General features: G+C 38.2%; 3 protein-coding genes across 3 annotated transcripts; 1 reads left to right on the top strand and 2 right to left on the bottom strand.

Moving 5' to 3' along the window:
• Positions 1 to 6,373: 6,373 nt before the first annotated feature.
• On the top strand, positions 6,374 to 45,804 carry LOC117403123 (visinin-like protein 1). The gene is made up of 4 exons (XM_034005139.3): positions 6,374 to 6,658; positions 21,792 to 21,958; positions 41,715 to 41,930; positions 43,525 to 45,804. The coding sequence occupies exons 2-4, from the start codon at positions 21,797 to 21,799 to the stop codon at positions 43,720 to 43,722; spliced, it is 576 nt and encodes a 191-aa protein (XP_033861030.1). The 5' UTR covers positions 6,374 to 6,658; positions 21,792 to 21,796; the 3' UTR covers positions 43,723 to 45,804.
• Positions 45,805 to 50,103: 4,299 nt separating this feature from the next.
• Positions 50,104 to 114,427, bottom strand: smc6 (structural maintenance of chromosomes 6). The gene is made up of 28 exons (XM_034005060.3): positions 114,308 to 114,427; positions 113,778 to 113,887; positions 109,986 to 110,193; positions 104,050 to 104,167; positions 103,624 to 103,729; positions 102,772 to 102,908; positions 98,467 to 98,528; positions 94,846 to 94,926; positions 93,876 to 93,977; positions 84,396 to 84,515; positions 82,045 to 82,140; positions 81,664 to 81,810; positions 79,801 to 79,889; positions 78,645 to 78,809; positions 78,075 to 78,253; positions 77,383 to 77,584; positions 76,390 to 76,504; positions 74,524 to 74,684; positions 74,016 to 74,151; positions 73,045 to 73,125; positions 72,283 to 72,453; positions 67,695 to 67,832; positions 66,840 to 66,985; positions 61,591 to 61,716; positions 59,681 to 59,786; positions 52,591 to 52,743; positions 52,047 to 52,144; positions 50,104 to 51,324 (listed from the first exon to the last, which is right to left on the bottom strand). Exons 3-28 carry the CDS (start codon positions 110,130 to 110,132, stop codon positions 51,219 to 51,221), a joined length of 3,288 nt encoding a protein of 1,095 aa, XP_033860951.1. The 5' UTR covers positions 110,133 to 110,193; positions 113,778 to 113,887; positions 114,308 to 114,427; the 3' UTR covers positions 50,104 to 51,218.
• An 18,937-nt stretch (positions 114,428 to 133,364) lies between these two features.
• On the bottom strand, positions 133,365 to 135,837 carry LOC117402178 (splicing factor 3B subunit 6). The gene is made up of 4 exons (XM_034003078.2): positions 135,667 to 135,837; positions 134,706 to 134,824; positions 134,165 to 134,303; positions 133,365 to 133,580 (listed from the first exon to the last, which is right to left on the bottom strand). Exons 1-4 carry the CDS (start codon positions 135,694 to 135,696, stop codon positions 133,491 to 133,493), a joined length of 378 nt encoding a protein of 125 aa, XP_033858969.1. The 5' UTR covers positions 135,697 to 135,837; the 3' UTR covers positions 133,365 to 133,490.
• Positions 135,838 to 144,179: the final 8,342 nt, after the last annotated feature.

A 144,179-nucleotide genomic window follows, 5' to 3' on the forward strand; every position in this document is an offset into this window, starting at 1 on the left:
TATCAGTTATCACTTGTGTTAAAAGCAATGTTATGGTAAAGGCTAATTCTTCATTAGTAATGTCAACCTATTGTCTGGTAGTTGTATTTACATACTTACAAAGGACTGATCTATATGAATCTCCAAACATCCTAAGATTCAGGCATTCTCAATAGCAAGTTCTAAACAATAGGGGAGAAATCCATCACAATTGGTTCATAGCATTTAAATATGACACAAATGTGTAGACCTTGTTGAGTGCAACCTGTTTTTCAGGCAAACACTTGTTGATATTTCGGAACCTTTCCATATAATAAAGAAAACCCCATGGTACCGTCACCAAACACTATAACTTACTGTGGTATACTGCAGGACTTACTATATATTGTCGGATTCATATGCGTCTCTTTTTGTGCTTTATAACAAGTAGGCTTACTGACAATGTCGTCACAAATTTGCGTACGAGGCCACCCCCCCCCACCCCCCAAAAAAACTGACAAACATTAATAAAGAAACGACCTTATTAACTGGTGAAAATCCCTTAGGATTGTTTGATATTATAACCTACCGTATGGGTCGCCTAAGCTGTACTTGTGACGTGTTTGTTCGGGAAGACAAAGATTTTCTGAAGCATTATTTATTAATAAAATACCGACCTAACTTTCCAAACATCTTCTTTCTCCCGCCGACGCCTGATTTGGTATCTGCCTCGTGCCTGGTGACGTTCATGTAGGACTATTTTGTGACCGGACAAGCAGCAATTGCTCTAACGTTTCTGCCCTGTTCACACTAGCATTTGTATACCGGTACTTTACATTTTACGGTGAGCAGTACCTTTATCATGTCTACACCAAAAAATAACAAAATACGTGACAAAATAATCTCCACAAAATAAAAGGCGGTAGCTAGAATCTTGAAACTGGAAAGCTAGATTTTTTTTTTTTTTTTTTTTTTTTTTGGTAAGGATGATCGAATAACATAAAACGAGACCGCAGAGTTGTCGAGTTTATTATTTAGGCTACACACATCCTAAATCAACCGCGACCCTGTAAAGGAGTAAGCGGTTAATGATAATGGATGGATGGATGGATGGACATCCTAAATCAGGTAAATAATATAACAATGAACGTTATGTTCGTGGTTTGTCCCCTCATTATAACCCGCTGTATAGTAGGAAACAAGAAACACACAAATGTGATACTTTGACAGTGAACGTCAGTGATCAACAGTTCTTCAGGTAACCAGCAGTTTGGTTTTAGCTGGCACAGTATTGTGACTTGCTATAATTGTCACGATGTACTCTTTAGTAGTAATTTAAGAATATATGGCCTGAAACTACTGCCACAAATATGCTGTAATTTACTAAAAAACAAGTTGTGTTGCCAAGTTAAATGTCCCTGGAAAAATATAAATGTATTGCGGTGACATGTTATCAGCCATTGTAAAATGTGTTTGAACATAAATGCATTGCAGTAATGAAGAAATGTAGTAAATTGAATGGCTGCATAAATAGAATAAGGTATTCAGGGCATCCCCATGGGGTCCTAACGTTACATTTTATTTTATTTTGGTTTTATTTCTTTTATAATGCAAGAAAGATGTGTAATGTTGACATTTGAACATTGCAGGTGCAATGTTCAAATTTAAATTTTGAATTTGAAAAGCTAACTATCTAAGTTTTGGAGTACAAACTTGGATACTGATTTCCAACCTTCCCTGAAAGAATAGCTAGCAATAATCCCCAAAACACATGGCATGCTTATGTGCTTTCCCCCATTTCACATTTGCATACTTTTGGTTTTGTGTGGTAAGGAGTCTCATGGACTTTTTTTTCTTTTTCTCCATAAAATCACATAACAGTGAATACAGCTATTCACCCATTGCGGACCTGCCATTGAGTGTACAGGAGATCAATTTTCAGACCAAATACAATCTGAAATAAAGTCTTTTTTTTTTATACTAACCATACAGTTGTTGTTCTCCGACTACCCTTTATGTGTCCTTTAGGTATTGTTAAAATGTATAACTTTTGCTTTGCTTTTATTTGGTTATGCAAACGCTAGTATGTTGTGTTAGTGCATGTTAATATGATTTGAAATCCTGATGAAAGTGAATGGCAGAGAGATTACTTATATCAATCTCAAATGTTATAATCCTATACATGATTATCAGATACTTTGTATGTATTTGGCTTATCATTTTTTCCCCAACTTGACTTGTACATTTGGAATGATTTTCATAAAATTTTCAGTCATATAATATACCGGCAAGGCTGTCATGGTCGATATACATACAAGCAGCTGTGACCTAGAACTGCAGGCCTTTCAATGCTTGGACTGACAGCAGCCAGCAGTCATCAGTGGAACCACCTCTCTAACACTCTGATGCTTTGTCAAGTAGTCATAAATGTAGCTCTTAAACTCACCAGGCATTAGCATAAACAGCAACACCCACAGATGGACAGACTACATTTACATCGTCAGATGTTAAATGTTGACACTAATGCTTTTTTAAATGTTGAATATCCAAAGTGGTCTATAATTTCAGAAATGTATGAATTGAGTACATTCCAATTTTTTTTTTTTTTTTTAAACAAAATATGATCCCATGATCTGTGTTTAATTTGGAATGTATACATATATTGTGAAAAGTGCTGAATTTAAATCAAGGGAAGTAATGTTAAAACTTTACTATGCATTAGTAAGACCTCATCTAGAATATTGTGTTCAGTTCTGGTCACCTCGTTACAAAAAGGATATTGCTGCTCTAGAAAGAGTGCAAAGAAGAGCGACCAGAATTATCCCGGGTTTAAAAGGCATGTCATATGCAGACAGGCTAAAAGAACTGAATCTATTCAGTCTTGAACAAAGACGACTATGCAGTAATCTGATTCAAGCATTCAAAATTCTAAAAGGTATTGACAATGTCGACCCAGGGGACTTTTTTAGGAGGCACTTTTTTACACAGAGAATTGTGAGGGTCTGGAACCAACTCCCCAGTAATGTTGTTGAAGCTGACATCCTGGGATCCTTCAAGAAGCTGCTTGATGAGATTCTGGGATCAATAAGCTGCTAACAACCAAACGAGCAAGATGGGCCGAATGGCCTCCTCTTGTTTGTAAACTTTCTTATGTTCTTTCTTATGTTCTTATATGTTTCAAGGATTATGAGGATGGATGATGTTTTGTTCATATAGACATGTATAGTAAGATTTGATTTAACCTATTACTTGGTAAAAACTGTCTTGGAGACTGTGGCAAAGTGCCCCGCCCCTGTGTGCATTTGTGTGTTATGTGTTGTGTGTTGCGTGTGTAAATGTTGGTGTATAGTCATTGGTACACGGGATATAAACGGGTCTGTGTTTCACGTGTATTTAAAAAGTGTATATTTGTATTTAGGCACGGGATTGCACATCACGCACGTGCATTTAAAATATAATATGTGAACACGGGGTTTCACGTAATGAATTCACGTGCTGGGATTCAAGTGAATAATTAATTAGTAATTGAATCCCAGCACAAACAGTATAAATAGATGCACGTTTAGTCACTCGGGTTAGGTGTTCGGTGAGTGGAGAACGAGGGTGGAGAAGGAGAAATTAAATAATAAGAAAGAACGTAAATATAAAAGTGAATAACTGTCTCACTCACCGTGTTTCGTTTGTCTGTCTGTGCACTGTCTGTTTACTGTATAGTCCGTTTTGTTTGTCTTTTTATTTTGGCGTGTAGTGCCGTGTCCTGTTTTGTGTACCGTTTAAAACCTTTTTTATTTGTTAATAAACGCTGAGTGCAGCCATTGCACTCAGCTCATCACAACAACCGTCTGTGTGTTACTTCCTGATTCTGGTCTGACGCCACCCACTCCGGCCGTCTTTGTGACAGAGACCCATCAGGAATGCCACCATTTTGAAGTCTCCTATGACCTTGATGCCATCTCAGAAAAATGCAGATATGTATCCACTTAGGCAGCTGGAACTAAACTGAACTGGTGGGCTTAAGGCCCCTGTATTTATACTACTATTTATATTACTGGAAAGTTCTAGAAAGTTCTAGAAGTTACTCCAAGTTTACTCAGCACTGAATCTATCTGGAATGTTCTAGAAATGTTCTAGGTAAATTTCAAAATATCACTGTCCTGCTCACAAAAGCAAAGTTTGTGGGGAATAATAGCCATTTTCTATACTTTTGAGGCATAAGCAATTAGGAAATCACACTTACTACCCAGGAACCAAAAAAAAAAAAATTGTTACACGGTGTAATTTGTATAGTCTTGGATACAGAAACGCACTGACCAACCTATCAGCTGCTACAATTACCCCTCTTCATAGTCTGCTCTTTTACAAATCAGGGATGCTATTTGCAGAAATAGATACCATTTACATAAAACTCTACCCCTTAAGTTTTGTAATTTGTCAGCACCCCATGTTTTAACATACTTAAAGTATGGATTTACAGTTTTTTTCCATGTTTAACTTTGCTTTACCATAGCTCTCTCTTATTTACTACTGACACAGGGAGATGCAGCTTTTACAGTGGTTCTCAAAAGTATTCACCACCCTTGGACTTTTCCACATTTTATTGTGTTACAACATGGAATCAAAATGGATTTAATTAGGAGTTTTTGCCACTGGTCAACACAAAAAAGTCCATAATGTCAAAGTGAAAAATAAAATCTACAAATTGTTCTAAAATAATTACAAATACAAAACAGAAAATAATTGATTGCATAAGTATTCACCCCCTTGAGTCAATATTTGGTAGAGGCACCTTTGGCAGCAATTACAGCCATGAGTCTATTTAGATAAGTCTCTACCAGTTTTGCACATCTGGACACTGCAATTTTTGCCCATTCTTCTTTGCAAAATTACTCAAGCTCCGTCAAGTTGGATGGGGTCCTTTGGTGAACAGCAATTTTCAACTCTTTCCACATATTGTCAATTGGATTGAGGTCCGGGCTTTGACTGGGCCACTCCAGGACATTGACTTTTTTGTTTTTAAGCCACTCCAGTGTGGCTTTGGCTGTATGTTTGGGGTCATTGTCCTGCTGGAAGATGAATCTTCTCCCAAGTTCCAGGTCTCTTGCAGACTTCAGCAGGTTTTCCTCCAGGATTTCTCTGTACTTTGCTGCATCCATTTTTCCCTCTATCTTCATGAGCTTTCCAGGTCCTTACGCAGAGAAGCATCCCCATAGCATGATGCTGCCACCACCATGCTTCACGGGAGGGATGGTGTTAGCAGTGTGGCCAAAAAGCTCTATTTTGGTCTCACCAGACCATAGAATCCTCTTCCACTTGGTCTCAGAGTCTCCCACATGCCTTCTGGCAAACTCTAGCTGAGATTTGATGTGAGTTTTTTTCAACAATGGCTTTCTTTTTGCCACTCTCCCATTAAGACCAGTTTTGTGAAGAACCCGGGCTATTGTTGCCATATGCACAGTGTCTCCCAGCTCAGCCGTGGAAGACTGTAACTCCTTTAGAGTTGCCATAGGCCTCTTGGTGGCCTCCCTGACTAGTGCCCTTCTCGCCCAGATATTCAGTTTTTGAGGACGGCCTGAAATGTACTAACCAACTGTGGGACCTCCCAGAGACAGGTGTATTTAACCTGAAATCATGTGAAACACCTTAATTACACACAGGTGGACTCCATTCAACTAATTATGTGACTTCTAAAGACAATTGGTTGCACCAGAGCTTATTTAGGTGTGTCATAGCAAAGGGGGTGAATACTTATGCAATCAATTATTTTCTGTTTTATATTTGTAATTAATTTAGAACAATTTGTAGATTTTATTTTTCATTTTGACATTATGGACTTTTTTTGTGCTGATCAGTGGCAAAAACTCCTAATTAAATCCATTTTGATTCCATGTTGTAACACAATAAAATGTGGAAAAGTCCAAGGGTGGTGAATACTTTTGAGAGCCACTGTATATATCACAGAATACATGTCAGGGATGCAATGTTCATAAACAATCAGTCAGGTGAAGGGCAGTCCATTTGTATGTGCTACTTCAGGTGCTTATACAGTTACTTGTATACACAGCAGATATATTCACTTCCTTTTAATGAACAGTTATGCAGTTAATACATAGACATCTTAATGAGTACTGACACCTATTCAGTGTACCTTGATTAAATAAAACTGCATGACCTTCTTTCAGTGTATCAGAGCTGGCCGCATGCCATAGCATGTACTGTATAGAAAGACAGGTAAAATAATATTCAGCTGGGGCATTCCTCAATACCATGGTCTATCCCAGCCCCCTATACATTTCAACCCGGAGTTATCCCTTTGTTTGTATGATGTAAGATATTCGGTGGTTTAAATCTAGGTGCAGAGAAAGAGGCGTATTGCTTCTGGTTGCGCAAACTCAAACCACACGACATCGAATAACCACGTTTCTCTGCAAAAAGACAAGCAAGTAGATGAAATAAATTCATGATGCACATGGTCTGATGCCGAGCTTCTACTGAACCTCGATCGTCACTCAGCTCGAAGACCTGAGTAGGATCGGTTCCTGCTGCATCTGTGTTGGAACTGCATCTGCAAACCTTACCTATTTTCTGCTTGTACCTTTAGAGACCGAACGTTAGGGATCATCAGATTTGGGTGTACTTGAATTATATTAGTTTTGTTCACATAAAAACATTTACAGGTCAGATCTCCATACGTGCGGTAGAGGTAAGATTTTTTTTTTTTTTTTTTTTTTTTTTTCTGTGCTGTTGTAAAATAACATAACGGTACCCTTTTGTACTGTAACATGGGATTTTCTTTTCGTTATTTTCGTTCTTTGCTCACCTTTTTTGTGATTGTTGTAAGGCTGCTATGTAAAGGCAATGTTTGTTTGTTTGTTTTTTTAATTATTATTAAGTGTTTGTATGTGTATAAACATGGGAATGCAAAGCTTTGTGTTGAAGGCGTTAGTTTTACTGGAGCTATGTCAAGAGCGATTGAACAGCAGCACTACAAAATGCCTTACTGTAAAAATTATTTTATCAGTCGGACTAGGAAAATGAGTAATGTTTAGCAATACTGGTACAGAGTGCATGTAAATGTTTACCGCAGTACATGCCATAGAGGAGAGGTAGGGAGATCAGAATCCGTGTGTGATGATCTGCTGTATGTAACATTTTTGTTGTATCGTGGAATGTTAATATTTAACATCCAGGGTTATTTTACTAGCAATGTTATTTTATTTATTTATTTATTTATTTATTTATTTATTTATTTATGATAGAAAATGTCATGTACTAGTAGACAATTTCAATATTGCGAACACGGTTTCAATTGTATGGATTTAGCAGTGACCGTTACGTTTTTTCTTGTTTCTTTTCCTTTAAAATTTCTGAACATACATTTACTGACAGGAGCTTTTCACAGATCGCATTCAATTACTGGCAGCCAAAGCCTCGTGTAATTACAGCTGTAGGGGAGTTTATTCTAAAGGGGCTTGTTAAATTGCACTCATGGGTGCACGTCGTTTACCCAAGAAAGTGACTGCTGACAGTGCTTGTTGGTGCTTTGTAACGTTATCTGTATAAAGCCTATGCAGCACACTACTATATACAGTAATTACATAAAGTTGAAAACCCTTTAATGAACTTACTGTAGTATCCATTCACTTATTTTATTGGATAGTTTCCCTTCATACACTGCAAAAACAAACAAACAAACAAACATACATTCATAATGTCAATGCATTGCCGTCATTTTGCTTTTACATTATTTTAGAGACCCTCCTCTCCCACAGAAGCGCACTGGTGTACACACCAATAAACATGTAAACATTGTACTCACAAAGTGACATCTACAGCTATGGCCAAAAGTTTAGCATCATCTAGAATTTTAGGATTGAGACATAATTAAAAATAAATAAAAAATTAACATAATTTTGATCTTTTATTTAACACCATGTAATACAAAATGTACAGTAGGGTGACGTGGTTGCTCGAAATTCTGGAAATTCATTTGTATCGTTAATTCTTGTAAAACAGATTCCTTGATATATATATAAAAAAAAAAAAAAAAAAAACATGTGGATATTGATTAGTTATAGTATAAATGATATAGATATCAGTATATGTGTCGAGATAGTCCATAACGTTTTTAGACTTCTCAAAACAGGGTCTCTTTAGCAAGTTTCTAATCGTCGTTTTCAATTCCCAGACGTAAGCTTTTAACACAGTGTTTACTCTCAAGGTCATTCCTGGTTGAAAAAAGCAAGGACTGTCGCTGTGGTTACATAATGCACCTTAGCAGACTACTCACTGGTAGTGCTTTGTAGCTTACTCAAGGACTGTCGTTACATAATGCACCAACAGGCTACTCACTGGTCGTGCTTTGTAGCTTACCCAAGGACTGTCCTTACATAATGCACCTACAGGCTACTCACTGGTCGTGCTTTGTAGCTTACTCATTAATACCTTTGCTTTTTGTGTCATATTAAGTAGTCTTTTTGAAAATGTGAGGGAAAACGTTTTGTCATGTGCACCCTTTGTTAACTGCTTGGTTAGATTCATTTCGCACATAAATCATTGCTGCAAAGTCATTAATTTCATACGTTATTTATTGATACATCAATCTGAAGAAGGCTATTGAGAGATACTGTATTCCATAATGTTGTAAAGTACTACTTATAACAATTACAATGACTACTGCAACTACTACTATTACTACTAACACTGTAATACTAATCAACAGTATTGGTTGTGCTCACAGTGTATGCCTTAGAGTTTTCAGCTATTGCCAGCAGATTTTGATCAGTAGTATCATACATCTTTCCATTATTGCAAATATGTTGCTTGAGTCTGTGAAGTAAATAGAGAAAAAAATAACAAGAATATTTTCTTTAATCTATGGAACCTGTAAAAGGAGCAGCAGGTACGTCCAATGGTGCTCTATATTAATTCTTTGATGCACGTGTACACACCATTGTGAATGGTGTTCCATTATAATGACCTTTTAAGAAAATAGTATATTTGAGTTATTTACTGCACTGTTTGTAACGGAGATGGAAAAACAAAACCTTTCTACATTGTCTTATCAGTGGACTAAATATTACTTTTCTGTGCCTGTACGAGATAGCTGTGTCACTTTTTTTCTCCCTGACCCTCAGGGGAATAGTTAATAAAAGATGAAGGAAATTCTTACAATTATTGGCCTGTGGGACATGTGCCAGTAACACCTAGTGCATCTGGGTCGTCCTTCTAATGGTCCATTTATAACACTTCATGATAAAGACACTCCAAGTAAATACTGTCTCTGAATTGAGCTCCTGTTTTAGCTGTCATCAGAGAGTATCAGTAGAGGTTAAATATATTATGACTATGGGTACACTGCTTTAGTTACTTACACTGCTTTAGAAAAGTTTTCATTTTATGGAATATTAAACTTTCATGTTAGAAAACTAGTGTCACTTGTAGAAATGATACATTTTGACAATGAACATGGGTTTATGTAAACGTTGTACTGTTTTGTTTTGAAAGGAACCTTTTGTTAGCTTTAGTACTACTCATTTCACTGATTCCTTTATCATTGTGAAGTTGAACTTGTATTTTATATACAGGGCTTGCATAAAGCTGCCTCAGTTGGGGTATATCCAGAGTGCTGAATGGATACACAATGATGCAATAAAAAAAGGCCAAAGGGTTCGCAATTGAAGCCCATTGCATATCACATTCATAGTTAATTAACCATGTGATATTCTATGGGCTTCATCAGCACATCATGTAGGCATTTTTTCATTACATTATTGTGTTCCCCATGGCTTGCTCTGTGCCAGTATCCACATGTGTCTCTCTACATAGGACATATAGCAAGCAAAACAATACATTGCCATTCAATATGACACTGACAAATTTAAGAAGCTGGAAGGTGAAAATGAAAAGAACTTGATTTGAATCACAGCTGATGAGCTAATGTCACGGAGGGCTGAAAGTTGATTGCCTGATGGTACTGAATCATTTTCGAAATGGTATTCGAAAGTTCTTATATTATACAACATCCCTAGCATCTTTTGGATGCTGTGTTGTGTAAGAACCCAAGAACCCTGTAGAACATGATTGGCTGTGGATTTCCACACTGAGGGGGTATAGGTTACCCAGCCACTATTGTTCAGATAAGTTGAGTGTATTGAAAGTAAGTTCTTAGAGTAGTCTGTAGAGAGTCTTTGAAAGCTGCAGTTCAGTGAAGATTCAGAGAAAGAATGTAAGTCAGCCTGGTACAGCAGGATCCAGGGAAGGGTTGAAAAACAGTGCTATATGACTACTGTAGATTCATAAGGGGAAATTGTACACTGGGATGGAGGTGTGTTGATGTGTATTACATTGTGACTACAACAGGGATAACTTAAGTTTACTTTTAAAAAACATAACCAAATGGATAACCAAATAACAAGAAATACTAAGAATACATTTTTGGATATGAATTTTGCTAACTTAGTATTTCTATGTGTGTGAATTTTTCAATACAATGGTTGTGCTGCTGTATATACATGGTAGTGACATGCTGAGTAGACATGGAATACAGAATCGTATCTTACACACTATATTTTGTTCATCTTAGTTCACGACTCAGAAAATAACAATATAGCTAACACAGTAAATTAGAAGTAAACACAGAAAACAAATAGAATTTTTGGCTGAGATAAATTCATTAGGACAGTGGCATTTGCAACTTTGCTCCTTTTATTCATCCCCAATGTTGGCCTTTTATATCAATATAACCAGTCAATAATGTGTTACTGATGGCTATTGCCTGAGACTAATGGCAAAAGCCTTATATAAGGAGTCCCAGGATACAGTTTATCTTTATAGTATTTTGAGCGTATCACAGAACTGTGGTGTTTCATTGTGTGATCAACTGGGTGTATTATTAGCCAGTGGCCTTTAAGAGTTATAGTTGTTAGAATTCAATATACTATACACTATGTTGGCCAGGGATTTGTAAATGCTTTCTGGTCAGGTGTGGGTTGATTCTTTTTTTTTATATCATTTTTAGTTATCTCGTTGTTTAATTTAAAAGTTAGAATATGCTTACTAGGGAAACACTTCAGTGACAACAATTCCCTTTTTTTGTGTATTCTTAATTTGAACAAATGTGTTATTTCCTCATCTACAGAATCTTGAAAAAGTATATTTTAATGAGCTATATTAGTGGCCCTAAACTCAGGAACCTGCCCTACAACGGTCTGTTCCCGCTATATCTTTGTTAAATGCTGTGATGCTGGAGTTAAAGTGTGGCGTAATTTAGTTCCACCACTATTCCAGATCATAAAATATATTCAAAAATGTAATAATGTTAAAATATGGTCAAATGAGAAACCAAACACAAAACAATATACAACCTGATTGTATTTCTGATAGCACCTTCTTCATTTACAGAGGATTGGTTAAGGGCTACAATTCAAGCTTTTATTGTTTTTTCTTGATAAAAATAATGACCTCAGTAAATGTGTACAGCTTTCCCATTATTGTATATTATGCATTTGCTATGCTTTACATTGATAACAGTTGCATATACAGTGTTTTCTCATACAGTATGTAACTGGGATTTACCATGCATACCCAAGCTTGCTATAGATCAAGTAAGACATATGGCAAGATCCTAGTTACTCTGCAACCACTTTCAATGATTATGGTATAGAATCTTAGGACATAGATTGCCTTCACTGCCATTGGATCACTGACACTAGAACAACTACCTATTGTGGAGTGCTCAAAATCCTCAGATGAATCCCAACACAAACGTAATTGCTTGTGAATTTACGTGGCATGAACACATAGCCTGTTCATTCTGTTAAATACTATTGTATAATAAATGGAACACATTTTTAGAGAAAGATTTTAAATACAATGAAATCTGAAATTATTGATGACAAAATATGTGTTGACTTATTAAGTTGACCCTGTCTTTTACTTATATTGAAAAAGGAAACTCTGTTTTGGGGTTAACTGGCTGGTAAGAGCAGGTGACCGCTTGTTTCAGACAGCTCAATACAGGTTTTTATTGAAACTATTTATTTATTTATTTATTTTTATTTATCATTTTTTGTTTATAATATGATTGTAATTACTAAGGTATTAAAAACGTATTTAAATAAATGTAATGGTTGTTGTATATTTTTTCATAAAAACAAAATAATGCTGAAATCCTGAAAAGGTTACCGTAATATGCCATGCTTTGTCTTGATCAATGTAACTTTCCCCAATAACATTCACCTTTTTGGAGAGCAATGTAATCCTTCAAAATTGGAAATCTCTCACTTACTCTGAGGCAATTCACTTAATACACCCATTTCTACGTCAGCAATCATCACCAATAATAATCGTGTGTGCTCCTCTTTTGTTTGTTCTCATACAATTGCATTCCCCTTGTTGCTTTTACAATTTGTCACCAATTTTCTCAACAGTAAATTGGTGAGATTGTACCTAGAGAACTTAACTCTTAACTTAACTTTCAGCCTGCAATCAGATTTGTCTTACCTACAGCTTGCTCCACATAAATAAATAAAACAATGACAGTGTTGTCAATCTCAGTGGTGAGACTTTTTAAAACAGTGTCAGAATTTAAGTATCTGTCTGTTTTAGCTTGATTCTCAGCAGATGTTTGATACTCACAACAAAAAATTGATTAATGAAGTTAATTTCAAATTAGTCATTGTGTGCCGCAACAAAATATGCATCACGCAGGCATGAAAGAGGGTTATTATGCAATTAATATTTCCTCTCACTGATTATGGCAATGTTATATATACCTCCTGCCATTGTTTTTTTCTGTTTGTTTGTTTTTTGTAGCATGAATATTGAACCATCATTTGTAAAACTAAGCTGACCTTTTTGCCACTTAAAAAATCTTCCACGTAAAACTCCATTCTGGCATTGGCCAGCTCTAGACTGCAAAAATGTAGACATAAAAAAGTGCATTTATGCAAGATGAACATGGAGACAAAAAAAAGTACTGCTTTGCATTCAAATTGCTGCATTAAGTATTGATGGACCCTTTCTTGACCCTCATCACTTCCAGGCACTGTCTTGGTATGGATGTAGTACATTTCTTCATGTCAAGCACCATCCATAAATATCCTGGAGCTTTATCTTAGTACATGCTATTTTTGTAATATTTAAATAATATTTAGGTAACAAAATGTAATTTTGTATTCTTTATTTTAAAATACATGGAAAAGGGGATACAATATTTATGGCCACCAGTGCCAGTGTTCTCAGCCCAACACATTTTGTGTTAATCAGAAAGATGATTTCTGCAGTACTGACTGCTGAGGAGCATGTACAGTACTCTTCAATCAGGGACTGTAATTTTCACAAGTGTATGAATATATGTGAAGCCCTAAGGTTGAAGTTAGGATATGCATAGGATTTGATAGGGTGTGATACCACATAGCGGTTTCACGCAGGCACTGCAACAATGTGTCATACTGCATTGAATCCTGCAGTACTGCATATCAAGACTGTCAGGTAAATCAATGAATAAAATATCCCCTGTAAATATAACTAAATGTCAGTATAGAAAAATATTATGCCTACGTTGTCATGTAAAACAAGAAGTACTGTATATTTGATTTTTGAAAGCCATTGGGTTGTCCATTTGTCTTTTTAATCTTTTTGTTTTTATGTGTTTAATCTTAGGTCATTATTGTTAGTTGTATAATTTACTGTTCAATGTTGTTTTTGCAGGGAAAGTCTTACATTCCTCATGTAACATTAGTCAAAGAATATGATCCGGGTCTGTGTGGGAGTTGTTTTTGAAGGGAATATAGAGAGTGGGGAGTTCAGAAGTCATTTCAGAAGTCAAGATCAAGGTTTGGAAAAAAGTATTGCCTTAAAACAATGAAACTTTCCAAGTACTATAACACTAGACCAAGAGAAAGAAAAAGGATCATATAATTTGGGATGATATGTTATTGATCAACTTGCAATAAGGTGAGTTTTTTTATTGTTGAATATGGTATGCATAGTAAAATAAATTTGTTTGGGCAGCTCCTTTCTTAACCGTTTTTCTTTAATGCTTTCATATCTCAGGGAGAATTGAATAAGATGGTTTTGTTGGGCTCTCGTCCAAAAATATCACTGAACCCAGCAAAAATGTAGTCATTGGGCCCATGCTGGCATAGAGTGGGCACCATGGGCACAGGCAGTCCATGTAAAACCTGCACTGGCCCAACACGGGTGTACCAGCTTACAATCACCATAGCTGGGCTGATGCATGGGATAGTGAGGGCCCAACTCTATGTAATCAAATTTGATTTGAAACAAAAAATAAATAAATATCATGACAAAGATGAAGACAAACCAATGAGGCTGAAGTTGGCTTCTTATTCGCCTATTTCTTATTCGCATGTTTCTTATTTGCCGTTTCTTATTCAGACTTTGATCTGCTCTAAACTGAATGATTGGCTTTGTATTAGAGGGGTTAAATCACATTGGACTGCTAATTTCTCTATGGAAATTTATAGAGGGGCAGATCCTAAACAATATTTATTTCTTTTTTGCTCAGCCCAACACTGATTTTAAAAAAAGAAATTAATTTTGTTTAGGATTCAGAGGTAACTAATTTGTCTAGTGATAAATAATTATTTCAGTTAGAAGATTTTTTATTTATTTTTTTTTGCTTCTTTATTTTCTGTGTGTCTTGGAAATTCATAATTAATTTTCTTTTTTATTTATTTATTTTTGCATGTTTGGGGCCAGATTGAATGAGCGTACTGCTGTTTCGATTGGTTCCCAGGTCATCGCTGCTGTAGAAAATAAGTTAATAAAAGTCCTGTGATTTACTTATTTGCTTGTATATTTATGTATTTATTTTATAAATTAATTTTTTGTCATCAAAAGTTTACATACCCCAAGTATGGAATTTTCTATACATTATTTATATACATTGGGGTATGGATTTGCACATTTGCGCGGGGCCATTGTGGCCCCAAGTCGTTGGCCCAGTGCTGGCTGCCCACACTGGCACAGTGCTGACTGCCCACATTGGCACAGTGCTGGCTGTCCACATTGGCACAGTGCTGGCTGCCCGCATTGGCACAGTGCTGGCTGCCTGCATTGGCACAGTGCTGGCTGCTCACATTGACACAGTGCTGGCTGCCCGCATTGGCACAGTGCTGGCTGCCCGCATTGGCACAGTGCTGGCTGCTCACATTGGCACAGTGCTGGCTGCCCACATTGGCACAGTGCTGGCTGCCCACATTGGCACAGTGCTGGCTGCCCGCATTGGCACAGTGCTGGCTGCTCACATTGGCTCGGTGCTGGCTGCCCACATTGGGCCAATGACTTGGGGCCACAATGACCCCGATGTGCAAATCCACGCAGGGCCCAATGCGTGCAGCCAGCACTGTGTCAATGTGAGCAGCCAGCACTGTGCCAATGCGTGCAGCCAGCACTGTGTCAATGTGGGCAGCCAGCACTGTGCCAATGTGAGCAGCCAGCACTGTGCCAATGTGAGCAGTCAGCACTGTGCCAATGTGGGCAGCCAGCACTGTGCCAATGTGGGCAGCCAGCACTGTGCCAATGTGAGCAGCCAGCACTGTGCCAATGCGGGCAGCCAGCACTGTGCCAATGCGGGCAGCCAGCACTGTGCCAATGACTTGGGGCCACAATAACCCCGACGTGCAAATCCACGCAGGGCCCAATGCGTGCAGCCAGCACTGTGTCAATGCGTGCAGCCAGCACTGTGCCAATGTGGGCAGCCAGCATTGAATGCCAATGTGGGCAACCAGCACTGTGCCAATGTGAGCAGCCAGCACTGTGCCAATGTGAGCAGCCAGCACTGTGCCAATGTGGGCAGCCAGCACTGTTCCAATGTGGGCAGTCAGCACTGTGCCAATGTGAGCAGCCAGCACTGTGCCAATGTGGGCAGCCAGCACTGTGCCAATGTGGGCAGCCAGCACTGTGCCAATGTGGGCAGCCAGCACTGTGCCAATGTGGGCAGCCAGCACTGTGCCAATGTGGGCAGTCAGCACTGTGCCAATGCGGGCAGCCAGCACTGTGCCAATGTGGGCAGCCAGCACTGTGCCAATGACTTGGGGCCACAATGACCCCGATGTGCAAATCCACGCAGGGGGCCCACGCCGGCTGCTTGTTATGGGCCAATATTTCAGCCTGTGTTTTCCATTGCTGGGTCAACGTGGACATTTTTGCTGGGAACAGATTGCATTTGCTTGCTGCCTTTTTAGCATCCAGAATCTGATTGTGGATACCTCTGTTCATATCTACGTATAATGTCATGTATGTGTCTTTTTCATTATCTAATAATAAAAAATAACGTACACATCACAGAATCATTTCGGAATAGAACAGCCAGAAGCCCACTATAAAATGATTTAGGATAAAACATTTCAATGTTATTTGATTATGTAAATAATGATTGTTTTAATCTTTTTTGATAAGAATATTTTACCCTGAAATAGTGGTTGTTTTATTTTAACCTGGTGTAGAGATTTCAGAGATTCTTATCTAATGTGACCTGGCAACAGCGGTCACTTTATGCTCAGCGCCAGCACCTCTGGGCTTGACAAGGCAGACCCCCGGCACCTCTTCCGCTATGAAAGTTCAACAGAGACTGCCAGGGACGAGTACTCTGCTATCTACGTGTTGTAAAGATGTGTTAGTGCTGAAGTTAAACGCTTTCATATATATATATATATATATATATATAATAATGGTCAGGTTCTCTCTTGCCTTTTTTCAATGAATATAATTTAATTAATAGAGAATAAAAACAAACGAAGCTAACAACTATCTAGCCTAATTGTTTTTTTTAATGGGTCATTGGACCATGGGTCAAACCAATGCTTGTGCAGGGTGTGCTGTATTGTTTTCTTTTTTCTTTTTTTTTTTAGTCAATGTCGGCCTTCTGGAGTCATCTGAATGCCTTTTTTTATTTCATTTGAAACCGTTTAAATGCCAAACCATAACAAAACAGAATACTAGTGCACATTGCATATACACAGAGCAAAAAAAGTGAACGGGCAAAATACATAGTCATCACCCCCTTAATTTATTTTTCTGCACATACTACTTTGTATATGATGTAGAATACGTGATTATAAAATCTAACACTAGTACTTAATGCTTGCAGTATGAGTGAAAAATAAGTCTTATTTTTAGAATTACTCTTGAAAGCTTTACTGTCATGTTGTAATTAATTAATTAAAATAAAACTAACAGTATTGGTTAAAAGCTGTTCAGAGCTGTTTTTGCTCATTTACAACCAAGATCATGCTGGTTCAAGAACTGATAAGGGGTTACAGAGAATGCACAATGCAAGTCTTAGAGGAGATCGATGTACCAACCCAATTTGGTCTTCTTTTCAGGAGGAATCCTGTGATTTATTAAATGTGTTCTAATGTGTCAGCTACAAGGTCACTCATAGATCACTGCTGTTTACAAACATATCTGTGCAGCAAAGAAATAGGTGTTCCTCACTGTTGTAGAATAGGATCACAAATGTGTACAGTATGGTGTCTATAACAGCTATTTTATTTAGTAGTCACGTGGTTTCTTCAGGGTAGTATAATCTTTAGCCTACCTACAGTAGTTAACAAAATAGTTCCATACAATTTTTCTGCCGTGCACATCCATTCATTATATAGGTCTCAAATGTGCAGTTTTGACTTCTTTCCTGTCAATAACCAACCAGCTGCTTTCCCTATTGATTGACATTCTTTCCACCAATATCATGCTTTTACCCAGAAGACACTGCTCAGGTGAAATGACCCAGGGAATACAAGTGCAAACAGATAACCCACGAACAAGGCATAGAAAGTGAGAGTTTCCTTTAACCGGAAGCAGTACCAGATATCATTATAAGATTAATATACATGTGTGCTGTAACATGTTTTTCTTTTCAAACTACACAATTGAGATGTATGTAGCTAATGGAAGTGCAAAATGGTTACCTGCTACCTGCAAATGAACACAGAAACAAACAAACAAACAAACAAACAAACAAACAAACAAACAAACAAACAAACAAAAAACGCTGACAACTTCAATCATTGTAATATAAGTAATTGCAGAATCCCAACCACTGTTAATTTACTGGTACAGCACCTGCATGATTCTGTATTATTGTCAGTCGAAGTCAATGTTCCACTTGTAAATCTAATGAAATTGAATGTATCTATTGGTTTTAATATCAGCATTTTATAGGATAAGTATAAAACTAAATATATTGCAGCTCATAAAAGACGGTCAATATTGGTTGCACAGGTGAATCAGTGATTAAAAAGACTTAGCTAGCAAACTGTAACTCTTTCAATTTTTGATGTCTTTAACAGTTTGTCCTATCTATTTCGTGTTGGTCATGAACTAGATAGGTTGGTTTCTTAACCACAAATGGCAGCAATCAATTATAGTTGGTTAGGATCCTGTTACATATTTAATAGGCTCTTTGAAGTGTTTTCTTTGTTTGAACATATAATGTATTGTATATACCGTGCTACACTGCATCAGCATCAGATATCCCTACTTTTTCAGATGAAAAGAAAAGGTTGTGCAACCTTTCTTTTCAGAGCGACCGTGTCAGCTTGAGGGTTCATTGGCAAATGTATTAAAACATATTTCTCAATTCTCCAAGGCAGTTCATGATGACATTTTTTGGGTTTAGTCCATGTTGCTGTTAATAAATAATGATGGGATGAAGGGGAATATGACCTATTGATACATCACAAGGAACTAAATATTTTCTTTGAATTTTTGTTTGTTGAAGTGACATATTGAAGTGTAAAACACAAGTATTAAATATTATTACTCGGCACAGTAGAACATGAAGCATGACAAAGCAAAAAGTGAGCTGGTTACTGGAATGATAAGTGAATATCAGATTTGGATGATTTAAGAATGCAATATTCACTCAACAGTGTTACAGAAAATGGTGAGTGTGTATGTTTGTTAGGGTTAGTGCAGACTGTCACTATGGAACCATTTGTATCTAGTTAATGTCTTCAGCCATCGCAGGGTATATGCTGTTTCCGTACCTGTTCATTTCCTGTTATTTACATACTGCCTGAATGCTATTTCTGCTGATGCCTGCATGCCTGTTCTTAGTCATAAGCCATGCAAGGTGTCTTCTGTTAGGGTTTCCCTGTTCTATCTGGGCACTGTTAGGCTTCTGTTCTTTCATGGTGTTTTTTCCACTCAAGAAATGTCCTAAACGTACACACACTCACTCCAGGCTTTGTCTCATAGTTTGTCAGTTTCCATTATTGATGTATCTGCTAGCCTCTGGTCACCTGAACACATCATATGATTTCCGTCAAACTGCATGGTGCCAGCTAAAGCTGTGTGGTGTCCTTAATTCAGTGCCCAGGCAGTGTATTTCTGTACAGTCATTCTTTAACGTTTTACTATAAATCCACTATGATGCATTCATTGCTGTACATTATCACATATGTGAATGTGTAAAGAAAAATGTATATATATTTATATATGTGTATTTCAGAAGCCTAAATAGAAATGTGTTTTCTTCACAAAATACAAATACCCCATCATGTGTTTTAGATCAAAAGTGTACCCGCCTCAGCTTAGATATCGTTTAGTCATTACGAAATCTTTAAACTGGAGGCCAGTCCCTGTACTTCTTTATTGTTTGTTGTCACTTAAACAGCTTCTTTTTGTGCATTCTGTGTTGCATACTAAATAATATTTTGGTTTTGCCATTTGCAGGCGTGAGGTTCTGCATGTGCTGGAAGTAACATCAGGAAAACCTACTGTTCATTTCTTTTTGATAGCCTTTGTTAAAGAAAGCTTACGATGTTTTGTGACCTCTGATCTCACAAAATGACAGCTGACTTGGTTTTTTATGTTGTTAATCTGGTTGGAAGAAAATATGAAGCACTCTTAATGGAAATGGTCTATATTGTATGTAAGTTGACAAGGGAGAGAGGAGAGGTCAGAGGTGAACACTTCATATTTGTTGATTTATTCTTGCCCTCATTGGTGTAATTGAATGGAGTGCTTGCCTGGGGTAGCTAGCTAGAGATTTTCTTTTGTTAAGATTTAAGCTTCATGTGCCCTTCATTTAGATTTAGCTAGCAGAGGCTCTACTTGTCCATTTTTCTTCACCATGAGAACAGTTGAATGCATGCCTAAAAAGATAGGGGGAATCCAGCTAGAGATTTTCTTTTGTTGAGATTTAAGCTTCATATGTATCTAGTAGAGGCTGTAATGGTCAATTCTTCTTCATCAGAAGAGTTGTATGCTTGTCTTGTAAAATAAAACAAGACCTTGACCGTGATGCACCCATTGTGATATAAATCACAGTTATTGTTGCACATTACATTATATTGATTCACTAAGTATAAAAATCCTTGTAACCTACTGTATCGGTGTTTCTTCTTCCTTTAAAGTAAATATTAAAATAAAAATAAATAAATATATGAATATTTCTTTACATATGTAAGTCACAGTGGTCAAATCCAATTGAACTTCAAAAGGTCAGACAGCAAGGTTAGCCACGCCAAATTTCAAGCCTCTATTATGGTGTGGAAACCCCCATCCATCCTTGCTGTGGTCTGCTCTAAAGAAAATATAGGCACTTGTTAGGTTCTATAGGGAGCAAAGCAAAAACAAACCGGTTTGAGCTGGTTCTCTGTGAAGTCTGCTAGATTATCCACTAAATATGCTGCAACATGTGATGCAATAGCTCTATTCTAGTGGCAGCTTTTAGCTCAATCATAATAAAAAAAAGAATAATTTACATTATAGCCATGTTTAGGCATGCTGCATGTAAAGCTCATAGCACAAAAAGTGTGCAGATGTGAACAGAGGGGAACAAACAGAACTAAATGTGGGGCTGGAAGTCGTGTTTTCTAATCCAGGGTTAAAATCAAAGTCATGCAAACGTTCAAATGTGAGAAGAATATTTATGCCTTTCAACTCATTCAAGCAGCTTTATAATACAACCATTCTGTTCTTCAAGAATATCTGACTGCCACAATAAGTGTAGTAGAAAATAAAGGCTCAAGAAATTGTTGTATGGATTGTGAAAGATGTTAATTTTCTGTTATCGACATTTAGCACTGTTTTTTTATTATTATTATTATTATTTATTTCTTAGCAGACGCCCTTATCCAGGGCGACTTACAATCGTAATATGTATGGTGAAAAATATCTCTTGTCTCTGTCAAACTTACATTTTTTAATGTAAAACGTACAGCTGATATCACAAGCCTGCAAGCATTCGGTTGTATTAACTAAACTCTTTATTATAGTTATTCATGTACGGCATTATTCATACAATAATAACATCTTAATACATTTTCTTTGGTATTCTCAAACTGATTAATGAATAATAGCACATGTTTATATTTATTTCAAAGTAAATGTCACATATGTCTGGTACAAAAAAAATTGCATTCATACATTTTTGTATTTTAATAGTGATAATCTGGTACTGCAGTATGATGTTCTCACACAGTACCATTCTGCTAATATATAAGCAGTATTAATACAGAGACCCAATACATAGGTCTATTACATAGAGTCTGGTACTGAATAACAACAGTAACAAGTTATAATTCTGGATCTTGCTAATGCATATAAAATTAGAATAATACTTAATTCAATACAATATGCTTCACTTGAAGACTGGAATTTTTGTAAATATCTGTTTTTTTATTGGGCAAGGATTTTTTAAAAAGTAAAATGACCATGTACCAGTAGTTATTTATAAGATAACTACTGGTACTGTGCATAGAGTTTTTATCATTGACATTTTCTGTAACATTTAGCAAAGGAATTTACACATGAAGCCACAGGTAATTACATAAATGACATTGTGTTCTTTTCTGCAGAAACAATGGGGAAACAGAACAGCAAACTGGCCCCTGAAGTCATGGAGGATCTGGTGAAGAGCACAGAGTTTAATGAACATGAACTGAAACAGTGGTACAAGGGATTTCTGAAAGACTGTCCCACCGGCAGGCTCAACCTGGATGAGTTTCAGCAGTTGTATGTAAAGGTATGATTGGGGTTTAGGCATCTTTGTTATACCAAATCTGTACAGTACACACTGGGGCAAGGCTGAGACCACCAAAATGATTTCACTTGTAAAAGTATGATTGGGGTCCTCCATCATGCTGCGCTAAGGGTTGTGGGATAGAGCGCTCGGGAGAAGATTTTTTGTTGAGAGTCAATGGAGCGGTGTCGGATTGAGCTGATATTATCAATGTTTAAAAACATAATAAAAACTTGTGGTCTGTTTCTGAACGCAGTGCCAGAGATAATGAAATCTGCACTACGAAATGTTGGCAACAAATGCACCAATGTGTTAGAGGAAGATATATAAGTTATAACCTTATACAAAGTTGTCAGGATGTTAACAATGAAAAGAAGAATTTCAGGTACGGTATTTAAACAGTTGTAGCAACACGTGGGGAACGTGTAACGCTATGTTTTTTGGAACTCCGCTACTTACTCTTTAAATACTTGTATTTTTGGCACTAGCCCTTTCATTTAGCTTTTTGTTTCTGATAATAGCTGATATGTCACAGCAATCTAAACAGATCCCTGTCTTTGAACAGTGTGAATGAGTATAGTGCTGCTCAGTGCTTCCCTCAGTAGATTGTTCTGATACAATATGTTTTGTATTAATAAAGCACCAAGCCTTCTACATAAAACCAAAAGTGCATTACATTACATCAGCTTATTCACGAGTCAAAGAGTGAAAAGGAGATCGTGGACTGAATTGTCTCCTCTTTCATGGGGTAGACTAAATTGGATTTAAAGTCTTTAATATTGAGAGGCAAATTCAAATTTGATATACTGTATATACAGTGTATATATATATATATATATATATATATATATATATATATATATATATATATATATATGGCACATATAAATTATTCCAATTTTCTACCAACATACTGGTGCAGTTGCTGTAGTGCAGATTTCATTATCTGGTGCATGTCTCCAAATTTAATTTTAATGTTACTGCTTTTTGAGAGGTCTAACTTAATGATGGAATTTGAGAATATTACAAATTCGCAGGTGAAAGCTTTAGGCATAACGTAACTTGACAATAAAGACAGACAGATTAATGTATAGTTAGATTTTAGTAGTATTGTTAGTTTTTACAACGGAAATGTGTTAAAATCCTAGGTTTGTCAAGGAGCTGTGCTATGTTGCTAGGCAACAGTTGAACATAGATATGTTTGTATTAAAATTATCTCTCTTGAGCAAAAATGTCTGGCATCTCATTCATATAATAGGTGTTGCCAGTTGGATCGGGTAACAATGCGATTGATGGCGCAGTACATACATTTGGTGGAGCACAGGGTTGCTTTGCTGTTGTAAGTGGCTTAGAGAGTGAATGTGTTAATAGAATCAGTATTCATTATCAAGGTCAAGTAAATATATCTGCCTAAAACTGCTGCATTGCCACTGCTTGAACACTTCCCGCAGCATATAACGTTGCTTATCGTCAGCTGCTTTCTTCATATTACTTACAGTGAGAAGATTGTTTCAAATTATACAAGATTTGAAATTCTACTGGTGGGGATCCCAATCTCCAACTGGGATTTTGATTTGGAGAACTGCAAACTACGCAAGGGACAGCTTTCTGACCTGCAAACTGTGTTCAGAATAATGTGGCTCACAATCCCCCCATTAAATAAAGTGTTTAATTGTTAACGGGGAGTTAGAATTGCATGGGATATCCCTGAATATGACAAAAGCTATGGCACTTAAGGATAACATATCGAGCTGTAACAACAGACAAAAAGCTTGCTTTCAAAATACCTTTGCATTACTATAGATCTGTATAGAGTAATAAAATAAAATAAAAAAGATTAGGAAGGAAATCGACGCAAATGTGAAGCTTTCGGCAAAAAACTGTTTTCAGTATTGATAGTGTGTTTGCAGTTTACCATTATTGAATTTCTAGATATTTGTTTTTACCTAAAGCCCACCATGTTTACCTCCTGGCACATGTATATTGTCTGAATAAACATGAAAATCTAGAGGGCTTTTTACTAATGTTTAATTGCTCTCTCCTGCTGCTGTTAGCATTTGAGTACATTAATACTGCAGACTGAACCATGATGTTTGCATCCACTGAAAACCAGCTCATAAAAAAGGTCAATAAATATTCATGACTTGCAGTGTAATTACTGGCAATGAAAAGACAAGACCATCCCATTTATTTTCAAACCATATAGCAGTGAATTCCAAGGAATTTAGAGCCTTTTTACATATAGTTTAATCCCTAGTGGACCAAACTGAGAAATAGACCATTTTGTTCACAAGGATAAGGCCCTTTGTGAGACAAATGCATGTCACATTTAAAAGTTAATGATGTAACACTTACAGTAGTCGGCTACATCACCTACTGCTGTGAATGTTCTAGAACTGTGTTGTCCATCATCTCCCTTGGCCATGTTTTATCATTAGGAAAACTTATCACCAGCAACAGGGATATAGTGGAGATGTAGGCATGTCACACTTATTTGTACATACAGTGGATTTACGTCATGGCGATCTACTTTTTTTATGATACTGATGGCTCTGATTTTGTATTTACAGCTGTAGCAGAGTATATATGTCACTAACATACTGTACATGCTAGTACATCGTAAAATGATTTCAGTGATTTATTGAACACTGGGGCCCTGTGTGTTTATGTTTGTAAACAGATGTAAAATGCCAAGTCCCTTTTTAATGTTTTATATAGGCAATATTTAGACCTGTGGTCATTAATGAAGAGACCTTAGCTACTGCAATTAAACTATACAATGAAATAGCTGCTTACTACATAAACATTGCCCTAAACAGAATAATAATCTGTATATACCATTCGGCTTTTGTCACAAACTTCTTTCAAAGAGGCCTGTCCTTTTCAAATAAATTCACCCAGGCTGCCATTCTGTAACATTTGTGAGGTTACTAGGAATGTATTGTTTTATTTTCTCATGTCAACACAATATAGCCTGTATTTAAAAAACAAACAGTAGAAACCACTTGTTAGGTGACGCCCTGAATTGTATTTCAATTCTCTTAGGCTGAGGGGGTTGAAAGACCTCGATCCTCTTTGTGATTATGCTTCAAACCGTGCAAGCCCCTTTGTAAAGCATTCAATATCACTTGAAGGTTTCATGCTGGTATACAGTACCAAGGATTCCTGAGCTGTAATCACTTGCTGATTAAAGAGAGGTTACCAGAGAACAGGGTCTTGAAAATCAGATTCTACCAGGCAGCCAAACGTAATAGACAAAGTGCATCAGTTTACTTACATCAAATTTTTTAAATATTACTAAACAATTTTTCCTATGTGTTGTATATTGGTACCATACATTGGCTATGTTTACAATGGCCATTTTGTCTAGCTCTGCACATATGATCCATTGTCCATCAAAAAAATGTGAAAGGAATTTCCTCTGATTGGATTTTATGTCATGCCCCCTTCTGAAAACCATTAGTTTATAAATGGAACATGGTAAACAGTGATGCATAGTGTCTCTGTGGTATTGGAGGTGTGTGCTTTAAATGGAAGTCACAGTTCCTCCTGTATTCCAGAGGGATGGATCGTTCTTCTATAGCTGCAACATTCCAGATAAAAGGGATGGCAGTTCCATGGGGCTGCTTTTTAAGGGAAGGACATAGTCCATTCATTTCTGATGAAAGTTGAAGACTACAATATTCACATCTAAACCACATTATATACTTACATAAATATTTGATTATACTTCAGATATATTTATAATGTATTTAATATACAGTATGTATGAGATATATTACACAGTGTATTCTTTACACAAATCCACAATACATACCAAACCTTGAATTAAATATGTGTTATGTGCATTTATTTGTATTTAAATGTATTTATGTTATGTTAAAGATCTTGCCTAGATCAGAAAACGTTTGTATTCCTGTGGAAATTATTCCGTGGTCGATCAGCCGGATACTGAGGTGTAGGGCTACTTATTTTCGGACGGAATTGCGGAATGAGGCATTTTGGGAATGGAATGAGGCATTTTGGGAATGGAATGAGGCATTTTGGGAATGGAATTTTGCATCGTTGTCTTTTTCTCCTTGCATCTGCATTTTTTTTTTCTTCTGCACTACACCCAGCCAAGTTGAGTTCATTCATCATGTGACTTCACTTCCGCTTCTCTGCTGAAACTCAAGATGACGGCTGCACCAACGGAGACAAAAAAATTCAATGTTTCAGCAAAAGATAGAGCTAAAACATTTTCTGATTATCTATATGAGGATTGTGGGATACTTATTCTGCAAGTTTTGCTGTCATTCGATTGATCATGAGTCAATACCGTTAAAGATCATATTGCCAGTCATAACCACATAGAAAACAAGAAAGCAAAAAAAAGTCAGTAACAAATTGACAAAGCTCTGCATTCTTCTATGCTTAAAAACTTAGACCTAAGGTACTGGGCTCAAGGCTGGGCTTTCCCGAAGTTAGTAAGCTAAATTAATTGGGTATTTAATTAGTGTTTTGTTTATTTCTTTCCACTCTATCTGCATTTAATAAAGATATAATTAGCAATGTTAAACCATGACTATTTCTTAATTAAATTATATTGTAACGACCCTGGATCTGCTGTAACTGCGTTCGGGAAGGTTCTGTGACCCAGAGTTAAAGGTTCAATTGCAGCAGGTGCCCAGGGACATCAATGACAACATTGATGTCACAAATCAGGAGACTAGATGTTGCAACAATCAAGGAATCGAGAGCGGGAAGCCGTGCATGATTGGGATTGGTTGCTGGTGCACCGCGTGCGTGGCCTGGATGGGGGGATGGGGGATAAGTAGCCGGCTGCTAAGACGAACGGTTTGGTGTGAGACAAAAGAGAGCTGAAGAATAGAGAGAGAATTGGAGAGAAGAAACAGCCAGAGAGAAAGGGGACTAAAGATAACCAAGAAAGAAACCAGAGACTGCACTTAGTTGGCTGTAGCACACGGCAAAAACAGTGTGCTTTTGACTTTCTTTTCTTGTATTATTTTCACTCACAGTCTGAGTAGCACTACACTGCTCAGCTGTAGTTGTACCACTGGCTTGTGAAGCAGCAAGCTTTTACCTGCCCAGTGTAGTGTCCCGGCTTATTAAAATGCTGCATTCGAGAACTGTAAGTGTAAAGTATTGCATGCAGGAAATAAAAATGTGCATTATAAATATCATATGGGAGATACGGAAATTGAAGAAGGAATCTATGAAAAAGACCTAGGAGTTTATGTTGACTAAGAAATGTCTTCATCTAGACAATGTGGGAAAGCTATAAAAAAAGGCCAACAAGATGCTCAGATATATAGTGAAAAGTGTTGAATTTAAATCAAGGGAAGTAATGTTAAAACATTACAATGCATTAGTAAGACCTCATCTAGAATATTGTGTTCAGTTCTGGTCACTTCATTACAAAAAGGATATTGCTACTCTAGAAAGAGTGCAAAGAAGAGCGACCAGAATTATCCCGGGTTTAAAAGGCATGTCGTATGCAGACAGACTGAAAGAATTGAATCTATTCAGCCTTGAACAAAGAAGACTACGCAGTGATCTGATTCAAGCATTCCAAATTCTAAAAGGTATTGACAATGTCGACCCAGGGGACTTTTTCAACCTGAAAAAACAAACAAGGACCAGGGGTCACAAATGGAGATTAGATAAAGGGGCATTCAGAACAGAAAACAGGAGGCACTTTTTTACACAGAGAATTGTGAGGGTCTGGAACCGACCAACTCCCCAGTAATGTTGTTGAAGCCGACACCCTGGGATCCATCAAGAAGCTGCTTGATGAGATTCTGGGATCAATAAGCTACTAACAACCAAACGAGCAAGATGGGCCGAATGGCCTTCTCTCGTTTGTAAACTTTCTTATGTTCTTATGTTCTTAACCTGAAAAACCTGTGTGAGTCTGCTTTCATTTCCACACAACTATTGTCTGACGATGAAGAAACAAGCTCAAGCCTATTTTTCTAGTTATATGTTGCTTAAAGGAAATTGATGGCTTTACTGTGTAAAGGATGCAGTCACTATACTGTTTGTTTCATAAATGCATTCTGTCTGGAGACAAACCGCTTGTTAAAATATGATTTATTGTTATTGTAGTGCCAGCAATAAGACTGAACTACAGTGTCAGTGGAAGACTATAAATATGATTCTCACAACAGTGCTTGTTTTCTGAACTGTTGTAATATAATTAAATTTTCCTTGTTATTTTAATGTCTATGAGCCAAGTGATGTTTATAAACATTATGACAGGTTTGAAGTGTCTTCAGGTGCATTACTTACTGTTACAGCAACAAGAGCCTGATTGAATATCTTGGCTTTAATACAACAACAAAAGAGAAAGAAAGAAAATGGTGGTAATATTTATTAATTTACTTATTTTAGTTTTCAATATTATATTTATGTTCAAATGCCATGTTTAATTATTAATAAGTTGATAGAAGGTGGGAAAAACAGAATTCGACATTTTTGAAAAAATGGAATTTGCTATTCCTCAGAATGGAAAATCAGTAGCCCTATGCTGAGTCAATGGAGTGCCACAGGGAAGCGCAGTGCTGCAGATCTGAATTGATTTACCACGACCTCTGCTGGTGAAATATGGAAAACAGCAACCTGCATTAAACTACTACTGCAAAAAAATATCTATTTAAATAAGCAAGGAATGCAGTAAATACACAAATTAAGCTGGACTGTAACTAAATTACACATTGAATAAAAAGGAATTTTATTTTTTAGTAGTTTAATTCAACAAGAAACCTGCAGTCACTAGTTGCGATCCAGAAGTGACTGATATGCACTGACAGTTTTGAAATGGAAATAGATTGTACAATGTATGTATTTTGTTTCCACAGCGGCCATGTACAGATCTCTTTTTAACATCTTGTCTGATTCCAAGTGATCCAAACCAATCTAATTTGCAATGTGGAAGTAGTATAAAAAAACTTTATAAAAATAAGACTTACTGTAGATCTATTGTTGTAAAATGCCTTGTACATCTTTCCACTGCTACGATGTTTACTTGGCTGAACAGCAGCCTTGGTATTGAATTGATGAGAAAGGATTGGACTGCATGAGAGCAGCACAAAGAAAGATTAACCATAAGGGTGGAAAAGACACATTTAAGACCAAATGGAATCCAGTGAAAAAGGAGTGCGTTTGTAGCTCTGTTAGAGCTAAACTAGCATGTGTACTTAAAGCTTAAACACAGCAGCGAAACTGTAACCTTTTAGTTTCTTTATAACTGTAGGCTAAAACAACTGTATTAGGGACAGAGTTGCCGCATTACATAAGGAAATCCTGGCAGCTCAGAGAGCTATGTTGGTCAGCATGTACTAAATGTTTGTCTATTTCAGGTTCATTTTCCTGGTGCAGTTCATTTTCAGGTAAACTGAAGCGTGTTTGGTTTCATGCTGCAAAAAAATAACCAGGAAAACTTACTGGAACATTTAGCACCAAATTGTCAAACAAACTGTATTCTAAAGTCCTGAGGCATCTCTATTACCCATCTCTCCATCTGAATTGATTTCCTTCCATTTGCCAATTTGCTAGGTCTATAGGCTATGAATAAATTAATTGTGAACAAACATAGTCCACCATATTGGGTCTAGCTACTCCATTGTTAATAACAGAATATTGGATTTGCACTGGAGCACAATTTAATCAATTTCAAAACTTCCAAAATTTCCATCGTCCTTTTATACAGCATAAATGAAAAAGGGTTTCCATTGGACTTTGGTTGACATTTTCTCTGTCATGTACTTGCTGTGTAAAGCAATATGAGTTTCTTCAGATATGTCCCCCTCCAAAACGGTGTAAAATTATTTGTAAAAGCACATATTTTGCAAAAAGAGTAATATTTGATTATTCTAAGTGACAGACCACTGTTATTTATTGATTTAATAAAATAGTGAGGTTTTTCTTTTTTTATAATGCAATGCTATGAACGTGATTGTTGTTGTTCTACCTGCTTACGTACTGTAGTCCTTTTGAGAGCGTATTGTTATATGCCATGTCAATGGAAAACAATTGCACAGTATTCAGTAATGTATGAACCAGGTCCTTAATGTGCCTGATTGTGTACAGGTCTGTCAAGACACAGTACCTGTATACAAATAAATATGGTTTTAGGAAATGCAGTAGCTGGGATAGGCAACATGATAGGTGATGCAAAATTTGTTTCAATTTTTTTTTCTGTCAAATAAACTGTTTTCAATTAACCTAACAGAATCAGGGTGGCTTAGCTTCTCATGAAAGAAGCAAGGAAATCTGAAAATTACAATACCCTTGCCACCAGTACACACATGAGCAGAATGCCAGTTTTGCTTCAAGGCAGTGTATTTTGAAGCATTATGTTCTTGGATAACCAAGTAAAACTAGCCCAAATATCTGATTTACTGTATAGCATTTTAATGACCGCTGGTGGCTGTTGCTACGCTCTGTAAAAACATGTTTTAGGTTAGTTATTACTGTATTGCTGGATTTAGAGAAACAACAGCAAAACCTCTAGACCTAAAAAAGGAAAATGTATAACAGTCATTACAACTGTGACATTGTTAAATGACTTCCATTGAGGAGGAGGTTGTAGAAAATGTGTGCACAGCAGGAAAGTATTGGTCTCCAGTGCCAGAAAGAATGACAGCTTGACAGCTGATTATGAAGGCTGTTATGCTCCACTTAAAGGAAGGTGATTTGGATAGTGACTGGAGGGCCCTTAGCTGTGCTTTATGCATGTAGACCACTATGATTAGTTTATTGTGTCATCAAATCCTTATTTATGGAGATCATCACAAAAGCCCCTAGTGTTACTGTTAATCCTCAAATTAGCAGCTTTAAATAAAGCTTGTTTTTGATTTTGTAGTCTCATATTTAAATCATTTTTCTATCTGTTTGATCTGTTACCGATAACACGACCTTGCTGTTGGGTTGATATAAGCGCTGTGTGTGGCATCGATTTAAATAATAATATGGTACTGTTATTTTGCATTTTTTTATTTAGGAGACAGTATTAGGGGTTAAAGGATGTTTGTTTCATAACTGTTTACATCTTTCTATCAATAAACAGACTTATTTTAACACAGCAAAAACAACTTATCAATACGACAATTTATCTGCAGCTGTAGGATTCCCTTTGTCATCTGTATACAAGTGTCTCACCTTCATTGTAAACTGCAGTCGTTAGGTGTTGTATACAAGAATCTAAATACTGCAAAACCTTTGGTTTGTTCTTGTGCTGATTGATTGTTTTTTTTTCTGCTGTACTGCTGCATACTACATGTATACAGTATCTTTGTATAGCCATACAAACCTCTTTACATAATATACAGTAGTAATATAGTTATTATTAATTAGTCATATAGCAGACACTTTTATCCAAAGCGACTTACAGAGGCTAGGGGGTGAACTATGCATTGCAACTGCTGCTGCAGAGTCACTTACAATAGGACCTTGGTTTTAGGAGAAACCTCAAAATGGAGCGAGGTAACCAGTGGTGTACCACAGGGATCAGTATTAGGTCCTCTGCTATTCCTAAATCAAGGGAAGTAATGTTAAAACTTTACAATGCATTAGTAAGACCTCATCTAGAATATTGTGTTCAGTTTTGGTCACCTCATTACAAAAAGGATATTGCTTCTATAGAAAGACTGCAGAATTATCCTGGGTTTAAAAGGCATGTTGTATGCAGACAGGCTAAAAGAATTGAATCTATTCAGTCTTGAACAAAGAAGACTACACAGTGATCTGATTCAAGCATTCAAAATTCTGAAAGGTATTGCCAGTGTCAACCCAGGGGACTTTTTCGACCTGAAAAAAGAAACAAGGACCAGGGGTCATAAATGGAGATTAGATAAAGGGGCATTCAGAACAGAAAATAGGAGGCACTTTTTTACACAGAGAATTGTGAGGGTCTGGAACCAACTCCCCAGTAATGTTGTTGAAGCTGACACCCTGGGACCCTTCAAGAAGCTGCTTGATGAGATTCTGGGATCAATAAGCTACTAACAACCAAACGAGCAAGATGGGCTGAATGGCCTCCTCTAGTTTGTAAACTTTCTTATGTTCTTATGTTCGTATGTGTTACAGTGCATCAGGTTAAAAGTTTCCTGAGTCACACAAAAAGCCCAAGTGACTTCTGATTCTGCATAAATGTACTTCTAGGAACAAAACACATTTTCTTGCTTGTTATAAGCATTTTAAACTATTATACTATTTCTAGTTCAGTAACGCCCACTAGTGTGAAAAGCATGCAATGAACAGATAAACAAACACCACAATGCACTTAACTGTGATGAAGTTTACAAATAATTGAGAGAATAGAGAGAGATTCTCACACAGTAGAATGGGATCAGAATGAGTTAGTGACGGAATGACGGAATCTGTAAACATGCAGTGTGTCACACAATTGCCTCCAAGAGAAAGCCAGGCTTAATTCCTGAAATAAAATTCATAATAGCATTTTTAAAGTATTGTCAGAAAACCTGCAGCACTGTATTTACAACTGTATGTGGGACTCAGGTATTCTTTAATGAGTAATAACAGTGCAGTCAAGTGCCAAGCTTTGATCTGTGATGTCCCATTTCCTTTAGTAAGGCTTACAGGGAGCATAAAAAGAATCTGTCTCACCCCATTATATATTTAACTCATGGTACGTGGTCATTAAGAGAAGCGGTTATTGTCTATCTAGCAGCTACTGTCTATGATTTAATCAAAACACTGCAAGGCAGAAGTTAGCGATGTTTCAGCACTGCAGCATCTTGCAAGGGAAATTGTTCCCTTTCAAGTACGAAACGTAACCATTACCGTATGAGTGTTTACATCCTAAAGACCAGAAACCTGAATATTGATATACAAAAGCTGCTCAACGATCCTGTGATGCAGTCATGCCCTGCCCCCAAAGGTACATAAGGACTGCGCTCACAGATCTCAGCACCATTTTTCCTTCAAGACTGACCTGATTGGAGAGCCTTTTACATTGTTGCTTCTGTCTATATATTTAGCATTTATTGTGTTTTTACACAAATTATATGTGGTATTTAAACTAATCGCTGAAATAGTTTTTCTATTTACGCGTATTTGTGTGCACTACAGCCTGTTGCAGGTTACGTCCCTCTGCAGCCTTGTGCCCCGCGTGAAGCCAGCGGCTCCAGTCTCTCCTTCGGCTAGAGCTTATTATTTCTCGTTTTTTGTGTTTTAGCACAATACGAGACGTTTTATATTATTTCTGTAATTGTTATACAGTAGTCTCTGGCTAAGAGAACACCCCTCGGGAAGCAAGCAAAGTGTTCTTATAGCTGAAGTGTTCTCTAAGACGGAGTAAGCCACCAGACACAATATGAATCCATAAATAAATAAATATGTATTGTCGTGATGCATGTGCATCAACATATGAAATTAACTGAATAAGAGAAAAGCAATAGATAATAAACTGTAATAATGGAGTAACAGACAAACTAATGTTAATAAACTAACTGTCAAACTAAGTTAACACAGCACCCCTACACACATAAAAAATATACAAGACATGCACATTTTCTGAATGGTGAAGCAACTCACCAGAACAGGAAACACCAAATTGCTCTGCGACTTGTGTCTGATTCAGGTTTTTTTCAAGAGCTCGAACAATTTCCAACTTTTTGTACCAAGAGAAACAGCTGTGCATATCACTTTGGTTTACATGCCATTTTGTAGCGATGAGGTGCACTTGTGGAAATCAGAATACAAAACGAGTCAATGATATGACAGCGGTTCTGGAAAGATTTAATAATGCCTCAAGAAACTCTCGTGATGACAAATCACTTTTGAAAAGACTGAATAAGCCATTTTAATTTAAGTTTGATGATGATGAGTTGTCATGTTACAAAACAGTACTGTATCTTTTGTGAATGAATCGCTATCTGTGCCAAAAAGGTGTTCTTTTAAGTGAAGTTCCTGTTCCTATAGACGGAGCAATTACAATGAGCAATTACAATCAGTTTCACCACAAGGGTGTTTGAACTCAATAAAACAATAAAACGAACCGGAGATCATTTTCACTTAAACTGGTTTTATTTTCAGAGTTTGGTTGTTTAGCGGTAGCTTAGAATGATGTGTCATTCTAACAAATCCGGAATCAACCAGTACTGAAAAAAAGAGCATATTTAAAGAGACTTGATCACTCACCCTTAACGAGACATGGCTTAACATCCATTTAGATAATAGCTAAAAAATCAATTTCTGTTTCATTAGACCACCCCTGTCCCTTCACACAGATAACCTAAAAGTTAATGTTGGGGACAATTAATATATTTAACTAGTAACCTCAAAGGACCAATGCAGAGAGATACAAATAGCATGCATATAGGAAAATAAGCAGCACTTATTGAAGTGTTTGGTACATGGAATAATTTACTGTGACAATGTAATTTAAAATACTTGACTTTATATTCATAGAATGCCCTTGTCTATTTAGCAAATCATTGAGAATACAATTGCCTGGCCAGGCATCTGCCACGCAATTAAGTGCAGCAGGCAGCACACTTCTTGTGCTGCAGTGTGTAGCAAATCAATCAATCTCAATCCATCTTTATTTTATATAACGCCTTTCATCACAAATGTACTCTCTTGGTAGAAACAGCCGGCCCATCTACGCCTAGACTTAGCGGTGGGCAATGTCACCATTAATGAGGTTGTCACCATGGACGCGTCAGGCCGGGGCTGGAGCATTGTGGGGAATGGCTGGGGTGTGCAAGGTGTGTGGAACTGCAGACATACCTGGCCTTGCAGATTTTTTGCAGGAGGTTCGAGAGAGACATGTGCTTGTCTGTATGGACAACACAAAAGTGGTGGCTTACATCAACCACCAGGGCAGCCTCAGGTCGTCTCCATCATGTGGTTTGCAAGCTTTTGCTCTGGTTACACGAGTACATCTGCCCGGGGTGACAAACTGGGTGGTGAACCTCCTCTCAAGAAGAGTACCCAGTAGTTCAGGTGGTGAGCTGCATTTGGGAAAGGTTCGGGAGATCAGACAGATCTCTTTGCCTCCCAGGAATCAACCCTGTCCCCTTTGGTTCTCCATAATAGGAGGCGAGAAACTGCTGGGAGTAGATGCCTTGGCACACCAGTGGCCGAGATAACTGTTATATGCCTTCCCACCACTTGACGTGCTCCCGTTGTGTCTGGAGAAAATCAGGCAGGACCGGGCCCAGGTGCTCCTAGTAGTCCCTTATAGCTTCCATTTGAGCCCCTGCATTCAGCCGAGCTAAAGTTTGTATCGCTCAAACTGGCTTTCTTGCTCGCTATCACCTCCACTGCTGGTAAGTGAGATGCAGACATTCTAAATAGCGAAAGCCTCATTCATTTTTACAGAGGCCAGGACAAAGGTCATGCTCCGTACCAATCCTGCCTTTTTGCCGAAGACTCTCTCGGCATTTCATGTCAACCAGTCTGTGGAATTGGAGACCTTCCGTTCACCTTCTTTCTAGTCTGACAGAGAGAGTCAGTTCTATACGCTCTGCCCAGTTCGAGCCCTGGCGTACTATTTTGACAGGACGAAAAGTTGGAGGCAGTCTTCACCCATAATCTAGTCTCTCTGTGTCCATTACTTCCTGATTCTGACATCACTGCTCAAACCATCCTTGTGACACACAGGCATAGATGGCTTTGGTACACTCACCCATTCGGTAATGGTTACATTTCGTACTTGAAAGGGAATGTTAGGCTATTATCATAATCCTGGTTACCTGAAATAGAAATGTAACCATTAATCTTCAAGGTCACTGTGTACATGATTGCAGCAAGCTTGAAGGAAAAAACGACGCTGAGCTCTGTGAGCACAGTCCTTATGTACCCTTGGGAGCGGGGCAGTCTCATTGAGCAGCTTTGGTATATCAATATTCAGGTTTCGGGTCTTTAGGAGGTAAATACCCATATGGTTATGGATACATTTTTATTTCAGGGAACTAGGGTTATGATAATGTAGCGACCTGGGCATCGTTCTGTGTCTGCTGGACTTGTATGTTGTTCTGTTGTTTGTCTCGTCTATCTTGTCCTGTGTATGTTTTGCATGTATTGGTAGGGTGCCACCACGCCACTTAGACTGGGGAGAGGAGGGAGGGATGGATCCGGTTGGTCAGTCCGGGTGGAGTGGATGTGGGTGGGTTTAAGTACCACCTGCGCAGGAGAGGGGGGTAGAGAGTGGAAGGTTCGACTGCTGAGCGCATGAATGAACCAAGCCATCAGAATTCCAGTGAGAGACAATCAGTGAGACTGGGCCTGCGAGAGAGTGTGCGGCTGAAGCCTGGGAGTGATGTAGAGCGAGAGCCTGAGGGAGAGCGAGAGCCAGAAGAAGTGAAGGCGAGGGTCAGTGGGTGAAGGAAGGAGTTAGGGTCTTTGTTTGTGTTTTTTTTTTTTTTTTGTGGCGTGGTCTTGGCCCAAACAGGGACCATGTTATTTTGTTTAATAAATTGCTTATTAATTGCACCTGGCAACACTCTCTGTCTTCTGCTTTATCATCAAGGGCACAGGTCATTACAATTATTATTATTATTATTATTATTATTATTATTATTATTATTACACTATGTAACACAATTTTTGTTCCTGGGTAGTAAGTGTTATTTCCTAATTGCTTATGCCTCAAAAGTATAGAAAATGGCTATTATTCCCCACAAACTTTGCTTTTGTGACCAGGACAGTGATATTTTGAAATGTACCTATTTCCAATGAGAAAACGGGCGAATTTGTGTCTTTTCGTTCACATAAAGTCAGAAAAAAACAACATATGAATCCAAATTAACATGTATTTATACTAAAGTAATACAAAAATGACTACAAAAGATTTAGAAGTGAGTAGTTTTTCGAGATTTACGATTATACTGTAAATCACTTTCACGAATCAGCCCCCAAATGTAGTCTCCCATCATGTTCTCGTTATACTGTCCTTGGTAGCGGCGTTCAAAGTCCAGTATATCCTGGTGGAAGCGCTCGCCTTGCTCCTCCGAGTACGCTCCCATGTTCTCCTTGAATTTATCAAGATGAGCATCAAGGATATGGACTTTGAGGGACATCCTACAGCCCATTGTGCCGTAGTTCTTCACCAGAGTCTCAACCAGCTCCACATAGTTTTTGGCCTTGTGATTGCCCAGGAAGCCCCGAACCACTGCGACAAAGCTGTTCCAAGCCGCGTTCTCCTTACTGGTGAGCTTCTTGGGGAATTCATTGCACTCCAGGATCTTCTTTATCTGTGGTCCGACGAAGACACCGGCTTTGACCTTTGCCTCAGACAGCTTAGGGAAGAAGTCTTGAAGGTACTTGAAGGCTGCCGACTCCTTATCTAGAGCTCTGACAAATTGTTTCATAAGGCCCAATTTGATGTGCAGTGTTGGCATCAGCACCTTCCGGGGGTCCACCAGTGGCTCCCACTTGACGTTGTTCCTCCCCACAGAGAACTTGGTAAAACCGCCTTGGAGACCCATCAGGAATGCCACCATTGCAGCCTCTTGATGCCATCTCAGAAAAATGCAAATATGTATCCACTTAGGCAGCTGGAACTAAACTGAACTGGTGGGCTTAAGGCCCCTGTATTTATACTACTATTTATATTACTGGAAAGTTCTAGAAGTTACTCTAAGTTTACTCAGCACTGAATCTATCTGGAATGTTCTGGAAAATAGGTAAATTTCAAAATATCACTGTCCTGGTCACAAAAGCAAAGTTTGTGGGGAATAATAGCCATTTTCTATACTTTTGAGGCATAAGCAATTAGGAAATAACACTTACTACCCAGGAACCAAAAAAAAAAAAAAAAAAAATTGTTACACGGTGTTATTATTATTACTACTACTACTATTAATATTTATTTCTTAGTAGACACCCTTATCCAGGGCGACTTACAATTGTTACAAAATATCACAGTACAAAGTATCACATTACAAAATATCACATTATAAAGTATCACATTTCAGAATATCACATTACAAATAAGAGCAGTTGCAAAGTACTAGAGAATACAGTAAATATTTACATGTAAGAGCAGTTAACTTATAGTAAAAATATTTGCTTATACGGGTAAAGTCCAGTATGAGCACATAGTAAGTATGATAAATGGATGAGAATTATTTCAAAAAAAGAGCAATTACAAAAAACGTGAATTTGGATATCTAGAAGAGTAAAGTCAAATACAAGATACAGGAAATAGTTATAATTAAGAGCAGTAGTAGAATATGGCAAGATATGGAGCAGTTCAGTGCAAGTACAAGCTGATGCAAGTACTGGTACAATTTGGTGCCATACAGTCCAGTATGGTTAAGAGTTAAGAACATAAGAACATAAGAAAGTTTACAAACGAGAGGAGGCCATTCAGCCCATCTTGCTCGTTTGGTTGTTAGTAGCTTATTGATCCCAGAATCTCATCAAGCAGCTTCTTGAAGGATCCCAGGGTGTCAGCTTCAACAACATTACTGGGGAGTTGGTTCCAGACCCTCACAATTCTCTGTGTAAAAAAGTGCCTCCTACTTTCTGTTCTGAATGCCCCTTTATCTAATCTCCATTTGTGACCCCTGGGCCTTGTTTCTTTTTTCAGGTCAAAAAAGTCCCCTGCGTCAACATTGTCTATACCTTTTAGGATTTTGAATGCTTGAATCAGATCACTGCGTAGTCTTCTTTGTTCAAGACTGAATAGATTAACTTCTTTTAGCCTGTCTGCATACGACATGCCTTTTAAACCCAGGATAATTCTGGTTGCTCTTCTTTGCACTCTTTCTAGAGCAGCAATATCCTTTTTGTGACCAGAACTGAACACAATATAATAGATGAGGTCTTACTAATGCATTGTAAAGTTTTAACATTACTTCCCTTGATTTAAATTCAACACTTCTCACAATATATCCAAGCATCTTGTTGGCCTTTTTTATAGCTTCCCCACATTGTCTAGATGAAGACATTTCTGAGTCAACATAAACTCCTTCAATTTCAGTATCTCCCATATGGTTTACAGATGCTGTCTGAACAGGTGCTTGAGGAGGCGCCGGAAGGTGGTCAGGGACTGAGCAGTCCTGATATCCGTGGGTAGGTTGTTCCATCACTGAGGGGCGAGGGTGGAGAGGGAGCGGGCTCTGGAAGTGGGGGAACAGAGGGGGGATACAGCTAATCTTCCGGTGGTGGAGGAGCGGAGGGGCCGTAAAAAAACCACTATGGTGTTTTTTTTCCCCAGATTTAATGTAAATTGCGTATTTTTTCCTAGATTTACCCCAAAAAAGTCCAGATTTTGCTAAATACATAAATGTTAACAAACACATTCTTAAAAGTCGGAGTCGGGGGACACCTAACAAAACCATAGTTCCCAAATTGTAACAGGGCAGAGGCTGGGCACCAGCCGATGACCATGTGCACCGCCAGCAAGCATCTTAACCACAGTGCAAAAGAGCCTGGCTCGTCTGCATTCATGGTTTAAGAGCTTTTAACCTCATCTCATCTCACCAACGGGACAGGACATAATCCATAACGGCAGTCTATCACACAACATTGCCTGTAACACTCTTCCCCCCTTTAACCTTTGAAATCGGCTGCAGCTAATCTATGTCTAATGTCTAATGATGTCACAAATGCTGAGTAGACTAAGAGACAGACAAAATAAGTGAGGTAAAATACAACATCAGTGCATGGAAGCACTTGGATGTAGTATTTTGGGATGTTGGATGGGATGTGTTTTTCCCTAATTTGGATATAACACTGAATTATGTAAAGGAGATTTATTATTGTAAATCCTCTGCAGCCTATTTCTGTTTTTGGTTTAGATGGGATTTATCACAGTTACTAGATTGTTAATGAATGGGACATTATAAATGCTGTTCATGTTACAATTATTCCACAGTACCCAAAGTTGGAACTGGGGAGTTGAATTTTTTTTAGTAGTTCATCTCAAGCTCTGCAAAATAGCCTTGTTTGAGAACTTCCCAGCCTTGATATCAAATATATGAATGCTAAATAAACAAAATAATCTTAACAAGCTTGAAACAGTTATTTAATTAGACAGTGTCTAAGTTGCTTTAAACCCGAACAGAACCTGAAGCCCTATGAAAAAAAAAGCTTGGAATGTTGAGTTTCTACATTTTGGTGCTTTGTGAAATGAAATTTGAAATTGTCAAGAGTAAATATCAATATGCAATGATCCCATTCATAATACAAAGCTACAGGGGAGACTTTTGTGTAATTTATTGTAATACAAATATATGTTTTGGCTGTTTTGATGGCAATGACATTTCAAATCTTTTTTTTTTTTTCAAAATACCTACACTCTGTGAATGTCATCCATGCATTAAAGTACCAGTACCTAGAACTCTTAACTGGGTATTTAGAACATGTATCTGTAATTATTCTACTGAATGAAACTAGATGCACTGTAAAGGTTGCGTTATTTGAAAGTATGTTTTTAAAAGGTTATTTCATGCATTACAATACTATGAGTGCCGAAAGAAAGATAATGCTGAGTGATTGATTTTCCCATTTTTGTATGTATTTATGTTTCTGACAATCTGTTTGGTATTTTCCCATTACGAATAATTAAAATAATTGGATTTCATATGTAAACCCATTCGCACTATTAACAAAACACACACACACACACACACACACACACACACACACATTACAGGTAAAGAACAATTTACAGACATGGAAACTATTAAATAATGTGCTGTCCTGGAGATGTGCAAACTTTAAAATATACTCACAACAAGTTTAGAAAAAATGAATTATAGAAATAATAATGAATATGCATGATTGAAATACTGTTCTAGTAATAACTTGCAAGTTTTAGTACTGATCATTCGGTAGATTAAATATTTTAAATTATTTTTAGTATGAATGTGGGTTACTCTGATCAATGTATCTTCCATTCAGCCTTTGATCTTAACACTTGCCTTTCTGAATCACTGGTGAAGCTGAATATGATTCAGCTTGAAAATGTCTCCTCAAAAAATCCCCTGCAGCTTAATAGTGTAGGGCTGTATTGAAGAAAAAATAACTTTATTGTAAAATAAATCAATTAATTAAAATATGAAAGAAAATGTTCATTTAGCGTATTAATATCTACATTAATTAATGACAACAGTAGTGGCAACAGATTGTAGGGCAGCAGTGTGGAGTAGTGGTTAGGGCTCTGGACTCTTGACCAGAGGGTTGTGGGTTTAATCCCAAGTGGGGGACATTGCTGGTGTACCCTTGAGTAAGGTACTTTACCTAGATTGCTCCAGTAAAAACCCAACTGTATAAATGGGTAATTGTATGTAAAAAATAATGTGTGATATCTTGTAACAATTGTAAGTCGCCCTGGATAAGGACGTCTGCTAAGAAATAAATAATAATGTTGTCTTTTGTTTCAGCTTGCTTCATCTATATGTTGTCCAATCATTTGTTAGAAAACTAATTCCACTCTGCATCCTAATTCAATTTAGATTTGCAGGCAAATGTTGAGGGTGAAATAATAATATAAATTAAAATATAAAAACCATGAAAATATGAGCCTCAATAGATACATGGTGTTTGATACAATGCTGAGAAGTACAGTAGTTCTCTGCTCTGATTTTCCACTGGTGGCAAATTGCTACACGGTGCGATTGGCCTGCGAGGATTGCAAGGAAAAGGGCAACATTTGAAATATTTAAAAAATATCTGTAAAGAGTAATACATTATTTGACAAACTTGCTCTTGGTCCACATAAAGATATGTCGTCTTCTACTCTCATTCTGTTTTTTTTTTGTTTGTTTTTTTCTTGCAGTTTTTCCCATATGGTGACGCCTCTAAGTTTGCCCAACATGCCTTCAGAACCTTTGATAAGAATGCAGATGGGACCATTGACTTCAGAGAGTTTATCTGTGCACTGTCTATCACATCACGGGGGAGCTTTGAACAGAAGCTGAACTGGGCTTTTAACATGTACGATTTGGACGGGGATGGAAAAATTACAAGAGTGGAAATGCTAGAGATTATTGAGGTAAGTTGAGACAAATTAAATATTAAATAACAAAATTGTATTAGATACCTTGGCGCTTGAGAGACTGAAAAAGAGTAGGTTCAATTTTAGAAACTGGAGTTTCATACAAATATAGATTGTACAGATGTTACAAGCTACAGCATTGAGGAGATCAATCTCTCTGATGCCATGGAATAAAGCCATGGGGGCTGGTTGAAAGAGTTGTGGAAATGTTTTTACTGTTGACAGGATTTCCCAGTGGAAAAAATGTTTAAGAGTGTCCTAATTGTGTCTAAAAGACTTTGATTAAAATTGGATTGAAAAGTTAAAGGGATTATAGTTATAGCACATTTTGTAATTTACAAATAGAAGTTGAAGAGTCAGACAGTATTTCTGTATTTCATTCAAACAAATGAGAAAACATGGAAATAGAAAACTGAGAATACTGTCAAAGCCTCTTGTTATTGGGCTGCATACAGAATTAAATGTGTTTTTGGAGAAAGCAAGGATAGTGATGCATGGTGAGAAAGCAGGATAGTGAAAACAAGGAGTCAAAAGTGGTCAGAATTTGAATAGCATGCTAAACTTGTATGGGAATTGTATGCCATCATTGTTTATGTACATTGTGTATAATGCATCCCTGATGTTACCATGCATGACTGAGCTGTCTTGGGCTGCATCCCTTGTAACATTTATGCGTTCCTCATGTATACTAACCTTTCACACTGCTGTAAAGGATACTTTCACTCAAATATTCTGCACACTTTATATATTCTGCACTTTATATACGTCTGCTAATAAATAAATAATAATAATAATTCTGAAAAGTACAGTACGATAAAAGCTGTAGAGCTGAACAGCTGTTGCCATGGTGATTTTCTTCATTCCAGATTTATGTGCGGGTTACCCAGACCTATTGCTCTTAGTTCTAAGGCACCTACAGTACTCTTTCTGCTGTTTGATTGTTTTAATTGTGTAGGTTGGTTTTAGCATAGTTACATTGTTATCCTGTGCTTTTGTCAAATTGTGGTAATTTTATAAACCGTTTATTAAAGAAATTAACAATACAGAAATGTGGCTCTATTAAAGTCCATTGTTGAGCTGTATTCTGTCTCTATAAGCCTCATCATTTTAAAGAAAAAAATGATATCCATTATTTTGGGTTATATAAGCACTGCATCCATCCATCTTGGTGTTTGATGCTTTTTAGATGAATTTAATGAAGTTACTTAACCTTGAGCAATTGCTTGATTACTGTTGCTTTTCTTTAACCCTGCAAGCCTGAGAATATTGCTCTACCACTGTTGTTTGTACTGATTTTGTGTAGCGTTTTAGAGTAAATAATCTGTAATTATCTTCTGTTTGTTTTAAATTAACTGAGGAAAATGCTGCCTTATTAAAGTTATTTTTAGGAATACATGTGGAGTATTCAGTTGTGTATAAAATATGTTAATTTATTAGTACAGAATAAAACATGTATCCATCCATCCATACCAGCAGTCTGTGGCGAAGCATGACAACCAATTTTAAAACAATCACTTTTTGGAATTCCTATGTAAAGTATTGATTTCCCTGATATCTGATAACTTGGATAATATATCTTTTCTTTCAAAAGGCCATTTACAAAATGGTGGGCACTGTCATCATGATGAAAATGAATGAGGATGGCCTGACGCCTGAGCAGCGGGTAGACAGGATTTTCAGTAAGATGGATAAGAACAACGACGATCAGATCACGCTGGATGAGTTCAAAGAAGCTGCAAAGAGTGATCCATCCATTGTATTACTGCTTCAGTGTGACATTCAGAAATGAGCCAACGTCAATGCATTATGGACTGCACAACAAGTTAAATGTTCCATTCAGTTTGCAGCTATTTCCTCAAAAAAAATTGCTTGGACTACCTTTAAATGGACTCGCTTCTTGTGTTTGAAACATGTGTGCATGAGAATGTCATTAAAGAATTGTAATATATATATATATATATATATATATATATATATATATATATATATATATATATATATATATATATATATATATATATTAACAAATACTGCCAAATGTGAAGTACGCAAAGTTATTTCTATCTTTTCCCTCTGAAGCTTGTGCATCAGTAATGTGCTGCGTTGAATTATGCTACTATTTATTGTTCTTGTTTACTGATGCTAGCTATGAGTTTCATATACTGAGTAATGTTAATGAAACTTAATTCCCGTGGTAATGTCTAGTAAACCATTTATCCATTCTTCTATAAATTAAAATTGGGCGGAAAAAGAGATGGATTACTGAATTCATCAGCCTCCTCCTCTCGATTGTGCTTGTACTATTCGTGAATATAAATGTAGTTTATTTGCATGCCTTTAGGTTTTGCCCTAATACTTTCCTCATTTGCATCCTTTAAAATCAAAACAAGACTAAGCCTCATCAAAGAAACGTAGTGCTGAGCCAATAGGAACTCAACTTTCATTGCAGTAGGTCCTTCAGTAAATACTGTATTGTTGTTTAGGATGCATATTTGTGATTTGTTTAACCATTATTTAATACTTGTGGGAGCATGTTTCCTTATTAAAATATTGATATTGCTAAATGTATTGTTGTCTCCATTTAAATCTACTTACTTGCAAGAGAAAAATAACAGCATAATCCCAATACCAGCAGTCTAGGGCAAAGAATGACAACCAATTTTAAAACAATCACCTTTTTAAAGACCCAGCATATGTATGGGCATCAGACTGTGATGACAAATAACACATATTAATTCCTATAGAACATTAAGCACCAATATATTATATATTTTATAAATAACACATTGGGGAACAATGCATTTGAACAATATTTATTATAGAAAAAACAATATAAATGGAAAAAAACCACCTGCACATTTGCCTAAAGAATGATCCTATACAGGTTGTTTGTATCAAAATGTAAATGGTGTCATGCTGTATTCCATCTTAACTACTGCTGTACAGAAAAAGAGGGGAACCTGGTTGTGCCAAAGGGTGACTGTGAAGAGTAGAAATGGTTCTCTCTTTTCCTTAGTCGGTCTTGCATCAGTTTCAAATGTGTAAAAAGAAACAAAAACAAATTGTACAAAAAGATTAGCTTGTGAACAATCCTTACTTTCATTGAATTTGTTTGCTAGAAAACAAGTTCCAATCTTAATTTGTTTGTTATTGAAGTGGTGCTTCTTACCATGGCGTGCCACAATCTGATTTCATTTTTATCATTCATTTTTTTATCCCCCCCCCCCCCCCCCCCACACACATTGTATATAATCCCTTGTCTTCAAAGATGCAGTATTCCACATGCAAAGCCCAGAGGCTGCGCATCATAATGAAGTATTCGAGCAATACAATCTTGAAACAAATACATTGGGCATCGAGGGAGGGCTCTTATATTTTATGTATAACTTTAAACACAATAATATGGTTCTAAAAAGCTTATATATATATATATATATATATATATATATATATATATATATATATACACACACACTTTTTTATGGGTATACTATCTTTGAAGAGTAAATGACTTAAAGGATTGATATTCAACCTCCACCTGAATTAGAATGTGTTGTTAATGTGATTTGTAACAGCTCGGTAAATTATAGGATACTGCATCAATAAGACTAAACCATAAGCTTCCTAAGTGAGGCCCAGCCAGTTTATACAATCAACACTTCACACAAATATCTTTTCCCAGCAAATGTTTGTATTGAACATGACAATGAATTGTTATCAAATGCCAAATTCAAACAGAGCAAATATTCAAAATTGTAAAGGATATTTTTTTCCCCATGTAGTAGCATGTGTTGTACCCCTTAATGACATTGGCTGCACTAATCCAATCCCTGTGTTGTGGTTTAAAATAATAAAACATCTATGGGCTGTTTTCTGAAAGTATGTGGCCTTTATTGAACTTTTTAAAGTATGAAAGTGTGTCTCTGTACATTCAAATAAGCACAAGAATGGGAAAACACATTAAAGTAACAGCAATCGTAATACAGTAGTGTGTAATACAGTTGTTCATTACCCGTGCCCAAATACCAATATACATTTTAAATCACCCGTGCCACATAACCAAACCATACAAAATAAACCAAATACACCCAGGGGCAAAGGTTACCCCATCACATATGCCCCCCCTTGTGCACAGCACACATGGCCTCAAAGGCCACCTCCTTCCTTAAAATCCCCAAACTCTTGGGCATCTTCCTGAGCCAGGAACAGAGGTATCAAGGGGCCCACAAGCGGCAATGCTGTCAGTGGACGTGCTGACCTTGGTGAGGCTGGCCCCTCCAACTGGGGCAATCCTGTCAGCGGAATTGCTGCCAGTGGCAACCCTGGCAACGGCAATGCTGACAGCGTACAAAGCTTGCTCCTCCAGCACAGGCAATTCTGGCAGCGGAAATGCTGCTAGGGGCAACGCTGGCACTGGCAATGCTGACAGCGCCATGGCTGGCTCCTTCAGCAAAGGCAGTCATGGCAGCAGAAATGCTGCCCATGGCAACGCTGGCAGCGGCAATGCTGACAGCGGTAAGGCTGGCTCCTCCCGCACAGACGGTTCTGGCAGCGGAAATACTGCCATTGGCAATGTTGGCATTGGCAGTGCTGTAAGCGGAAATGCTGCCAGCTTACTGGTTGACACTTCCAGCAGGGGCAATCCGGCAGCAGAAATGCTGCCAGTAGCAAAGCTGGCAGTGGCAATGCTGACAGCGCCAAGGCTGGCTCCTCCAGCAAAGGCAGTTCTGGCAGTGGGAATGCTGCAAGTGGCATTGGCATTGGCAGCGGTAATGCTCAGCGCAGGACACTCCGGTAGTGGCGGTGGCACTGCGTACTCCAGTAGTGATGGTGCCGCTGGCAGTGATCCTGCTGCCCTCAGTGTGGGGCACTCTGGTAGTGAATCTACTGCGGGTGGAAGTGGTCTCCTCACCTCTAACCATTCTCTTGGGCTCCAGCCCCATAATTTCCGGCAGCGTAACTGCTGGACACAACAAAGCCCCAGGTGATGACAAGCAGGCACTGGTGCGGCTCTCCCTCGGTCGCTGGGGACTGGGGCGGCTCTCCCTCGATCTCCCACTAGTGGTGGAAGGGAACAGCTCCTCCCCTTTTTTTTTAATACATTTAGTCGGCGCCAATGATTTTTACCCCGGTTTTCTCCCCAATTTGGAATGCCCAATTATTATTTTTATCCCGGTTCACCGCTACAACTCCCACACTGACTCAGGAAATGGCAGCAGACACACGTATTCTCTGAAACGTGTCCTACCAAGCTGTCTTTTTTCGAGCTGCAGGTCTACAGCGAATCCATCAGATCCATAGTGCTGGAGGACAATACAGATCTGAGTGGCTCCTACAGCAGACCCGCAGGTGCCCTATTGGCCACAGGAGTCGCTGGTGCACAGTGAACCGAGGATTATCCTGCTGACCTGAACTCTCCCCACCTGGACGGTGCTCGGCCAATTGTGCGCCGGCTCCTGGGAACGCCCGGTCACGGTTGACAATGACATAGCCTTTATTTAAACCTGCGATCTCCAGGCTATAGGGCGCATCCTGCACGCCACGAGGAGTGCCTTTACTGGATGCGCCACTTGGGAGCCCCCTCCTTCCCTTCTTTGGCACAGGTGGCTGAACAGGCCCGTGTACAAGGCCGCACACGGTGGAGTGTCCGAGCTCCGCACATGCAAAGCACCACTCCTCCCCTTTTAGGTACGCTCCATGTACTCTCCCCTCTGCCATTCTTTACTTCCAAAAAAACACAACAAAAAAAACCTGTGTACCTGCAGTACTTCTCCTGGCCTGTCTGTGTAAGCACTGTTTCCCACTTCTGAACACCATATGTGGCAAGATGGCTTGCAGGTAATGTCAGACCAGGAAATACACAGGCAACAAGTACTGCGAGTCAATGTGCTGGTGCGTGGATTTATTGTTCAAATTAAATATTTAAACAAAACAAACATTGATACCAAAGTAAATGGCATGTTGGCCAAAACAAAACAAACCAGAACACGCAGAATTTGCTTTACTTTCATTATTTATTTTTCCCATCTCTCCTCTGAACACCCAACCTCGAGTGAGCGATCCGTGCATCTTAATATACAGCTGTGCTGGGACTCGATTGCTAATCAATCATTTAAGTGAGTCCAAGCACAGTCTGCACGTGAACTAATTTGTGCCATTTGTTTACTTGCCATTTTGTAGCGATGAGGTGCACTCGTGGAAATCAGAATACAAAACTAGGCAATGATAAATTGAAACATTGAATAAACCAATCAAGACTCTCGCAATGACAAGTCAGTTTTGAAAAGATTGAATAAACTATTTTAATTTAACTGATGAAGAAGAGGTAGCAGGTTACAAAACAGTACTGTCTCAGTTGTGAACGAATCGCTATCGGTGCCAAAAAGGTGTTTTTTTTTCCTTTAGACGGAGCATTTACAATCGGAAAAATCAGTTTCACAAGCGTGTTCTCTTAGCTGTTCCTATACACAGAGACTACTCTAGTATTTAAAATAGTTTGTAAAAGACACATTATTGGATTTTACAGTAGCTACCACCACTATTGGATGCTGTAATTCTGCAATATGTTTTACAAATGTTCTATTGGGTCAGTGCAACCTTCCAAGGCCATTTCTTTTTTTGCAAATATATATATATATTACAGTAGTCTCTGCATATAGGAACACCTCCTAAGAGAACACTTTGGCAAACGGAACAACCTTGTGGTAAAACGGAATTTTCCCATTATAAATGCTCCGCCTAAAGGAACAGGAACTTCGCTTAAAAGAATAACTTTTTGCAGATAGCGATTCATTGCTAACCGATTCAAAACTGATACAGTGCCGTTTTGTAACCTGATAACTCAAACTCAGATTTGTTTTATTCAGTCTTTTCAAAACGGACTTGCATTTAACGTGTGTAGAGGTGCTGTGTTAATTTGATATGTTAATGCATGTGTGTCATGACATAAGGAATAAATACATTTGTTTTTTATTGATTCATATCGGGATTCGCCTTGGCATATTGTGTCCAGTGGTCAACTCTGTCTTGGAGGACACTTCGCTTGCTTCCCGAGGGGTGTTCTCTTAGCCAGAGACTACTGTACAACATTTTCATCCCGCCTTTCCAAAAAATAAAAAATATCACCATTTGTTATTCTTCTTTAAGTTTTTGAAACAACCTAGTATTATTCTAAAATATAAAAGCAACCTAGCCTATAGCCTATCTACAACATCAAAAAGCAATTCAGCAAGAGGGTTGTGGGTTCAATCCCAGGTGGGGGACACTGCTGCTGTACCCTTGAGCAAGGTACTTTACCTAGATTGCTCCAGTAAAAACCCAACTGTATAAATGGGGAATTGTATGTAAAAAAAAAAAAAAAAAAATGAAATTGTATGTAAAAATGATGTGATATCTTGTAACAATTGTAAGTCGCCCTGGATAAGGGCGTCTGCTAAGAAATAAATAATAATAATAATAATAATAATGTTTCTAAATACGTAAATATCCAGGCAAGATCCTTCAGTAATTAAAATAGGAAATACATGTTTTCTTCCCTTCTGTTGTTTTCTTGCTCATAGGGAAAAAAACTGTTACAAAAAAAAAAAAAAAGTGGGTGTAGACAATGTAGGGTTACGTTTTAGTGATGTCCTTGTCACTTAACACAGAATATTGACCATATAATTTGAACCACAAAGTCAACCAACATATTACAGTGCAAAGGCAAAAAAAACTCAATACAGAACATATCCTTATGTGCTCTGCAGAAACTCGGAAAAATTGTAGCCTACATTTCTTGAAATAAATAAAGTAAAATAATTGAGTGATTTCAGTCATTTTGGTATAATGGTAATAGGGGTATGGTTGTATAGTGTATAGCTGATTAAAAGGCTCCAATGTCCAGTACTTTATTACTTAAACACCACCACTGCTTGGAAATGTATGGCTGAGTGCTCTGTGACAAAGTGCTACTGAAGGTATTATCATGAACTTTACTGCAGTCTATTAAAAAAAAATCAACAATTGTAAAATGCATTAAAGAAAAATGAACACACATGGCAATCTGTTTCAATAATAAATAATAATAAAAACAAACTTTAAATGACAAGCAAAAATATTAAAAAGGAGTACAACTGCAAATAGAAAAAAAACAATGATGAGAAATATATCAAAAAATAGAAAAAGGCAAATGTTTACAAAATGTTAAATGCATTTATGGGGGGGTGGGGGGTGAATTTATGCTAACGAATACCTACAATATACAACATGTTATCACAACTGGATGAGTGAATCTCAATACAAGTGTGCCATACAGCTAATCCTGTCTCTGGTCTTGATTGATCTGTTACCAATTTTAATGAACATTTTACTACAATCTAGAAAATGGTAGAAATGTGAACAAACCAAGAAATATAATCATCAAGTGGATTTATATGAAGAACTTCTGTTTGTCCAAAGTTACCTACATTATTGTATTATTTACCATAAAACCCATCTTGCATGCCAGGCCCATGGAAATGAAGAGATTTTGTGGCAGCTACAAGAGTGAGGTCCCCTGAGTGAATATGGGTTATACCCTCATCCTACCGGCTGCCTGAGCAACAGTGGAAGCAGGGAATCACTAAACTTCCATGCAACAGCATGCAAGAAATATGACAAATTATTTTATAAAAAACTAAACAAAACAAAAAAAACACATCAAATCAAAGCAGTGTTGTGGACACGCAACTTCAGAACTGTCCTTAACCATTAGTCTCCACATACTCTCTCCTCTAGTGTAACAAAGATTACATCACTCACAAGTTTTACATGTTTTAACACTTATCTACTGCTCCTAATACTAATTCTTATCAGTAGAAAAATATTCCATATTTAGCCCTTAACATCATTTTCAACCACTGTATGCAAGTTTGTGCTCTTAACCTCTCAAAATACTGTATTAAATAATAATTTAAAGATTATTTTTGCACTGACATCAGGATGACGTACACATTTATTGTCAGTTACATAAAATCACCTTTCAATAAAAAAATGTTTTAATGCAATGCACTTACAAAAGTATACAATTACAGTACTGTACAATGATCTTCTATACTGTATAACTTATTTGAATATTTATTATATTTCAACTTTATTATAGGTTGTCAAATGTTTTCTATTTTTTATTCATTGGTCAAGGGATTACCAGGCAAGGGTAAAAAACATGACTTGAGATATACAAGGCTTACCAAGTTGTCCAAGTGGGTGAACAAGTTCTCTCTCTTAATTGGGCAATTATAATTACCATAAACCAAAATGTGGTATAAATTAGGATTTCTGACTAGCTTCCTCGTCCTCTTCACTTTGTTGCTTATTCCCCCTTTCAGGGTCCATAAGCTGGTGGATTTTAATAAGGTTGCTTTTAGGCAATGTCCTACAAAGAAAAGAAAAAGGTATCCATTAAACTGTTTTTGACTGATATATAAAACTGAAGTTGCTCTGCATATTGCCCGCTGTCAGCAGCAAAACATGTACTGATGCATTACTGATTATTGTGTCAGGCTGCAAATTCTAGCTAAACTGAAAGCAATTTAAGTAAGCCAGGTTTTTCTTATCAATGCTGGCCACAGAATGTGTGAAAATAAGTTGGTCTGCTTTGGTGATGATCTTTGTTGTCAGGCATTCCAAATTTCCTTAGTGGGGACGCATGTCCACTTTAATCCTGGACTCGCTGAGACTTTGTTATCATTGCCGAAGATGTTGCTCTACATTTGGCATGACTTTACTGCTTTATTATACAAGCTCAGCCTTAGTTGCTAAGCAGCAACAGGGAAAGCACACAGACTAGTCATGTGATCACTAGCTTGATACTGCTGAAGAACTCACCAGAGAATTTATCATGCAACTTTTGGTTGCTGTTTTGATGTTTTCATTTTCAGAGAATTTTTTTTTTGTTTGTTTTTTTGTTTTGTTTTTTTAACAGTGAGTAGCAACAAGAGACACAAATGTCACTGCAAGTCAAGTGTAGTGATTAAGGCACTAGCCGAAAAAACATTTGTCTAATTGATTTAGTGTCTTGATGAAGCATCTTGCCAAAAGTTTTTCCACTTGACTTGATTTCTACCTTAAATGCACCAAAAACAAGATAAACACTACCTGGTACTCTGTGGCGTGATAAACATAAACTGGCGGAGATGCTGTGATTCAGCCAATTTCAACATCAAGTCCATTGAAATTCTTCGGTTCTTCATGTCCTACAGAGAATAATATTTGCATCACAAACTACCCACTAACAAGTATTGTGACAGTATTAAGGAACAAGGTGTCTCAATACTTGTTGAAAGGTAGTGCATATTAAATAAGAGGAAAGGAAAGAAAACAGTCCGCATACAGAGAATTAATACAAACAAACAGTCTGCATACAGAGAATTAAGAGAAATAAAACAAACAGCAGCTCAACAAACAGGAACTGAAGAGGGGTAAACAAGTATTACCTACAACACCTAACACCTTGAAAGACATTTTTGGACAATTCCTGTACAAGTACATTTTTGAAAGAAAACACCTTGTCATAAACTTCCTCAAGGGTACAATTCAGCTCTAAGCCCCCGTGATAAATGTTCCAGTTATCAGTTGCATAAAGTTTACAAATTAAACAATTAAAAATAGAGAGCTTAACTGAAAGCAGAACACAGTATACCATATAGACATCAAACTCATCCAGGCATCTGAAGGGAGACTCTGTGATTTCCCACAGGGAGAGGATGAAGCAGACAGTTGAGAAAGAACGCTCTCCCCCGGAGAGGGAGCGCATGTCACTCATGCCACCGTTCTCTCGACCTGGAGGCTGCACCTGCGTCACAGGATTAGATACAGTTTTATACTGTTTGCAAAACAAAACTTAACAGTAATCTGCTACCAATACATGCTTTTACACAGCACCGTGTAACATTTTTTTTTGTTTGTTTTGTTCCTGGGTAGTAAGTGTTATTTCCTAATCGCTTATGCCTCAAAAGTATAGAAAATGGCTATTATTCCCCACAAACTTTGCTTTTGTGACCAGGACAGTGACATTTTGAAATTTACCTATTTTCCAGAACATTCCAGATAGATTCAGTGCTGAGTAAACTTGGAGTAACTTCCAGAACTTTCTAGAACTTTCCAGTAATATAAATAGTAGTATAAATACAGGGGCCTTAAGCCCACCAGTTCAGTTTAGTTCCAGCTGCCTAAGTTGATACATATCTGCATTTTTCTGAGATGGCATCAAGAGGCTGCAAGCATCCGGCAGACGCATTTTGCTATGTCTGCGGCCAATTTATCAAGACAAGAGCGAAAAAGTACTCCGTGGAAGCATCTGCTAAGATGTGTGAGGCCTACAAGGCATATTTCAGCATGACTGTCGGGGATCAAGACAAACCCTGGGCACCTCATTTCACCTGCGAGCACTGCAAAAAAACTCTGGAAGGTAAGATGGACGTTGCTCGGAATTTTATGTTATAAAATTTGTTAATTTTTAAAATTGTAAAAGTTTTTAATTTTAAAATGTTTTACAATTTTCAATGTTATTGAAAAAATATATCATATATGAAAAATGTTGCGAGAATCTCTTACACATTAGTCATGGGTGAAATAAATGTATTTTTGTAGGATGGTACAGAGGGGAAAAGAGAGCCATGAAGTTGACTATCCCAAGAATTTGGCGGGAACCCACTGACCACTCAAGCAACTGCTACTTCTGCATGGTGGACCCTTCCAAACGTCGGACTGGCAAGAATGCACCTGCTATCACGTATCCGGACCTTCCTTCATCCATCGCCCCGGTGCCACACTGCCATGAGCTCCCCGTACCCACTCCTCCGGAGAGAGAGAAGCCGTCTTTAGAAGAGAGCAGCAAGTCAGAGAGCAAGGAAGACGTTGTAGATCCAGATGACAATTTCAGAGGTGGAGCTGAGGAGAGAAACCCATACTACCCCAACCAAAAAGACCTCAACGACTTGATTAGAGATCTTGGTCTCACCAAGTCCAATGCAGAGCTTTTGACGTCTAGGCTCAAGCAGTGGAACTTGTTGGATGAAAGTGTGCAAGTCGCAAATCAGAGGAAGCGTCACCAACCTTTTTCCAGCTTCTTCACCCGTCAAGATGGGCTCTGCTTCTGCCACAATGTGACCAGTCTGTTCGAGGCAATCGGAATCGCCTGTAACCAGAATGAGTGGCGCCTCTTCATTGACAGCTCATCCAGGAGCCTCAAAGCCGTGCTGCTCCATAATGGTAACAAGTACCCGTCTCTTCCCCTGGCTCACTCGGTGCACCTCAAAGAGGATTACAACAGCATCAAGACCTTGCTGGACGCCTTGAAGTATGATGAGTACGGCTGGGAGGTCATAGGAGACTTCAAAATGGTGGCATTCCTGATGGGTCTCCAAGGCGGTTTTACCAAGTTTCCCTGCTATCTTTGCCTTTGGGACAGCAGGGACACCAAGGCGCACTACCACAGGCGGGACTGGCCACAGCGGACCGAGTTCTCTGTGGGGAGGAACAACGTCAAGTGGGAGCCACTGGTGGACCCCCGGAAGGTGCTGATGCCAACACTGCACATCAAATTGGGCCTTATGAAACAATTTGTCAGAGCTCTAGATAAGGAGTCGGCAGCCTTCAAGTACCTTCAAGACTTCTTCCCTAAGCTGTCTGAGGCAAAGGTCAAAGCCAGTGTCTTCGTCGGACCACAGATAAAGAAGATGATCCTGGAGTGCAATGAATTCCCCAAGAAGCTCACTAGTAAGGAGAAAGCGGCTTGGAACAGCTTTGTCGCAGTGGTTCGGGGCTTCCTGGGCAATCACAAGGCCGAAAACTATGTGGAGCTGGTTGAGACTCTGGTGAAGAACTACGGCACAATGGGCTGTAGGATGTCCCTCAAAGTCCATATCCTTGATGCTCATCTTGATAAATTCAAGGAGAACATGGGAGCGTACTCGGAGGAGCAAGGCGAGCGCTTCCACCAGGATATACTGGACTTTGAACGCCGCTACCAAGGACAGTATAACGAGAACATGATGGGAGACTACATTTTCGTGAAAGTGATTTACAGTATAATCGTAAATCTCGAAAAACTACTCACTTCTAAATCTTTTGTAGTCATTTTTGTATTACTTTAGTATAAATACATGTTAATTTGGATTCATATGTTGTTTTTTTCGCCCGTTTTCTCATTGGAAATAGGTACATTTCAAAATATCACTGTCTTGGTCACAAAAGCAAAGTTTGTGGGGAATAATAGCCATTTTTTATACTTTTGAGGCATAAGCAATTAAGAAATAACACTTACTACCCAGGAACAATAATTGTGTTCCATAGTGACCTGTGCCGTGAAACTGATTTGGCTTTGGAATCCTGGAGTTTAGGGCTAATTTAAGGCTAAGACTATTTTCTGATCCTGCGAGTTTGGCCACTGACATTTTGGTTAAATATAACAGGGGTAGCCAACCTTGCCACTTTTAGTCCAGGGGTTTTTTTTTTTAACCCTGTTCTCAATTGTTAAATTAAACTAGGTCCCTGACTGGGGGCACATTATTAATAGAATCTATTAAACCTAGACTGGAACAGCTCCTCCAGGACCTTGCAGTTGCAGCTGTAATAGCTTTCAAATCTCATTTGGCTTTTTACTCATCATGGCCCATATTCATAAAAGATGGCGGTAATTTCCAGCCACTACAAATATTACAGGCAGTATTTAAACATGATTTATAAAACTACGGGATGGTTATTTTACTGTCTGGTAATGGTTTTAGATGTGATTTTCCGTCACAGACAGTTACCAAGATATTTTACGTAACCAATCGTCAGAGGTATACAAATGAGTTGTGTCCCCTACTTAAGACGTCAATGGCATATACACTGCCTGTTTACACCATAACGTTATGGCTATGGAACATGCCTGGAGACAGACAGGTTGTCTGAAATATCGAGATGTCAGTTTTAAAAATAATAATAATTGCACACGCAGGTGCTGGACGTGAGTGAGAGGTTAGGGTAGGTGCAGTATACGCTTTTTGATAAAAACAAAAAAATAATTTTTATACAGCTTATATGCACATACCTTCCTGAAAAAGAACTGTAACCACCAGAAATGTAATGTGTTGTCACAGCTCTTTTTACTTTTGGTTGTGAAATAAAGGATCCTCTCAGGTTAGCACACGTTTCCTTTGCAGCGCACAAGAAAGTATAGAAGGCACAATATCCAAAAATTAAAACAAATATTTTTTGACATGTATTCACAAACAAAAATCAGATGTTCGTATTCACCACAAATTACAAAAATACCTTGCACTTATTTATCGTCTCACCAGAATTTGCGCGACAGTTTCAAAAAATGGCAAATGTGAGATTATATATATATATATATATATATATATATATATATATATATATATATATATATATATATATATCTATACATACATAGATAAAAACACAGTATCAACACAGCAGGTCTTGAGCCTCTATTTAAAAGTTTTAGACAACAAACCAGATTATGTATGTGCGCATAGCGAGCTCTATGGAAAGCCATTTGGGACAAAAATGCGTTGTGCTGCTTTAGAGCAAGCCAGAATCTCATGGGCCAGAAAAAAGGCAAGCATTCTGAAATGCCTCACTTAAACAGTACCCTACTTCCTGAAAATGTTGTGTAGTGGGATCTTTTTCTATTTTAACGTGTTACATATTGTATGTTCTTGCTGTAAAATAAAGGCACACACACAGGGGGCCACGGCCATGCCCCCTGCCGCTATGCTGTCTCTGCCTGCGTTGAGAGCAATATAATGACTTTCATTACTTTTTGAAAAACGACCGAATATCTGAACGAATATCCGAACATGAAAATCCTGTGTTCATCCAGCACTAATTAAAATAGAAGTAATTGTTAAATGGCAGAAAAATTGCCTATTCATTTATTTGTTACTGTATTCCTTCAGTTTTCAAATACCTGCACAATTCATTCAAATACAATACATACAATAACATCTCAAATCTGTTTTTCATACAGTACATCTTCCCATACAACAAACTTCTTTTATTAAAATAAATACAGCTAGATTGAAAAATCCTGCCCGTCACACAATACTACTCGGTTTCATAGCGAAATTGGAAATAGAAAACACTACATATTTCAGTTTTTCATTAAGTATATGTAGGGCCCTACCAATTTCACAGCTGTGAAATTCGTTCTGTACCGTAAAATCTGGTCTGTTTGGTGTACTTTTACCCTGCACTAAAATCCAATGCAGCTATATGTACCGTTACAGGTTCCTGATGCGATTGTTAGCTTGTTTCAATTTAAAAAAGAAAGCTCATCATGAGCTGGACAGGATTTATTGATTGACACTTGACAACAGCCAATAACTGGGCTCTACTCACTGACTGGTAGACACGGGGCGGGCATCCGGGGCGGGTTTAGTATGAACTGCGGATCTAAACCACAGTTGCAAAGTCCACTTATAATAAGCGGGATTGGGCTTGTTTTTTTGAGAGTCGCAGTTGGAATTTGAGAATCGCGGGCTGGAATTTGCATAAACACCCGTATTCTAACATGGATTGTGCTTGTTTTGGGCTTGTTTTGAAAGTGACGCTTTTTTTTCTTGTGAGACTTAACAACACTGATCTAAACTGGTAGTACCATCAGGCGAGTCAAATTAGACATACATTTTAAAATGAGTGCCCAAAATAAATCAAAAAGAGCTTCAATCAATACTGCAGCGGATCATGTAAAATTATTTGGAAGCCAAATATATGCCAAGTAGTAGTATGAGCAGAAAAATATATTAAAAGCACCGCAGGACAAAAAAAATAAATAAATAAATGTGTCAGAAATTTCAAAGACTACACGTTTATATTTTTAGCCTCTGGTTATATTGTCCAGCTACAGACCCGTCCCTAGCTCGGCATTGTCTATCAATTCTAACAAACTCTGTGGATGCAGAGAGAGCTGTATCTAAATATGGACAGGTATTTACACCAACAATCACAGAGCGATCCTCTGGATTTCAGTTTCATTTTCTTTTAGCGTTTCTACTTTGTTAGTCACATGTTTTTGTTAACTTCAGGGCTTTAAATGTTTATAGTTTGCAGTTTTTAACTACACATTCATACTTTGTTACACCACTGTGAAATTTAAAATTTAAATAGCTGAAACCGTGAAATGTAAGATTTTTTTAAATATTATGACCGTGAAATTTACGAAAATATACCGTGAATTTGGTAGGGCCCTAAGTATATGGAAAACTACATAGCGGTATGTAATTCAATATGTTAACGTAACACTATTCAGCATGTTTCATTCGACTTTATTATATAGGATGATGCAAAACATTTGGGCATAGCTGTAAATAGTAAACACACACACGTGCTGGGAGTCGCAATAAAATATAATTTACTTTAAACTTACTTGAGCCGCCTCTATCGATAGATAGAATGCTATGAAAAACATGTAAAGCTAAGTAGTCTACTAACTTTCTGCGCACTGCAGTGACGAATATACTGTAGGAACGAAAAATAAAACTCGTCAACATCAGAATCCTAATCATGCACTAAGTTAATATGCATTAATATGGGGACAGCCTTGTTTCTAGAAGTTTGACTCTTCATGCTAGTTATCCAAAACGGTGAATAATTGTGCTCCTGTTAAATCGATACCTGCTATGAATCACATCATCAGAGTAATAGAGAGTAAGTCGCAGCTCAAATCTGCAGGGTTCTACTCCTCTGGGAGGATCATGTTCCAAGATATCTCCCTCCTCTTGATGTAGCCCACACAAGCACACTGAAGCCTGGCATTTTCTTAGAGCAAGTAGGCTACAAACGTGATTTATGTTTTCCAACCAGTAAGTAGTCTATTCTGTTCAGACGAGTTAACAATTCAATTTATTTGATAATTCAATATTTAAATTATGTCATTATTGGATAATTAAGCATAGACATTTTTATTATTATTATTACTGATTTAAACACATGTTTCTAAACGCTGAAATGATGCTAGGAAATGATACTGTTAAGAAGCATCTCATTCTCCGCCTGGTTTGAGGCATGTCTTAATTCTGATGCCGGTAAGGGTCCATTAACGGCACAATACAGATTTATGAAACAGACGAATAATATGCTAATGAGAAAATTGGTCTCTAAGGACACGTTATTTTAATGTCGAGATGAGATGTTTTTTAAATGGCGTTTATGCATACCCCGGTGAAATACTGTCCTGTTAAACACTGTTACTGGCACGATAAGGGTGATAGAAAAATTTATGAATATGGGCCCATGAGTACATTTTTACTCAAAACAGAAATAAACAACTCTGACTTTCAATGAAGAGTCTAGTGCATGTTCTTACGTGGCTTCATATTCTTTTTAGAATTGTAATTGGGTCCAAAAAAAAAAAGAGAATCTTTCAGCATTTGTCTTCTTACCCAATACCCACTGCTACTAGTTATAAATGCAATTATAATGACTAAAATATGTATTATGCAAAATACTCTTCTTATTCAATAAGGACAACAAAATGAATGATCTTAAATCAGGGTTGGACAACTGCAGTCCTTCGGGTCCATTCCACTCCAGATCTAATAGGTATAATGAAATAACTAACTCATGCTAGACCTTGGTTCAAATAAAGAAATTAGGACTTAATCTGAAAGAACACCTCAATTGCTCTTTTAAACGTTTCTCTCTTTGCTTGTGTATAAATGCAGGAAGCTTTGCTCTATGTTGTAAAAGGTGTGAAACATAAATATACAAAAACTTACTGAGATTGCAAGGGCCTCATTATTGTGGTCGAATGACATAGATCCGCAACATTTAAGCGTATCAAGAAAATCAATGAAGTAGAATTTGCATCTGAGGGAAAGTGACCTGTAAATAGAGAAGCAGAACAGAATGTGTACACGTGGTGTTTACAGAAGAGAACCAGATTTCAATGTTTTTCACTCTGTGGTGTTTGTTGGGTATTATCAGTTTGATATAGTCCCATCAGTGCAATTTGTGTCACTCACATTTCTCATCTTGTTGAAAGTGAAAATCTAATGAACAGCGATGACTGGACCTGATTGGCTTAACAATGGCAAAAGCAAATAGCCAGAACAATTTTTTGGTCAAAGTTCTTGAAGCAACCATCATGTCAATATTCCCCACAGTGGACCTGCATTCAAATTCCATTCATAGAATCTACAAACAAAGCTACATATAGTAATATCAACAGCTCCACTACCCTTTGCTAGCTAATACCACTCACCATGCATAAAAGCACAATCAGCTTTAAACTCTGTAGGAGATAAAAATTATTGCACACTACATTTGCCTATTAAGAGGGCAATCTCCTGTTAGGGGTAACTTGGTTAGGCAGCTGGTTAAAATTCTGAAATGGTACCCTTTGTGAAATAGAACGCAGCAGTGAGATGAAACAGTACACTTTTTGTGAAATAGAATGCAGCAGTTTCTCACATAAACGTTTAACAACACTCGGAGGAGCTGTTAGTAACTATTTGAAGAAAATTACTTTGTTGATGCATCACAAATCCAGCAAAGTGACATTACAATGACTTTCTGTAAATAAGGAAGTTACAATTCAAATCGGAATGATATTTGTCTTAGGCATCTTAACATATATGTTACATTTGCTTTTTGCACCATTGTGTGTAATAATAAATAAACGACAAAGCACAACAAACCAACTTTAAAGCAGCAAAGAGTTATAGCTTTATATATCATGTTTCCCCCTAAACCCCAAGTCATTTTTATTGTTCTATATTTAAATATTGTTAGCACCACCCACTGAATTTATTCTTGCACCTTTTTCAATATACTGCAGGACATTAATTTCTTCAGATTACCGAATGTCAAACTGACATTTGCAATATTCCTGATAAACCACAGTATGCAGCAAAGAAGGTGGCTAAAAGAAATTGCAAACAACACTGTCAGAGAGCTGCTCTCCATTATCAGCCCACTAGTTCAGAAAAGATGAAAGGAGAGGCAATACAAGCAAGATGAAAAGAGATCTGTAGCAAAGACAAAAGACTGTGGTTGTAAGAGGTCACTAAGAACAGTAAAATAAAGCTACATTTCATTAGGGTGATAAATCAGCTGCCAAAAAATGACCTTCACATATCCGTCTCTTAATCAATAATTAAAACAATGGAATTGGCTATCAAACTCTGGCAGCCACTGCCATTTGAAAACATACCAAGCAAATAATTTGCTTAAGCTATTATGTGTTCTTCCAAATTCTTTCCACTCATTTCATACTGCCACAAATGTTTCCTCTTTGGCATACTTTCTAAATTGCATGTTCTCCTTTCCTTAACAACGTACTGTTGTAATATATTTTCAATTCAATTTGATTGACAAGTACATTTTGTTAAATATAGTTTATTACTTTGTACTTTCTCCCCAAAAAATGTTTTTAATTATAATGTCTTAGTTATTTCTCAGTCTCAATATAAAAGAGATGTGAATCAAACATTACTTCTCACTGATTTTGGAACCTCTTTTTACTTATGTAAAACTGGTGTAGCTATCAGTCTAGCAGTGTAGCTAAGCATTTGCCTGCAAATACATGGATTACATGTGTACTCACTGTAAAATAACGATGTGTGACTGTTCACAGAATACCCTAATCCTTTCCAAATCACACATTGTGGGTGCGAGGATCACCTACCGTCGCATTTGTTTGTATCTTGCCTGTCTCTCGTTCATGATGTTATCAAGTCGATCTATGAACCTCTTTAAGTCCTTCACCTGGCTTGAATTGTCCTTGTAGTTATTTAATGCTTCGAAATATTCCCTGTGCAACAGAAAAGAAAGAAAAAACATGCATAGGCCGATAAATAAAAAAACAATTTTACATGGTTAATAAATTAATAAAGCCCAAGACAAAGAGGTTGGTATTAGCATTTTTTGTGTGTGTAGAATGACACAGTGCTGGTCAAAATGTCCAATCATTTGCACCTTGGTTATGTTGTTTGTAGAACAGAATCTTGTACAGTACTGTAAAAACTGGAATATACAGGAACTTTAGTGGAATATGTTTTTGCCCTGTTGCGGTTCTATACATTTGTTTCCAGTGGGATGTATTTTAAGGTTGCACTCTATAAGCCCCAGGTACAGCATTTAAATGAAATACTCATTCAGTTACATACAATCACCATCTATAAGAAAGTACTACCTGTATTCAGATAGAGCTCTTTTAAAACCAGCGTTTATCTGTTGGTGAGCTGGGCTGGGCAGAGTCAAAGGTCCTGTACTTTGTGGTTACTTGATGTTTCTGAAGCACATGGTATTCTTTTTAATAATGAGTGTTATTAAATGTTTTTTACAACATTTGCAAGGCACAAGTGTTGCGCTATGTCTGAACAAATGAAAACTGTTTTTTTTTTGTTTTTTTTTAATTGTATTAAATCAAAGTAATAGCTGTGTATGAGAAGATCTCTGTTGCAAACAGTGTCATCTACTGTTACTGACAGGAACTGTCTAGTGACCTTTGTTTGGTTGTAGCTCTGTGACACACACATTCCATGTAATGTAATGGGTCTTTATTACATTATCGCAATTATCTGGCAGTCTGACAGTAAAGTGACCCTTTTTACTTTTGTTTGTTTGGAGCCTGCATGTAGTTAAACAAAACACATTAAAAAAAAACTTTGGTCTATTACAGATATACTTCTAAAAAAATCTTTTGTTTCTATTTTAATAATGTCACATATTTGTTTGACTGAACTGCACTTGATTCAATAAGCAATGTCTCAATTGGCCAGCTACTGATCTTAATATGAAAATGAAGATTGCCTTCTGATGTCAATCTAGAAAAACATCTAATGTACAAGTGTTAGTTTTGATCAGACCTATAGAGCAGTAGTACACAAAAGAGGTGACTGACAAACACATTGGCTACACTGTAAATAAGCAATAAATAGATCTTTGTTTAAATAAAATAAATAATAATTGTATAAGTAATGGTATGCCAGCCTGCCATTAATTATAAAATGAATCTATCTACCCTATTCTCTGTGCCACACACACAGCAATATGTTTTTGTAGCCCTGTTAAATTAACTGATATGCATTCTTGAGAGTCTTAAGTATTTTGTCACTATAGCCACAATACTATGCTTATTATGTACCTTAACCTGATTTAAAGAAACATTACCTTTACTTCAAAAGTCCAGGGTATTGGAAATGTTCTACAAACTGAGTTTGGGGAAGATTTGTTCTAATACAGTACTGAAACCACAATGTCCCTTCCAGGCACCAAGTAAAAAGCATGTAATATTAGTAAAACCCACCAAGGTCAAAATGTATTCTCTTATGCCAATCTAATGCATCATACTATCAACTGCTTTCACACAAACATACAATTTGCTAACATTATGAATTACTACCACTGATAAGTAACTGTCTGGTGAACCCCTGATCAACTCTTACCCCATACAAATGTATTCCCCAGTGCTGCAGGTTTGCCTACAGACTTTTGTATTTTGCACTCACATTTTGCATGCTTTATTAAGGGACTGAAGAGGAACAGCAGACTTGGGTGGCTGTGGATCACTGCCAAGTTCTATTTTTAAATCAGAGCTTCTGGGAATATGGCGGAATCAAAAGAAATGCTGAAGATATTTTTGACATTCAAAGTTTAGCCTGCAGTCTGACTTTCACAATGGAGTAAATGTTTACATAATAAATCAAACTCTTCACCAACTCCTTTGACAGCAGCATTAAAGCACAGGTTTTTCTTTTTTTTTTTCTTCAACAGAACCATTCAAGCAGTGGAAACCTAAATAGAATTTATTCAGAAATCATGACATCATGTTAGATTACAGGGCATACACAGCCATGTAATTACATTGTACTTAACTGGGTAATTACCAAGTCCCGTGAACAACATTTCATTACTTGAAGTAATTACAGGATAACACCATGGTACAACCACTATTCAGCCTGGCTATTTTACAAACAAGGATGAAAATGTTGAATTTGTTTATAATGTATAAAATAAAAACACTAAAATAAATAAGTAAATAAGTAAGTAAATAAATAAATAAATAAATAAATAAATAAATAAATAAATTAGTTCTGCAAATTATTTCTTACAAAAATAAAAATAAACAAAATAATAAAAAGCATCACGTAATGTGCTTGAAAATCAGGGTTATTCCACCAAATATTGATTTCTGAACTCCTAAGTTAAAACATTAGTATTGTGTTGTTTAAAAATTAATATGAACTTATTTTCTTTGCATTATTCGAGGTCTGACAACACTGCATCTTTTTTGTTATTTTGACCAGTTGTCATTTTCTGCAAATAAATGCTCTAAAAGACAATATTTTTATTTGGAATTTGGGAGAAATGTTGTCAGTAGTTTATAGAATAAAACAAAAATGTTCATTTTACCCAAACACATACCTATAAATAGTAAAACCAGAGAAACTGATAATTTTGCAGTGGTCTCTTAATTTTTTCCAGAGCTGTATATATTATATTTTATATTTAGTGCATTTGTATAGTGCCTTTTATACAAAAGTACCACAAACACTGTACGGTGCATAGCAGAAAAATAACCAAATAACAAACCACAATACATTGTATAGCATGTCACACATTCAACTGCCACAGTCAGACCGTTTAAATAAAAGTATACACATAATACAAAAGCAGCAATTTTAAAGCTACATTAAAACCCGCTAAGATAAGAAAGCCTTTTTTATAAAAGTGTATTTTTAGTCTTAACTTGAAAACTATAACTGTCCCAGCTTCCCTGAAAAACGAAGGCAGAGCATTCCACAATTTATGCGCTGTACAGAAAAAGCCCTACCTCCTGTTTTGCTTTTGTTGACCCTAGGAATAACCAGCAGCCCCGCATCCTGTGATCCCAGAGTGCGGTTTGAAAGATACAGAGTCAGTAACTCCTGCAAATAACTAGGTGCTAATCCATTCAGTGCCTTGTAGGTTAACAGCAAAATCTTAAAATCAATTCTATACTACACAGGAAGCCAATGTAAATAGGCCAAAACAGGGGTAATATGTTCACTTTTTCTGGTTTTATTCTAGCAGCGGTATTCTGAACAAGCTGCAAGTGGGATACTACAAGTTTTGGGACACCAGAAAAAAGTGCATTAGAATCTAGAAAAAAAAATACATGTTTGTATGTACCAGTTTACACATTTTTACAAAATAGTGTTCAATGGAACTGTGTCTGTGTTTACAACACAGCTCCTGGATGCAGGCACAGTCAGCTGGCAGACATGTATGCTCCTCAATAGTGTACAATGCAGCTGTCATACCGGAAGTAGTGATATAGTTTCTTTTTACGTAGTATTAGAAACAATGATTTTGGTTTTAGTTTTGTGTGTACATATACCCGTTTACACCTGTACACGGTGACATGTACATACCCGTTTCTTTTGAAATGTGTATTTTATTTTATTTTGGCACCGTTTGTAGTCGTGCTGTATTGTATTTTTTATTTGAAATCCCAGAAAACTAGCAACACTTAGCTACCACTATTTAATATTAATGCGTGGAATAAATTAGCGATAATACGTTGTGATATTTCTAGCTGCTAGTCACACGACTTAGTCTACAGGAACACTGAGAGCTCTGATGGGCTGAATAGCTTATTACCCTCATAAAATGTCTTATGATCTTGTAGCTATATATATATATATATATATATATATATATATATATATATATATATAAATGACAAGCATTGAATTGACAACAGAACTGTCAGAAGGCACAAGTGTCATTGTCCATCCAACAACAGTCCAAAGCACCTTTGACCAATGTTCCATAGTCCAATTCCATGTTCTTGTGCATATTCTAGCCTTTTAGTCTTGTTCCCCTTTCTTAACAGAGCTATTCATACTGCAACACATCCTTTAAGTCCAGTTGTGCTGTCAATTCAACGCTTGTCTTCTTTCTGTCCCTTAAAGATATTATCCAAGTATTGCTCATCCTTGTTAGACAGCTTTTTGGGTCTTCCAGTCCTGGGTTTGTTAATTACAGATGACGTTTCTCTGTACTTGATTATGCTTCAGATACCACACCTTGAAAATCGAGTGATGCGAGCTATTTCACTCAATGTTTTTCCTTCTTTATGCAAGTCAAGGTTGTTATAATAGTAGAAAACACCAGTGGAGGCTTTGAGTAAATTATTGATTCTCATAATGCATTAGAGTAGAAAAATGACAAAGACTTTCACAGCAGTGTATGTCCCCCCCCCCCCCAAGCATGTGGATAAATGGAGTTTCACTGTAAATATACATACAGTCGCAGACTAAAGTATTTGGGCAGATAAAAAAAAAAGGAGAGAAAAAACACAAATAAAGTGATTTATATAATTTCTAATTGTTCTGTTGAAAGATATAAATGAGAGATTCAGCTTTATAATAAAACAAATTAGTATATTACATGCATAAAATGAAAAATAACATGCAAAACCTAACTTCATACAAAAGTATTTGGGCAATCAACATTTTCATATGAAACCCATTCATTGCTAATTATTGACAATTATCATGATTGAAAACCAACATCTGATGATAATTATAGAATAAATAAATACATAAACATCAAGTGCTGAAAAACGAATTGGAAATTTGTGATTCAAAAAAGCAACAAAAACGGTTAAAACTAGAGTACAGTAACAATCTCAAAATGGCAATGACACAACTAAACGAAAAAGGAGAAACTACCAGAAAAGTGGCAGAAAGACTCTGTTTACCAAAAAGCACTGTGTGGGCTACTATTGACAAACACAGGACAACAGGAACTACTGCAAGTAGCTCCAGGTGTGGAAGACTGTGACGGGGTACACCCCACCACTGTTCATATTTTGTTTATAACTGGTGAAGTAGAAAGGGGTATTGCTCCTTTTCTAAATAATTCATTAAAAAACAAGACAGTTACCCAATAATTTCATTCTGGTTTCCATGTCGATTCTTCTCTGTGTTTAAACGCTGCCTCAAGCGATTAATCTCGGTGTCAATACTCTTCGCACTCCGTTCAACTTGCAAGCGCTCAGGGCAGATCTGGATGGCTTGTTTAATACTATCCTGTTAAACATCACAGGAAACAGAAAATTATATTCTCTATATAGTCCCATACCATTAATGAGTAAGTAGTGGGATTCCTGAAAAATCTAGCATTACATGTCCCCACATGTTGCTACAAATGTTTAAATAACATACTGACAGCTTTTTACACTTATAACTTTAAAGTATGCTTCAAAGCTGTCTTCAAAATGTCTGTTCTAGTGCACTGGGGTTTGAGATCTGTCCTCTAAATCACTGCAGGAAGTGCGATACATTTAAAAAAACAAACAAACAAAAAAAAAAACATAACAAGGCTCTGGTTTTTCTGTTCCATACCACATCATGGATCATTATTGCTGTGTTACCTGTTTGACAATGTGGGCAATAATCCCTACACGATCAGTGCACATTTTGAAAAATGAAAAATTATAGGTATGCTATTTCAACAGTTGTAGCAACACTTGGGGATGTGCAATGCTATATTTTTCAGAACCCTGCTACTTACTCTTTAGTACTGTGGACAAGAGGACTAAAGTAAAGGTACAGAACCACAACCTCTAGGTCTCTTTTTGTGTGTGATCAGATTTTAGTATGGTCCACAAAGTAAATTACAAAGTAAATAGACCTAATATCAGCCACTATTCAGATCAAGTGGTTAAATCATCACAATGTCTTTATTTAATATAATTTGATTAAATATTTAAAACTTAAAAACTGTCCCAGAAGTTACCTGCAATTCTTCTTCTTTATCAGCAAGCTTGCTTTGTAACTCCTGAATGTAGTTTTGATGCTCATTTTGCTTCTTTTCCAAATTTTTTAATTGGCGCTCAAGTTTATTAGCATCTGCTTCAGCTTTCATCTGTTCTTCCTGAAACAAAAGGATGACACATTATCCTCTTACAGTTATTGTTGACATATAGGATCAACCAACATGCAAATATTTAAAAAAAAACATTTACAGCACACATTGCAGTAAAAACAACTTTTTAAAAATACAGTAATCCGTTGCATATCCGACTGCGTTGGGACCAGAGTAAGGGCGGATATGTAAAAAGTCGGATGAATTTATCCTGTTTTAAATACCATTATACACAGAGCTTTAACAATTACTATATTCACACAATTATTGTTTTGAGATTCAGCTTTTATTAGGAAGCTTCTCTAAATCCCTTGTTTAGATACAGGGTATTAATGCTTGTGACAGACTAGCCGTCTGTCGTGTGGGTGCGTGCATTCGCTGCTGAGAGAGGAAATCAAGACGGAGGTTGAAGTTGATACGCCCCGCAGGCAAACAGGATTTACTTAAATATCAACACACTGAACAGCTCACGTGACACTACCAACAATGGCAGTGCACCGAGCACATACAACAGTGTATGGAAACTTTGATAGGATCTACAATATCTGAACTAAATCTTCTACATTCAATAATAAACTAACGTTGCTGAAGAGGTTGATCACGACGGATAAATGGTTACGGCGGATATGTGATGGGTGGAAATGAGTCGGATTTCTGTATATGTATATATTTATTTAAATGGCACATCTGGTGAATTTCAGTTTGAATACATTTAGAATACTAGGATACTACAAGATATATCTATAAAACCAGGAACTTTGGTTACCTCTCTTTCCAGTTACCACCTGAAGAAGAAACCTTTGTGTGTATTTTATATACATATTTGGCTTATATTGCATTTGAGACTGTGTTAGTAACGGCTCTTCCAATGAATGGACATTTGGAAACATCGCTCCATCTTTCTACAAATGAGCATATTTGAGGCACGGGATGCTCTATCATGTCAGAAAGTGCTAAATGAACCAGTTGAGTCAGAAATTGTGAATGCTTTGCAAGAGTCAAGGTGCCATACTTTGATTTTAGATGAAAGCACAGACATAGTAACAACAGAGATAACTATGGTTTCATGCAGTGCTACGGGCAAAGCCCTTAAAACTACAGTTAGGCGTCTTCCTATGTAGTTATATTAAGCCGCTGTATGTGCGGCACTCTTGCTGCTGTTTATGAGAGGAACTTGCAAGGGATTTCCTATGGCTTTTAGGGTGTATCCTCATCTGAAAAGCGTATTGTGATTGGGTGCCTCTGTCAGCTGCTTGCTTTGCCATCATGCGAGGATATATCAGTGACAGAAGAAAATATCTTTAGGGCAGTGAATACAGTATTACAATCTTTTGGAATACCATGAAAAAACTGCGTTGCATTTGGAGCAGATAATGCATCTGTGATGCTAGGTGTACATAAGCTTGTGAACATCAGGTGGGTGCTTAAAAAGAACTGTTTATATGTTTGAATACTGCTCCATAAATTTTAAGTATTGTAGATGTAGGCTACAATTTATCAAACCATATTGATTAACTACTTAGAACATCAGCAGCTCAAATACTATTTCTGATTTCATTTTCTTTGGATATGATTGTAGATGGCTCAGTCTAAGCAAGTGTATTGACAGACTGCTGCAACAGTGGCCTGCACTAGTAGAATTCTGCAAAGTAAACAAAGGTATATATGATCAATTCATCAATGGCAAAAAGAGGCAAGTCTCAGCCTCTCAGAGCATCTTAACCCTACCAGACTGCCTACTGTAGCCTAAATTGCCTCTTTGAGAAGGACATATACCATTGAAGGTATTCTCTGTTTCAGTTGAAGGTCTTGGGAGTTTAACCAATGACAAAGTCAAAGATCTGCCCTGGTTTTGCAGCTGTCCAACCATTAGTCACAGACTGAAACATTCCCAGCAAAAAAAGTTTCAGAACCCCTGTGCTAGGGTAAGCAGTGTAAGAACAGCTGAATTTCGTGCGATATTGCTTATTATAGAGGCCATTATTGAGAATTATATTGAGAACTTCGAAGTAATATTTCAAATTGCTTTTTTCAAATTGCTTTTTACAAATTTAAAAAAGAAAAATGTCATCAGGCAACTGAGCCATCGTAGTCGATTTGGTTATGAATCAATTTTCAAGAAGAACTTTCTCAGAAAAATTGAAGATTGTTAAACAAGATAGTATACACCACAAATACCCAAACTGACAAAGTAAGGGAAGGGATATACTCGCCACTTCCAAAATTCAAATTATTAAAGGTATCCGTGGTTTATACTGCTGGAACTGTCTTTTGTACAGTACAGAAAAGTCGCTATGGAACAGCACTGGCTACAGTAATCTAGGATGTCTAACAAAGTCAGCACAAAAACACGAGCGTTCCCAAAGTCACTTGTGAGCCACTGTAACACTAAAAACCTTTGGACAAACCCGGATTGATGTTCAACTGGATGAGCAAAAGGATAAGAATACAATACAATACAATACAATACAATACAATACAATACAATACATCACAATGAGCAAGTAAGAAAAAATCGGGAGGTTCCTAAACGCTTGACTGAGTGTGTTGTTTACCTTGGCAAGCAATAACTGGCATTCAGAGGGCACAGTGAAGGCACCGATTCCTCAAATAGAGGTAATTACGCAGAATTACTTTCTCTGATTTCTGACTATGACAGCATGTTAAGCAATCACTTGTCAATAGCAACAGTATTCTCGGGTACCTCTAACAAGATTCAAAATGACTTAATCTCTTCGGTGTCTCAGGTTCTGCTAGATGTAATAAAAGCAGAAGTATAGGAAGCTGTAATGTTAATGGTAGATGAAACAACCGATGTTGGAAACGCAGCTCAGCTGTCTTGTGTTTTAAGACCGTGTTTCCCAAACTTTGATTGGCGAACCAAATGAACACAGGAACACAGGAATAATGAACCCACCATCCAATATTATTCACTATTCAGTATTTTAACTGAAATACTTCTTAACCAATCAAAAAAGCCATGTTTAATTTATTTGTAACTACTCTAAATTATATAAGCATTTAGGCTTTGATCGTTTTACAGCTTGCTAAAATGTGTGCTTTTATCAAATTAATTACTAACATATTGCAACAACGAGGTAGGCGAACCTGGGGGGGGGGGGGCCACTTCTACAAACATTCTCGCACACGACAGCCAACCCAGGTTTTTGAGTTAAGGGCCCCCTTCGCGCGGACAACGGAACTGCAGCCTATCGCAGAGATGCACTTGCAGGAGAGCTCCCATGGGGATTGATGCACTATGTGGGTGCATTGAGATAATGGGTGGTGGGACGGAAACGCACGCCTGTGATTGGGGAAGCGCACACGACAAGTCAAATGTAAGCCTGGCAGAGGGAGGGGCTGGGTAGAGAGTGAGTTTTGGAGCTGTGGGAGAGAACCTGTTGTTTTTTTTGAATTACCGAGATAGAAACGCAGAGACTGTTAGCTTTGTGTGTGTTACCTGCCTGTTTATTAAACCCTTGTATTTATCCTGTGTTCATTATTGTTTATTGCTTGTTTTTGTAAAATAAACCGTGCATTTGAGACAAGAATACTTGCCTGGGTTGCTTCCGTTACCTCCACGTTACAATATCAATTTAAAATTGTGTTGCAATACAATGAATACCGTTTTAATTTTCAATTCAACATCAAACATTGCAAACATACCGACAACAGTCAGTTGTGCATTTTTTTTTCTGTGTTTTGTTTTTTGCAATATGCATTGTAACCAGGTAGAATACATTAATCTCCTTCTCTGAGACAGTGACTGTTTTTTAAGAACGTCTTGCTGTTTAGCTAATTGATCAGCTTTCTTCTGGAAAAAACTTGTGTAATTTCCCAACGCAATCTGGATGCCGTGTTTCAAGATACAGACGGTTTAAGGCTTTGTGAGCCAGTACTTCACAACAAATGACACGAGGATCCTCATCAACAATGTGAGAAAAACCGAAGTTGATAAAAGATGGCAATAGCAAGGTTTTTTTTTTGTTTGTTTCTCTGAGCTGCAAGTATGATTATACATGTTTTCGTTTTGCATCCAAGTAACCGTACATATAATGTCATATTTAAAGCAGAAGACTGGTGATAAAACAACACATTGTTTGCATAATTACTGCTAATGATTTGTATGAAAATTATATTTATTTTGAATATAAGCAAAATAAGTTGTATAGTGAAACAAAATCTTAGCAGTGTGCACTGAACATCATATTTTTTGGATTGTTTGGCGAACCACCAGAAACCTTGCCGTGACCCATATTTGGGTCGCGAACCCCCCTTTGGGAAACATTGTTTTAAGGTATGTGACTGACAGTGGCCTGAAATAACAGTTGTTCTGTGAAAAATTGTTACATTTGCTAAAATAAAAATAATAATAAAAATGCTTTTAAAAAAACAAATTACCATTGGGCTTTTTTTAAAAAATCTAAAAAGCTTAGAGGGAACGCTGGTTCATGTATACCTTTATTGGTTCTGTTTCTTCAACTAAAAGGGCAATTTTATTTTTCATATCTTGGTAGCTGCAATCTGCTTCCTCCATAATCTTTCTTTCTTTGTCCATGTCTTTCTTTGCATTGTTCACCTTCTCTTGCTCAGACTCTATTTTATTCAGGAGATCCTGAACATCTTCTTCCTGTGAATTTAATAGATGGGTGATTAAGACACGTTTCCCATATTAAAATGATTGTTAGAAATATATCGTATAAGTATTACTTCGTAATTAGTGCAGTATTAGAACTGCCATTTAGCTTCTTTGAGCACTAATATGTAATCTGACTGATCTGTTTATTACCAATAACATCCCATATGTTTTTTTATATTTTTTGTAATAAAACATTTGTTTGGCATTCAGTATGCATAGAATTTTTTGTATTACATTTTCTGACTCCACTTGGAGCATGTTGCTAGGTCCCGTATAACAGCCAGTAAAAGTACATTTTATATTCAGTAAACACAATAATGCTACTGAAAAACACAAGCACAAAGACCATATTGAAGTTGCAGGTGGATTGTACTTTCTCAAAACCAATCAGTGCACCAGGGGACCAGTATGGTGGGCAAGATTACATATTTAAAAACAAATAGCAGGCTGTAATCTTTAAATGCACCATTTTTAAATCATTTTCTGAAATATTTTACTGAATAAGGAGATTTCAATGACACCAAGGTGGTGTTATCTTTTCAGTAAGATTGCAAAAGATTCTAGAATTTGCATGCAGCTTACCAGAGTATCGATGTCCATTGACTGGGGTTCCTCTACATTTTCCAGTTCTGATATAGCTAACTCAACTGGAGTTATACTTCCCTAGAAGAAAATTAAAACCTGGTAAGGCTACTGAAATGTTACTACAATTTTATCAGTAAACCAGCAACGATTCATGTCCACCATATTTACACTTAACCTGAAAGTGAACTATAACAAAAAACACAATGATAAACTTTGTAATTCCCAGCTTCAGCATTAACTCTTTGCGGTCCTATGTCGGACCTGGTCCGACATTGCAATTTTCCCTTTCCGGTCCAATGTCGGACCATGTCCGACATCATCAAAAAGACATAAAAAACAGGTCTCTAGTCGTTTTTTCTCCGGAAAAAGTCGAGAAAACCATTCAATGGCCGAGTGAGACCAATAGGAGCGGAGAGAAGCCAAAAAAAAAAAGGGGCGTATCTCATGAATACAGATAGCCCCGGCACCACATAGATAACACGGACATAAACAAACAAGATAGCTGCTTCTGCATCTGGCGCTCAAAGAATATCACAGACAATTGCAGAGCTTTTTTTTAGATGTTATAGTAATAATATAAATGACTTGGATCGCATTATTGAGGAGTTTGGTGATAAAACGAGTGATCAGGAGATGATTTATCGGTATGCACGACTATGAAGAGGTATGTTAAAAATACATCGAACAAGGGGTGGGGCGGGGCTGGAGATGCAGTACTGAGTGTCCTGTTGATAAGCAGTGCCTTTTAAACCTGTTTTACTGTGAAAAAAATACTTTTAAACAGCGCATCTAAAATAAACTGCACGTGTGAAAATAAATGACGCGCCTGATACGCGCTGAATAAATGGACCGCTAAGGGTTAAAGTGCATATAAGGTGGCTTACAGACATACATATTTAATACAATAAACTGTGCGTGTGCATCATGCCTTCAACAGCAACAAAAAAAAATATATATATATATTTTACCTGTTGTTTTTTTCTTTTGGCAATGAGGATCTGCAACTCTTTTTCCATCAGCTTGATGCCATCAATCACAGAATTTGAATGGAGCTGAAATCTTGATAGCTGGGCCTTCTGGTTCTCCAAGTCTGACTCAATGAGACTAAAGCATGTGGAAGAGATTATTATTCCTCTCCTCAAAATAATTTTCTGTATGATGTCTTTAATGAACAGGACACCCTAAACATCTAAGTCACGTGACTGACGGTCTCCTAACGATTCTCAAGTAGTCTGTCCTCAGTTTCACCAATTACTGCTGAACTTTTATCTTCCAAAAAATAGAAGTTAATTTAAAAGCTGGAGTAAATGTTTTGAAAACATGGCAGACAGGGTCTTCAGCTAGACAAAAGCAAGAAATGTCCTAAGTGCATAACGCTACTCAGGAGGTGTGGTTAGAAAGGGAGACTTTATTCCACCTCCATTTGTTTAGTATTTGATTAGTCGCTTATTTAATAGACTTTTATGCGTTTCTTACCCAATTTCTTCTTCCAAATCTGCACCAAGGTACTTTGCCCTGCTGAAGTCATCCGAGTAATAGCGGTTCTTATAGACTTGGTCACCAGCTCCAGTAAAGGCTTCCCGACAGTTTTTAGGTGGTCTTCCTAGCTGCATTACTTTTCGAGCTACATCATTATCCTTCAAGGACAAAAAGTTTAACATTAAAATTAAACTGCAAAAATATTAATATCAAGTCATATTTAACCTCCTATGCTGGTTTGAAAACTCTATGTTGGATATTAAGCCCTTCCTGTTCTCACTCTACATCAGCTTGCTAGGTGCTCTCATCTCCTCTTTTGGCTTCCCCTACCACCTCTACGCTGACGATACTCAGATCTTCCTCTCCTTTCCCTCCGTTGACTCCCACATCTCCTCCCGTACCTCAGAATGTCTCTCAGCTATCTCAACTTGGGTGCATTCACATCACCTTAAACTCTCTGATCTCTACTTTCCTTCTGCTTCTTCTCCCTCCTCTGACCTCTCCATATCGCTCTTTCTCAATCTCCTTCTGCTAAAAACCTCAGTGTTACTCTTGATCCCTCCCTCTGTCATTTTTTATGGATACAGTCATACTTGCCAACATTTGGAAACTGTTCAGCAGTACGCTGATCATATATATTATCATATACATCACACCACCATCATGACCGTAAAAATACATAATGTAAGCGTTCTTACCTTTGTATAAAGCTTTCACTAACCACTGTGCAGAATAAATGCATTTTTTTCTATGGGTAAATATCGAGACTTTCTTCCTATGCATTGGGACGTGGGACATTTGCTAGGAAATCGGGACTGTCCCGACCATATAGGGACTGTTGGCATGTGCGTAAGGTATCAAAAGGCAATAACAAAAACTACCTACGTTACAACTAAAATAATGTTAAAACACACTCATGACAAGTACTTGCATTGTTGCACATAACCTCATTGATACCTGCACAGTGTAACAACAATAAATTGAACATAATACAACATACATATTTTAACAGCTTAATCTGCAGGAGTTAATTGTTAATCTTGGCCTTTTTTCCACTCTGCTCGGCGGGTAAAAGTTCCAGTATTTGGCTATGGGGCTGTTTAAAAAAAGGTACTATGGATTTTAGTGTCCTGTCTTCATTTCTTTTTTCTTTAGTATAGTATGCTCTTCCGATGATAATAAAAAATAACAGTTTGAAATACAGGAACTGAATGATGTTGACGTAGTTCATTTTCACTGGTTAATTTGCCTTGCTACGGTGCATTCAGCACTACTGTTGGATGATAATGACAGGTAAGTGGAATCCGAGCCTGATCCACTTTATATAGTCAAACTTTATGATCCGGCTGCAGTGAAACTAAACTCCATTCCTTTTTTTTTTTTTTTTTTTTTTTTTTTTTTAAATCATGTTAATACAATGTGCTACTGATCTTACGGTTTGAAGTGCTAAGACTGAGATTTTTTTGAAGTCAGTTTGTGTAAAAATGATGCAGCATACATTTATCATTTCAAATGTTTAAAATTTCCAGAAGAAATCATTGTTAATTCAAAATCTTTTAATCAGGGGGGATAATTTATTCCCCCCTGGAATGGCAACTGAAAGTGCACAGCCAGGGAGAAAAAAAAAGCAGAGGCAGGGAAATTGCATGTTGCTCGCTACTCTCACACTACCCCTCTGCCTCACACCCTACACTGGCTACCTATCTCTGCTCGCATTCTTGTTCTTGCCTACATTTCTCTTCGACACACTGCCCCCTCATACCTCCAATCCCTTGTGTAAAGGCATCTGCCAAAAAAAACTAATAATAAAGCATTTTAATTTAGGCTTTACTTTTAAAAAGAAAAGATTGCATTCAGTCTTACTTTGATCAGTAGAATGGTTTCTATTCCCCTCAAGTCAATCAGACAGTTAGCCACCACAGGGTTGGGTATATGCAAGGCTTGATATACAGAAGGGAATTCTGGGTGGAAAACACCTCTATAAAAAAAAAAATAGCCAATTCAGTTTTTTATAAGCAATTCAAACTGAGTGAAACAAAAAGAAAATAAACTGATTTTTTGAGTTTGCAACACGGCCCAAAGGCTACGTACACACACACAGATGAGACGTTTGGTATCGGTGGAAAAACGAGTTGCGGTCGCACTGTGGCATTTGGGGATACAAATTGTCCCATATTGTTTTATTTAAGTTGCAAGACCAAAAATACTATTTTTTTTTTCTTACAACAATTCTTTGATTAAATTGTTTTTTTGCCATGTTCATCACACGGAAATGTCTGATAAACAATGACATCATTAGTTGCGGAGAAATACCATTAGTGCGGTTGTAATACACACACAGTTAGTGCACATTAACTAACCAAACTGAATTAATAACCGCACTCGATACTTGCTCTGAAAAGGATTGACTAGTGCGGTTGTCACTGCCCTTTGTAACCGAACTGTGTGTGTATACAAACTGTAATAAAAGCAAAAGGTGAACTCACAACCGCATTTAGCCTGTGTGTGTACGTAGCCAAAGTGTCTCTAAAAGATACCTGCGTGCATTCAAAAATAGTGAAAACACTCTCTTTATGACTATACCTATGTCAAGGCCACAAACACATTTAGTCTGTAGTGTTTACAGATACCTGCAAACACGAAGGACTTTAAAAAGACGTGTGCTTTGTAAATTCAGTGCCACAAAAGTGTTTTCCTTGGACTATACTCATAAATCGAACTTGACCTACAGAATCATAAAACTACAGCTGTGTACCAAATATACAAGCAGCAGATTTACAAACATACAAGTACGATCTATACTGTGGCTTAGTTATCAATTGTATAATGTATTTGAATAGATTAAGGGTGGCTAACCTTTGCTTTATATCATATGGAGTGCTTGCAAAAGAGGTGACAATAATCTGAGGTCTGTTTCCCTTTGAATAAAATCGAGACATTATCCCCTGGAGGACCTTTTCATCCTTGTAGTTATCACAGCAGAAGGTCTTCATAAAATTTCTTAAGCAACTTTCAACACCGACTGCAAGGCTAGCGTCCTTTAGGTGTATGCATGCCCCTGAAAGATTAAACAACAACAGTATGGACATGTTTTACTTTTCTACTGCAAGTCAGACATTTAAGGATATACAGTAGGCCCCAATTGGACCTAACACTGTTAGAATTTACGTCATCACTCTGAGGCTGTATCGGCAACTCACTCAAACAACAGTAAAACTGTGTTGTGCTACTAAGCCAGTCGGAGCAGAGATTGATGGACACTGACATGACTAAGCACTCTTATGGCAAACACTATACAATAAAAAGTATTTGACAAAAACTTATTTATAAGAGATGATCTTTAAGCTTCACAGTTCTCTCTAAAACTGTATTTAATTACATTTCCTTATATTGCTGGCACATTTGGAAAATAGTGAAGCCCACATAATTCACACCAAATGTTTACTTTCAAATACATTTTTACAAATGTATAGTGCATAGTTTTTTTTGTAGAGCAGTATATATGGCAAATGCCATTTCTGTTGCATGTTTCCTTATGCAGTCTTTACCTATGGGGCCAACTGGTTTCTTTGTAAACCGGCCTTGTTCATGTGCTGTATTTATTGCTTCAAGTAGTTCTGGAATGTGTTCCCCAAATCTCCTGAGACTATTAGATCTGCCGGCCTTCATTTGGTTCAGCCTCTTAACACTTGAATCTAAAGAATACCGTATTCTGTTTTCTTCTTGTCTAAAACGGAAGATTAAAAAAAAAAAAAAAGTTGTAATTAAAAATAAGAGGTTCGCATTTTTTAAAACTTTTTTGTTGCATTGCACCAAAAAGAGTCTATTGAAGAAACTTCAATTTTAATGCTGGTATGTTCAATTTCAATTGTATGGTACTGTGCATGACAGATAGTTGTAAACCCCATTTCCATGATACATGCCGTACAAAATATTTAGTAAATCCATATGTGGTTTCTCAAATTAGGATTAATAAGTAAACAAAGTCTCCCAAAAAAGATTAATTTCAGAGTTAAAATACTGTAGAGAGGAGATATAAAGATACAGTACCTGTGCTAACTGCACAGAGATTTCCTGTCACAGAATGGAGGTAGGACTATTAATGGAGTGTGCAATACCTGAGTTTATCAAGCTCTTCTTTCTCTTTGTAAAGAGACTGTTGCCGTTCCTCAATTCTCTGACTGGTTTCTTTGCCCTCTGCCTTTAACAGTTTCAGGCGTTTCTGCAGTGTAGACATTTCATTTAGTCTTTCCAAATGTTCAGCTTCCAGGTTTTGGGTCACACTGTTGAAATAAAAATGTGTCTTAAAGAGTAAGTAGCTTGGTTCCGAAAAATATAGCATTATACGCCCCTGCGTGTTGCTACAACTGTTTCAATAATGGAAAACAACGTAACTAGATTGTTATTGCTGAGTTACCTGTTTGACAATGTGGGCAATAACCCTTACACTATCAGTGTACTAGAATGGCCATTTTGAAAAGAACTTTGGACGTTATAAGTGTAAAACGTTGTCAGGATGTTAACAATGAAAAGAAAAATTACAGGTATGTTATTTAAACAGTTGTAACAACACCTGGGGTCATGTAGCGCTATACCTGCTACTTACTCTTTAAAATCCACTCACTTCTTGTCATTTAGAAAACACCAACCAGTATTCTCTCTCAACCAAAGAATCACAGATTGATTTTGTCTTAGTTATAAAGCACACAATAGTATGCATCTTCCCTCGAAGCAAACTATAATTCCAGGTTTTATTCACATTTCTTCCCCGGGAGGGCTCCAAAATAAATTCGCACCAATAGGAAATTTGTTTTAAGCAAATTAGTATTTTAAGAAATAATTTACAATTAGCAACTGCTAAATTTTAGAAAATTCGTACTATCAGGAAATGTGTCTAATTCGAGTTTGCTTTAACGAGAATTAACCATACATTGAAATCAATAAGCAAAACTTGCAAAGCTAGACAAGGAATCTCTCAAGGAATATCTCAACCTCTACTTGTATTCCCCATTAATTACACACCCAGGCCTTTTTGGTGTTATTTTCGCACTGTTTAGCGGATCTTGTTTTTATTATTTTTTTTGTTTTGTTTGTTTGGTAGAGCGATAAGGAAACTGGAATTCCCAAACGACTATCATTCTGCATTGTTTCCCAACATTAACAAAATTTTAGATTTAACATAAATTGTTTTATATTAAGTCAAGACAGACTCAATGATATCTGAATCCTCTAGCATTGCAACATCCTCGTCATTAAAAATAAAAGAACACTCACGTAGTTTTGAGCTCCTTAATCCTCTCTTGTAAGAGATCGCGTTCTCTCTCCATTTGCTTTAGCTTGTTCTGGTGGCGACGGTAAGCTGCCTAGAAAAAGAAAAGATTTAGACATAAAAAAAGACCTAAGCAAGTTCAAAGTTCAAGTGAGACAATGGGGTGCTGGAAAGCAATATATTTTTGTGAAAAAATCCAAAGTTTTAGCAAAACAGTTTGCAAAATATGCAACCTCAATGTCTGTGGATTAGCCCTTTTTCCTTATCTTTATTTATGTCACTTGCATCATCTGAGAGAGAGCAATATTTATTATTTTTATTTATTTATTTATTTCTTAGCAGACGCCCTTATCCAGGGCGACTTACAATTGTTACAAGATATCACATTATACATTATACATTATTTCACATTATACAGATATCACATTATTTTTACATACAATTACCCATTTATATAGTTGGGTTTTTACTGGAGCAATCTAGGTAAAGTACCTTGCTCAAGGGTACAACAGCAGTGTCCCCCACTGGGGACTTAACCCACAACCCTCCGGTCAAGAGTCCAGAGCCCTAACCACTACTCCACACTGCTGCCACAATAGCTTAAACCAAAGCTTTAACAGAGTAAGCGTCACGATAGCCTAGTCATTTTTTTGGTGATGTTATTAAATGACCTAATATTTCTTCCAGAACCACTTTTGGGGTACAGTATCTTTGTAAAATGCAAAAGATTTAATTGTGTTACTCTTTCTCAAAATAATCTAATGAATTTGAGAAATGTACTCTCTTGGGTAATGGAAAAACAGCAGCTATTCTCTTTAGGGTCTGCCCAATGTTAAAAATCCCACCGGCGACCTGGCCCTTTAAATCTTTTTACTCGGGCACTGTAAGAGACAGCCCTGAAGTTCGAAAGAGGAGACTTGGGGCTTTAAAACAAAGTCCGATTTGTGTATTTCCAGCATTGGACCCTGCCAATGTTACTGCTGCGCTGTATGACAGACCTACCTCAGTCCAGTGAACAAACATTTTCACACAAAATCTTTACAAAAGAGGAGAAATGGTGACTTTGAAGGTACAATGACCTATTTTCCAATAAATATGCATATATATATATATATCTGTTTTTAACAGTGTTTGTAGCTCAGACGCATGTCAGCTGTTAGGGTTAGGTTGCCATGGTTGTCACACGAATAGCTTTGATGATAGAAAGTATACGTTTGTTAAATCTTAGATTACCCCCAGTAGGAAACATGGTAATAAACCATTTTCTAATCAAGCCACCTCTTAGGAGTGTATTTTACAAAACTGATTATCCCAGGTTATCCTACAATTACCCTGAAAAATAGATGGCTGATGAAAAACAGGGGGCTTGACAGTTACTGTACATTTTCCAATAAAATCCAAAAGGAGGCATATTCCATCTTCTTATTTTTTACCTAATCCACTATGTACCAATAGCTGTACCCAGGGACTAAAACCAGCCTGGGGAACTGGGGCATCAAAATAAGATTATATAAATATAAAATCTATCTTTTATAGCTTTGATTTCAACTGCTGAACAATGATTGCGCTTGAATGGTTCAAGAAAGGTGGAGCAAAAGGGCTAATCACTCAAGAATTGGGGGCATTTATATATACAGGACAATCACATTTTTCAACGAAAATCTGCTGGCACTCAAATGTATAGATCTTTGCCCTGTTGAGATGAAAGGGTTGGATAATGAGATCTTGGGTCAGTAGATTACACTGCCTCATTCTCGGTTTCCCAGCACTTGAAATTCTTCTTAAAATGTAGTTACAAGGCCTCATTTTCTGTTTCCCAGCACTACATATTTCAGCTTTGCATTTCAAAAAGGAGAAATCCTACCAACCTCTTGTCCATTATAAGCTTTGCTCTTCTTCTTTGCAACTTCTTTTAAAGATGTGCACTGCGACTGCAAAACATCAATCTCCTCTTTCATCTTATCCAAACGGTCTTGAGTTTCTAGGATTTTCCTTTCTGCCTTGTGAACCTCATCCTGTTGAAGTGAAAGCAGAGTATAGCCAGTTTCAATTTGAATAATATATATATTTCAGTTTTTAGTGAATTTTAAAGTTAGATTCATTAGATGGTCTTTGCTTTCAGATGGCTGACAACATTTCTGATATTTTATTTGTTTAAAAGGATATTTCTGGCTATTTTGTTTCTCTTTTACATTTACTTCCTAATCAAATTTCTTTTTTAATGTTGCTGTTTTTCCATTAATACATACCTGACATTGTTCAACTTTCACTTTATATTTGTCATTGTTTTCTTCCCTTTCAATCTGTTCCTTCAATTTTTGTTTCTGGATTTCAATGTCCTTTACCTGTTTGGAAAGCCGTACAGTTAGAACACTTGCATTACAAATTAAAAATGTATATGCAAAGTACTTGGCTCCTCTACAGAACAGGCAACTGTGCACACACAAAAAAAACAATTTACAGGACATGTCAGGCAAAGGGCATGGCTTGGTATAAGGTTAAAGGAGCTAAAAACATTGCCCTTATAACAAGTGTCCATGCAGTTTAAATCAAACAAAAGAATAAGGCACTAATCAAACTAAATACAGACGTGCTCAAATTTGTTGGTACCCTTACAGCTCATTGAAATAATGCTTCATTCCTCCTGAAAAGTGATGAAAGTAAAAGCTACTTTATCATGTATACTTGCATGCCTTTGGTATGTCATAGAATAAAGCAAAGAAGCTGTGAAAAGAGATGAATTATTGCTTATTCTACAAAGATATTCTAAAATGGCCTGGACACATTTGTTGGTACCCCTTAGAAAAGATAATAAATAATTGGATTATAGTGATATTTCAAACTAATTAGTTTCTTTAATTAGTATCACATATGTCTCCAATCTTGTAATCAGTCATTCAGCCTATTTAAATGGAGAAAAGTAGTCACTGTGCTGTTTGGTATCATTGTGTGCACCACAATGAACATGGACCAGAGAAAGCAAAGGAGAGAGTTGTCTGAGGAGATCAGAAAGAAAATAATAGACAAGCATGGTAAAGGTAAAGGCTACAAGACCATCTCCAAGCAGCTTGATGTTCCTGTGACAACAGTTGCAAATATTATTAAAAAGTTTAAGGTCCATGGAACTGTAGCCAACCTCCCTGGGCGCGGCCGCAAGAGGAAAATCGACCCCAGAGTGAACAGAAGGATAGTGCGAATGGTAGAAAAAGAACCAAGGATAACTGCCAAAGAGATACAAGCTGAACTCCAAGGTGAAGGTACGTCAGTTTCTGATCGCACCATCCGTCGCTTTTTGAGCAAAAGTGGGCTCCATGGAAGAAGACCCAGGAGGACTCCACTTTTGAAAGAAAAACATAAAAAAGCCAGACTGGAATTTGCTAAAATGCATATTGACAAGCCACAATCATTCTGGGAGAATGTCCTTTGGACAGATGAGTCAAAACTGGAGCTTTTTGGCAAGTCACATCAGCTCTATGTTCACAGACAAGAAAATGAAAAAAGAAAAGAACACCATACCTACAGTGAAACATGGAGGAGGCTCGGTTATGTTTTGGGGCTGCTTTGCTGCGCCTGGCACAGGGTGCCTTGAATCTGTGCAGGGCACAATGAAATCTCAAGACTATCAAGGCATTCTGGAGCGAAACGTATTGCCCAGTGTCAGAAAGCTCCGTCTCAGTCGCAGGTCATGGGTCCTCCAACAGGATAATGACCCAAAACACACAGCTAAAAGCACCCAAGAATGGATAAGAACAAAACATTGGACTATTCTGAAGTGGCCTTCTATGAGTCCTGATCTGAATCCTATCGAACATCTATGGAAAGAGCTGAAACTTGCAGTCTGGAGAAGGCACCCATCAGTGGGCCAAACTACCTGTTAACAGGTCTCATTGAGAGCTACAGAAAACGTTTGATTGCAGTGATTGCCTCTAAAGGTTGTGCAACAAAATATTAGGTTAGCGGTCCCATCATTTTTGTCCATGCCATTTTCATTTGTTTTATTATTTACAATATTATGTTGAATAAAAAATCAAAAGTCTGATTTCTATTAAATATGGAATAAACAATGGTGGATGCCAATTACTTTTGTCAGTTTCAAGTTATTTCAGAGAAAATTGTGCATTCTTCGTTTTTTGTCGAGGGGTACCAACAAATTTGAGCACGTCTGTATATGATGGGCTTCTAAATGTGCCAAGAAAAGGAATTTCCTACCTGTTTCTAAGCAGCAAAAATCTACACAATACTACACTGCTTTGTGGTAATTTAGTGGTGAATTAAGAACTGAGAGGATGTGTGTTTAGAGAAAATATGAGTTGATTCAAAATCTGAAAGTATTTTCTATACAGTGTGTGTGCAAACTCTAAAAGGGTTGCTACATTCAAGACTGATCAAAGCCAGCTGAACGAAAACTAAAGGGTCCTTCCATCTGTTTGCTCTGTGCTGTTGCTGCAATTCTTACATTGTATCTATGCTTTGTTAATTTCTCATCTGCTCTTAATTGAATTAAGCATATTCATTATATTTTACACTGCTATTTTACAGTGCTTTTACTAGGCGAGCCCCTGGGGACTCTATAGTTTTTTATTCTATAAAACATACGTACCAGAACCCAAGCCATCTGATGTTTCAGGACTTCGACATTCTTTTGCATTTCCTCCAGTGAAGACAAATTTTCATAACGTTCCTTTTTTTGCAAATAAATTTGCTTTAGATCTTTCAGACTCTGAAAAAAATAAATAACACTGCATCACAGCTGCATCCTGAAATGCTAGTTATAAACTCATCAACACATGAGTAATCCTTGTTCTTAGTTCTGCATGACAGAATAAGGCTTCTTGTTTCATATGCTGTATATACATTGGCAACAGCTTTCCTCAGACAGACTCTAGTAATCCAGAGGTCCTCACTTAAAGGGCATACACATTGGAGGAGTTTTCAGGAGTGTTTTTTTTTTTAAGCTCGAGACATTATTCGAGAAAAATGTCTCATGTAAAATACTTTTTGGGGTTTCCATTCGCTCAGTTTATTTTACTGGAGCAAACCGGGCTTTTCACCCAACGTCATGCAAATGAAAGGTGGAGGTTGGTATGTAAATTAGCTATGCATAAAGTACTCATGCTGTTTTTGAAGATTAGTAGTGAAATTTAATGAAAATGTGGTTTCCATGTGAGGAGAACTGGTACACGAGTGAATCTGAGCTGCAGTAATAAAATACCTTGTGCCTGGTTGGTTAATAATGTGTTTTACTGCTCTTGACCAAATTGTTTTTCAAATGTCAGGTGGGTTGGCATGTCGTTAGTACTGAATCCGGTTTCAACTCATTTATCTGCCGACACATTCATAAAAATTAACCGGGAGGTATAAAATGAAACTGACCAACACAGGTACTGCAGATCACCATGGCTGAAAACCGACGGAGACATAGGATTCTAAAGCTCTGTGCCACACATCTTCCACGTATGCTCCCAAGGCTGTCTGGATTGGGAACAGTGGATGTTTTCCCTGTTTCGGGATCTTGAACCTCCAAACATCCTCTACCAGCAAATTCTTATGCCTTGTTATCTAATGCCAATGGCTAGCAAAAGGACGGTTTGGACACATACTCGTCCATCTTGCTGGTGGGAAGAGGTTGTGCTGCATCACTCTTTCAGATCTGCAGTGGATAGAGTCATTTCGCGTCACCAGGGCAACATTCAGCATTATAGTGGAATTGGTAAAGGAAGATATGCAGCCAAAAAGGAATTACGTACTGCCTCCTGTGCCAATGGAAAAAATGGTGGCGATTGCTCTGTATAGGCTGGCATCCTCAGCTACATACACAGTTAGGGTTACTCAGCTGAGTACAGGGTAGTTGGCAATGTGTTTGGGGTGCATAAAACCACAGTTCATCGCTGTATTTACAAGTTTGTCAACTCCCTTGTACAGAGGCACTGCAACACGTACATAGCTATGCCAGATGTAACGGAAGAAAAAACGCATTGCTCTGCAGGACCGTCCTGCTTCTCCCAAACAGCACCTCCTTGCTTATCCCTAGCTTGTGGGACTGTGCGCTCTATTTCTCTTTCTGAGAGGACATCAACCACTTGTTGGTACACATGCTTGTTACGCTGTTTCGGGCGTTCGAGCTGGCTCAACACATTCAAGTCACTAATTATACTTATTAATGCCCAGGTTTCCTCCTTGCTCCAGCAATTTTGAGTGGAGGGCAGACACTCGTTGTCTTTGGACATAGCTGGGATAAAAAGTAAGGGAATTCAGTTACAGACATTTAGTAAGCAGCTCACTTGCTCTTCGTGTTTAACTTTAGCGTAGTTTTTACAGCAAGGGTATTCTCAAACAGCTGCTCTAATACTGTAACAAGGGCATAACGCAGTTCATTGCAAGTGGTTTTATATAGAACTGTAAACCCACAAGAGAGATATACAACATGACAGGCCAGACACAGCAAAAAACAATAATAAAAAAAAGCCGCCCTCATTATCATTAAGGTGAACTACACCACTGCTAACCAAAAAAACACCATTCAGTCACTACTTTCCGCCATCTTGGAATCCACAATAACAACTGATCTGCTCACTTGTAATATTTATAGTGATGTCACTTAAGGATAAACAGGCTCATTAACATTTACATGTGAAATGCGGGTTTCCATGCTAAACTGGCAGTGGATTTTCCTGTGTGTTTCGTCATTTACACGAGTAAATGAAATTTACCCTATCCCTCTCTTTGGCCGTTTTATTCAGCCAGAAAACCTGATTTACACAAGTAATTCTCCCAAACGTGTATGTGCATCGCCATTTCACATGTAAATTGCAAATTGCCCCGCATGGAAACCCCGTAATTGTTGGGGCCCACAGAAAACAACCATAACTCCCTTTAAATCACCTAATAAAAATTATTTAAAATTGCTCCTTGCCTTCAACCCAGTACTAATACTGGGTCTGTGGCTTGTGTTAAGAAATAATCAACAGAAAAGTTAGTCCACACCTCAGTTTACCTGATGCTGTATTGATTGGAGATGATTAAATTGACATTAAATCAATTTGTTAAAATAAAAGCTACTATGTCAAACTAGGGGGGTTGCAAACTAAATAGAAATGTAACCATTACCGAATGGGTGTTTACCTAAAAGACCCGAATCCTGAATACTGTATACAAAAGCTGTTCTTTGAGGTTGTGGCACAGTCGTGACCCTGCCCCCGAGGGATCAAAAGGACTGTGCACACAGATCTCAGTGTCATTTTTCCTTCAAGCCTGCTGCAATCACGGATGCAGTGACCTTGAAGGTTAATGGTTACATTTCTATTTCAGGGAACCGGGGTTATGATAATAACCTTATGTTCCCTTTCAAGTACGAAATGTAACCATTACCGAATGGGTGAGTATACCAAAGCCGTCGCAAGGGCAAGATTGCAGAACGACCAGAATGCTACAAGGAAGGAACCCCAGTAACAAGTAGCTAGGGTGAAAAAATTGAGGGATAAACTCACCTCTATTCTTGTGCTGTAAGGGTCGACTGGGAAGCCACCCTTAACACTAGTTCCTAAACCAGGGTTTTGAGGATCCAAGACATTCAGCCTGTAGGACCTAGTAAAGGTATGGAGTGTATCCCACACCGCCGCATTGCATATGTCCTTGACAGATGCACCCTGGAAGCCCACAAAGTTGCAAGGGCCCTGGTTGAATGGGCCATGAACTTTTCTGGAGGGGGCAAGTTCATAGGCAGTCTTGACCATGTCTGCTATCCACTTGGACAGCCGCTACTTAGACAGGGCTTGACCACGGGACTTTGCCCCATAGCAGACAAAAAAACTGTTCAGACCGCCTCCAACTTTCTGTCCTGTCAACATAATACACTCCTTGTCAGATTGGAAAGGAGGTGGATGGAAGGCCTCCAATTCCACACTGGTTAACATGGAAACCCAAGATAGTCTTTGGCAAGAAGGCAGGATTGGTACGGAGCGTGACATTTGTCCAGACTTTCGCAAGAATGCCTACATCTCACTCACCCTCTTTGCGGAGGTGATAGCAAGCAAAAAAGCTGCTTCTAAAGTTAGCAATTTCAGCTCAGCTGAATGCAGGAGTTCAAATGGAGGCTTCATGAGTGCATTAAGCACCATGTTTAGCCTCCAGCGAGGAACACTGTCCTTCACAGGCGGACAAAGCCGCCAAGCTCCTTTCAAAAATTGCCCCACCAGGAAGTGAGCTGCTGGGGAGTCAATCTTGACATTGCAAGCTGAAAAAGCTACCAGATAAGACCTTACATGTGGAGGGGGATTCCCCCTCATAAAAATGTCCTGCAAAATTGCAGTATAACTGCCATTGGAAAAGCCGTCGAACCCATGAGGCGGACACCACGTCTGAAAGACGCCCCTCTTGTACCTGTACAGGGAATGCGTGGACGGTGCCCTGGCATTCTGTAGGGTGTCAATAACCCTATTAGAAAGTCCCAGACGACTCAAGCAGTCGTTCACGGGCCAGACCCAGACCAAGAGCTGCAGACTCAATGGGTCGGGCTCCCATAAGGTCCCCCATGCCTGGCTAAAAAGGTTGCGGTGCGATGGCATTCTCCACGGCTGGCTGGTCAGGAGCTGCACAAGGGAAAACTAGATTCTCCTGGGCCAGTATGGGGCTACTAAGAGCAACTTGGCCCGGTCCTGCCTGATTTTCTTCAGGCACAGCAGGAGCAACGTGAGCAGTGGGAAGGTATATAACAACTGGTGTGCCAAGGCATCTATTACCAGCGGTACACCGCCTCCTTTTATGGAGAACCAGAGGGGACAGTGGGTTGATTCCTAGACAGCAAATAGGTTTATCTCTGCTCTCCCGAACCTCTCCCAGATGAGGCTCACTACCTCAGTGTGAAGCCTTTATTCTGAGCTGCTGGTAACTCCCCTTGATAAGGCGGTCTGTAGCCCATTTCATCACCCTGGGCAGATGAACTGCCCGAAGTGAGAAGAGGTTCTTGTGTGCCCATAGTAAAAAGCTTGTGAGCCATTCAATTGAGCCTGGCCGACTACAGGCCGCTCTGGTGGTTGCAGACAAGCATATGTCTCCCTTAAACATCCTGCAAAAATTTCTGCAACGCCAGGTAAACTGCCTGCAGCTCTAAATGTGGAGACCCTTCCATGTGGGGTTCCCCACACACCTTGAACGCCTCAGCCATTGCACACAGAGCCCTAGCCCAGGCTGGACGCGTCCATGGTGACGACTGCATAGCGCTACACCTAGGCATAGATGGGCCGGTTGTTTCGACCAGGAGAGTGCCCTTAGATAGAGGTGGGACACTGTCAATAGGCAGTTGCGGTTAAACGCAGACTGGAAGACCCTGCGATTGAATCAGGCCTGCAGGGGGTGCATATGCAGGAGACCCAATGGAGAAATCTGGGAAGCTGCTGCCATCAGACCCAGAAGTTTCTGGAACGTCATAACCGTTAGTGCTCTGTTGAGCTGAAAGAGTTCCAAACAGGTGGCTATTCTCTGCCAACATGGACCCGGAGTCCAAGCACACCCCAAGATAGGAGGTTGTCTGGAAAGGTGTGAGCTGGCTCTTCACATGATTCACCGTTAGGCCCAACTGCTTAAGGCGGCAGATGACAAGTTCCGTGTGGGCCTCTGCCTGAGTTGAAGACTAGGCACAATTAGCCAGTCATCCAGATAGTTGAGTACTCTGATGCCTTTGAGTCTCAATGGGGCCAAAATAGCTTTCATGCACTTCGAGAAGGCACATGGAGATGAAGAGAGGCCAAATGGCAAGACACGGAACTCGTACGTGGTTCCCTGAAAGGCGAACTGCAGGTAATTCCTGTGTGCTGGTTTTATGGGAATGTGGAATGGGCACTAGGGGTCCACCGTGGTGAACCAGTTGCCTGGTCTGATTGACTGCAACCACCGCTGCATGTCAACATTTTGAACCGCCTTAGGCTCAGATACAGGTCGAGTAACGGTCTGAGGCTATGTGACAGAAATACGATGAGTTTTGGTTGTAAATCTCCCTCCCGACCTCTGAGGGCGCTAAGCAGCAAAAGGAGAAGTCTATGGACGGGCTGGCCTGACAGTTCTTTCCCCAGGCCGGAAAGTCGGTCAGTCTGGAAGAAGGCGAGACTCCGTTGCAGGAACGTATTGACCCGGAAAGGAAACGACGTAGCAGCTGCAGATAGTAGAGACAGCTGCACTCGTTTACCAAGAGGTAATGCGTGACAGGATAAAGGGGACAGAGAATCGCAAATCTTTTCCTTCGCTTGGTTCGAGATACAAGGAACTGGAAGGACCGGGAGAAACCCTAAAAACTAAAAAAAGATTTGTGATTGTTTTTGTTTGTTTGTTGCTGTTAGTAATTGTCTTTTGTTTTGTAAATCACTAGACAGCGAACACATATCCGGAGCTGTCGCCTTGGGCCAGCACTGCCTGGAACAACACTATACCACAGTCACTGTATAATTGTTATCACCCACCACGAGCACTACTGCACGCACCCAGGACTGGTGACTGTGTTAGTATATTGTGGGGCGGATATTTCGTGTTTATTATTTGATACTGTAACCCTGTTGTTATTTACTCCATGCACTACACATTGCTGTGTATTGCCGGGGATTATTATTTGGTCACCAGACCTGGATACAATTAAAAACTTTTCCAAACTGGATCATAACTCTCTGTGTTTCATTACTGTACTGCATTACCCCTGCACCTGCACATACCACTTTGCCACAGACCACCATCCCGCTTGGGCACTAGGAAGTACCTGGAGTAGAACCCTTCCTCCAACTTGAGGGGGTCTGTCATGCAAATCACCCATTTATGCAGCAGAGCCGTCACCTCCTGAGACACCGCAGCGGCATCTTGTGGGTCTGTGACTAATGTTGTCGTCACGCCCCGAAAGGGAGGGGGTCCTGCTTGAATCGTAGTGAATAGCAGGTCTGAACGGTAGTAAGCACCCAGATGTCTGTGGTGCGCTGATGCCAACAGTCCAGATGGCTCCCTGAGAAGGGGCCCTGTGCCTGTGGCTGCAAACTCAAAAGGCTCCTCTGCGGGGGAGGGGAAGGAGAGGCAAAGCTCGAGGAGGACGAGGAAGACCCTGCCTGGACTACTTTCACAGATTGGCCTTGCATGTCTCACAGGAATAGAACCCAGGCATGATGCCAGTGGCAAGCAATGCAATGTACAGTATAAGGTTGAACAGCTGTTGCCTCAATCGAGACCCGAGCGGGACCGGTTTGGTGACCTCGACACCTGGTCGACAACGGGTCAGTAATGGTTGGGAACCGGTTCAGTACTGGCTCGGAAACTGGTCAACACCAGGTCAGTTCAGTACCGTTTCGTTGACTTTAGCTTTGGCAAAACCACTCAGTCAGTACCAACACGAGACTGAGGAAGGCCTGCTTGTCAGAAAAAACTAACAGCCTTCGCAATGGTGATGCTGATAGCTGTTCACCAAAGGGACATCAAGATACTGTGGTTGTAATACAACCAACAAAAAAGCCAAAGCAAGTATGTGTGTCCTGAGCAGCGCTGCTAAGCCCAGAAGCTTCTCTTCCTGTACGTGCGTCAAGCACCACACTACAGACAGGCCTGTGCGCAATAACTGTAAAACAGAAATAAAACTGAGAAAAAAATGTTCCCCGTTTAAAAAGAAAAAAAAAAAAACACCTCGTATTGGCAAAAGCAACAAAAAAAAAAGAGAAAAATAATAAGCTCCAGCCGAAGCTATGCAGCCTGGGGGAAGAGCACAAAGTCAGCCGACTTATGATGCTGGATTTCTAAGAAGGAGCGACTCAAGCCGCTGGCTTCAAGTGGGGTAAAAGGCCACAGCGGGAAGTAACCAGCAACAGGCTGTAGTGCATACAAATACATGAAAATAGAAAAACTATTTCAGCGATTCTCTTAATATCACATAAAAAATGTGTAAAAACACAAAATATGCTAAATACATACAGATATAAGCAACAATAGTACTTATCTGAACAAGGCTCTCTCTGTCAGGTCAGTCTTGATAGGAAAAATGAGGATGAGATCTGTGAGCGCAGTCCTTCTGATCCCTCAAGGACGGGGTCACGACTGCGCCACAGGCTCAAAGAGCAGCTTTGGTATACAATATTTGGGATTTGGGTCTTTAGGAGGTAAACACCCATTTGGTTGCATTTCGTACTTCAAAAGGGAACAAAGTGTATACTGTAGTTTACATTGAGACAGCAGTGTACACCTGGGGCTGCATGTGGCCCATGTACCATATTATGAGGATCACTTGAGTAATCCATAAGGTTAAGATCAGGCTGCTATTGTCTTAAAACATTTGAATTTAGGTTGCAGGTTATAGTACCATATAAGATCTTTCCACTTTGAATACAGACATACAGACGTGCTCAAATTTGTTGGTACCCTTACAGCTCATTGAAATAATGCTTCATTCCTCCTGAAAAGTGATGAAATTAAAAGCTATTTTATCATGTATACTTGCATGCCTTTGGTATGTCATAGAATAAAGCAAAGAAGCTGTGAAGAGAGATGAATTATTGCTTATTCTACAAAGATATTCTAAAATGGCCTGGACACATTTGTTGGTACCCCTTAGAAAAGATAATAAATAATTGGATTATAGTGATATTTCAAACTAATTAGTTTCTTTAATTAGTAGCACACATGTCTCCAATCTTGTAATCAGTCATTCAGCCTATTTAAATGGAGAAAAGTAGTCACTGTGCTGTTTGGTATCATTGTGTGCACCACAATGAACATGGACCAGAGAAAGCAAAGGAGAGAGTTGTCTGAGGAGATCAAAAAGAAAATAATAGACAAGCAAGGTAAAGGTAAAGGCTACAAGACCATCTCCAAGCAGCTTGATGTTGCTGTGACAACAGTTGCAAATTTTATTAAGAAGTTTAAGGTCCATGGAACTGTAGCCAACCTCCCTGGGCGCGGCCGCAAGAGGAAAATCGACCCCAGGGTGAACAGAAGGATAGTGCGAATGGTAGAAAAAGAACCAAGGATAACTGCCAAAGAGATACAAGCTGAACTCCAAGGTGAAGGTACGTCAGTTTCTGATCGCACCATCCGTCGCTTTTTGAGCGAAAGTGGGCTCCATGGAAGAAGACCCAGGAGGACTCCACTTTTGAAAGAAAAACATAAAAAAGCCAGACTGGAATTTGCTAAAATGCATATTGACAAGCCACAATCATTCTGGGAGAATGTCCTTTGGACAGATGAGTCAAAACTGGAGCTTTTTGGCAAGTCACATCAGCTCTATGTTCACAGACGAGAAAATGAAGCTTTCAAAGAAAAGAACACCATACCTACAGTGGAACATGGAGGAGGCTCGGTTATGTTATGGGGCTGCTTTGCTGCGCCTGGCACAGGGTGTCTTGAATCTGTGCAGGGCACAATGAAATCTCAAGACTATCAAGGCATTCTGGAGCGAAACGTATTGCCCAGTGTCAGAAAGCTCTGTCTCAGTCGCAGGTCATGGGTCCTCCAACAGGATAATGACCCAAAACACACAGCTAAAAGCACCCAAGAATGGATAAGAACAAAACATTGGACTATTCTGAAGTGGCCTTCTATGAGTCCTGATCTGAATCCTATTGAACATCTATGGAAAGAGCTGAAACTTGCAGTCTGGAGAAGGCACCCATCAAACCTGAGACAGCTGGAGCAGTTTGCTCAGAAAGAGTGGGCCAAACTACCTGTTAACAGGTGCAGAAGTCTCATTGAGAGCTACAGAAAACGTTTGATTGCAGTGATTGCCTCTAAAGGTTGTGCAACAAAATATTAGATTAGCGGTCCCATCATTTTTGTCCATGCCATTTTCATTTGTTTTATTATTTACAATATTATGTTGAATAAAAAATCAAAAGCAAAGTCTGATTTCTATTAAATATGGAATAAACAATGGTGGATGCCAATTACTTTTGTCAGTTTCAAGTTATTTCAGAGAAAATTGTGCATTCTTCGTTTTTTGTGGAGGGGTACCAACAAATTTGAGCACGCCTGTATACTGCAAATCATTATTATCACTATTATTACATGTATCTTTTCACACTTCATATTCAAACTAATGGTATATAATGTTTATGTAAATAGCTGTTACCTCTTCTTGTGTTTCTATTTGGTCACGTGTTATTGCTTTAGTTTGCTTGATGTGAATGTAATCCCCCTTCATCTGTTCCAGTAAAGTTGCCTTCATGAAAAACTAGACAGTACGACAGACAAATCGATCAACATCTATGATACAGTATATACATTTACACTTCATTACAGTATTTAGGGACAGACCAAATCAAAGTTAGCATTTAGTGAACAGGGACATGAAAGCATTCGCGGTAATAAAACAAGAAAAATTCCAAGCAAAATCTCACGGAACCAAAGCAAGCCCTTTTCACCCTTCAAAAAGCCGCTCTTGTTATTATTATTATTATTATTATTATTATTATTATTATTATTATTACTACAAGTAGTAGTAGTTGTTGTATGTAATAGCATTCACTGATATTCAAAAGAAACAGTAGTACAACACAGATTTTTATTTAATTTTTTTCCTGCCTTTTCGCTTGTTACCGCCCCTTCAAAAGGTCACAAATACCGGCTGGGGATTGGTCAACAGCTGTTTTCATGTTGCTTTCGGCAGTCCTTCCTACTCCTGCAAAACTTCTCTCCACCCCTTTCGCGGATTGGAAATGGCTAGTTTTTGTTTCGTGATAAAGAAAATGCGATATGGAAACTAGCGATATTATCGCAAAAACACTCTTTCGCAAGAGCGGTCGGGGATTGATTTGGTCCGGCCTGTAGTCTGTTAATAATTTTGATAATGTTTTCATGTTTCAAACATTGGAACGGCCTCAAGATCACAGCCACACTCCATCACCAAAAATACTAAATTAGAGCTACCAGTGTCAGAAAAAGTAAATCACCAGGGCCTACATCCACAGTATGTACATATAAAAATATAAAAAAGTGTGACATCCATGTGGATGAATGGACAAGGTCAATATATATCCATGATCTGATACAGTGTCACAAATTTTGACAGGTTTTTAAGAATGAGAAAAACAATAACTCACCTTATATTTATCTGCTTCACTTTTAGAATGTAAAAATTGTTTGCTCATCTCTTGGTTTAAAATGGAGACTGGATTATCCACCTATAAAATATAAAAATGTCGACTTTGTTAAACTGATACTGAAACACATAGGGCTATAGTTTCAAAGCATTTACTGCAGTCTTTAATTACAGTAACTCCTATTTTTTGTATGAAGAAAAACACACCAAACAAGTAGACACTATAATACAAAAGTCTCCTAAGCACCCTCAAGTTGTTTGTTTCTCATTTGGTAACATTAATATACATTTTTCTCTGTTAAATAAATAGCGAATTCATTAAATACTGATGTAAACGCTTTGAAAATATGGCCCATATTATGTAACATAAAGGCATTTCTAGAGCTCTGCACGGATATATACAGTCAATCCTTGCTGTTTAATCATGATTTTCACATTAAGTACTGTATTTGATTCTACCACCTATATAGCATCACAAAATACTAGTGTTTGGGAGCACAATGTGTGTTACGAGTGGCAGCTTGGGGGAAGAATAACATATTTATATATATATATATATATATATATATATATATATATATATATATATATATATATATATATATATATATATATATATATTGACTTTTTTACAAGGTGAGGCAAAGTACTGTAATAACGTTGATTAATGAAGTAGATATCAGCCTAATAAGGAATAATACACTCCGGTAGCCCGCAGTTTAGCGAACCCAGCTCATTATTCCAATGCTAAATGGCTAGTGGAAGTGGCTTGTAAACTGCAGTTTAGCAACCCAGTTTATGCAAATTTTAACAATTCTAGCAATCGTGTAATTTTGAATATTATTAGGTAATTTTAGGTGGGGGGGCAGGGAGGTGGGGGGGTTGTCCCCGATAGACACTGTAACTTACTATACATAAGTGCCTTGGTGATTTTTCATGGCTGGCTACGGCCCTGAATACAGAATGCTTTATCTACATGATTGCGCAGATATAGTTTCTTCTCAAAAAGATCAAATAAGGAGCCTTTATTTAAAAATAAACAAACAAATAAATAAATAAATACAGTATTGTGAGCAGTGTTAATGAAATAGATTAAGAAAGAAAAAGCATGCACTCCAAAATGAGTAGGTACACAATTACGTAAGTATGAGAAAAACATTACACTTACAAAACACTGACCTATTTTGTTTTGGGTTAAATAAAAATATATTTGTGCTTCCTCCTTTGAATGAAATATTTCCTTGGCAAAATCCATTTGCTCCTGCTTTGGTAAAGAAATTTCACACAAGGCTCCTTTGCTAGATGCCATGTTTTAAAACAACAGCGGAATACGGCAATAGATGTCGCAAAGAATCACACAGCATGCAGTGCATTTAACATTAATAACTGTGTTCAAACCGAGACGTTTTATTATTACTATTATTATTACCATTATTATTTCGATGTTTCCAGTACTTAAAAAGGATACACAAGTCTACACATCCAAAGGGTCTATATAGTATTTAAATATGTATCATGCACTTAAAACATTAATATATGTGGGGTTTTTTGTGTTTTTTTAATCATTACCCAAACAAGATCCAGGTGTCCGGGTATTTTTCAAGGTAAGTACCTGGTTCCGGATTTTCTACCCTTGCCGACCTCTAATATATACAGTTGTAGTCAAAAGTTTACATACCCCAATGGAAATTAATAAATTTCCAGAAATTTCTCAAACCAAAAAATTTAGGAAAAATCTTGTGGCTACGAAAAAAAGTTACAAGAAATAGATGTCTACAATTTTTTTGCAAAACTCCAAAAATGCTAATTCAAAAGTATTTTACCCTTTGATGCTAGGATAGTATTGTCTACAAGGTGCTAGAAATTTCAATATGATAATGCAGAATCTAATTCTGGAAAAGTCTAGAAAATGCTGGATTGTAGGTGAACATTCTTAGAGAGTATAAACATAAGAGTATTAGGCATAGGATGATTGCTGTCATTACCAATAAGTCAATATGTGAAAAAGTAAAGAGCTATCTGAAGACCTTAGGCAGAAAATTACTTATTGTCATAAAGCTGGAGAAGGATACAAGATTTCCAAGCATTCAATTATCAAGAAGTACAAGACTCGGGCTCCCGAGTGGCGCATCCGGTAAAGGCGCTCCGCGTGGAGTGGGTCGGCCAGGGTGTCCTTGTCTCACCGCGCACCAGCGACCCCAGTAGACTGGCAAGGCACCTGCAGGCTTGCCTGTAAGCTGCCCGAGAGCTGCGTTGTCCTCCGATGCTGTAGCTCTTGGGTGGCTGCATGGTGAGTCCGCAGTGTTAAAAAAAGCGGTTGGCTGACGGCGCACGCTTCAGAGGACAGCATGTGTTCGTCTTTGCCCTCCCGAGTCAGCGCAGGGGTGGTAGCGGTGAGCTGAGCTTCAAATAATAATTGGCCATTCCAAATTGGGAGAAAATAATAAAAACAATTGGCAACAACTAAATTTATAAAAAAAAAAAGTTTGCAAAACGGCATTTCTGGTCAAAGGTTTTGTGGAGTGATAAAACAAAAATCGAACTATTTGGTCATGTTGATAGGTGATGAGGTGTACAAAGAAAAGTAGACCATACCTACTGTCAAGCACGGAGGTGGTAATAAACGTCTATGGGGATGTTTTTCCTCTAATGGCACAGGAGATTTAGTTCCAATAAACGGTAAAATGGGCAGCAGTGTGGAGTAGTGGTTAGGGCTCTGGACTCTTGACCGGAGGGTCATGGGTTCAATCCCCGGTGGGGACACTGCTGCTGTACCCTTGAGCAAGGTACTTTACCTAGATTGCTCCAGTAAAAACCCAACTGTATAAATGGGTAATTGTATGTAAAAATAATGTGATATCTTGTAAGTCGCCCTGGATAAGGGCGTCTGCTAATAAATAAATTATAATTATATAAAATGGATTCCATAGGATACCAAAAGGTATTGGCCAATCATCTGAAACCCTCCACTACAAAACCTGATTTAAAGCGCAATTGGACATTCCAACAAAACAATGATCCAAAGCACACATAAGAATGGGTAAAGAAGAATAAAATCAAGGTTCTGGAATGGCCTAGTCAAAGTCCCGATCTAAATCCGATGGTATGAGTTGAAGAAGGCTGTGCACAAGAGAAGTCCTCGGAATTTGAATGAACTGGAACAATTTTGCGTTGAAGAATGGTCAAAAATCACTAAAGAATCATGCCAAAAGCTCATTGACAAATATCCTAATTGTTTAAAATAGGTTATTATTGCTAAAGGTGCCTAGCTATTAATTTAAATTTTCCTTGTCAGGGTATGTATACCTTTTAATTAGAATTTTTGGAGTTTTGCAAAGAAATTGCTGAAATAAATATTTATAGACATCTATTTCTTGTAACTTCTTTTCTCATCCACAAAAGCAAAACTTTTGCTACAAAAGATTTTTCTTCTAATTATTTGTTTGAGAAATTTCTAGAAATTATAAATTTCCAGTGGGTAATATATATATATATATATATATATATATATATATATATATATATATATCTATATATATATAACACATACAGTACAGTACAGTACATTGACAAGAAGCAGTAAATGATCAGTCTGCACACACAGACACGCCCTCAATGTTACCTGTATATTGAAATGGTCCAGTATTGCAGTGAGCTCCTCTTTTTTAGTTGAAACAACTTGCCCTGCAACGGAAAATATTGGCAGTTTGTACAAGTTAATAATAACAACAACATTTGAATTTGTAGAGTTTTGGCATGCATTTTAAAAAACAACAAAGTTAAAGTTAAAAAAAATATTTGGAACGAATATCAAATTCCACAAACAATACATACTTCTGATTGCAACAGGTCGCCAACATTTCTGGAGCAAAATAGGTTTCATGGGTGTAATTCGGCAACTATTCTGGTCGCAAATATTTATGGCTTTACAGTATGTGACATTGAACTTTATTAGACAAATATTATACATAATCTGTATAAAATGAATGGAAATGTATACATAAATTAGTGCAGGGCAAAACATCAGAATATTCGAACAAATATTTTTTGACATGTATTCGGATACAAAAATCAGGTGCTCGTATTCGCTACAAATGACAAAAATACCTTGCACCTCAGCAGAATTTGTGCATGGCAAATGAAGAAGAGCTCAGTGTGATATGTGATATATATATATATATATATATATATATATATATATATATATATATATATATAAACACAGGATCAACAGAGCAGCTCTTGAGCCTCTACTTAAAAGTTTTAGACAGCAAAAAGTAAACAAACCAGATTATGCACATGCACACATAGTGATCTCTATGGAAAGCCATCTGGGACAAAAATGCATTGTGCTGCTTTAGAGCGAGCCAGAATCTGATGGGACAGAAAAAAGGCAAGCACGATATATATTATCAAGGCTCGAAGTTAACGTATATTTGGTAGCATTTTGCTACCCAAAACTCTTTGCTACTAGTTTTCTTAAGCAGTAGTATTTTTCTGATACCTTAAGCTGCAGTATATGAAACATACGTACATTATTAATATCTTTCATAATGCGGGACTCCATTGCTAATAGAGCTTCCCAAGACCGACAATGAAAATTGTATTGGACAGTGGAGTACAAATACCTACAGTACTACAGAAGAACGTGGATACAATTTAAATGTATGAAGTTTATTTTATAGACCAAAAGTAAAATTGCCAAAAAAAAAAAAAAAAAACAACAAGAGCAAACAGCTAGCTTTAACATTACCATGATTCAAGTAATGTCTTCCTTGTTTTATCAGTATGAAGAATTGAAGACATACAATATTGAGGTGCATTAATTTGTCTATCTGTTTTCATTTTAAGCGCTTTGTGATGGTGGTCCACTATGAAAGGTGCTATATAAAATTGATTTTATAATAGATTATCACTACCTTGTGTACTTCTCCAGTTTAACTAGCGAAACGTGCGCTTTATATATATATATATATATATATATATATATATATATATATAGAGCACACGACCTTAGTCCGCTGCGCCACTGCATATATACACACACACACACAGAGCTAACTATTGTCACTTTAATAAAACAAACCCAGCGTTTTTTCTTTTTTTTCTCTTCCTATTAACAGAAACTGTTTGACAATGTGTGAATACTACAAATCACACATTAAATGTCACTCACATGCAAAATTTGATCTTTTGATTTGTATAATGCATATTACGTAAACAAAAGTTGTTAATAAAATCCGCTACCACATCGTTATACATTACGTACAACTGAAGCAGGGTATAGTATCCAAAGAAGTGGGCTCATAGCTCTAGTGGCTGTATTGCTGCAGTAAAATATGTACTGAATACCTAGTGTACAAGATGGTGTAAGAGAAGTGCTATGGTAGAATATTTATGAAACATACAAAATATCCGCTAACACTAACAATTTTAATTGCACCGTCTGCCCCTCCCCTATCCAGCTCATGTTATCCAGTGGCAAACCTTTAATTTCTTCATTCGCCATATCGACAGCAAAGCGTTGCATAAGCTGTATTGAAAGAAATGTCTCGAAACCCCTCTGCTGTTTGGGATTTTTTTGTTAAATGCCCAGACAACAAAAAAAAAAGCTGAAGGCAGACTGTGCAAGCGACTCGTATCATGGAGGCATAACCAATCTCTGGAGCCACTTGACAAGCATAAGTTCATATAATGATTAGTATTATTAATATTAAAATGTGACTTATAACCTGCTTGGAGCAGTGACTGTTAAATAAAGCTTTGTCTGCTGCAGTTGGTGGTGCTGCAATGCAAGCTTACTGTACAGATCGCAAGCAGCATCAATTACGTGTAAATAAACGTAATTGTATTTATTTAAATTATAAAAACATGACTACTGTTATGTATAACGTATTTTTAAACTACATGTGAATGTTTTACTCCATTTATATGGATTCCCTGTAAAATAATAGGATTTTCAATCAAATATAAACAAGTAGCTATGGTGATGTCACCAATAAATTATGCAAATGAGCACCATCGAAGGTTCGAACCTTCCTTCAGTAATGTGTTCCGAGGTCAAAACGTACCCTTTGTTGCAGTTAGGTGGAATTAGCTTTCATTTTCAAAACAGCTTTTTTTTTTTTTTTTTTTTAAATCGCTGCATTTATTTATAGGTGTATATGATTTGTTAGTTACCGGAATCTCAGTCAACAGCTGAAGTAATTTCGTACCACTTAATTTGCACCGAAACATAACCTGGTTAACCGTACTGATAGCATATCAAATCATTAGATGACAGATATGGTTGCATTCTTGTAGAACTTAAGGAAAAAACTAAATACATTTTGACAAGATAGTTTGGGTTATTCAGTCTATTTAAAGCAGTAGGTAGGTGTTTATTTTTAAAATTATTTTTATATATAATTATATAGAGTCGAATAAAAAACTACCGAATAAGACCATTTTGCTACCGACTTTCCAGGCAGGTAGCAAATCCTCACTACTGCCTAAAAGTTAACTTCCAGCCCGGATACTATATATTTTTTGTTGCAACTTTCTGTTATGTGGAATGTAATAAACAAGCAGCAAAACGGTGAGTTTTTTTCACCTTAATTTTACAACGCTATTTCCATGTTTGTTTTATTTGAAGTGTCTAAAGTTTATATTTCAGTTTTCGTTTGCTTGTTCAGTTACAAAAAGACATAAGTAAACCTTGTGTTATTAGTTTATGAAAATGTGTCTATGGCCAATGTTTACTGAGAAGAAACTGCAATGTCAAGGAATGAAAATCAAATAAAATGTGGTGTCAACTTTATGTACTATTTATTTCAGGAATAAACAAAACAACGTTTAACTTGAACTGCTTGTCACAAAGACGGCCGGAGTGGGTGGCGTCAGACCAGAAGCAGGAAATAAACAGACAGAGAGGTGTGGTTTGGTGAAGCTGAGCGAATGCTTTCGCTCAGCATTTAATAAACAAAACAGAAAATAAAAGGTTTGAAACAACAAAAACACAGGACACGGCACTTGAGGCCAAAATAAATAGACAAACAAAACGTACTACACAGACAAAACACGGTGAGCAGATTTAACTATTATTATTATTATTATTATTATTATTATTATTATTATTATTATTATTATCATCTTTACCTCCGTCTCCAATCCCGTTCTCCACTCACTGAACACCTAACCCCGACTGAATGAAATGTGCATCTATATATACTGTTGTGCTGGGATTCAATTACTAATTAATTATTCACTTGAATCCCAGCACGTGAATTAATTCTGTGCAACCCCGTGCTCACATATTACATTTAACCAGCACGTGAAGTGATTTGTGCCCTCCTCGTGCCTAAATATAAATCTACCTTTTTAAATCACACGTGAAACACAGACCCGTTTATATCCCGTGTACCAATGACTATACACCAACATTAACACACGCACACAACATACAACACATAATATGCACACAGGGGCAGGGCACATTGCCACACTGCTATTTGGCATCCTTTGTTTTGTAGTTAATTCACTGGGGTAAAGTAAGTCCTACACAACGTATTCTTTACTCCTGGGATATTTTTCTATTTTAACGTGTTACACATTGTAAGGTTTTGCTGTAAACTAAAGGTACACACACAGGGGGCCACGGCCATGCCCCCTGCCCCTGCTGCTATGCTGTCTCTGCCTGCGTTCAAAGCAATAGAATGGCTTTTATTACTTTTTGAAAAACAAACGAATATCCAAACAAATATTTAAATTATGAGCAAACATCCGAACATGAAAATCTTGTGTTTGCCCCAGCACTAACATAAATATATGATCTTTAAAAGAGTCAGAAAAATTACCATTTTCCTAAATCTATGTTTACATAAGAAACATAGTTGTGGACTTCATCTAGATGCAAAGACTAAATACTTGGAATAAACATATACATTACCTAGCTTGCTCTTTATCTTGCATGTCCGGCTCCCATCGCATGTGATGCGCTGCTCTATAATAATGGAGTCACCATAGACATCACCTTTGAAGGCATCTGTTCCTCTGTTTCTCAAACGTATTGTGATATCTGCAGAACTACATGTAAAAGCAACAAAGGATTAAGTAACCTTTATAAATTTGCATACTTTTGCAGTTTACCATGGTGCAATCACATCTTTATGAAGTTTTCAAGATGGAGCATACTACCAATTTGGCTGCATGGGTTAATTGTTAAATTTCAAAAACAATATATATCAAAAGACCAATACATCCCTCTGATAAGATTGTATCCCAATAAACCACGACTTTCCAAGCAGATTAAAATACTAAAGCATAACATTTTTTAATTTAGTAATCGCCAATTATTTTATTATTTTCTCCCAATTTGGCATATCCAATTATTTTTAGTCTCAGTTTACCACTGCCACCCCCGCGCTGACTCGGGAGCGGCGAAGATGAACACACGCTGTCCTCCGAAGCATGTGCCATCAGCAGACCCCTTTTTTTCACCTGCAGGCTCACCGTGCAGCCACCTCAGAGCTACAGCTTTGGAGGACAACGCAGCTCTGGGCAGTTTACAGGCAAGCCTGCAGGCGCCTGGCCAGACTACAGGGGTCGCTGGTGCGTGGTGAGCCGAGGACACCCTGACTGACCTAAGCCCCACCCCCACCCCCGGGCGGCGCTCGGCCAATCATGCGCCGCCTTCTGGGAGCTCCTGTCTACGGTCGGCAATAGAATAGCCTGGACTCAAACCAGTGACCTCCAGGCTATAGGGCGCATCCTGCACTCTACTCGGAGTGATAAAATTCACCTTTGTCCATGTTTCACAAATCCCTTCAGAGATAACCCCCGGTTTGTAGTAGTTGCCTTTCCTCCAAGACCAACAATAAGAGCTGTTAGTATGGCGCTTTTTCCACCTAAAAATACAGTGAACAGTTACAAAGATACATTATCTATCTATTAATAAATGTAAAGCATTTCCAATGACAACTCTTAGTGCAGTTAGCTAGACTAATGTGCATATCCCAGAGATTGAGTAACAGTCTTTTTTTATACATTAAAATAAACATAGCCCATTGTCCGTTGATATAATATAAAATCCCAGAAAATGATCACAGAATGTAAGTGAAAAGAAAAGGGAGGCAAACAGGTTTAAATTTTTGTTCACCTCTCTCTTAAGACCTATAATTAACAGTGTTTTTAATATCTAAATTAAGGTAAGGTTTCTTTAACTTACTTCCATTGTTTCCAATAATAAAGTTCACATTTGACCCAAACTCAAACGGCCCCAACAAAGAATGGCACATAAAGTTCTTCAGAGATATGCTTTCGACAATCCCAATCTCTCCCAAGCTCTAAGAAATAAGAAAAACACACAGGCCAATAATAATTTGTTTATTTTTTTCATCTTTATCAGTACATCTTTCAAATAAAGAAAATGCAACCATCAGGTTGTACAACCACACAATGTAACAGAAATAATTAAAAGGGAAAGTTACATTTACATATATTCAGCTTTTTTGTCCAGATGGGTCAGTATACCATCATTATTTGTTATGTCTATTCAACCATAAAACACCCACATGCACTTCACTACAACATATTTTTGTCTTTATGACGGTCTTTGCAGTGAACTTGATTTCACAATTTTGTATTGGCAGTTCTCACTTTGTTAACTGAAGCTTCTATTCACTCAATTTATTATTTTTTTTGTTTGTTTGTTTCTCGGAACTGTGCATACAAAAACAACAAGGAGTGCATTAAAGTGCCCACTTTCTTAATAATGATTCCTGTAATATATATATATATATATATATATATATATATATATATATATATATATATACATATTTTATAATCAGGCAGGGAGGGAGTTAAAAGCCTCCCTGCCAGATCATGCTTGTTTATTGTTTAATTAATTGTATTACTGTTAATTGTCAGCCGCACTTGGTAATTACTGTAAATTAGTGCCAGGTGCAGGGTTTAAAAGGCGTGCAGTCAGTCTGTTCTAGGCTGATGTGTGTGAAGAAGCCAGACTGTGCACGTGTGTACTGCTGTAGTAAAAAGATAACGTGAAAAGCCTTTTTGTGTTGTCTGAAAACGGTGTTTTTCTGGTTTCATTTTATGCCGGTAAACAGTTTAGCTGTCTGGCTTATTAGATAGGTTCCAGTGGGTGATAGTTAGTGCTCGAACAGAGCTAGGTTTTTGTTTTCGTGTTTGTTTATTTTTGTTAATTAAAAATAGCGCTTCTGCACTTAAAAATCCACTTCTGTGTCCTGGGTCATAATATTAAAGGGGCTACGAATCTGAGTGAGTCTCGACTCGTTTACATATGGTGGTAGTAGTGGGATGCCAAATCTGTAGCCAAAATAAAGGTACATTACCCCGACTTCTTAAAGAATACAAGACGGACACGATGGCAGACCATGATGAATTAGTTGGGGCACTGGTGTCTGCTACAGCAGCACAATAAGATTGTACCCGCAAGATACAGGAGCTCCAACAAGCCACCCTACAGGCGCAGCAAGAAACAAATCAGCAGCATGAAGCACTGCTCATGGAGGCCCGAGAACAACGACTTACAATTATGAAGAGCCTAGGACAAAGCCTCCACCGAAACCTGCTCAGGCTACTATTCGGTTAAAGCAAGTGTTGAACAAGATGTCCCCCGAAGACGACATTGAAGCCTTCCCTTTGAGAGGACGGCAAGCCGGGAAGCTTGGTCTCGAGACGAATGGGCAGGAATCAGCTCCATTCTTAACAAGGGATGCACAAAAAGGCTTTTCACGTTATCGTTTTACTACAGCAGTACACACGCGCACAGTCAGGCTTCTTCACACACATCAGCCTAGAACAGACTGAGGTAGGCTTTTAACTCCCTCCCTGTCTGATTACAATACACACACATACATACATACATATATACAGGGGTGAAATTCTGCCGGTAGTCACCGGTACTGGGTACCGGGACTTATTTAATCTGCTTTTCATGCATTCCATCCACTCGCACAGTCCACAATGCAACGTTTCTCAAATGTGCTTTCATTCACCACAGTTCGTGCTGCTTGCATTCTGTTTCCTCATATTACTACTGTTTCTGTTAGCTGCTATTGGCCACTATTAAGGTCAGCATAATCACTGCATGTTGATTGGCCGACCTTTCATTCTGATCAGATTTCATTTTCACAAATCTCTGCCCATTTCGCTTTGTGTTACTGCTCATTTGTTAATCAACGACAGAAGCCTTTACCAGTGTAACGTGAAAACAGCAGTATGGAGTAATTATTATTATTATGAAGTAATAATTATTTTCTTTAGTGTGGCGGAGAAACTATTTGAAATATTCTAAACGAACACTGCTGCACATTGATTTGAAGGCAAAAATCCACATCAGTCTTTGCCATAAATTACATAGTTGATAAATATTACAAATAATTATAACGCGTTTTGCCTTGCACAGATTTCCCACATTGCCAGAATTTTCTAAAATGGCAAGTGATGTGTTGGACAGTAGGGATTAACAATAACATAAAAAAACAGGATCAAAGTACAGCTTCAGATTTTGGTAAGCGGGATCGGGATACAGATAGAGGTGTGCTTCATGCATTTCAAAACACTAGCCCAACTTGCAAGGTACATGTTAAGCATAGTAATCAACGTTTTGTTTTGTTGCGATCCTAGTATGTTCCAAAACAGTGAGCAAAAACATTTCAAGCGTTACAATACAAGTAATACAATAAGAGCAAGTTTTATACTGTTTCTGCCTGAAAAAATATTTTTCTGGAATAGATCATGGTAATCAATCTACACAGAAACACAACAGATATGTTGTAAGATAAGTAATAAGTACAAAATAAATAAAAGAAACAGGGATATATGTTCTAATCCAAGGCTGCAATTGTAGCATGGCCAGGTCCTGTTGTAGGTGAGTTCCCAGGGTCTGGGAAGTATGGGGATGATTTCAGAGAATAATATGGAGATTAAAATGGCCAAGTACATAATTAGTAGCCTGTTTCATAATACATTTCAGGTGTATTTAGCCGCTATTATGCATTGTTTGACTTGGACCTTTTTGTATCATTTTTTCATAGCAAAGTTGTTTTTTTATACCATTTTTATAACATCATCTCTTTTTTTAGGATATCTTGAAACAAAACTCCCTCTCTACATCAATTACTGCATAGAGTAATATGTCTTAATGCTTGTCATTTAAGGTTTAACTTAAGTGTCATACTACAGTACATGACAGTGATACATGCAGAGGATACAAACAAAGCTTTCAGTATTTTCAGCTTCCTTGTTTATTGGTTATGATTTATCATCACTTATTTTTTAAGGCTTATTTTGAATTCATAAATGTATTGTGTACCAATATATATATACATTTTTTAAGTATGTATTCATTGGCACTCAAATTGTCTCAATTTTTAAAATGTTTACACCCGGCTGTGCATACGAGTACCTACACTTTTTGTTGAGAATTTCACCCCTGCATACACACACACTATATACAGTACTGTGCAAAACTTTTAGGCAGGTGTGAAAAAATGCAGTAAAGTAAGAATGCTTTCAAAAATAGACATGTTAATAGTTTATATTTATCAATTAACAATTTGCAAAGTGAGTGAACAGAAGAAAAATCTACATCAAATCAATATTTGGTGTGACCACCCTTTGCCTTCAAAACAGCATCAATTCTTCTAGGTACACTTGCACACAGTTTTTGAAGGAACTCGGCAGGTAGGTTGGCCCAAACATCTTGGAGAACTAACCACAGTTCTTCTGTGGATTTAGGCAGCCTCAGTTGCTTCTCTCTCTTCATGTAATCCCAGACAGACTCGATGATGTTGAGATCAGGGCTCTGTGGGGGTCATACCATCACTTCCAGGACTCCTTGTTCTTCTTTACGCTGAAGATAGTTCTTAACGACTTTCACTGTATGTTTGGGGTCGTTGTCATGCTGCAGAATAAATTTGGGGCCAATCAGATGCCTCCCTGATGGTATTGCATGATGGATAAGTATTTGCCTGTACTTCTCAGCATTGAGGAGACCATTAATTCTGACCAAATCCCCAACTCCATTTGCAGAAATGCAGCCCCAAACTTGCAAGGATCCTACACCATGCTTCACTGTTGCCTGCAGACACTCATTCGTGTACCGCTCTCCAGCCCTTCGGCGAACAAACTGCCTTCTGCTACAGCCAAATATTTCAAATTTTGACTCATCAGTCCAGGGCACATGCTGCCATTTTTCTGAACCCCAGTTCCTGTGTTTTCGTGCATAGTTGAGTCGCTTGGCCTTGTTTCCACGTTGGAGGTATGGCTTTTTGGCCGCAAGTCTTCCATGAAGGCCACTTCTGACCAGACTTCTCCGGACAGTAGATGGGTGTACCAGGGTCCCACTGTTTTCTGCCAATTCTGAGCTGATGGCACTGCTGGACATCTTCCGATTGCGAAGAGAAGTAAGCGTGATGTGGCTTTCATCTGCTGCAGTAAGTTTCCTTGGCCGACCACTGCGTCTACGGTCCTCAACGTTGCCCGTTTCTTTGTGCTTCTTCAAAAGAGCTTGGACAGCACATCTGGAAACCCCTGTCTGCCTTGAAATTTCTGCCTGGGAGAGACATTGCCGATGCAGTATAACTACCTTGTGTCTTGTTGCTGTGCTCAGTCTTGCCATAGTGTATGACTTTTGACAATAAACTGTCTTCAGCAACCTCACCTTGTTAGCTGAGTTTGGCTGTTCCTCACCCAGTGTTATTCCTCCTACACAGCTGTTTCTGTTTCAGTTAATGATTGTGTTTCAACCTACATATTGAATTGATGATCATTAGCACCTGTTTGGTATAATTGTTTAATCATACACCTGACTATATGCCTACAAATCCCTAACTTTGTGCAAGTGTACCTAGAAGAATTGATGCTGTTTTGAAGGCAAAGGGTGGTCACACCAAATATGGATTTGATTTAGATTTTTCTGCTGTTCACTCACTTTGCATTTAGTCAATGGATAAATATAATCTATTAACATGTCTATTTTTAAAAGCATTCTTACTTTACAGCATTTTTTCACACCTGCCTAAAACTTTTGCACAGTACTGTATATATGTAAAATTCATGAAAAAGTACCAGAACAGATCAGCACTTCCTGTTCTGTATTTACATACTGACCGTGCAACTTAACTATGGAAATAAATGTATTTGCTTCAATCATCAGTATAAATTACTGGTAAGGACTGTCCATTTAAATGCATTCCTTAAGCAATAATCAAGAAAGATATTTTCCTAGACTCATCTCAATTTTCATTTTTATAATGAATTAAAACCCCATATTACAAATACAAGCCATAACAGTGAGTGTAGGGTCAGATGATATTGCTCTAGGGCCTATAATACCTTCAGGGAAGCTGTGGGTGGAAATATATTGAAAATCACTTTTCAGACTGCTCCTTTTGAAACATCAGTAAGTTGTGCAGTCCTGCATACAGTACAGAAGCACCTGCCAGCCAAGCACTTACTAACAGATCTCTATCAGATCTGCTGACTTGCCTACCATGACTGAAATTACTTGGAAAAGGTAGATGCAAATTTTATTTATTATAAAATACATGTCAGGGAAGCCATTTGATTAACACGTGAAATTTGGCATGTGGGTACAGACCAATCAAAAGGGAGTGCTACATAGTGTATATATTACTATCTCAAATGGCACAATGTAAATATGATGCTGCATATTAGCGTAAATATGTAAATAAAAATCTACAAGGAATCTACCGACATGGCTTTAATGTTATGCCTCCAAATACGCTTCTGATGTTTATTAGGATAATGCAAATGTATTGATCTTAGCTCCCACAGACTGAATTTCAGCTAACTTTCAGTCACACAGAGCTGCTTATACTCAAGACACATAGGCTTGCTTATATTTAAAATCAAAGGAGCCACTTCATTTCCACAGAAAACAGCGCACCCAAGTTTAAGCTCACCCCGTCTATTTATGTGATTAATATACAGCACTGATAAAACGCAGTTACATTTTTTTTGTTTCTTTTGTATCCTTATTTTAAATGTGTCAATTTCATTAATGAAATCTATTATTATGGGATTTTACATTGGACTAACAAACTTTTTAACAGCATTCAGTTAAAATAAAAGCATAAAGTAAAAGCAACCCACCGAGCTGGAAAACTGGTATCCCTCTTGCTGAAACTGCTCCAGGTCCTCTGAATCCTCTTCATCCCCGGCTACTCCTTCCTGCTCTTCAATCCGTAATCTTTTCTTTTGGTTAGTCGCAGACAAGGTCTTCTCTTTTCTCTTAGGCATTGTAATCCGTCTCTGCTGCTTTAAGGAGTTTACTTCAACATTGCTAGCTAAAACACCGTACCTAAATACAGGATAAAAAAGTTATAGAACGTACTATTGTACTTGATAAAGCTTCACAGTAAAAAGCTGGTAACACACTGACAACAACCTACTGCACCCTTATAAAACAGGTAAATGAACCAATTTTTGTACTACAGAAGATAAAACTGAAATGCAAATTTTAACAAATCAGTAAGTAAAAACACATAGATATGTAAATCTTTTTACGAGTACAGCAGTACAATAATGCAGAATATTCTAGCATGGTCCTTATGCAAATTATAAACCTTGAAGTACAACATAATGCTACCACTACCACATGGAAGACTGCAGAATACTATAGATAAGCATAGATTCTGTATTTACTTTCAAAGAGATTTTAGTAGTCTGCTGTATTTACTATGGTCATTGTTTGCACTATTTCAAAATGCATTTACAGTAAATTGCTACTCTATATTGTAGAATTTTTTTGCTGATTAATTTATTTAACGTGCGTTAATCACATTCCTGTTCTGAGCCTTTCAGCACACCATAATCCAGGCCGCGGCAACGCTGGATTGAGCGTCTGTGCAGTTATTGTTTAAACAGAAAGTTAATCACTGATCTGCGTAAAGCAAATTCAGGATCGGTGCAAGCCCATGAATCAAGAGAAGTATTTTTAAAGAGTAGGCTAGGGGCATACCCAGTTAGCACGCAGTCCCACCCAAATCTGTGCCTATGTGAATGCCAAGTTTAAGTAAATTTACATATTTATTATTTTATTTTTTTTAAACTGTGCACCCCGAAGGCAGGGACAAAAATGTTTTAGCCAATCAAAGCAAAGTAGTTATTGTGATGCTATGTTTGGGTGGGATCTTCCACTCACACAACGAATCATGTGCAAGCCGTGTTTGACTGACAGCTTGTGAGCCAGCTGACGCGGATCTTTTGAAAGTCCCAGATGTTTCAATATTCCAACTTTATTTTAAATGTGAAGTTCTTCAAGCAAACTTACAGACTAATTAGTAGTAGTGCAGCAGTCAATGTGGCAAAACAAATTAGTCCTTATAATTTTGTTTTTAAAGACAATGGACAGGTATCTGCAAGTTATTAATTTATATCTACTTCAGCAGTAGAAATGGCAACAAGTGAAAATAAATGTCAGAGAAAATTACCAAATCGACTGGATGATTAGTTTGTTACTTCATCTTTGGGAAAGTGAAACAGGGAGCACTCTAATGAAGAATTGAGAGGAATGTGGAATCATATTTTAGACTGTCAACTTTGCGAATTGAACAGCCGCTTGCAAAATGACACACCTGACCTCATGAAAGCCGCGTCTGTATGCTTGCCACAATCGGACACATTCGGTAATAGAGGAAGTCTACAGAACTGGCATGTATTTTGTACAACGTTAATATGAATAAAGCTGAAGTTTCATCTTCGTTCAACAAGTAAAGCGCAAATCGACTGTCGGGAAAAAATATCCAACACTAATTTAAGTTTTAGATTACTGTCACTTGCATATTTGTATATACAAATATGCACGCACTTAAAGGTTTTGACCCCAATAACCATCTGCACACCATGAACAGGATTAATACAGCTGTTGTGAGCCTCAATACTGACAAATCGCTGAAGAACATTCGATTCTCTGGAGTATGACTACATATAATTGCAATATTTAACAGCAAGCGGAACGCCTTATCCTGCAAGGTGGAGCGGAAGACAAGTAGATACTAACTAGGCAATGGTAAGTCATTTACTAACTTTAATTTTACTTCATAATTGCTTAAAATGTAATATTACTGTGTTCTCGCTGGTTTGGCTTTTTAAAGTGTATTCACTGTGGATATATGTAAACATTTTAAATTGATTTACAGGGGAAATATTTGATTTATTCAGGGTTTTAACTGATTTAAATCATTTTTTAAATGTAAACTATTTCCTGTGACGTCATACCTTTGGTCATTGCCCACCCACATTTCCAAGCCCACTGGAGTAGGCTTTATTTTTTACACGTAGTATGTAAAGCCTACCCATTTTCTTCTTAGTTTGCAGTTTTTGGATACGATGACAACGTTTTTTATGTTCTCTTCACAATTAACATTTAATTTCCTAGAAATGCTTACTGTAGCTACATATCTATAATTGTATTTAAAAAATGTATTCTGTTTCCTGATCAAGCTTGAACCGCACGTTTTATTGTGTTGGTTGTATTTGTAATTTCTAAATGATTCCCCCTAGTAAATTTTGGTGACGGTCTCAATGGGTACATTTCCTGATTAAATAGGTACATATACATTTTAAATGATTTTATTTACAGTTAAGGATAATAATTATAACAATAATAATAATAATAATAATAATAATAATAATAATAATAATAATAATAATAATAATAGCACAAGTAATAAAACAAATTTAAATTACATGGATGTAGTAATTGTGTCAATTTAATATGCGATTAAAACCGAGATTAACTAAAAAAAAAAATGTTATTTTAATCGCGAGATTAATCACGATTAATTTTTTTAATCGCTTGACAGCCCTAAAACAAATACATTAATACAATAATATGCATGTATAAATATTAATGCTTCCTGATATTTATGCAGTGAAGAATTCATTCTGGAAGACCACCAGAATCCAAATTCTATGGAACCAAAATAGTAAGGAACCACTGCTGTGCGCTCTCTAGACCATGCATCATTTGATGTGATGTTTTGTGAGGAATAGTTTGCAGTAAATATTTATAAAGTGTCCATTATACAGTACTACACTGAATTAACTGCAATAAAGGAGGCAATAATTCGTATAGTAAATCGTGTACAATATACAGCATATACTTTTTGTACATTTTTATTAGGGTTTTTAAACAATAAAACGCACAGTAGGCCTATATCGGATTTAACAAAATACACGTTTTAAATATAGAAAACTCAGATAACTGCAGCACTGTATATCCTATATATTGGTTTGTGCTTTACTGTGCTTTACTGTGCCTTGTTCGGTCCTGTTTGAAGTACAGTACACCACAAAGGTTTCCATATTCTCCATGCAACATAAGGTGTATTTTACAACTAAAAGTGTTACAAGAGACGAGCATTTGGGAGATATACAATTGCCCTAAAGAATAAAAATGAACACTAATGAAGAGGACGTCCATGTTGCTGCATAATGTGAATGTAACAATGCAGGACTCTAAAAACAAATAGTATGTCTCATTACATATATTACAAATAATGTTCTACTTTATTTTTAAAATGTTGATTTCCTGGGTCTGGCTATACGGTACCACGCCGCCAAAACAACCCAAAGCGTAGTATTAAGCACAGAAACAGGATCCAGCTCTACCGTTTTTCAACAAACAAACAAAAAAAGTCTCTAAGTCGTAAAGCATGCCCGGACGGAAGCTCAGGCCAAATGTTAACATTTTGCAGAACGGTCCCCTTGTCCGCGCCAGTTGTTTTTCGAGTTAAATACTGTGAAAACTGCAAATGTTCGCAACTACGAATTGTCATATACATATTTTAAAAACAAAGAAGTTTATATTATGTAAAAAGAAATAGTTAAACGTGAAGATATCGTGCAAAAAGCACAGTAGTTCCGTAAATGTATTCTTACCTTGTGTCACACAACTTCTGTCTTCTCAGACCCCGACTTCCTAGTCACTCACTGTCAAAACAGTGCTGGTGGGTGGGTGTGTTCTAAATCGTAATCTGAGCCCAAGAATCCTACGAACAAAACGAAACTGGTATACAGTTCGTAGCGACAAGTTGTGGTTACAGCAAGTACAACAAGTGAAAACATGTATGTCAGTCTTGTTCTTCTGCGCTGCAAGTGCAACAAAACCTATCAGCAGCTCCGCTGACGCGCAATAAAGTTAAAAATAACCGTTTGACAGGATATATAATTACTATTCCTACGCCCGACTTTGTTCTGTCTGTACGTGGAACTATAATTAACTGTGTGCAGGATTGAGGGGCACAACCACCAGAGATAAACCGGTACGGCCCAGTAATGCGTACCGGTAAAACATTTTTTGCAGGTACTAGGGTACCGGCAAAACATTGTGTCAAGGTAATTTTATATTTTGACTTTTTTTAAACGATTGTTAAAGGTACATATTTTTTTTTTTCTTTGTATTTTAATACCTTTCCCGCCTCCCCGCTTCTTCTTTGTCCATTTACTAATCTTATTGATGTTTAAGCAAAATAACTCGCAGTCACTCAAGTCCTGTTCACGTGACTTAGGCTGATCACCATGGTAACCGTCACAGGGTCGATCGGTGACATTGAGCTACATTTGGTACAGGAAGAACTGTTGCTGAAATGAAAACCTAAAAACTACTCCTCGCACTGGATACTGTTTTGCAGCGAGCAACGCTACTGTGAAAGCGGGTTCAGCATACTTGTGAACATTGAGTTTTCAAAATAAGGGAGCTTTTGTAAACTGAAATCTTAGTGGCCTGAATTGAAGTGAATACCTACGTAAGACAGAGGCGTACAACTATTCCACTTTATTATTTGGTAGAATGATAGACTATGATACGTTGCTCCTAATTTAAAAAGGGAAAATATAAAACAGAAAAACAACCATGAGATGCTTCATAATCAAAACGAACTATGCAAGATAACACCACTCGGAAGTAAATATTTCGCGCGTAGTTTAGTTCATATTCTGAGGAAACAACTGAATTTTTTTGTCCTGGTCAGAAACAGTGTAATTGTAAATCATCCCTGTTTTGCGATTGTATCACCTTTTTTAAGTACAAAATAGCATCGGTGTGCTCAGCAAAACAGTGATGATTTACATGGGGTGGGGGTGGGGGTGGGGATGGGGATGGGGGTTGTTAACCCTATAACCCTAACCCAGCACACACACACTATCATGAAAGAAACAGGTGGAAATTATTCGGGGGAATAATTTTGTGTACTTGACAAAAAAAAAAAAATTGTAAATAAATGTTTGATACGTAGATGTATTGCTTACTGTAATGTGTACAATAAAATCTAATATTAATGCAATAATCACCTTTTAAAATAGTTTCACCTTACAGATAACAGATACCGTAACCAGAACTTGTCTAACTACTGCAGTCTGAAGTTGAACATTATCCATCCATGCCTTTCTTTTAAACGCAGTCAAGGGGCATTCCACATTCTCAAGCATAGACAAAACACAGCTCTTTTTTAAGCTAAATCTATTTCTATGAACAATTGTTTTAAATATTATTAAGTGATTAAGCCTACATTTATTAATAAAGTCTTAAAGGTTGTCCTTTTTTTTTTTTTTTTAGTTACACATACCCGCCTTTCAAAACTCTTTTCACACTGTCACTTCTACCCGGGTCTGGACCCAGGTTCTGGCTACCCGGGTTACAATCCTGTGTAGTGTGAAACCACATACCTGGGTCGTACCCAGGTTAACCCGGATCCCAGTGACCCACCTCAGGATGTGGGTTTTATTATTATTATTATTTGTTTATTTAGCAGACGCCTTTATCCAAGGCGACTTACAGAGACTAGGGTGTGTAAACTATGCATCAGCTGCAGAGTCACTTACAACTACGTCTCACCCGAAAGACGGAGCACAAGGAGGTTAAGTGACTTGCTCAGGGTCACACAATGAGTCTGGCTGAGGTGGGATTTGAACTGGGGACCTCCTGGTTACAAGCCCTTTTCTTTAACCACTGGACCACACAGCCTCCTGACATGCATTGACCCGGGTTGAGTGAGACAAAACGCATGACAACCGACGAAATAACAAAGAGTCAGGCATGCATGAAGGTTGCACTTCCAAATATGAACGTTTTTGTTCATTCTGTTTAGCCATATTTTTGTGCTTGAGACACACCATGAGCCAGATTGCAGCAGGGATGAAGAAACATTTGCTCTAATCAACATTTGGGCCGATGGTTCAATCCAGAGAAGCTTTGATGGAAGCGTTGGTAACAAGCTGCTTCTGGGGCATTGATATGCATATTGTTTACTTGCGTCTGTCACACAGGTCAAACTTGCTTTATCAAAAGCAGTGTGAAATCGCATAGCCGACCCACATGACATCGGGTCCTGACCCGGGTAGTTCCGACTTGGGTAGAGCATGCCAGTGTGAAAGGGGCTTTAGACTGCTATTTGATGTATATTCTAAAGTCTGCAGCAAATACATTTCAGGGGGCTCAGCTCTAAATTCCATGAATACGGGTCTGTGGCAAAGTGGTTAATAGTGTGCAGGTGCAGGAGATCAAAGAACAGACAATTGTAATCCAGGTGCAAAGGTTTGTTTTTATTTCTTTCATGTCCAGTGCCTTGCGGCAAAACAAACAGTAAATAATAATGCTGGTAAGTCCAAGACCTAAATAGAGTGGCGTGTATTACTAACTTTATAATCCCCAGGTTGGTCTGAAATAATAGTCCCGTTCTTGTATCCCCACATTAAACACAAAACACATACACAAGTCCATTTAGTGCGTGAATTAGTGATTGTGGTACAAGTACAGTTTATTGTGATACGAGTGCAGTGCTGTTCCAGGTTTGTGCTGGCCTCTGGCGACAGCTCCGGAATGTGTAAGCTGTCTAGTGATTACAAGCAACAAATAGACAGAACAAAACAAACACTCACGCTACTGATTCACAAAAACACAGGTCCTTCCAGGTCACTTTCCATTAACCAAAACGAAGGAACAGATTACGTTGCTTCGACCCCTATTTATACTGTCACTCACCCCTTGGTAAACGATTGCAGCCGCTCCTCCAATCCGCAGCTGCCACATCATTTCCCTTCCAGGTCAATGAGTTAGTGTACTGAAGCTCTGCCTCTTTTCTACATGACTGACTTCCTTTTAACCCTCGGAACGAAGCGTCAGGCCAAGTAGTCCAGAGTACTCTGTTCCCGTTATTTAAGTGCCCTCACAGGTCGGGAGAGAGATTTACCACCAAGAATCATTGTCTTTCTGTCACAGGGTCCCATTTCATCTCCAGTAATGCAATATTCCCTATCAAGTACGACATGTAACCTAATGGGTATTTAACCTTTAATACCGTCTAACCTGAATAGATATACCAAAGCTGCATGCAGTGTGTGTGACGCAGTCATGCCCGCCCCCGGGTGCATAAAAGACTGCTGACACAAACATTTTTCCTTTCACCGACCTGAAGCAAGGAGAGAAATCTACAAACAGATAAGTGACACACTTATATCTGATTTATCTCTCATTTATCACTTGTGTATTACACTTATTGTGATTTCTACGTGTTATAGTAATTTTACTTCACGTTTTGTGCACTCAGCCGTGGTTGTTATTGTAAGTCCCTCAGCGGCCTTGTGCCCCACATGAAGCTGGCAGCTCCGCTGCTCCTTCCCCGGGATCGAACACCTTAAGTCGGCTGCTTGTGCTCTCTCTTAAGCTGCTAGTTTCAGTTGAAGCTTAAAAATAAAAATTAGTTTTTTGTAACGAAAATAACGGTAAATAAATTGTTACTGTGTTATGTGAGAAAATGTGTTTCTCTGTTTATATTTATTCTGTTTTTTTCACAGAAATGCTAACGCAGCTGCTGGCTTCAGCTGTCCTGCATTAGACCGAGAGGCGCGCTTTGGGTCAAGCTGCTTGCAGTTTTTCCCACAGTGTTTCGTTGCCACATTAAGATCTGCTTGCCGAATTAGTGTGAGGACTGTTAGGGCTCTAGTAGTAGGCTCTCCTCAGTTTTAGAACTGTTGGTTAGCCAAAAGCGTTACAGGTGGGCATCCCTATAGATCGCTCCTGTGGTAACTGTAGGTACCAGACCTGCTCCCATTCCTGCCGGTACTTTGTACATCGAACGAGGTTACCATCCCGATTCACTAGCAGTTGCTGGGCTCAACTCTGCTTCGGGTCTGACTGCTCGCAGTCCTTGCTCTGTTGACGGTTCAGTTACTGTCTTAACAAGCTGATGCAGCAACTGTACATTCTTCTGTACATTGCTTGCTATTTACATCAAACCGCTTTCCGCGAGTTTTGTGCGCATTCCTCCAAGGAACTCTGCCTCTCTAGGAGCTGGCATTCACATCTGAGGACATGGCGGCAGATGGTGCATCCCCTGCGGTTAAGCTCTCCCTGTACTGCAGAGCTTATGCCATTGGTCAAGAGGCCACTGCGGTCTTGCAGGTGCCTTGGTCTACAGATCCACCCTGTTGCATTACTACACAGCGGTGTTGCTGCATGAGCAGATGCCCCCTTGAGGGCAGCAACAGTACTGTACACTACTGTACCAACCCAGTGCTACAGGCACCGAACTGGTACCAAACCAACCCGTACCATTCCAGTGCTTGGACTCCGGGTCCACTCTGTCTGTTAGAGCTATTCAGCTCAACAGAGCGCTCATGGTAATGACATTACAGTACTTCTGGGCTTGAGGGTAGTGGCTTCTCAGACCCTACCTCGCATGTGCCCTGTACAAGCCTGGTTCAATAGCAGGGTTTTTCAGCCCGCCTTGAACCACAGCTGCCCATTGACGGTGTTCTTCACTGTCTAAGGGCAATCTCTTGGTGCAAACAGCCTGCCCATCTGCACCTCGGTGTAGCATTGGGCAGTGTCACCAAAAAGGGAGGCCATCACCACGAATGCATCCAGCCTAGGCTGGAGTACTGTGTAGAATAGCAGTCCCCATAATGGCTTGGAACTGCAGGCAGTTTAACTGGCCGTGTAGCATTGTTGCAGAGGGATCAAGGGAAGCATGTGCTAGTCTGTGCAGACAACGTAACAGTGGTGGTTTACATGTCAACCACAAAGGCGACCTCAGGTCACTCAGTCTCCAACGCGTGGCCCATAACCTTTGCTCTAGGTACACGAGAACCTACTCTCACTGTGGGCAGTACATCTGCCCAGAAGGGAAAAACTGGGCAGCTGACCTCTTCTCAAGGAGGGTCCCAGTGCCTCAGAGTGGAGGCGAACCCCAAGGTGGTAGTGTCATTTGGAAGAGATTTGGGGGAGCAGAGATAGATCTCTTGCCTCCTAAGAATCAACCCATTGTCCCCTCTGGCTCTCCATAATAGGAGATGGGGACCCGCTGGCAGTAGATGCCTTGGCACACCACAGTTCCTAAGCGGCCAGCCGCAGAGTCTGCCCAAGAGCCGTGACCTGCTCAGTCAGGCACAGGGGACTTTATGGCATCCGACCCATCGAGTCTGTATGTCAGGGTCTGGGCCCTGAATGGCGGCATTGAGCCATCTAGGTCTGTCGAATATTGACTTTGCAGGACTTGTTTGATGAGGGGAAGTCCCCCTTTAAATTAAAGGTCTATTGGGCAGCTAGTTCAGCTTGCCATATCAAAATTGATTCAATTCCATTGAAGACTCCATTTGAGCCTATGAATTCAGCTAGCTCAAATGTTATCGCTCAAGTGACTGTTTGATTGCTATCACTTCGCAAAGCAGGTGAGTGAGATGCAGGCTTTCTCTTTAGTGAGAACCTGTTTAATTTTTACAGAGGCCAGGACAAGGGTTACGCTTCGTACTGATCCTGCCTTTTGCTGAACACTATCTCGGCATTCCATGTCAACCAGTCTGTGGATTTGGAGGCTTCTTCCACCTCCTTCCAATCTGACAGGGAGCTGCAGCTCCATACGCTGTGCCCAGTGCTGGCCTTGGCGTGCTATGTTGACAGGATAAAAAGTTGGAGGCAGTCCGGACGATGTGTTGTCTGTTCTGGAACAAAGTCCCATGATCAAGCCCTGTTTAGGGAGAGGCTGTCCAATGGATAGCAGACTCATGTAGAACTGCCTATGAGCTGGCCAACTTGCCCCCTCCAGAAAAGCTCACTGCCCATTCCTTACAGGGTTAAGGCAATTTTGTGGGTTTTATTCCAGGGTGCATCTGTCAATGACATTTGTAATGCTGTGGTGTGGGCTACTCCCCATACCTTCACTAGGTTCTACAGACTTAGGTCATGGATCCACAAAACCCTGGTTTTGGAAGAAGAGTTTTAAGGGTGGCTTCAGGGTCATCCCTTACAAATAGACATCAAGGTGAGTTCTCCCTCAAAATGTTTAGCCCTAGCTACTCGTACTGGGGTTCCTCATGGTAACGCGCAAGGTGGCCCTTGGCTTAGCCTTGTAGCATTCCAGTTGGTCTGCAATATTGCCTTGCGACAGCTTTGGTATTCATACCCATTAGGTAATGGTTACATTTCCTACTTGATAGGGAGTGTTAGGTTATTATCAAAACCCCGGTTCCTTGAAATAGAAATGTAACCATTAACCTTCAAGGTCGCTGCTTCTATGATTGTAGTAGGCTTGAAGGAAAAATAATGGAGATGTTTGTATCAGCAGTCTTTTATGCCCTTGGTGGTGGGTGCGACTGCGTCACACACACACCGCGTGCAGCTTTGGTATATCTGTTCAGGTTAGATGGTATTAAGGGTTAAATACCCATTATGTAATGGTTACATTTCTATGTCAGGGAACTAGGGTTATGATAATAACCTAACATTATCAATACTCACTAAAAACCTGTCAGACATTAAACAAATAGTTTTCCAAGACAACCCAACACATTCATCTGTTTTTATTATTTTTCAAGTAGCATTCGTAAATCACATTTTTTTTCCTAATAGTCAACTTTTTTTAACGCGTCTACTTATTTCTAAGCAATACAAAAAATGTGCTCTTCGTAAACCATCAACACAGTAACATGCTGCTGCTCCCATAAAGGCACACAGACACTCCAGAACCAATTTCAGGGTCTCCCTGTCACAATAGCGTTTTGGCTTTTTCTTCTCCCTTTGGTTCTGCTCCTCTTCTGTGTCCAAATGGGATGTCTCTTCTGCCTTCTTGGCATGCTCTAATGCTTTGTCGTAGCTCTCTAGAAAACACATTTTATTATAAGCATATTATGTCTCACATGGAAGATCAAAATAAGCCAACATTCATACATGTTTTATTTAATTATGGCTAACTTAATATAATTTGAATCCAATATGATTTTTTTCTAAACTGCATTTCTCTCTAGATTGCTATCCTACCTGTGAAAGACGAAACCCTGATTGTGTAATTCTTCCATCACTGTTTGTCTGGAAACTGGCCTGTCCTGGCTCTTTGCACCTGACTGTGGCCAATAACTGTACAAAGTCTGAAACCATATAATCATGCTGTTAAACACTTGGCTACCCAAACTGCATTTTATGGGTTATTTGTTCATTTTCTATGTACTGCTATAAAATGGTAAACCTTCACTGTATACCTCAAAATGGAGCAAGGTAACCAGTGGTGTATCACAGGGATCAGTATTAGGTCCTCTGCTATTCCTAATCTACATTAATGATTTAGATTCTGGTATAGTAAGCAAACTTGTTAAATTTGCAGGCGACACAAAAATAGGAGGAGTGGCAAACACTGTTGCAGCAGCAAAGGTCATTCAAAGTGATCTAGACAGCATTCAGAACTGGGCAGACACTTGGCAAATAACATTGAATAGAGAAAAGTGTTAGGTACTGCACGCAGGCAATAAAAATGTGCATTATAAATATCATATGGGAGATACTGAAATTGATGAAGGAATCTATGAAAAAGACCTAGGAGTTTATGTTGACTCAGAAATGCCTTAATCTAGACAATGTGGGGAAGCTATAAAAAAAGGCCAACAAGATGCTCTGATTTATTGTGAAAAGTGTTGCATTTAAATCAAGGGAAGTAATGTTAAAACTTTACAATGCATTAGTAAGACCTCATCTAGAATATTGTGTTCAGTTCTGGTCACCTCATTACAAAAAGGATATTGCTGCTCTAGAAAGACTGCAGAATTATCCTGGGTTTAAAAGGCATGTCGTATGCAGACAGGCTAAAAGAATTTAATCTATTCAGTCTTGAACAAAGAAGACTAAGCGGTGATCTGATTCAAGCATTCAAAATTCTAAAAGGTATTGACAATGTCAACCCAGGGGACTTTTTCGACCTGAAAAAAGAAACAAGGACCAGGGGTCACAAAAGGAGATTAGATAAAGGGGCATTCAGAACAGAAAATAGGAGGTACTTTTTTACACAGAGAATTGTGAGGGTCTGGAACTAACTCCCCAGTAATGTTGAAGCTGTCACCCTGGGATCCTTCAAGAAGCTGCTTGATGAGATTCTGGGATCAATAAGCTACTAACAACCAAACGGGCAAGATGGGCCGAATGGCCTCCTCTCGTTTGTAAACTTTCCTATGTTCTTATGTAAATCTGTCTGAAGAGACCTGTAAATGTTGCAAGTAAAAACTTAACTGTGTATTGGGTTTTACCTACAATTCAATAATTCCCATGGGAAAATATAAAAGAGACAAAGAAATGTTTGATTAATTGTAATAATGAATAAACTATATGTTAAAGTGCACTTAGTCTTAAAGAATGAAAGCTTGCTGTTAAAATAAGGTTAGTCTAAATTAACAACATAAATAAACTGGAGAGTCAAGAGTACTGCCAGTAGCAGTAGGGACCTCAAGTGGTGAATGTTAGTATTGTGCAGTTAATCTGGGAGCTGGTCTCTCATTATTTATATTGGCCATATTAAATACAGTATTGTGTATAGATATATGTATAAATTGTGGGAGTTATTGTATTGTTGTTTTCTTTTGGATGTTATTATTACTATTATTATTTATTTCTTAGCAGACGCCCTTATCCAGGGCGACTTACAATTGTTACAAGATATCACATTATACATTATTTCACATTATACAGATATCACATTATTTTACATACAATTACCCATTTATACAGTTGGGTTTTTACTGGAGCAATCTAGGTAAAGTACCTTGCTCAAGGGTACAACAGCAGTGTCCCCCACTGGGGATTGAACCCACAACCCTCCGGTCAAGAGTCCAGAGTCCTAACCTCTACTCCACACTGCTGCCCAGGATGTAAGTGTAACTGATTTATGGTTCATAATAAGGGGGGGGGGGGAGTTTTATAGAACTTTCTATTGAGACGGTACCCCTTTAAATGATTAAAGGTAACGTACCTGGGGGGTGCGGGGGACTTATAAAAGGAAGGCAATATGACATACTAAAAAGAGAGAGAGTTGTCGTTGGTTTCTGCAACCTGAATTAAAGTACTGAACAAGGGACTGTGAACAAGGGTCTGTTGTGCTGGATAAGTGTGGTGGATATTTTCCTATGCACTGTGGACCCACCGGCAAATAAAGTTTCTCTTTCTGTTTTTCTACAAACTGGTGTGTACTCGTTTTTCCTCAAGTCTGTCGTGTGGAGGTCAGTGTTGCTCGATCATTAAAGACCCCCTTGACAATTACATCAAGTGAACCAGTACTATTTTTCATATAGCTTCGATTTTGTACATAATTGATCAGTTGGCATACGGATATGTAATAACTGAAATGCTGTACTTTCAATCCATGACTTATGGACGACTTCCACTGTATTCTCTTCTAAAAATTCCACCACAGCATATCCCAGCATCTGGATGGTTAAGACACAATGTACTTTTACAAATGTGTGACCACATGCTGGTACATTGTCCTGATTTCTTTAAATGACAGTTCCTTACTGCCAGTTAATTGTCCTCTGCAAGGTCTTGAAGGAAGGCCTTGCTTTTGTTCCACCGTCTTACTCCTAGTATAAACTGACCTCCCATTTGTTCCGTCTCACTTCACAAACACTGCTATGTGGTGCAAACTGCTAGGTTTTATTGCATCTGGGTAAAGGTTTCACCATGAGAGCCATTTTGGTGTAACATAATATTTCAGTGGTCATAATTCAAGAACTGCCAGAAACACAGCATTTGGGCCAAGTCTGAGTATAGTTTAATTGCCTTAGCCATGGCCTTGGCTGGAGCATCAAAAACGATGCATCTGAGGTTGGCTTTATTGTCTTGTCATCATATACTGCAAACCCTGCTGTAGGGGTTCGTCCAAATCTCTGATTGTGTCCAGCAAAAAGTCTCAATCTTTTGGCTTGGATGTACCATAAAATTGCACATAAAACTAGCTATAAAGCTTTCTTTGAGCTTCTGAAAAGTGGAATGCCATCAATATTGGAGGAGATTTCTAAAACTGTCACATTTCCTCTTATCTCTAAGATATTTCTTGAAATTCTTGAGTAACTCGTCACTCAGTCCTGATTTGACCTCTGTGTGTACTTCTCTGGTATTATTCAGTAACGTTCGAGCTGTAGCGGGCAGGTCAGAATGTCTATGTTTCCTGAGAAGCTTAAGAAGGTCATCTGCATTATACTTAACTTGGAAATCATTTAAGAAATAAATAATAATAATAATAATAATAATAATTTACCCATGTTGCTAAATCATCTGCAAATGCAATACCATCCATACATACATTCCATCTCATTTTCTGTCTGATGACAGACCAATGGCTCGACCTACTTCGCGCCGGGGCGCTAGGAGGAAGCAGAGAGGCCACTTGCCAAGATGCCTCACGCTGTCGGACGGAGCACTGTAGGATCTCCTCCACAGCTGGACCAAATGTATGCCCAGGGGATATTGGCGCGTCTAATAACGCCACCATATCCGCATCAGGTACCCTAGCTTGTGACAGCCATAGCTGGCTGCGAGCTACCACCAGGCTTGCCAGGCTTCGGCCTGGGGCTTGCCCTTGAAGGCTGGACATCTGGAGCAGCATACTAGATATGAGGTGGAGCTCCGTGGCCACCAGCTGGGAGCGGGGCCACCCAGGTACGCGATGAGAATGCTCATTGTGTTAGCTAGACGTGTAGTCCCCCATGAAAAGCGCAGCAAATTTTTCCAAACTCTGCGGCAAGGGTCCATGATTTGTGCAATAGAAGTTCTTGAATTCTGCGGTAGCCTTTTAAAAGTTAAAACCAACCTGTTTTTTTGTTAATTTCTTTTTTTTATAGGGCTGTTTTCAACGTTTATTACAGAATAGCAAATGAATACACAAAAACATTTATTGAAACTTTAATAGCTTTTATTAATTCCAAAAACAAAATTGTGAGGCCACTGTCAGCAGGTAGAAAAGTAAAATAAATTATCAAATAAATACTGGTGTTTTCCAGTTTTAAACCTTTACTGCTATGAGGAAAAAAATACTTTGAAAGTGAGCAACTGCAACTAGAAATTATAACTCTTGCTCTTATTGTATTACTTGTATTGTAACGCTTGAAATGTTTTTGCTTACGATTGTAAGTCGCCCTGGATAAGGGCGTCTGCTAAGAAATAAATAATAATAATAATAATAAAATTGACCTGAAATAAAAAATAAATAAATAAATAAAAATGTTCTCCAATTCCTCAGGACTGTGGTCAGGTATTTAAAGTCCTGCTTTCCCATTGAAGTCGAGGAAACAGGGCTCTGATAGTTTCTACAGAAACGACATGCATGGTCTGCAAAACAGTTAACCCCCTTCCTCATACAAGTCTCGGATATTCCTCAGCATGACCAGCGGCTGTTTTATTTATTTCCTAAGTGGCTTTTGCCTCCAGGCACATGTTTGCTCTTAACAAATGTATCCGTGTTAGCTGAGGATTTTAATAGCCAAAGCACGTCACTGTCTAAAACGAGTGGTTTGCTTTTCCTAAGAGCGGGTTGAGCAAAATAAACGAAGCAGAGGTATTCAAAAATCTCACTGTGCCACCTTGTGGAATGTTTAAAAAACTTGAATTTTTTCTTATGAATGCTAGTTAGGCTTGTTGCCGTGGAATATCAATAATTCTGCAACCCAGAGTGCATTCCGCGAAATCGCACCACGATCCGGCATCGCGTTTTTCACGGGGGACTAGACGAGATGGTGGAGTCAAACGGGGAAACTTGCCAGTCCAGTTTCTCTGTGTCCTCTAATGCAGCGAGCCTAGCAGCTTGCTTCAACACACTCGACGCTGACGCCGGTCAGTCCCAAGAGGAGTGTACTTCCTGTGGGAAACTGTGGAAAGGGTTGCACCACTGGTGCCACTGCCTGTGTCCAGAATATGGACCGGTGGGGCTCTGTTGGTGTTGTCCAGGGGATCTGCAAGAAACTTGCAGCACGCCCCCTCAGTGCCAGCATAGAGCTGGGCAACGGTGGCAAACTAGACTCGGAGGCACCCTCTGAGCTAGGTTCTGTCACGGTCAATGGTGTTGTTTCCCTTCTTCCTCCATCTCAGTGGGGAAGGAGTCATCCCAGGAGGCTGCTAATGACAGTATGTCCTCCTCTGTCATCAATGGCTGTGATTCAGGCTCGGCTTAGGCTCCTGTGGGAGTCTCAGTGGCCAGGGCTGGTGCAGGTAGCAGCGGGGCTGGGACCTGTATTGGTACCGCAGGAACTTGCTGCCTAGACAGAAGCTCAAGGACCTGTGTCATCTGCTCCTTCAAGTAAATAATGTTCGTTGCTTGTTTCAAACACTTCACCCTTCACGTCTGAGGTCTAGGCGCAGGAGCCTGAGCACAGGGAATCTCCTGCGAGGGGCTGAAAGAGCTGAAGAGCAGGGGTGGGGCCCCGAGTGCTGCTGATGGCTAGGCCATGTGAGACTCAGCATTTAACCCCATGGCCCTGTTGAGCCTATGGCGACGTATTCTGCCCATAGCTTCCTGGGCATGTTGGACTCCCAAGCACTGGATGCTCGACATGGTGCCTGTTAATGTTGTGCGTGCACTGGAGCTATGCTCGCCAAGTGCCCCGAGAAGTATGCGTCCCAAGCACAGCAAAGACTGGAGTGCTGTGCGCAATTGGTTCTGTGCGCACTGAGTGACACGCACATGGACTAGCTCGCTGGAGCTGTGAGCACCGAGGGTACTGGGCACCAAGTGCATCGGGAACCCTAGCGAAGCACTGTTCACACCAAGTGTATTAAACACCGGGCGTACTGGGTTTACCAAGCGTCCTTACTTAGTACCACGTGCACCGAGTGCAATAAGCACCGGGCGCAGAGGGTGCACTGAGTGCTGTTTATACCAAGCACTAGAGATCTAAGCGCCGCGTGTTGTGGGTGACAAGTGAGCTAAGCTCCGGGAGCACCGGGTCCACCGAGCACTATGTGCATGGAAGCACCTGGGCACTACGCACCTAGTCAGGAGCGCACCGAGTGCACTAAGCACCGGGGGGCACCGTGTGTTGCGCTCACCATTTGCACCGTTCACTGAAGCACCGAGGTGCAATGCACCGAGCACTGCGTACACCAGTTGTATCCAGCACCGTGTGTATCAAAAATTGATTGCACCATGTATCGTGTGCACTATGTGCACCGAACACTGTGTGTATCGTGCTCCGTGTTATCATGTGCACCGTGCGTACCAAGCACCGTGCGCTCCGTGTGGCACCGTGCATTCGTGCACTAGCGCTGTAGCAGTGGGTACCAAACACAGTGTGCACCACGTGCACCGTGCGTACCGAGCACCATGTGCACCAAGTAACGAGAGCACTATGTGTATCTTGTACCGTGCTGCCTGTGTCTGTGCCCTGAAGCTGTAGCGCTGGGCACCTTGCGCACCGAGATACCGAAGTGCTATGCATGCGCCGCGGTACCTAAGCACCGGGGGGCAGCTATGCAACTGTGCCTACCCTAACCGCGTGGTCACACACCTGGTCAGCACATAGCATACACCAGGGAGACACAAGGGCCAAAGCCGCGGCAGGCAAGTCAGAAAGCGGACAGCAAAAGCCGTGGTAGAAATAGATAGGGGAGAGCACACTGTTTGTTTACTGAGGTGGGTGGGCCTACGCAGCCAGCGAGGAGTCACTCGACAGCGGGGAGGCAGCAAGGCCTAGCCCCGTGGAGGAACTGTGCACTCTCAAGAAGGAAGTAGACAACCACTCGTCAGTGTGACTGCACAGACAGTCACTCACACACGACAGACAGATAATAAACAGAGGCCTACTGCGCAAGCGAGGGGGTACTCCTAGCTACTGTGCATATGTTGTATTTGTATTATTTATTATGTATTTTATATGATGGCAAAAAGCCAGTGTTTGGATTTTTTATTTGGCAGGATGAGCAAGGTGCCATCAGTTTGTGCGTCAGTTTCAGTATTGTTTGTTTTGGCCCACGTGCCCTTTTGTTTTGTGTCAGTGTTTTGTTTAAATAAAAAGCTGAGCGTCGTACAGTGGCTCTCAGAAGTATTCACCACCCTTGAACTTTTCCACATTTTATTGTGATACAACATGGTATCAAAATGGATTTAATTAGGAGTTTTTGCCACTGATCAAAAAAAGTCCATAATGTCAAAGTGAAAAATAAAATCTACAAATTGCTCTAAATGAATTACAAATACAAAACAGAAAATAATTGATTGCATAAGTATTCACCCTCTTGAGTCAATATTTGGTAGAGGCATCTTTGGCAGCAATTACAGCCATGAGTCTATTTGGATAAGTCTCTACCAGCTTTGCAAATCCGGACACTGCAATTTTTGCCCATTCTTCTTTGCAAAATTACTCAAGCTCCGTCAAGTTGGATGGGGACCTTTGGTGAACAGCAATTTTCAACTCTTTCCACATATTCTCAGTTGGATTGAGATCCGGGCTTTGACTGGGCCACTCCAGGACATTGACCTTTTTGTTTTTAAGCCACTCCAGTGTGGCTTTGGCTGTATGTTTGGGGTCAGTGTCCTGCTGGAAGATGAATCTTCTCCCAAGTCCCAGGTCTCTTGCAGACTTCAGCAGGTTTTCCTCCAGGATTTCTCTGTACTTTGCTGCATCCATTTTGCCCTCTACCTTCACGAGCTTTCCAGGCCCTGACGCAGAGAAGCATCCCCATAGCATGATGCTGCCACCACCATGCTTCACGGTAGGGATGGTGTTCTCAGGATGATGTGCGGTGTTAGGCTTGCGCCAAACATAGCACTTAGTGTTGATGCCAAAAAGCTCTATTTTGGTCTCATCAGACCATAAAATCTTCTTCCACTTGGTCTCAGTCTCCCACATGCCTTCTGGCAAACTCTAGCTGAGATTTGATGTGAGTTTTTTTCAACAATGGCTTTCTTTTTGCCACTCTCCCATAAAGGCCAGTTTTGTGAAGCACCTGGGCTATTGTTGCCGTATGCATAGTGTCTCCCAGCTCAGCTGTGGAAGACTGTAACTCCTTTAGTTGCCATGGGCCTCTTGGTGGCCTCCCTGACTAGTGTCCTTCTCGCCTGGATACTCAGTTTTTGAGGACGGCCTATTCTAGACAGATTCACAGTTGTGCCATATTCTCTCAATTTCTTTATAATGGACTTTACTGTGCTCCAGGGGATATTCAATACCTTGGAAATGTTCTTATATCCTACCCCTGATTGGTGCTTTTGAAGAACCGTATTCCGGATTTGCTTTGAATGTTCCTTTGTCTTCATGATGTAGTTTTTGTTAGGAAATGTACTAACAAACTGTGGGACCTCCCAGACACAGGTGTATTTAACCTGAAATCATGTGGAACACCTTAATTGCACACAGGTGGACTCCATTCAACTAATTATGTGACTTCTAAAGACAATTGGTTGCACCAGAGCTTATTTAGGTGTGTCATAGCAAAGGGAGTGAATACTTATGCAATCAATTATTTTCTGTTTTGTATTTGTAATTAATTTAGAACAATTTGTAGATTTTATTTTTCACTTTGACATTATGGACTTTTTTGTGTTGATCAGTGGCAAAAACTCCTAATTAAATTCATTTTGATTCCATGTTCTAACACAATAAAATGTGGAAAAGTCCAAGGGGGGGGGGGGGGGGGTGAATACTTTTGAGAGCCACTGTATATATATATATATATATATATATATATATATATATATATATATATATATATAAGAACATAAGAAAGTTTACAAAATCCCAGAATCTCATCAAGCAGCTTCTTGAAGGATCCCAGGATGTCAGCTTCAACAACATTACTGGGGAGTTGGTTCCAGACCCTCACAATTCTGTGTAAAAAAGTGCCTCCTATTTTCTGTTCTGAATGCCCCTTTATCTAATCTCCATTTGTGACCCCTGGTCCTTGTTTCTTTTTTCAGGTCAAAAAAGTCCCCTAGGTCGACATTGTCTATACCTTTTAAGATTTTGAATGCTTGAATCAGATCACGCGTAGTCTTCTTTGTTGAAGACTGAATAGATTCAATTCTTTTAGCCTGTCTGCATACGACATGCCTTTTAAACCCGGGATAATTCTGGTTGCTCTTCTTTGCACTCTTTCTAGAGCAGCAATATCTTTTTTGTAACAAGGTGACCAGAACTGAACACAATATTCTAGGTGAAGTCTTACTAATGTAAAGTTTTAACATTACTTCCCTTGATTTAAATTCAACACTTCTCACAATATATCCGAGCATCTTGTTGGCCTTTTTTTATAGGTTCCCCACATTGTCTAGATGGAGACATTTCTGAGTCAACATAAACTCCCGGTCTTTTTCATAGATTCCTTCTTCAATTTCATTATCTCCCATATGATATTTATAATGCACATTTTTATTGCCTGCGTGCAGTACTTTACACTTTTCTTTATTAAATGTCATTTGCCATGTGTCTGCACAGTTCTGAATGCTGTCTACATCATTTTGAATGACCTTTGCTGCTGCAACAGTGTTTGCCACTCCTCCTATTTTTGTGTCGCCTGCAAATTTAACAAGTTTGCTTACTATACCAGAATCTAAATCATTAATGTAGATTAGGAATAGCAGAGGACCTAATACTGATCCCTGTGGTACACCACTGGTTACCTCGCTCCATTTTGAAGTTTCTCCTCTAATCAGTATTTTCTGTTTTCTACATGTTAACCACTCCATAATCCATGTGCATGCATTTCCTTGAATCCCTACTGCATTCAGTTTGAGAATTAATCTTTTATGCGGGACTTTGTCAAAAGCTTTCTGGAAATCTAAATAAACCATGTCGTATGCTTCGCAATTATCCATTGTCGATGTTGCATCCTCAGAAAAATCAAGCTAGTTAGTTAGACATGATCTCCCTTTCCTAAAACCATGCTGACTGTCTCCCAGGATATTGTTACCATATAGGTAATTTTCCATTTTGGATCTTATTATAGTTTCCATAAGTTTACATATAATAGAAGTCAGGCTTTTTGGTCTGTAGTTACCTGGTTTGGTTTTCTCCCTTTTTGTGGATCGGTATTACGTTTGCAATTTTCTAGTCTGTCGGTACAACCCGTGTCAAGAGACTGTTGCATGATCTTGGTTAGCGGTTTGTAAATAACTTTTTTCATTTCTTTGAGTACTATTGTGAGGATCTTAACCGGCCCAGGGGATTTGTTTATTTTAAGAGCTCCTAGTCCCTTTAACACTTCTGCCTCTGTTATGCTAAAGTTATTTAAAACTGGATAGGAACAGGTCAACATGTGGGGCATGTTGTCTGTGTCCTCCTTTGTAAAAACCTGTGAAAAGTAATCATTTAATATATTTGATATTTTTTTTTCTTCGTCTATGATTTTGCCATTTGTGTCTCTTAGACATTTAACCTCCTCTTTGAATGTTCTCTTGCTGTTATAATATTGGAAAAACATTTTGGAATTGGTTTTAGCCCCTTTAGCAATATTGATTTCTATCTCTCTCTTGGCCTTTCTAACTTCCTTTTTGACTTGTGTTTGCAGTTCCATGTACTCTTTCTGTGTATTTTGTTTTTGGTCCCTTTTAAACGCTCTGTAAAGTGCCTTTTTTAGCTGAATATTTTTTTTAATTGATCTATTAAACCATTTTGGCCATTTTGTTTCAGATTTAGATTTGTCTACCTTTGGGATGTAATTGTTTTGCGCCTCTAGTACTACATTTTTAAAAAACAGCCATCCTTTTTCTGTGGATGTTTTCTCTATTTTACTCCAATCTACTTCTGTTAGTTTTTATTATTATTTATTTCTTAGCAGATACCCTTATCCAGGGCGACTTACAATTGTTACAAGATATCACATTACACATTATTTCACATTATACAGATATCACATTATTTTTACATACAATTACCCATTTATACAGTTGGGTTTTTACTGGAGCAATCTAGGTAAAGTACCTTGCTCAAGGGTACAGCAGCAGTGTCCCCCACCTGGGATTGAACCCACGACCCTCCGGTCAAGAGTCCAGAGCCCTAACCACTACTCCACACTGCTGCCTGTTTCATACCTTTCAAAGGCATTGAATATCCCTTGGAGTACAGTCAAGTCGATCATTAAGAAGTGGAAGGTATACAGCACCACCCAGAATCTGCTATCTATCTATATCTATATCTATATCTATATATATATATATATATATATATATATATATATATATATATATATATATATATAGTGTGTGTGTGTTAACTTCCATTACAGATAAATATGATAAATCAAACTTTTCCAGATGCTAACATACAGTATAGGGTATTATCTGTATATGTGGGGGTGCATCAATGCAATTCTGCCTAAATAAATCCTGAATGTTGGTCTCATGAAAATGTTTTCAGTTGTTTGGAATATTGAGATAGGTTTAATTTAGAACAATAAAATGGCTTAACTGGGGTCGAACCAGACTTTAATTTAGTAACAAGAATCAAACAAAAATGATTGTAATAACAGAGGATGATTCTGTGGTAAGTATAGAAAAAAGTATGTCAGCCGACTGCATCATTTGCAATGAACAAACTACTCCATAGTCCAGAACTAGGCAGATTTTAGACGAAATGTTCTCTTTTCATTTGGAAGATGTATATTGAACTTAATCAACTTGTTTTTGACATTTAAAGTACATGTGCACAGTGTTATACATAACCTGGATATTAACTGAGGCTACCACCCCTTGAAAAAACATCAAAATAATAGTATGTTGCTCTTACTTTCCCAGCCTCTTAGCCACGCAATGCCACTTTTTTAAAATCATTGCTCCAAGATACTGTACCAAGTACACCTAGTACAGTACTAGCTATTGGTACTGGTACTCAACTGTGGTTTACTCTTTACTGCAACTGACCCATTGGGCTTACAGCAAGCACTGGATGGATGGGATGATTGGTGCTCCATTTTCCACTGAGGACCAATCACATATCAAGTATTGGAGAGAAAAATGTGTTTATTCATTGATTGTTTATGATTTATGATGTTTGGTGATCTTGTTATCAAACTATTAAAAACATTCACGGTAGATTATTTTGGTATCAGGGTCTATCCAAATTATGCAACACATCTGTAGTATTGATTTTTTTGTAACAGGCAAAGAAAAGCAAATATTACTCTACCTGTCATAAGACACTGAATAATGAAAAAAAAAAAAAAAAAAAAAAAAAAAAATTATATATATATATATATATATATATATATATATATATATATATATATATATATATAAGAAAAGCAACATTGTAAAAATAAGTGATGCACCGTTGAATGGGAGTGTTCTGAATGCATCACTGCAAGCGTTCCTAACTAGGAACAAAAGTCCATGTATTACAAAAAAAACCCACACAAGTTTATTTTGGTGGATCTGTGTTGATTCCGTATTTTTCTTTGAGAAGCTTCAGTTGCTCCTCCTTCTTCTTGGTATCCATTTTCTGAAAAGCCTGAAAAAAGAAAGTAATTTCAGTTTCAATATTGTACAGGGAATACGGTGGTATATAAAATAGCCAGACAATATTATAAAGTGTACAGTCTCGATTATCTACAAACCTAAAATGATGATCTCAATATGGTGTAATTATTGGGTCGAATATCAACATCAGGTTCACTGACACATACGAAAGTATTTAAATAACCCTGCAGATAAGGCAATAGCACAGTTGTTCTCCGACATATAAGAATTAGACTGTAAGGCAGCTTTATAAATGACTGCCACAAAACTTTAGTCAAGAGCATAGCTGGACTACCAGGAGTGGCTAGCTTAAGTGTACAGCATTTAACTGTTCACAGTGTACATAGAAACTTCAAAGACATACTGAAGATAATATATCACATCAATTGTTACCCCTATTGAAATAAGGCTACAGTATGCTTATCCACTCACACATCCAACATCAGTTACTGAAGATAAATACTGGGTATTTTGAGATTATCCAGTATCTTTCTTACCTATAAAGTCCATGAATTAGAAAGACTTATAAAACACTACTGCTTTATAGTATATAAAATCTAACCGAATCACACATACCCGGTTTGCATTGTAGTACAATACTACAAGGTATCTGTTGCAGACATTAAATCCTGATAAATGATCACAGGCGTTCTTAGCATCAAAGATGTCCTCATAGACCACATATGCTGTTCCTCTTGATTCTGGCGTGTTCCCACTATGGACAAATTTATTGCAAATTAATTTATAAAAAATAAAAGATATCACTTCATTCGCAAAATCGTGCCGACAATGGCACTAAATGAAATGCTAGTCTTCTTGACTTCAGTAGGAACACACTAATGAGAAACTGTATTAAAACGTGACAATAAATTAAAAACAAAGTATATATTTTGTTTTATACTCGGTTTCAAATTAAAGTTAATTGCATCATAAAAAAGAAATCATAAATCAAGACATTTCTGAAAAATGTATTACAACAAGCATGTCGGTAACATCATCCCTACTGTCGCTGTAAATTCGAAAATATGTCAATAACATGAAAAAGTCCACTAAAAGTGGATATACGTTTGCCATAAAGACGGGACATGGCTAATATGCGTACCAGTTAAACACTTACACTCTGATTTGCCTGATTGGGCCGTATTTTCCAAATATATCATACATTTCTTCAGCTGTGATTTTGTATGGCAGGTTGCGAATATACAGGATCCGATTTACTTCTGGTGGTAATCGGATCTGGAAAAACAAACAAAATAAGTGTATAAACCAGTACCCTAAAATGTCAAACTGGCATACAATCACAATGTGTTCCACAAAAACATGTTTTAAATAGAAATGAAGCATGTGTACCCAAGACTAAACCTACGGTTCCGTCCTGTTTAAAAAAACAAACTGTTCTGGGATTCTTTATTTTTAAAAATGTCTGAATTTAGATTCCATGTGTATGACTTATATTGTAACACTTGAATGTATTTGTATTTGCTTGCGATTGTAAGTCGCCCTGGATAAGGGCGTCTGCTAAGAAATAAATAATAATAATAATAATAATAATAAAATGAAGCTTACCGACAGATCTACAAGTTTTGATTATTTTCTCATTCACTGCTTTCAGTCCTTAATTATTCTTGATTCTCTCTAAACTTTGGATTTAGCACTTAATTGCTCTTGAACTGTAATCACTGTTCATCAAACAAATAAATGGTTAATAATAATAATAATAATAATAATAATAATAATAATAATAATAATAATAATAATACTGAACACATAAACCATATACACGTTTTATCGTCTAGACCGCATTCACTTCAACTGCGTCATGATTGTAAATTGAACTACAATCGGTAATTTTTAATCACAAAAAAGACACTTTTCAACCGTTTCCGATTGTGATATCTTTCAGTCTGACTTTTGATCTGCATTTGTTTTTCGCTCTTACAAACAGTAATGACGCACGTACTCCTTACTCTTTTTTTTTCTCTGAGGGTAGGCCTACGTACACAAACGCACATCGATACAGCACCCCGTGTTATCTAAACATGCTATTTCGTTAGCCAAATAAAATACACCCAACTTACATTAGCTCTTTTTGCCGCTTGCATAGCCATTTTAGCAAACTGTTGGCTTCACACGCTACGCTTTAAAATAACCGAATATCCACCGTAGACAAACAAACTAAAGGAAGCAACTAGACTCAATGAAAAATTACGGGAAGTTTTGCAGGGGCCTTAGATATGACGTCGACAACTTCTTTGTTTTAGTTGGCCACGTGATGTCTGCGTGCGCTGATTAAAGGTTTTGTGTTTTGCAGACTGTTGATAAAAAATAGATAAATAAATAAAAACATACTACGGATTGTGTTTTGTAAAATTGTTGTAGTCGTCATTTATTTCATGACAAAGCGGTAGTTACAGCTTTTCAGACTACATTGTCTCCACTGCAGAGGGCATGTCTCCATGTAATTTACTAGGACAGTCAGATATATTTGGGACAGTGCAGGCTTTTCAACTCACATGCGTCTGACCTGTCAACTGGCCACGTAATCCCAAAACTCTTAAAGAGGTCAGTTTTTTTTTTTTTTTTTTGTTTTGTTTTGTTTTTTTAACTCACCTCTAAATCACAAATGAATGGATTTTAAATGAACAAGTGAAGTGGGTGGGTCGTTCAGTGTCAATTCAACCACTCAATGTCACCATACGTCCCCGATTTGGATACAAATGGCACAAAGTTAGTAAAAGCGACTTTACGGTCAACTCCTAATAGTTCCGGGGGGGATTAAAAAACACCCACAGTGCTTTTGAAAGCTAATAACTTTTGAAATAAGTATGCTAGAGCTCCCAAAATTCACACCCAGGTATACTTTTTAAAAATTCATTTTGGGATCTTTTTCTATTCCTGAGATATAAAGAATTATTTACAAAAGAAACAAACAAAAAAAAGGTTTACAGTCAGAATTGCATTTTTAGGGCATATTTTCTTTCAGTTTTGGGACAGAAAAGAATTTATTGATAAAAAAAATTGCTTGAAAATGTAAATATGTTTACAGATTGTTTATGTTCTATGACTTACATATACCTTGCGGTTTAATAGGTAAATAGGAGCACTGTATTGTAGGTCCCACTCCTATTAATCTTGATCCACGATAAACCTACCTCCCAAAACAAATTGTAACACTCATTTCTTTTTACCAATTTCAGTTTGGGATCTTTAATACATCTATAAATAAATAAAGACATTAATGTTTTTTTCCGTTTTTTTTTTAAAAATAAAATACTTTGCCAAATAGAAGTGTATTAAATATTATAATATACCAAATTATTATTATTTATTTCTTAGCAGACGCCCTTATCCAGGGCGACTTACAATTGTTACAATATATCACATTATTTTTACATACAATTACCCATTTATACAGCTGGGTTTTTACTGGAGCAATCTAGGTAAAGTTCCTTGCTCAAGTGTACAACAGCAGTGTCCTCCACCGGGGATTGAACTCATAACCCTCTGGTCAAGAGTCCAGAGCCCTAACCACTACTCCACGCTGCTGGCCTGATGCCCAAATACCTCAGATAATTTCCATTGCATTGTGTTTTAGTTGTGTTTCAAATACTTTCTATAATTTGGCTCATAAGCAACAGAAAATTGCATTTTATATGTTCTGTATTGCACACACTCAGAAGATAAAACAGTACATTTTCTCAATCCAAATATTTCCTGTTGAAACAGATATAAAGAAGTCACCAGTGGTGACAATGGCAGCGTTTACATGCACAGGTCATGAAAGTTTTCCTCACGACCTGTTTGCCTTCCTTTTCAGGAAATGCGTTGCTATGCAGTTCTGATTTAGGAAAAAAAAATCAGCTGTACAATGCAGTTTCAGACGTTGCGATGAAGATAAAAACATTTAAAAACATAAATGAATCCGCATTGTTGCGCACATTCTGAATTACACCGCGCATTAGCTACTCCTTTGTCTGTTTACCTTTCCAACACACACACACACACACACACACACAATAGTTTTACTACTTAGAATTTATATTTGTGTGTGTGTGTGTGTGTGTGTTTATGGAACATCTAAAACATTTCATTAACACTAGAACCGCCTTTTACAATACATGTTTTTATTTTGAATATAACCTACAATATAAATTGTTGATATATATATATATATATATATATATATATATATATATATATATATATATATATTGTACAAGGTAGGAGAGATATAATCTTGAAGCTAGCCACAGCGCTTCAGCAGAAACATTTCGATTACAAAACTGCAAAGCTGCAGGGTGCAGCAGCTCAACCTGGATTCTGTGCTGCGAGTGACACACACACAAGATAAATCATGTTACTTCCGTTTTAGATTAAAAACTACTTTTGTTTTTACAGTTATATATATATATATATATGCACATACCTGTTTACACACTAGTTTCTTTTTAAGTTTATTTTATTATAGTTTTTCATTTTTTAAGTAGTGCTTTATATGTGGTAAGTTAGAAAATAAACCCTGTTATGTTTAATTGTTCATTTAAATAAGGTGTTTCGGACGTGCAGATGTTTGAGATAATGTGCTTGAATAAAACTTTTGAGTTGTATGCGATAGTTTGTCTTTCATTTTAATACTGATGAGGTTTAAAATGTACCGTGATAATGACTGCTGTCGGCGGTTCTAGTGTTGAAGTAGTACATAAATGTACAGTGTGTATCGTGTGTGTGTGTGTGTGTGTGTGTGTGTGTGTGTGTGTGTGTGTATGTTTTGTACAGCCTTTCTGCTGGAGATTAGTGATATTAAGTCAGAACGGGATCTTAAGGATAATGCAATTTTCAGCAATCAATTATTGCCTGTATATTATCACGATAATCGTGATTATCGGCTGAATAAATACAATTTAAAATTCTTGTAATTTATCAAATGTATAATTCTGCAGCATGACAACCGCCAGTCTAAGTCACTGAGTTTAGAAGAAAGAAAACTAGACTGTACTGTATATGCGCTGAGTTTTTAAATTTCTGGTGGGTGCCCAGAACAAATGTGAGTATACATATACACCTTTTGTAATTAGTTTATTATGAATAAATGACGTATTTTTCCTTTAAAATAATACATATATTGTTCTTATTTAAATATTTATGTTAATTCGAGAAGGTTTACTTTCATAAAAGAAAGTGCCACCAAATGTATTAATATAACGAAACAAAATTGCTAACGTTACCTGGAAGAAGGATATCTACATCATCATCATGAAACGCAAATGGATGGAGACGCAGATGGATCACATTAGTTTATTGTAAACGTCTTAGTTGGTGCTTATCTTGGCGAGAGCCAAGTTCAAATCAGCATGAAGTTTTAACATCTACTCTCATGTAATGGAAATCATAATCATCGCTGCAAAGAAATGATCGTGATTATCGATTATTGTTCCGATTGTCGATTTTCAAGTGCATGTAAACCAAGCCAATGTTTCCTCTTTATCTTTCTACAGTCAACTGTAGTAGGAATGCAGAATTTATATCAGGGGTGGCCAACCCTGGTCCTGGAGAGCCCCTAACTAGCAGGTTTGATAGATAACAATTAATTTAAACACATGGAACAATTTTATTGTGATCAATGAAGCAGAGCAGTACAAACTTGAAAAAGCAGAAATGGAAAGAGCTGAAAAAAAAACTTTGAATTACGGTATTTATTCAAGTAAAATAGTTCAATAAGGCTGCCTGCCCCCTTTTTTGGAGAATTGTTGGGCATATTTAAAACATAACTAGTCATACAACATAAAACCATCTGTAAATATATTTCCATTTTCAAGCATTTTTTATCAAGAAATTCCTTTCTATCCCAAAACTGAAAGAGAATATACCCTGAAAATGCAATTCTGACTGTAAACATTTTTTAAAAAATAATTATTTATATCCGAGGAATAGAAAAAGGAATATAAATTTTGTCTGGAGTTAGATACATATTATGTCTCTGTTGTGTGTTAATCACAACTTGATAGTACCTATGCCACATTTTTTTTTTTTTTTACTCATTTGTGGACCTTGCGACCTGTTAAAAAAATACCTTGATGACCCATTGTGCCTCCATTTAGCCATGAAAGGTATGTTTTGTTGGGCATGTTGTTTTATGGTAATTTACACAGCAAAAATTAAAGAGCACTCAAAACTGCAGCTGAATGTGCAGTATCCAAATGTGAAATGTGTATTTGATAAGTAGATCGGTCAGATATAATTTTAGATTTATATAAAAAGGATAACGTTTGCAAACAGTTTTTATTTCACTTAAGTGACAGCACACATGCAGTATGGCTTGCCTACTTGATTACTGAAGGTGAGCAGTAGCCTACCGTTTTATTGACATAATGTGTGTGTGTGTTTTTTTTGGGGGGGTGGGGGGTGGCACTGCCTAGGACCCCACACAAAGGCCGGCCCTGCTTCTGCCCCAAGGACCTCATAGCAGGTTCCTTAAAATAGCCCAAAGACCGCCAACTAAAACGTAACAATTTCCCGCCCTGGGTCCCCGTCGTCCCTTGAATCCCTTCACATAGATTTCAATGTTAGCCTATGGAGGTCCGTCCGCGACAGCCTCTGGTGACTCGCACCTGTGCGCGCTACGTGGGAGCAACTGCAAGCAGCTTCCTCCCTGCTTCATGTAAGCAGAAGCTCTGGTGTTTCTGTTGGAGAGATCGGACCACAACGGCACAGGCCCACTATCTCGGACTGCACACCGCGCCATTACAATAGTGTTTATTAATGTAATTAGTGGGGCTTGCGAAGCAAGAGTCCCCACTTTAAATCTTCGACATACTTCTTCTTATTATTCTTTGGCACGCTACTCCTCTTACACCGTTTAAGCTAGAAACGCAGTTCAAACTTTAAAACGTGTAGACCGGTCTGGAATAGTGTGCTTGTATATACAATATATTTTATACTTTTTTAAACTATTAAGCTTTTTGTCCATCTTCATTCACTTTAATGGGTCTTTTTTCAACATTTAAAAACTCCCAGACTTCCAACATTCTATTTACTGTAAACGATGTAACTTTTGACACAAATCAGCTACTTTGACCACTTTCCCAACAAGTAAGACAAAAAGTTAGAGGGTATGGAATATTCCTCTACTTCTCTGCTATTCAAATCTGGAATCAAAACAGAAAAAACATTTACCAATCAAGAAGTACACCTGTTTTAGTAACCGTGGCTGAACCCAACTGTACGGCACTCTTATGTGTGTTGGTGTGTGTCAGAGGAGCCTACCTGTGTATATAAGGGTGTCACAGAGCAGCTCACAGGTTGATGGTGTTAGTGTGGAAAAGGCTCCCTAGGTGGGTGGTTAGCTGAAGATGTATTATTCTCCATTATTATTCTCCCTCCCTTTCTCTCTCTCTCTCTCTCTCTCTCTCTCCCTCTCTCTGGTCTGTCTCCCTGTCTTTACTGTTTCACTGCTGGTAATCTACTGTAATAAACAAAATAATAATGTAATATTATCTACTGTATTAATTAAAAAAATGGTATGTTTGCTTGTTTATTTAAATAGTTTTTTTTGAGAATTATAGTTAATTAAATATAATTAAATTATATATTAATATTACATGAGCTACACCATAGCTAGTGCTTCCTTGTTCTGCATTTAACCACCAATGTAATTAGAAGAAAAAAAAGAGAATCCCCCAGCTATAAATGTATTTTAACTATAATGTAGATCACATACAAATGTCCAGAAATAAGCATACAACTGTATAATTTATCATCTCCATAGAATTGTAATAATTTCATAATAAACAATAACAATAATAAACATAACAATTAAGCACAAATGTTATGACAACATTGAAAACTAACTGACTTATACAAACACGTTGGCTTTATTAAGAATTTAATAGTAAAAATGACAATTTTAAATTTATAATTGTTAAGTTGATTAAAAAAAAAAAAAAAAACTAAAAACAAGGAGCTCCTACGTCCCTAATTACTAAGGATTCCTCCAAATATATTAATATTTCCTAATTGGTGTAACTGTGATAATTAAAATGGTCAAGTTCAAAATTCCAATTGCAGGTAGCTCACTCTGCCTGTATCTCTCACTTTCTCTCACGCTCTCACTGTTCCGCGCTCTCTCGTACTCGCGCGCTTTCGCACATGTGCAATACAGGGTCGGTGGCGCTGTCTCCCTGTGCTAAAAAAATACTGCGCTTAATCCAATAAGAGAACGGTTTCAAGCACCACGTGTCTTATGCAATTTCAATGGGAAGAAACCGAGATTGGCAAAGCCCATGGAGGAAGCGCCACCATTAGAATTGCACCGATATATTGCTTGCAATCTCTATTTTTGTACTGGGTTTTTTAAAAATGTTTTATTTAGTCATCGTCAATTTTTTACGCTGGTTTTTCTCCTCAATTTAGCATGCCCAATTATTATCTGTATCCTCGGCTCACTGCTCGCAACCCCCCCTCCCCGCCGACTCGGGAAACGGAGGCTGGAACACGCGTCCTCAGAAACGTGCTCCTGCCAAGCCGTCATTTTTCGCACTGCAGATCCACAGCAATGCCACCAGACCTATAGTGCCGGAGGACAACACAGATCTGGCAGCTACACTGCAGAACCACAGGCGCCCTATCGGCCACAGGGGTCGCTGATGCGCGGTGAGCCGTGGATTCCCCCTGCTGACCTAAGCCCTCAGCCAATTATTAACATAATGTAGGTATTTTATTGGCTGAGCGCCTGCCCGGGTATTTCGAAATCTAACATGAAATCAGGGGCATAGCTAGGATTAGATTTTTACTGAGGCAAAAAAAAAAGAAAAAGTTGAACAAACCTCTTGCAGATTCTGTTCATGTTACAAAGGTAAAAGTTATCACCTTATAAAGCCTGGAGACTGTTCATGCAAACTGCAAAGCAATATTAAGTCCCTTGGGGCTCCCGAGTGGCGCATCCAGTAAAAGCACTCGCTAGAGTGCAGGATGCGCTCTATAGCCTGGACGTCGCCTGGACGGGAGCTCCCAGGGGGCGGCACTCAATTGGCTGAGAGTCGTCCGGGGGGAGGGAGGGTTAGGTTGGCCAGGGTGTCCTCGGCTCACCGCGCACCAGCGACACCTGTAGTCTGGCCGGGCGCCTGCGGGTTTGCCTGTAAGCTGCCCACAGCTGCGTTGTCCTCCGACGCTGTAGCTCTGAGGCGGCTGCACGGTGAGTCTGCAGAGTGTAAAGAAGCGGGCTCCTGACGGCACATGCTTTGGAGGACAGCGTGTGTTCATCTTCGCCCCTCCCGAGTCAGCGCAGGGGTGGTAGCGGTGAGCTGAGCCTAAAAATAATTGGGCATTTCAAATTGGGGAGAAAATAATAAAAAAAAAACTAATTGGCAACGACTAAATTTAAAAATAAAATAAATAAATATTAAGTCCCTTGGATAATGATGTTAATGTTAAAATGTGATAACCCATATTATTTCAAAGATTAAAACTAATTCTCCCAGCAAAACCACAGCAACCTAAAATGACCATATTGACACTGTCAGAAATATGCTATTTTAAAAGGACAAGAATATAACATCAATATTAATAAGTAGATGTGTTCATACCTTTATTGACATGCATTTGATTCACTGCTATTTAAGTTGCCTTACACTGCTGGGACTGGTAACTGCTGCTGACTGGTAAGACTGGTGCTGATACTTCTGTGACTGGTGCTGACTCTGCTGGGACTGGTGCTGACACTGTGACTGGTGCTGATACTGCTGGGACTGGTGCTTGCACTGCTGCGGCTGGTGCTGACACTGCTGGGGCTGGTGCTTGCACTGCTGGAACTGGTGCTGACACTGTGACTGGTGGAAAAGGAGAGCCCAACTTTCAAGAAATATTCAATTATTTATCAAACGGGAAATACCCAGATGCACTTAAAGGGAACAGTGGAAGAAAGGCTAAGTTTTGGAGACAGTGCCAGCGTTTTTTCCATTACAGGTGGCTAACTAATATACAAACACAAGGTACACAAAAAAACGACAAAGGTGAGCCACAAAATAGACACATTCTATCAGTATGTACATCAGTATGTTACTGTTTGTTATAACATTAATTAAACATTTTTTTTGTTCATTAAAAAAATTGTATTAAACAAGATAACATATTCAAAACATGTTGTTGTATAGCGAAAAAATGTGTAATCCCTCGAGAATGATTGTTGTTTTTGAAGCAAAGGAACTCAAACCAGTATGCTTGAAAGAAGGCATCCATTAGCCATAGATTCCAATTTACTGTATTCGTCTGTGTGTGTGTTTCTGTATGTAGTACTGGTTTTTTTTGCTTTGTATTTCAACTCCGTATTTTGATATGGAGTACATTTGTATGGTTACAGTTTCTATTAGTACATTTTTATGTTAGTTAATTCAGTTCGCTTTAGCTGAAAAATGTTTGGGGAAAATACAAATGTAATACCATAACTGTAAAAAGCAACGTGTTTTGAGCTTGAGAGTGTTTTGAAAGTGACTAGTGTGTTTTGAGTGTACACTACAGGTGTATTGCCTGTGCATGCACTGTTTCAAAGTGGGAGAGTAAACATCAAGGAACAAGTGACTAAGAAAATGATGAAAAA

Source organism: Acipenser ruthenus, chromosome 5 (genome assembly GCF_902713425.1).
Source record: "Acipenser ruthenus chromosome 5, fAciRut3.2 maternal haplotype, whole genome shotgun sequence".
NCBI classification, from domain to species: domain Eukaryota; kingdom Metazoa; phylum Chordata; class Actinopteri; order Acipenseriformes; family Acipenseridae; genus Acipenser; species Acipenser ruthenus.

Coding starts and splice junctions, on each gene's coding strand:
- LOC117403123 (XM_034005139.3), top strand. CDS start 21,797: ATGGGGAAACAGAACAGCAAACTGGCCCCTGAAGTCATGGAGGATCTG. Junction 21,959..41,714: donor TTCAGCAGTTGTATGTAAAG/GTATGATTGGGG, acceptor TTTTTCTTGCAG/TTTTTCCCATATGGTGACGC. Junction 41,931..43,524: donor AAATGCTAGAGATTATTGAG/GTAAGTTGAGAC, acceptor TTCTTTCAAAAG/GCCATTTACAAAATGGTGGG.
- smc6 (XM_034005060.3), bottom strand. CDS start 110,132: ATGCCTAAGAGAAAAGAGAAGACCTTGTCTGCGACTAACCAAAAGAAA. Junction 79,890..81,663: donor AAGCTTATAATGGACAAGAG/GTTGGTAGGATT, acceptor TTCTTTTTCTAG/GCAGCTTACCGTCGCCACCA. Junction 67,833..72,282: donor AAGAAACAGAACCAATAAAG/GTATACATGAAC, acceptor CTTTTGTTTCAG/GAAGAACAGATGAAAGCTGA.
- LOC117402178 (XM_034003078.2), bottom strand. CDS start 135,696: ATGGCTATGCAAGCGGCAAAAAGAGCTAAT. Junction 134,825..135,666: donor AAGCGGCAAAAAGAGCTAAT/GTAAGTTGGGTG, acceptor TTGTTTTTCCAG/ATCCGATTACCACCAGAAGT. Junction 133,581..134,164: donor TGTACTACAATGCAAACCGG/GTATGTGTGATT, acceptor TTCTTTTTTCAG/GCTTTTCAGAAAATGGATAC.